This window comes from Malus domestica, chromosome 13, assembly GCF_042453785.1.
Source record: "Malus domestica chromosome 13, GDT2T_hap1".
Taxonomy (NCBI): Eukaryota; Viridiplantae; Streptophyta; class Magnoliopsida; order Rosales; family Rosaceae; genus Malus; species Malus domestica.
In genome coordinates, this window is record NC_091673.1 from 16,533,239 (window position 1) to 16,676,293 (window position 143,055).

General features: G+C 37.4%; 11 protein-coding genes, 3 long non-coding RNA genes and 1 pseudogene across 26 annotated transcripts; 7 read left to right on the forward strand and 8 right to left on the reverse strand.

Moving 5' to 3' along the window:
• Positions 1 to 29,427: 29,427 nt before the first annotated feature.
• On the reverse strand, positions 29,428 to 30,154 carry LOC103453141 (uncharacterized). The gene has a single exon (XM_070811013.1). The coding sequence runs from the start codon at positions 30,001 to 30,003 to the stop codon at positions 29,488 to 29,490; it is 516 nt and encodes a 171-aa protein (XP_070667114.1). The 5' UTR covers positions 30,004 to 30,154; the 3' UTR covers positions 29,428 to 29,487.
• A 301-nt stretch (positions 30,155 to 30,455) lies between these two features.
• On the reverse strand, positions 30,456 to 30,976 carry LOC103453207 (uncharacterized). The gene is made up of 2 exons (XM_008392755.1): positions 30,890 to 30,976; positions 30,456 to 30,731 (listed from the first exon to the last, which is right to left on the reverse strand). The coding sequence occupies exons 1-2, from the start codon at positions 30,974 to 30,976 to the stop codon at positions 30,456 to 30,458; spliced, it is 363 nt and encodes a 120-aa protein (XP_008390977.1).
• A 3,327-nt stretch (positions 30,977 to 34,303) lies between these two features.
• Positions 34,304 to 35,978, forward strand: LOC103453208 (uncharacterized; annotated as a pseudogene).
• On the reverse strand, positions 35,887 to 40,688 carry LOC103453142 (isoflavone reductase homolog). Of its 2 annotated transcripts, none has more exons than XM_070810828.1 (4): positions 40,299 to 40,688; positions 37,172 to 37,412; positions 36,865 to 37,068; positions 35,887 to 36,358 (listed from the first exon to the last, which is right to left on the reverse strand). In XM_070810828.1, the coding sequence occupies exons 1-4, from the start codon at positions 40,626 to 40,628 to the stop codon at positions 36,207 to 36,209; spliced, it is 927 nt and encodes a 308-aa protein (XP_070666929.1). In that variant the 5' UTR covers positions 40,629 to 40,688; the 3' UTR covers positions 35,887 to 36,206. The 2 variants fall into 2 exon arrangements, with proteins under 2 accessions (XP_070666929.1, XP_008390914.3); XM_008392692.4 differs by having other exon boundaries at positions 35,887 to 36,373.
• Positions 40,689 to 41,218: 530 nt separating this feature from the next.
• LOC114820454 (uncharacterized) lies at positions 41,219 to 42,371 on the forward strand. The gene is made up of 2 exons (XR_003767824.2): positions 41,219 to 41,388; positions 42,143 to 42,371. It is a non-coding gene; the product is annotated as an uncharacterized lncRNA (long non-coding RNA).
• Positions 42,372 to 49,807: 7,436 nt separating this feature from the next.
• On the reverse strand, positions 49,808 to 53,739 carry LOC103453140 (isoflavone reductase homolog). The gene is made up of 4 exons (XM_008392690.4): positions 53,218 to 53,739; positions 50,905 to 51,145; positions 50,600 to 50,803; positions 49,808 to 50,113 (listed from the first exon to the last, which is right to left on the reverse strand). Exons 1-4 carry the CDS (start codon positions 53,545 to 53,547, stop codon positions 49,947 to 49,949), a joined length of 942 nt encoding a protein of 313 aa, XP_008390912.2. The 5' UTR covers positions 53,548 to 53,739; the 3' UTR covers positions 49,808 to 49,946.
• A 3,466-nt stretch (positions 53,740 to 57,205) lies between these two features.
• Positions 57,206 to 63,067, forward strand: LOC103430820 (uncharacterized). Of its 3 annotated transcripts, XR_011574537.1 has the most exons (8): positions 57,206 to 57,246; positions 57,494 to 57,643; positions 57,790 to 57,854; positions 58,273 to 58,393; positions 58,972 to 59,029; positions 62,237 to 62,282; positions 62,491 to 62,561; positions 62,656 to 63,067. It is a non-coding gene; the product is annotated as an uncharacterized lncRNA (long non-coding RNA). The 3 variants fall into 3 exon arrangements; XR_003768222.2 differs by having other exon boundaries at positions 57,246 to 57,643; XR_003768213.2 differs by lacking the exon at positions 57,206 to 57,246 and having other exon boundaries at positions 57,432 to 57,643; positions 58,279 to 58,393.
• A 161-nt stretch (positions 63,068 to 63,228) lies between these two features.
• LOC139190363 (uncharacterized) lies at positions 63,229 to 66,138 on the forward strand. 6 transcript variants are annotated; one of them, XR_011574541.1, is made up of 5 exons: positions 63,229 to 63,439; positions 65,214 to 65,308; positions 65,397 to 65,474; positions 65,572 to 65,794; positions 65,923 to 66,138. It is a non-coding gene; the product is annotated as an uncharacterized lncRNA (long non-coding RNA). The 6 variants fall into 6 exon arrangements; XR_011574540.1 differs by having other exon boundaries at positions 65,214 to 65,268; XR_011574539.1 differs by lacking the exon at positions 63,229 to 63,439 and adding an exon at positions 64,237 to 64,377 and having other exon boundaries at positions 65,214 to 65,268.
• Positions 66,139 to 68,284: 2,146 nt separating this feature from the next.
• Positions 68,285 to 72,210, forward strand: LOC103453147 (protein CDC73 homolog). 4 transcript variants are annotated; one of them, XR_011574639.1, is made up of 5 exons: positions 68,285 to 69,834; positions 70,001 to 70,083; positions 70,211 to 70,852; positions 71,158 to 71,274; positions 71,410 to 72,210. XR_011574639.1 is itself a non-coding variant. In XM_008392699.4 (3 exons), the coding sequence occupies exons 1-3, from the start codon at positions 68,772 to 68,774 to the stop codon at positions 70,301 to 70,303; spliced, it is 1,239 nt and encodes a 412-aa protein (XP_008390921.1). In that variant the 5' UTR covers positions 68,285 to 68,771; the 3' UTR covers positions 70,304 to 72,210. The 4 variants fall into 4 exon arrangements, 1 of the variants encoding a protein (XP_008390921.1); XR_011574640.1 differs by having other exon boundaries at positions 70,211 to 70,846; XR_011574638.1 differs by having other exon boundaries at positions 71,158 to 72,210.
• Positions 70,922 to 71,974, reverse strand: LOC103453148 (non-specific lipid transfer protein GPI-anchored 5). Its single transcript, XM_008392700.4, has 3 exons — positions 71,659 to 71,974; positions 71,404 to 71,460; positions 70,922 to 71,295 (listed from the first exon to the last, which is right to left on the reverse strand). The coding sequence occupies exons 1-3, from the start codon at positions 71,972 to 71,974 to the stop codon at positions 71,168 to 71,170; spliced, it is 501 nt and encodes a 166-aa protein (XP_008390922.1). The 3' UTR covers positions 70,922 to 71,167.
• A 2,486-nt stretch (positions 72,211 to 74,696) lies between the features above and the next one.
• On the forward strand, positions 74,697 to 76,021 carry LOC103453146 (non-specific lipid transfer protein GPI-anchored 20). The gene is made up of 4 exons (XM_008392697.4): positions 74,697 to 75,148; positions 75,260 to 75,286; positions 75,478 to 75,534; positions 75,646 to 76,021. The coding sequence occupies exons 1-4, from the start codon at positions 74,812 to 74,814 to the stop codon at positions 75,855 to 75,857; spliced, it is 633 nt and encodes a 210-aa protein (XP_008390919.1). The 5' UTR covers positions 74,697 to 74,811; the 3' UTR covers positions 75,858 to 76,021.
• Positions 76,022 to 77,041: 1,020 nt separating this feature from the next.
• LOC103453145 (non-specific lipid transfer protein GPI-anchored 25) lies at positions 77,042 to 78,442 on the forward strand. Its single transcript, XM_008392696.4, has 3 exons — positions 77,042 to 77,511; positions 77,665 to 77,721; positions 77,977 to 78,442. The coding sequence occupies exons 1-3, from the start codon at positions 77,160 to 77,162 to the stop codon at positions 78,189 to 78,191; spliced, it is 624 nt and encodes a 207-aa protein (XP_008390918.1). The 5' UTR covers positions 77,042 to 77,159; the 3' UTR covers positions 78,192 to 78,442.
• On the reverse strand, positions 78,387 to 82,740 carry LOC103453144 (probable RNA helicase SDE3). Of its 2 annotated transcripts, none has more exons than XM_008392695.4 (5): positions 82,436 to 82,740; positions 81,088 to 81,892; positions 80,847 to 81,014; positions 78,935 to 80,392; positions 78,387 to 78,816 (listed from the first exon to the last, which is right to left on the reverse strand). In XM_008392695.4, the coding sequence occupies exons 2-5, from the start codon at positions 81,877 to 81,879 to the stop codon at positions 78,619 to 78,621; spliced, it is 2,616 nt and encodes an 871-aa protein (XP_008390917.1). In that variant the 5' UTR covers positions 81,880 to 81,892; positions 82,436 to 82,740; the 3' UTR covers positions 78,387 to 78,618. The 2 variants fall into 2 exon arrangements, with proteins under 2 accessions (XP_008390917.1, XP_028946986.1); XM_029091153.2 differs by having other exon boundaries at positions 81,088 to 81,909; positions 82,436 to 82,664.
• Positions 82,741 to 83,808: 1,068 nt separating this feature from the next.
• LOC103453143 (proteasome subunit beta type-2-A) lies at positions 83,809 to 86,745 on the reverse strand. The gene is made up of 3 exons (XM_008392694.4): positions 86,462 to 86,745; positions 86,241 to 86,364; positions 83,809 to 84,423 (listed from the first exon to the last, which is right to left on the reverse strand). Exons 1-3 carry the CDS (start codon positions 86,617 to 86,619, stop codon positions 84,091 to 84,093), a joined length of 615 nt encoding a protein of 204 aa, XP_008390916.1. The 5' UTR covers positions 86,620 to 86,745; the 3' UTR covers positions 83,809 to 84,090.
• Positions 86,746 to 102,390: 15,645 nt separating this feature from the next.
• Positions 102,391 to 102,813, reverse strand: LOC139190824 (uncharacterized). The gene has a single exon (XM_070811312.1). The coding sequence runs from the start codon at positions 102,811 to 102,813 to the stop codon at positions 102,391 to 102,393; it is 423 nt and encodes a 140-aa protein (XP_070667413.1).
• Positions 102,814 to 143,055: the final 40,242 nt, after the last annotated feature.

Sequence of the window (143,055 nt, forward strand, 5' to 3'; positions counted from 1 at the left end):
GAATTTTCGAATTTCTGAATTTTTGAATTTTCGAATTTCCGAAAAAAAAAATATATATATATATACACATATATATTTTAAAGCTTTGTAAGTGAAGCTTTGGTGTTGAAGCTTTGTAGGTGAAGCTTTGAGGTTAAAGCTATGTTGGGCACCATGAATTGATTTTGCTTCACACTATCTTGATCAAGATAGTGTGAAGCTTTTGTAGGTGAAGCTTTTGTGTTGAAGCTTTGTAGGTGAAGCTTTTATGAGTGAAGCTTTTGTGGGTGAAGCTTTTTTGGGTGAAGCTTTTATGGGTGAAGCTTTTGTGGATGAAGCTTTTGTAGGTCAAGCTTTTATGGGTCAAGCTTTTGTGGGTGAAGCTTTTGTAAGTGAAGCTTTTGTGGGTGAAGCTTTGGTAGGTGAAGCTTTTGTGGGTGAAGCTTTTGTGGGTGAAGCTTTTGTAGGTCAAGCTTTTGTAGGTCAAGCTTTTATGGGTCAAGCTTTTGTGGGTCAAGCTTTTGTGGGTCAAGCTTTTGTGAGTCAAGCTTTTGTGGGTGAAGCTTTTGTAGGTGAAGCTTTTGTGGGTCAAGATTTTGTGGGTCAAGCTTTTATAGGTGAAGCTTTGGAGTTGAAGCTTTGTAGGTGAAGCTTTTGAGTTAAAGCTTTTGTTGGGTACCATGAATTGATTTTGCTTCACACTATCTTGATCAAGATAGTGTGAAGCTTTTGAGAATTTGTAGTTGTCCTCCATTGATGAAGCTTTTATTGGTGAAGCTTTTGTGTTGAAGATTTTGTGGGTAAAGCTTTTGTGTTGAAGCTTTTGTAGGTGAAGCTTTGGAGTTGAAGCTTTATAGGTGAAGCTTTGGAGTTGAAGCTTTCATTGGGTACCATAAATTGATTTTGCTTCACACTATCTTGATCAAGATAGTGTGAAGCTTTTGAGAATTTGTAGTTGTCCTCCATTGATGAAGGTCTTGTTGGCACCATAAATTGGTTTTGCTTCACACTGTCTTGATCAAACGTGTGTGAAGCTTTTGAGAATTGTGGTTGAACTCCTTTGATGAAGCTCTTGTTGGCACCATAAATTAGTTTTGCTTCACACTGTCTCGATCAAGAGTGTGTGAAGCTTTTGAGAATTGTGGTTGAACTCCTTTGATGAAGCTCTTGTTGGCACCATAAATTAGTTTTGCTTCACACTGTCTTGATCAAGAGTGTGTGAAGCTTTTGAGAATTGTGGTTGCCTTCCATTGATAAAACTCTTGTTGGCACCATAAATTGGTTTTGCTTCACACTGTCTTGATCAAGAGTGTGTAAAGCTTTCTACGAGTTGTAGTGTTTGCATTGTTACAGAGGGGAAATGTTTGAAGCAGATGCAAGAAGGCTGAATAGCTTGATATTCGTATGCCATGCACTAAAGTTGTTGTTGGCTTGCAATAAGACTTTGTTGGTGACTATAACTCTTGTTGGGCATAAGTGCTCCTCTAGTTGAGTTGTCAAGCTTGAGGGTTTTTGTTTATTTGTGAATGCTAAGAGTTCACATGTAAAAGTTGTACCATTCGTCTTCTGGTAGGTGGAATGAATGGTGAGTTGCTTTCATCACTTGGTTGGTGGTACGAAGGTGGGTTCCTTCTTCCCCTGGTTAGTGGCATGAATGGCAAGTTGCCAAATGATATTAGAGTACAGGTTGTACATTTCATCACCTGGTTGGTGGCATGAAGGAGAGTACAGGTTGTACATTTCATCACCTGGTTGGTGGCATGAAGATGAGTTCCTTTTTCACCTAGTTGGTGGCATGAGTGGCAAGTTGCCAAATGATATTAGAGTACGGGTTGTACATTTCATCACCTGGTTGGTGGCATGAATGGCAAGTTGCCAAATGATATTAGAGTACGGGTTGTACATTTCATTACCTGGTTGGTGGCATGAAGGAGAGTACGGGTTGTACATTTCATCACCTGGTTGGTGGCATGAAGATGAGTTCCTTCTTCACCTGGTTGGTGGCATGAAGGAGAGTACGGGTTGTACATTTCATCACCTGGTTGGTGGCATGAAGATGAGTTTCTTCTTCACCTGGTTGGTGGCATGAGTGGCAAGTTGCCAAATGATATTAGAGTACGGGTTGTACATTTCATCACCTGGTTGGTTAGCATGAAAGAGAGTACTGGTTGTACATTGCATCACCTAGTTGGTGGCATGAAGATGAGTTCTTTCTTCACCTAGTTGATGGCATGAGTGGCAAGTTGCCAAATGATATTAGAGTACGGGTTGTACATGACATCACCTAGTTGGTGGCATGAAGGAGAGTACGGATTGTGCATTTCATCACCTGGTTAGTGGCATGAAGATGAGTTCCTTCTTCACATTTCATCACTTGTTTGGTGAGAATAAGGGCAAGGTGTCTAGGCACATTGTAGCAAGTGTCGAATGACACAAAATATGTTGAACCCTTTCAAAGCACAGTTGGCTTATGTATGAATATGTTGGAATGTATGATTGAACATATATACTGTGAAGCTGTTTGTTTATTTGTATAGTCTTGTTGACGTATACTTAAACTTTGTTTCATGTTGGAAGCATTCATGTTGAAGCTTTGAACCCGAATGTTTCATTGCTAAGAATGTAAGAGGATTAGGATCGAGTTGTCTAAATCACCTCTTTATTGAATTCATGCCAAATAGTATTCGTTACATAGGATGCCGAACGGCTGAAGCTTAACACTTGTACAATGTGAGTTTACTTTTAATAGTACTTCAAGTGATCAGCATTCCATGGATGGCCAAGGGTCTTACTATCAGAGCTTATAAGCTTGTAGAAGCCAGGGCGACTGATGCCAACAACTTCAAACGGTCCATCCCAATTTGGACTAAGTGTTCCTTCACTTGGGACTCTGTCGCAGAGTAATCTTTTCTTCAATACCCAGTCCCTCTCTTTGAAAGAACGAGGTTTGACCCTTGAGTCATAGTAGTTGGAGATGCGCTGCTTGTAGGCGACATTCCTCAAATGAGCCTGGTTTCTGTGTCTCTTAACTAGATCTAAGTTGAGGGTAAGTTGTTTGTCATTTTCGTTTTGCACGTAGTTCTGGACTCGGAACGTTGCTTGCTCAAGCTCAACTGGGACAACTGTCTCTGTACCAAAGGCAAGTGAGAATGGGGTTTCTCCTGTTAATGTCCGATACGAAGTGCGGTATGACCAAAGAACTTGGGGTACAAATTCTGGCCAACAACCTTTAGCCTTGTCCAAGCTGGTTTTCAAATTTCGCTTGATTATTTTGTTGATGGCTTCAACTTGTCCATTAGACTGGGGATGAGCTGGGGAGGCAAAACAAAAGTTGATGTTAAACTTAAAGCAGAACATCCTGAACTTATTGTTGTCTAACTGTCGCTCGTTGTCAGTGACAATCACATTGGGAATGTCGAATCTGCAAAGGATGTTCTTCCATATGAAGTCTTCTATTTTTGCCTCAGTAATGGTTGTCAAGGGTTCTACTTCGGCCCACTTTGTGAAGTAGTCAACTGCAACGATTGCATAGCGAACCTTGCCCTTCCCTGCAGGCATTGGGCCGATCAAATCAAGTCCCCATTGAGCCAAGGGCCAAGGGCTAATCATAGGAGTGAGCGACTCGGGAGGGGAGTGGGTAATAGTTGCGTAGCGTTGACACTTATCACATGAGCGGGATATTCTGATGGCATCTTGGTGGAGTGTTAGCCAGTAATATCCTTGGCGAAAAGCCTTATGTGCTAGGGATCGAGATCCAGCATGATCTCCACAGACTCCTTCATGTATTTCCCAAATGATAGTTTTCGCCTCTGCAGGCGTAAGGCATCTTAGGTATGGTAGGTTAAAACCCCGCTTGTAGAGTTGGTCATTAATGATCAAGTAACGGGTAGCCTTGTATCGAATCTGCGCTTAGGCTTTGTCATTTGAAAGGATGCCATGAGCAAGGAATCTATAAATCAGGGTAATCCAACTATCTTCTTGTTGTAAGTTACACACTTCCGCAGCCATGGTGCTTGGTGCTGCCAACAATTCGACCTGAATTTTTCTCCTAAACTTGTCTTCCACCGCTGAGGCAAGGCGAGCCAAAGCATCTACATGACGGTTTGCCGCTTGAGGAATTTGGGTGATCTGGTAGTGGAAGTGCTTGAGCAACAATTTTGTTTGTGCCAAATATGCTGTCATAGAGCTATCCTTAGAGTCAAAGTTGTTGGTGACTTGGTTAACCACCAATTGGGAGCCACTGAAGATATCAATTCGTTTAACCCCAAGGTGTTTGACCAAACGTAAGCCTGCTAGGAGGGCTTCATATTCGACCTCATTGTTCGACGCCTTGAATTTGAAACGAAGAGTATACTCCATCGCCACTTTGTCAAGGGTCGTAAGGACTAGTCCTGTTCCACAACCTTGTTGGTTGGACAAGCCATCAGCATATAGACTCCATGCTGGGGATGTTGGTTCTATTTTCAGAGCTTCCGAGGGTAATGAAACCACTTCTTTAGACGTAGAAACAATGTCAACAGGATATGTGAAGTCGGCGATGAAGTCTGCCACTGTTTTGGTTGGTAGGAGATATCAAACTCACCCAATGCTATCGACCATTTGATCATTCGCCCGGAAGTGTCAGTACTTTGGAGTATTTGTTGAAGAGGATGATTGGTAAGCACGATGATGGAGTATGCTTGGAAGTAAGGGCGAAGTTTTCGAGCATACATGACCAATGCTAGAGCCAATTTTTCAATGTTAGAGTATTGTGTCTCCGCATCTTATAAGGCATTGCTAGCGTAGTAGATAGGTCGTTCGACATTACCATCCTTTTGAATGAGAACGGAACTTACTGCTGAATCCGATACCGACAGATAGATAATGAGAGTGTCACCAACCTCAGGTTTGGAGAGCAAATGGGCTTTACTCATGTAGTCTTTGAGGTTCTTGAATGCCTCAGCACATTCATCAGTCCATGTAATGTACTTCTTACTTCCCTTAAGTGCTTTGAAGAAAAAATCACATATGTCTGTAGCCTTAGAGATGAACCTACTTAAGGCTGCCACCTTGCCAATAAGGCTCTGGATGTCTTTTAAAGTTACCGGTTCCTTCATGTCGATGATTGCTTTGATCTTCTCGGGATTAGCCTCAATGCCTCGTTGGCTTATCATGAAACCTAAGAATTTGCCAGAGCCTACGCCGAAGGCACATTTATTGGGGTTCAACCTCATTTGATACCTCTTCAGAATGGTGAAAGTTCCAAATAGGTTGGTGATGTGTTGGTCAACATGTTTGTTCTTGACTAGCATATCATCAACGTAAACTTACATGTTATTCCCAATATGTTCCGCGAACATTGAATTGACCAATCTCTGATAAGTCGCTCCTGCATTCTTTAGGCCGAAGGGCATGACTTTATAGCAATATGGTCACCTGTCAATAGTGAAGGCTGTGTGTTCTTGGTCCAGAGGGTTCATGATGATTTGGTTGTATCCTGAGTAAGCATCCATGAAGCTCAGGAGTTCACACCCTACCGTAGAGTTTATAAGTCTGTTTATGAGAGGAAGGGGAAAGTTATCCTTCGGGCATCCTTTGTTTAGGTCAGTGTAATCGACACACATTCTCCATAAGACCTTTTGGAGCAGGAGACTTTCCTTGGTCGGATTCTTCTTAACAAGGACAACATTTGCTACACACGTTGGATAATTGACTTCGCGGGCGAAGCCTATACCTTTAAGTTTTTCAACTTCTGCCTTTATTACCTCGTACCGTTCAGCATCATAAGATCTTCGCTTCTGTCTCACTGGCTTGGTCTTGGGGTCAATACTTAAGTGATGACAGATTATATCGGGAGAGATGTCTGGCATGTCCTCGTATGACTAGGCGAATACCTCAGTGTTCTCTTGCAAAAAAAGATCAATGCCAACCGAATGGGTGGTGACAAGGTGGTACCAATCTTCATCATGCGATCCGGATAATCTTTTAATATAGAGACCTTCTTCAACTCTTCAGCGGGTTGTGCTTGCTGGGTGAAAGAGTCATCTCGAGGATCGTCGGGTTGACTGTTGCCACCGTGAAGATCCAAGTTGGCTTCGTCTGGGCTAGTCTTTATGACTTGGTCATGTATAGAAAAGGTTTCCTTGGGCACAAGCAGGTGTTGTTGCTTGACCGAAGTGTTGTAACATGATCGCGCACTAAGTTGATCCCCTCTGATGTAACCATTGCCATAGAGGGTTGGAAATTTCATCAACAACATATGTGTGGATACCATGGCCTTGAGATCATTGATGCATGTGCGTCCGAAGATGACATTGTATGCCGTTAGGCAATCAACCACCAGGAAGTTAGTGGTAATGGTAGCTGTGTAAGGGCCTGTACCAATGGTGAAAGGTAAGTGTATACTCCCCAAAGGGGAAATTGAGCGGTCGAGCAAGTGTTCAGCTACATTAAGTGCCATGAAAGCTTCAGCAAACATGATATTGACCAAAGCCCCCATGTCTACCAGGATTCGTCATACTTCAAAGTTGGCTATGTGAGCTTCCATGATTAGTGGGTCGTTGTGAGGGTAGATGATACCTCTTTCTTCTTCAGGGTAGAAACATATTGGATCCCAGTTAGGCTTTTGATATTTACATCCCCTGATGTCTTCCACGTGAAACACTTGATGGCCAAAACCTTAAAGCTCGTTCACTATTTTTCATGGCCCTGTTGGAAGATTTAGATATGGGTGTGCCACCACCAAGGAAGAAAATATCGGTAATATCGGAAATATCGGTAGTCCGAAAACACGGAAATATCGATGGAAATATCGGTAAAATATCGATATCGATAAAAATTACATGGAAACCACGGAAATTGTAAGAAAAACTTGGAAATTTTTATTGAAACTTTGTAGGATGTTTATTTAGTCAATTATCTATTAGTTTATCACAAAAAATTGGAAGGAAATACATTGCATGATGGATTTAACATTATTAAGTTGATTATATAGCGATCTGACAAATATTGTGAGTGTAGAAAATATGTAGTAATTAATGAAAGAAGTCTAAACACACCATAATCATTTATATATAATGAATTAGTACAATATTTTACACTTTAGTACCACATAGAGTTCCTATGAGGTTCAAATTTTTCACTATCTTCATCATCTCTATGTGTAGAATGAGTGTATTGTGAAGAGTAGTTATCAAATGATAAATCCCCAAAATAGTTTTGCATGTAATTGTTAATATGTCACCCATATGGATCCGAGATTGGTTGAGGTTGTCCATAAGAAAAATCATTTGAAGATTGAGTCTGGGATTGTTTCCATGAGTCGCTCGATTCCATCCCAACAAGAATGGGATATGAAGGGTAGGGAAATGGTTGGTTATAAGTATAACCATAGTTACTACTTCCCAATCCAACAGAGTCTGAAGTTCTAGATAACGAGTCATCTTCTTGACTTGACAAAATCCCCTTGCCTCTTTCTCTGCGAGTATAGTCCTTCCCTATGGCACCAATTCCTGGTCCTGCCCGCCTACTGCCATGGTCATCATCCTGTGTTGCATGCGTGAAGTTTGCCTCACCAGTGAAGGGGCTTATATATCCGGGAGGTGGTGGTCCATAATAGTTTCCATATCCACCACCACTACCTCCAGCTCCACTACCTCCAGCTCCACTATGTCCTTCATCATTCCCACCTCCGGTGGTAGGTGAGTCTCCTGATCTTGTACTAGAGCTATCATTAGTATCAGCACGATGTTGTGGTTGTGTAGGATTGGAAGAATGTGGAATTCCAGTGTTTCTTGGTCTTGGGTGCAAAAGTTATTCGAAAGAGTCAGAGCTGCTAGATCCCACCTCCTCCTCTAATACTCTTTCTACATTTATCCCTTCATTACGTGCTTCTTCAGCAACTCTGGGAGCTGGGTTGCCTTCATCATCATCTAAATGAAGAGGTCTAATCCATTGAAAAAGTTGGTTACCCTCCGTATCATCATCTTCACCAACAATATCAAACACATCTAGTGGGTCACCACGGTCGACATAATCGATTTCTGCTTCCTTATCTCGAATTTGAAGCTTCATGTTGTAGTAGCAATAAACTAATTTTTCCAAGCTACTATGAGCCAACTTATTTCTTTGCTTTGTGTGTATGAGTGCAAATGTGCTCCAATTTCTTTCACAAGCAGATGAGGAAGCTGTTTGTGATAATACTTTTATTGCTAACTTTCTCACAGTTGGTGCATCGGTCCCATACATGATCCACCATTCAGCTACAATGAAAAATAATGTTGATAAGCCTAATAAGTCCAACAAATTCTATTATAAATTTATAGTGAAATATGTTTATACTCACTAGGAGACATATTTGTTCGAGCAGCAACTTATGTTGGTTCTCCAAATGTTCTTCTTGCATCTTTAAACCATGTTAGCTGAATACAATAAATTGTGTTAGTTTAATCCAACAAAGTAATTATTATAATTTAAGTAATTGTGTACCTCATTTCCAAATTGGCCAACTGCTGGTGATGCAGGGTCTAATTTAGAGTATACATTATGTACAGCACGTATAAGGTTACCATCATCTCCAACACCGGGTCTGTATTGGTATCGGGGATTCAAATAATATGCTGTTCAAAGAAACACATACTCTAATAAGAGAAATAATACTTATGCAACTAAAGAAATGAATTGCAAATTATGACATAATTTATACCTGCTGCATGCAAATCGTGGTATAATGTTTTATATCATCGGTCTTCAATTATTTTTATGACCCACCTTGCACCATGTTTTCTTTCCAATTCATCATTCACTACACGCATCAACTCATATACTGCCCCCATAGTAGGATACACTTCTGTGTCAACGATCCGTAAAACTTTGTAAAGAGGTTCAAACACTTGACACACACATGTTCTGTTTGAGTCCAAAAAGCATGATCAAGCACTATACTTTCCACCATACGACCTGTATTTGAGCGGCTGAAATTGTGGTTGGCCCAATCGTCACTAGTGAATAGTTGCTTCAACCCTGCTTTCTTCTTGAGTAGGCTGTTTAATGCAATATAGTTGGTGGCGAATCGAGTGGTAGCTGGACGAATAATTTCTCCTTTGCAAAATTCACGCATCTTTGCCAACAACCAACCGTGATTGTAAATATAATTTGTGATTGTTCTAACTCTTTTGACCACAGTAGCAACATTCTCTCTCTTCCCCATTGCCTCAAACATGAGATCAATACAATGTGCTGCACATGATGTCCAAAACACATTATGATGCTTCATAAACTTTTTTCCAGCTTTAACAAATGCAGAACCGTTGTCGGTCACGACTTGGACAACATTATGCTCTCCCACCTCCATGATTACATCCCTCAATAATTTGTAAATATACTTGTAATTCTTTATATGGTCTGAATCATCAACAGACTTCAAAAAAATTGTCTTTCCCTTGGAGTATACCATGAAGTTGATGATAGATAATTTGGTCGGGCCGGTCCATCCGTCACACATGATTGTGCAACCATTAGTTTCCCACTTTGACCTCAACTTGTTAACATACTCGCCAATGTCTTTATACTCCATATCCAAATATTTGTTTCTTATCTCATAGGGAGTGGGAGGTTGTACTCCAACACCGGCCTGTTAACATCCCACTACCATATTTTTGAAATGATGTGATGATGCCTTCGCAGCAGGGACATTTTCATAGATAAAGAACTTGCTAATTAGACGCCCCATTCCCTCCTTCACATTACCTCCAGTGAAATAACTCCAAACACTCATTTGACGTGCTTTGGATGACTTATATAAACTTGGGGCTATTGGTGGTATTGGTTGTGATTCTCTAAGACTGCCTCCCCGTCTCATTTGTGCACCACCACTTGTCCCGGAACCTTGTGCTCTATTAGGAATTTTATGAAGGTGTTCTCTTTCCCATGCTGACTGTTTGGAGGCACGTAATGCTTGTTTCAAACTGCGTCGTTCTTCAGGTCCCATGTCATCATCACATTCGTCCTCATCGTCATCATCATCACTGTCAACCGCTTGGCCATAGACTTCTCCCCGTAGCCCAGCTCGAATATTTTCCATTCCCTGTGTTATCTTTTCCTTCTGCTGTTTTTTATTTTTTAATAATGTGCTGATGAATGCCTTCACTTCTGGGGGGACATTATCGCATCGTTGGACATTTTTTTATGGATCTAATCCACTAAGATGATACTTCAGTCGTGTCACTCCGCCACTCTTCATTACCCGACCACAATATTTGCAAATTGTGCCATGTTTGTTTCCGTCTATTGGGTCTCCATGTTCCCAAGCTGGATCACGTTTACTGGACATCTTAAACGTACTTATATTTATTTTTCATGAAAATTAGACAATTATTTTTTGATAAAATAAGAGAACCTAAATAATAAAGTTATTCTACAGAAGAATTAAATACAAAGTAAAGAAAATGATTGTAAAAATTTAAGTAACTATACAAATAATATGGAATAATAAAACCTAATATTAATGAATAATAATCCAATTTGATAATAATTCAATTTAATGAATAATAATCCAATTTGATAAAAAAAAAAATCCTAATATAAAACATGGTGATGAATAATAATCCAATTTGATAATAATCCAATTTAATGAATAATCCACCAATTTGATAAAAATAAATCCTAATATAAAACATGGTGATGAATAATCCTAATATAAAACATAGTGATGAATAATAATCCAATTTGATAATAATCCAATTTAATGAATAATAATCCAATTTGATAATAATCCAATTTAATGAATAATCCACGAATTTGATAAAAAAAATCCTAATATAAAACATGGTGATGAATAATAATCCAATTTGATAATAATCCAATTTAATGAATAATAATCCAATTTGATAATAATCCAATTTAATGAATAATCCAACAATTTGATAAAAAAAAATCCTAATATAAAACATGGTGATGAATAATAATCCAATTTAATGAATAATAATCCAATTTGATAATAATCCAATTTAATGAATAATCCACCAATTTGATAAAAAAAAATCCTAATATAAAACATGGTGATGAATAATAATCCAATTTAATGAATAATAATCCAATTTGATAATAATCCAAATTAATGAATAATCCACCAATTTGATAAAAAAAAAATCCTAATATAAAACATGGTGATGAATAATAATCCAATTTGATAATAATCCAATTTAATGAATAATAATCCAATTTGATAATAATCCAATTTAATGAATAATCCACCAATTTGATAAAAAAAAATCCTAATATAAAACATGGTGATGAATAATAATCCAATTTGATAATAATCCAATTTAATGAATAATAATCCAATTTAATGAATAATCCACCAATTTGATAAAAAAAATAATCCTAATATAAAACATGGTGATGAATAATAATCCAATTTGATAATAATCCAATTTAATGAATAATCCACCAATTTGATAATAATCCAATTTAATGAATAATAATCCAATTTGATAAAAAAATAATCCTAATATAAAACATAGTGATGAATAATAATCCAATTTGATAATAATCCAATTTAATGAATAATAATCCAATTTGATAATAATCCAATTTAATGAATAATCCACCAATTTGATAAAAAAAAATAATCCTAATATAAAAGAATAATAATCCAATTTGATAATAAAAAAACCTAATATTAATGAATAATAATCCAATTTGATTATGAAAATGGTAAGGGAAATAAAATAATAAATAATATTAAACATATTAAAATGATCCTAGGGAATAATTATACAACATTACTTAATTACTTAAAAAAATTAACATGTAATGGTTAACATTACTTAATTATTTACAAAAATTAACATGCAAGTATTAATTACTTAAAAAGATTAACATACGAGTCCACACAAATTTATTTGTTGTTGTATAAATTACAATAATATAAATTTAAGTTTGTAAACTTACCTTAAATATGGAACCCTTTGTGTTCAAGCTTTGGAATGGATCTGGAATGACTTTGAAAATGGTAAGAGAAATAAAATAATAAATAACATTAAACATATTAAAATTATCCTAGGGAATAATTATACAACATTACTTAATTACTTAAAAAAATTAACATGTAATTGTTAACATTACTTAATTACTTACAAAAATTAACATGCAAGTATTAATTACTTAAAAAAATTAACATACGAGTCCACACAAATTTATTTGTTGTTGTATAAATTACAATAATATAAATTTAAGTTTGTAAACTTACCTTAAATATGGAACCCTTTGTGTTCAAGCTTTGGAATGGATATGGAATGGTTTTGAAAATGGTATGGGAAGAAGAAGAAACGCAAATTCTGTGAATGCCTCTGATACTCCACCTCTGATAAGGTGAAAGAATGTAAGTATATAACAGACATTGATACACTGACACTGTTTTGCATGTGAAAGAATCTTACTGACTGTCACACGATTTCATTGTGAAAGCAGTATTATTTGTTGTCCATGCTCTGAAATTGCAAAAAGTTATTTGGATCATTGGATCAGATAGCTAGAGATAGGTTTTGAATTATTTGGATCATTGGATGCTTTTTTTTTTCTTACACGCCACCACACAGACAGTCAAAAACAGTGAAGAACTCACACTCCACCACACACACACTTCGAGACCCCCCACACCACACCACACACGCACACCACACACGGAGCTCAGTCTCTCTCTCGATCATTCCTTCCTTTCTCGAATCATCTCAATCTCTCTCTTCTCTCTCTTCTCTCTCTGAGTCTTCGTTCTCAGTCTTCTCCCTCCCTTCCCCCTTCTCCAGTTCTTCCACACACACACACAGACATCATCTCTCGAATCTCGATCCTCCTCGTCCGTATCTCCCTCTGCTCCTCCCATCTCACCCGCCCTAAACCCAGCCGTCGACACCACTCGATAACTGCCTTCTAAACCACCTTGTTCCATGGAGATGGACCGGAATTCATCGTAGTCCCAGCCGTCGACACCACTGAGGAGCACGACGTTGTCCCAGCCGTCTTGGATTCGTGAGGAAGACGACGTTCCCAGGCTCCTACTTCTCTTCTTCTCGGCTTTTAATTTTAATTTTTGTACAGATTTCAATTTTTCTGCATGTTGCACCATTTTTGTACTGAAATCAATTTTAGGGATTTAGGAATTATGGATTCAGTTCATTTGCTTTGATTTCGAATTTGGGGATTTAGGGATTCGGTTAATTTGCTCCGGCGTTCTTCTCGGCTTGTAAATTACAATTTTTGTACAGATTGCGATTTTTCTGCATGTTGCACCATTTTTGTACTGAAATCGATTTTAGGGATTGAGGAATTAGGGATTCAGTTCATTTGCTTTGAAATCGAATTTGGGGATTTAGGGATTCGGTTAATTTGCTCCGGCGTTCTTCTCGGCTTGTAAATTACAATTTTTGTACAGATTGCGATTTTTCTGCATGTTGATTTTTGTACTGAAATCGATTTTAGGGATTTAGGAATTAGGGATTCAGTTCATTTTCTTTGAATTAGAATTTGGGGATTTAGGGATTCGGATTATTTGCTCCGGCTTTGTTCTCCGATTTAGCAGATACAAAATATCGCGATAGTTTCGAAAATATCGCGATATTATCGATAATATCGCGATATTTTTCCGAAAACAAGTTGGATAGTTAATAAAATATCGGGGTCCCAAAAAAACGATAATATCGGCGATATTTCGTCGATATTATCGATATTTTCTTCACTGGCCACCACTTATGGAATATATCACATTTACCTGGCGTTGGTTACGGTTACCCCTTGGGGGGTGAAGGAGGAATTGATCAATTTTTCCTTCACGTGCTTGATAGGAGCATATTTATGCGACTGAGTTAGCTTGTTCTCATGCATTTATGTTGTTATTTCTTAGTTAATTATGTATTTTAAGCTATTTTTGTGTGTTTGTAGGTCCATAGGCCTTATGAAGCAATAAGATGCATTTTGGTGCATTTTGGAGCAGTTTTGGGCTTGGAATGAATAGCACATGCATGGAGCAAGGTGGATGGACGAAATTAAAGACTAAAGAGGCTAGGAATGTGTTAAAGAGAAAGAAGAATTAATGTAAAAAGGACAAAGAGCTCAGCCACAAAGGGGTGTCACTCCACCATTCACATTTCCATCATTGCCGTGCACCACCATTGCACTCCCTTTGGATTCATATGTCGTGCATCATCATCCATGTTCCCTCCATTGACTCATTTGTTGCATCATTCCACCTCCCTTTCCTTTCTCTACCATGTGCACAATCATTCATGTTCCCTAGCTGCAACACCACTCCATTTTACCCTCATGCTTTGCATCATCACTTTACTTTCACCTTTGAATCATTTCAAACACCACTCATTGCACTCAATTACTGCACCATTCCTTGTTCCCTCCATCATTTTAGATTTCATGCATCATTACATTGAATCATTGCACTCAATTGCTACACCATTCCTTGTTCCCTCCATCATTTCAGATTCATGCATCATTACATTGAGTCATTGCACTCAATTGCTACATCATTCCTTGTTCCCTCCATCATTTCAGATTTTATGCATCATTACATTGAATTATTACACTCAATTGCTACACCATTCCTTGTTCCCTCCATCATTTCATATTTCATGCATCATTGCACTTAATAGCTACACCACTCCATGTTTCCCTCCATTGCCATGCACTTCCTCTATAAAAGGAAGTGTGTGTAACATAAATTTAGTTCATACTTGGTGAGATCATTCACTCCCATTTCAACATAACCTTCATCCAAACACATCCATTCATCTTCACATCCATTCCTCCATACAAACAAACCTTCAAACACTCACCAACACCTTGTGCCGTAGCAAAGAAAAGGAAGGAAAGTGCTTGGACGTGCTTGCTGTCCAACTTGGATCGTTGGAGCGTTTAGGTGTTTTCTTTCTTTTGTTTCTAATGTTTAAATTCATTTCCTTTCGTTTTGTTGTAAATATGAGTGGCTAAACCCCTCTTGGCTAGGGGTGATTTCAAAGCCATGATTATGTGTGCAATATAATTTGATAAATTCCAGTTATGAACTCTTAAATCATGAATGCAATTGGCTTAACTATTTGATTGATAACTTATTTGTATTTCTTAATTAAAGGTCGACACTTAATTGACATGCATAAATCCGTTGCTAGAATATAAGGAAGTTTCACATAATCGTTACAAACTTATATTCACATGTAGTGGAGGTCGCTTATAAACGATCGCGTTAAGTTTAATTCCTAGCATAAGTGACATGATGTCATAGTTGCAAGTACTTTGTCAATGCTTAAGATTTTCATTAAACGTAATGATCTTTGAGTGTATCTCTATTATGATGTCATGTAAGGAACTTTTAGAGAATGTTTTGGGTTGTCAAATGATGTCATCCAATCCAATAAAACAAGGAAAATCTTAGGGTTAACTAGTGATGTCACAGTTAATTTGGGGCATTGTCGTTCATAATTCAATGAAGTAGTAACTGGAAATCAAGTTATTTGCATACATGTCATGTGTGGAGAAAAAGCCTCTAGCTATCACATCCATCATTGCATACATGTCATGTGTGGAGAAAAAGCCTCTAGCTATCACATCCATCATCTTATTTCTCAAATTTGTTTTACAATCTGTCTAGTTTTTCATACTTGTTTATTTGTTTCAACTTCGTCCAAAACTCAATCCCCCTTTACTTTAGTGTGTCTAATTAGTTAGAATCTGTTTTAATTTGTGTTTTTAAATGTTTTGATTCAAGTAAAAGTCAATTTTCGTCCAAAGTCATTCCTAATGTCTAGTTTAAGTTTATTTAGTTGTTTTAAGTCGTTTTGAGTATTTTAAGTTTGCTTTGAGTCTTGTGAGTCTTGTTAAGTGTTTTTAAGTTTAGTTTTATGTTTTTGAGTCAGTTTAGAGGTTATTAGCAAACCCTCCTAATCCTCGATCCAGAACGATCCTTATTTATACTTATACTACAATTGTCAAAAGAGGGTTAAATTTGTGTGTTAAGTTAATTTTCGCATCAAGTTTTGGTGCCGTTGCCGGGGATTAGCAACTTTGCTAATCCCTTGTTATTTCTTTTTGTTTATTTTCATGTGTTTTTGTTCCTAGTTGATGACTTTACTTGTTTTCTTGTTTTAGGTGGTTTATGACTCGAAGTTCTCAACCTGTTCATAAGTACATCCTTGACTTTGACGATGATTTTGAACGAACTTTGAGATGAGCAAGGAATCAACAAGAACCCCAACCATCTCAACCGGCTCAGATTTTTAAAGAAGTACAAGACATGGCAGCGGACAATCGAATAATCAAGGAGCTTTCTGCTTCGGGATTGGACAATGCCACACCACTTTGCATTCAATACCCCGTGGCTGTCCAAGGAAAGACCGATGAGTTCGAATTAAAGTCCAGTTTATTGCACCATATTCCTAAGTTCCATGGGCTGTCCATGGAAAATCCTAATAAACATTTGAAGGAGTTCGAGGTTGTTTGTTCGAGCATGACCCCTGTGAATGTTGATGGGAGCATTTTGAAAATGAAGGCTTTTCCCTTTTCTCTCTTGGAAAAGGCTAAAAATTGGTTGTATGAACTAGCCCCCGGAACTGTCACATCATGGGAGAGTATGAAACGGGCATTTTTGGAGATGTTTTTCCCAACTTCTCGAGTCATTCTACTACGTAAAAGGATTAGTGGCATTCAGCAAAACCAAGGTGAATCATTTCCCACTTACTATGAACATTTTAAAACCCTTGTTGCTTCATGTCCAAAGTCATTCCTAGTGTCTAGTTTAAGTTTATTTAGTTGTTTTAAGCTGTTTTGAATATTTTAAGTTTGCTTTGAGTCTTGTGAATCTTGTTAAGTGTTTTTAAGTTTAGTTTTATGTTTTTGAGTCAGTTTAGAGGTTATTAGCAAACCCTCCTAATCTCCGGTCCAGAACAATCCCTACTTATACTTATACTACAATTGTCAAAAGAGGGTTAAATTTGTGTGTTAAGTTAATTTTGGCATCAATGCCAAAGCTTCAATATGATCACGAAGGGTGATACAGTTATCGCCGTCATGGCCGTTATGCTCGTGGTAGCAGCAAAACGTGCCCGTGTTCTTCGTGGACTTGTAATCCCGGTGCCTCGGCTTTGGCTTCGGTATCAAGTGTGCTATGCTGGGGTAAATGGCCATGCATGTGGTGTTCAAAGGTGTGTATGCCTCATACCTCGAGGTAGGGGCTATCCTGACACGTGCTTGACCCACTGTGTTGACTGCCTGGGATCGGGGATTATCATGGCGATACCCTTGGTTATCGCGGTAGTGTCCCTTACTCCTTTTACTAAAATGAGACTGGTGATGATGGAAGTCTTTTCTTTTGGCCTGAGATTGATATGTTTGTTGACTTGGCAAAGTATTAAGTAAGGTAGGGGGAGGCACCGCTGCTGTTTGGAAGGTCGAGGTCTTCTTATTTGGTTGGATCTGGCTTCCACTCCCTACTTGCTGATAAGGGGTGGTTGTGGGGGGTTTCCCTTGATATGTCCTTGCCTCGGCAAAGGCATGGTTGTAAGCCTGTGTCATCACCTCAGAGTAAGTCTTCCAAGTGTTGGCATTGATCATGTACTTGAAGAAACAATCACGTAGGCCCTGCCGTGAAGGCCTTGAAGGCGGTCTTGTCATCTGCCTCAGCGTAACAAGAATACTCATGGCTGAAATGACCAGCATACTCTTGTAGTGACTCGTCCAGCTTCTGGCGAATAGTGTACAAGTCATCTGCAGATGCAAGCGATCGGTCTGGAAGATGTGTTGAGAGACAAACCGTTTCCTCAGTTCCTCAAATGAGTATATTGTCTCAGGTGGAAGACAACAATACCAGTTTAGAGCTCCGCCAGAGAGGGTGGAGAGGAAGAGAAGACATCGTACTTTGTCGGTGTGCATTCGATATGCCATGGTAGACTCAAAGAGGTTAAGGTGTTCAATTGGGTCCTCCTTTCCAGTATAAAGTTGTAAACCAAGCTTTTGTTTTGTCTTCACTTGAAAAGGGGTGTCGAGGATCCTCCTTGTGAGAGGGCCAGGCTTGGGTTGGTTCCAGTCAGGTATCTCGGCCTGATGTTCGGCTTTTAACTTGTTTACTTCCTCAATGAGCTGCAGGACAAGGAGGTCTTGAATGGAGTCATGTACCACTAGGATTTTCTTTCGTAAGTCTCCATCGCCTTTTGGAAGTAGGAAAGTTTGAGCAAGGGCGTGTGATTTTTCCTTGGACTCGCCGTACTGAGTTCTAGGGCGAGTCTGTTGGAATACCTCAGAGTCCCCTGTACCTTCATGTTCCTCTAGAACATGTCGTTCCTTCCCTAGATTGGCAGCTGGTCTGGGTCGTGGGAGGGGACCGAGTCTTTCAAAAACCCTTGGGTCATTGATCTTTGAGCATATGTGGAGGGGATTCTCTTGACGTTGCTTTAGGAAGTCTCGGCAGTCACGATAAACGGCTTTCAATCCTTCCAACCCTTCTGCAATGAGGTGTTTTCCTCCCCTTCTCCTACTTCGGGTCGAAGCAGTTGGGTTGAGAGAAGTATCATGTTGATCAATGTTTTGATGATTAACTCGCTCCTCATCAGGGATACCCATGTCGAAGGAAGGTGACCCTTCGTGTTCAGGGGCACCTAGATGATGGTTGATGTCCACAGGGGCAACAAGCTCGCGTGTTTGAGTATGCATAGTTTCATGGAGTGTCTCAAAGAGCTTCTCATACTGCTCTTGGAGGACCTCATTCTTCATTGCTATCTTGTTGTTTTGAGCTTCTAACTTATCGACTTTAGCTTGAAGAGCAACCGTATTTCCTTCATTCTTTCGTTGCTTCGCACTAGGTGCAAGAGGGGTGTCATTCTGTGTGATGTGGCTTCCTTCGCTCCCCATGTTGGTGAGGGATGCCTGGTCAAAAGAAAGTGTACGAATGGTGGAAACCAGCTTGACAAAGCTGAAGAGAGTACAAAATCAATGGGGACTTTGGTACAACAGAAAGTGTTAAGTTTGTGACCTTCGCTAGATTGTTTCGGTCACTAGTGTGGATAAGTATGTAAATGGATAGGGACAGGGAAACAAACACAAGATGTACGTGGTTCACCCAGATTGGCTACGTCCACGGAGTAGAGGAGTTCTCATTAATTGTGAAGGATTTACACAAGTACATAGGTTCAAGCTCTCCTTTAATGATTACTAGTGAATGATTTAGTACAAATGACATTTGGAAATATTGTGAGAGAATGATCTTTATTTATGGAAGAGAGTTTCTAGTTTCATTCTGACATTGACACATGTCGTGTTATGATTGGCTTCTGATGTTAACACGTGTCGCACTATGATTGGCTTCTGATGTCGACATGTGTTGCGCTGTGATTGGCCTCCTGGTTGGAGGGAAACTCATCTGGGTCCTTGACGGTATAATGTTGACTGGTGCTCAGTAGTTTCGAGATTGGTCAAGTATGGTACAAACATCATTCTTGTTGATTAACATGGTATCAATCGCCATGATTACCGTTGCATTTCTCGATTCGCAACTCGGCTTCCGCTTATCATCTTCTTCTTCAACTTCGTCTTCTCCGATCTTCTTCTGGTGATGGCGATCGCCTTTACTCAGCTCTAATCGCATTGGCTTTCAAGATTTCTTCATCCTCTTGGTGCTTCTTCTTCAAGTTTTCTAGGGTTTCAAGCGAGTGTTTTTTCTTCCAAGATTCTCCACTACTTGCGGTTCATAGTTTGATTTCTACAAAAATGGTAACTGTTTCTCAACTTCAGCTCACTCAATCACCCATAACTGCTCTAATCTCTACGATTTCTACGTCTGTCAATGTGAAACTTGATGATTCGAATTATCTCAATTGGCATTTTCAAATGCAATTATTGCTGGAAAGTAATGGTATCATGGGATTTGTTGATGGTTCAATCCCTTGTCATGCATGAATTGGGTCGAATTCTGGTGAATCTGGTCTCAATTCTAGCAATTCATCATCCGTCACAAACTCCGATGCATATGTTGTTTGAAAATTGCATGATCGTTCACTAATACACCTCATTATCGCCACATTATCTCTGATTACTATGTCGTGTGCTATTGGCAGCTCTAGTTCCAGCAAATTATGGACTAGACTTAAGGAACAATTCTCTACTGTGTCAAATACTAGTATCTTTCAGATGAAGTCTAATCTCCAAACAATTAAGAAAAGGCCAGATTCTGTGACACGGTACCTGCAGAAAATTAAAGAAGCTCATGACTGTCTATCAGCTGTTGGTGTGTTTCTTGATGATGAAGACATTATTATCTTGGCTCTTAATAGTTTGCCTCCAGAGTACAATAAATTTGGTACTGTTGTGAGAGGTCGAGAAAATGTCATGACCATGAAAGAATTTAGGTCTCAGTTGCTTGCTGAAGAGGCAATTGTAGACAGTCACAACAATGGTCTGTTTCTTCTGCCATAATTGCCAATTCATCTTCAGCCATGCCTAAAAGGTCTAACCTTTCTAATGGTGGTCAATCATATCATAATAATGGGGGTCAGTTCTATGGAGGGTTCAGATCTTTTACCAACAAGAACAAGGGCAAGAATAAATTTCATGCAGCACAAAGATACCATAATCCTCGGCCAATGTACCCTACACAAACACATGTTTTACCCACACCTACTGGCCCTTCTCCAAATCAGTTTGGGAGCCCCTCTGCACTTCCATTGCAAACATGCCAATTATGTAATCCAGATGGACACACTGCACCATATTGCTTCAACAAATCTTCTGATCGACAACAGTGTCAAATATGTTGTAAGTTCAATCATACTACGTGTTATTGCTTTTACAATGAGAGAGGGCCTTCTTATATCGGACCTCAGTTTGCTTCAAGGGAAGGTGCTTCAATGCATGGCTACTCATATCATGGTTCTCATATGATGTCTCATTCTCAATCAACTTCAATGTAAGCACTGAACACTGTATTCCATTCATCTTCTCAACACTCATCACTAGGATCTGCAGCGTCTATCTCTTAGTCACCACAAGTATGGCTGACAAATTCAGGAGCCACTAATCACATGACAGCTAATCTTCAAAACCTATCATTGGCTTCCCATTATCCAAAAAATGAAGTTGTTCAAACTGCTAATGGTGAAGGTTTACAAGTCTCTCACGTTGGCAGTTCTATACTTACAACTTCTCTTCATCCTATCAAATTAAATTACATCCTCTATGTTCCTAAACTAACAAAAAATTTACTATCAGTTCATAAGATTTGTTAAGATAACAATTGCTGGCTCATTTTTATGCATTTTGTTTCTGGATTCAGGACAAGGCCACAGGGAGAATTCTGTACAAAAGGCTATGCAATAATGGACTTTATCCCATTCACTCACTCTCCACTCGAAGTTTCATACCCCAATCTTCTCAATCTTCACCAGCTGCCTATCTTGGTCAACTTGTTGGTTCTAGCCTATGGCATAATAAGTTAGGACATCCCTCAAACAATATAGTGTCATTGCTACTTAAACAAGCAAATATTACTTGTAATAAAGACACAACTTCTGCTATGTGTCGAAGTTGTCTAGAGCGCAAGTTTACAAAGTTACCATTTTTTTCTTCTCATACTAAGTCTGCCATACCATTTGAAATTGTCCACAGTGACCTTTGGGGTCCTGCACCAGGTATATCGATTGATGTTGATTGCTGATGCATAAAACTGGAAGGGTCTTGGAACAACATAAATCCAACCGTGAATCTGCAAGAAAGTAAAGAACACAAGATGTATCGTGGTTCACCCCAATGTTTGGGCCACACTGATATTATATTTCTCTGTTTGTGAGAGGATTGTGAGGGTGAGAGCTCTCTCCATTGTGAGGGTGAGGAGTCATTTTTATAGAATAAGGGCTCCTCACTTATTACATATTTACCCCTTCATTTATTACATAATTACATTTGAGTCCCCGAGTATTTATACGAGGTCTAAATACAGAGGCCCTAAGTATAGTATAAACAGTAGTCCCCCAAGTCTTCAGTCAAGAGAGTCTTTTGGCTGGAGACTTGAAATTCAGTCCATGTGTGGGCCGAAGTAACTAGATGTCGTCTAGAACTGATACTCGATATAAGGCGGTGCCCAATCTGAAATGATGCTCATCCAGAAGTAGCATATGTTGCAAGGCTGCTCTGCTTGTGGCTTATGTTGCCTTGGTACCTCGGTTTGTGGCGTTAAAGGTAAGGGAGTCCCTTTTATAGAATAAGGGCTCACTTCTCAATACATAAATGATGGGCTAGAGTTGATGCTCGCGGCGAGGCGGTTGCTCAATAGACAGCGATGCTCTCTAATGATGGTGAGGGAGTCCCTTTTATAAAATAAGGGCTCGCTCCTCAATACGTAAGTGATGGGTTAGGAGCATGGTCTAAAATATCCATAATATCCCGATATTTCCATCGAAATTTCCGTATTTTTGGACTACCGATATTTTTTTGGACTACCGATATTTCCGATATCATCGATATTTTAGACCTTGCTAAGTCACTCATGTATCTTACCATGCAATGTATAAAGTGTAAAATATTGTACTAATTCATTATATATAAATGATTATGGTGTGTTTAAACTTCTTTCATTAATTACTACATATTTTCTACACTCACAATGTTTGCCAGCTCGCTATATAATCAACTTAAATCAGTTATATCTATCATGCAATGCATTTCCTTCCAATTTTTTGTGATAAACTAATAGATAATTGACTAAATAAACATCCTGCAAAGTTTCAATAAAAATTCCAAGGTTTTCTTACAATTTTCGTGGTTTTTATTCAATTTTTATCGATATCGATAATATCCCGATATTTCCATCGAAATTTCCGTGTTTTTGGATTAGCAATATTTCCGATATCATCAATATTTTATACCTTGGTTAGGAGTGATGCTCACGGCGAGGCGGTTGCTCAGCTAGCAGCGATGCTCTCTAATGATAATGAGGGAGTCCCTTTTATAAAATAAGGGCTCGTTCCTCAATACATAAGTGATGGGCTAAGAGTCTCTCTCTAATGAAGGTGAGGGAATTCCTTTTATAAAATAAGGGTTCGCTCTTCAATACATAAGTGATGGGCTAAATCCCCTAAGTACTTTTCATGAGGCCCAATATATGGTACATAGAGTAGGCCTCCAAGTCTTCAGTCAATAGAGGTTGTTGGCTGGAGACTTCAAATTCAATCCATGTATAGGCCGAAGTGGCGGTTATTCAGAGGCGTTCTTTGTATACCATGCACTGAAGCTTTGTAGGTGAAGCTTTTAAAGTGAAGCTTTGAAGCTGGAGCTCTGTGAATGAAGCTTTTGAAGCTGGAGCTTTGTAAATAAAGCTTTCAAAGCTGATTGACATGAGTGATGCTCATGAATGTTTATGTTGATTGACATAAGTGATGCCCATGGATTGTTAACATGAGTGATGCTCATGAATGTTGACATGAGTGATGCTCATGAATGTTGACATGAATGATGGTCATGGATGTTTATGTATGATTGACATGAGTGATGCTCATGTATAATTTTGGAGTACTGGACGTACTTTTGATCACCTAGTGGGTGATAATAGTGGCAGGCTGCCGAATAATTTTGGAGTACTTGACGTACTTTTGATCACCTGGTTGGTGATAATAGTGGCAAGCTGTCGAATAATTTTTTGTAATTTTAAACGTACTTTTGATCACCTGATTGGTGATAACAGCGGTAGGCTGCCGAATAATTTTGGAGTACTGGACGTACTTTTGATCACCTGGTTGGTAATAATAGCGGCAGGCTGCCAAATAATTTTTTGTAGTACTAGACGTACTTTTGATCACCTGGTTTAATAGAGGGCCTAGTTCTTTTGGGCATATGGGTCTTCGCCCTCCACATAACATTCCAGCCCATTATTTTGGGCTTGCCTTTTTTTTTATTTTTTATTACCCTCTGATGGGGTTATACAGATGTCTCCGAAAGATAAGAAAAGTAAATTATATCATTCAAAAAAAAGCTGCTGTAGAAGGTAGGTATGGCAGATGGTTGGATAGTAGGATAGCATTTGCACAATTGAAGGGACTTTGAGCTTTTCCTTTTGCTTTTACTTTCTCTTTTCTTTCTGCTTTGCTTTTGCTTTTGTTTCTGTTTCTTCTTTTCTTTTCTTTTTCTTGAAATATTTTCTCAACAACATCATAGTACAGCCCACGTTTAGCCCATCCTCTGGTGAAAAGCATGCCTTCACTTGTAGGACCCACATGCAAGACCCACGTTTAGCCCATCCTCTGGTGAAAAGCATGCCTTCACTTGTAGGACCCACATGCAAGACCCACGTTTAGCCCATCTTCCAGCCAAAAGTGAAGACAATGTGCAGAGCACCTTCGACCGAATTCAATGTGCAGAGCATCTTCCACAGAATTCGAGCAAGCAGCACACGTCATGCCAGAGACTCTGACTTGAAAACTCTTTGATAAAGTCCTCACTGATTCGACAACCCACATCCCCCCTTTGATATTCCTTTTGGAACATTTATGTTAACAAAAACCACATAATTAATACAAAAGGAAAAATTAATTGACCTCAAGAATGCTTTGAAAAAAAGGCTTCCATGACCTTTGCAATTGGGTTTCATAGCCATCACTAACCCTAATCAACTGAGCCAAAACCTGTTCAACTGACGTTTGCTTAAACTTCACCTTTCCCAACAACTTTTCCCACTGCTTCTTTGTGATCTTAATCTTTAGCTCTGTTCTTCTGCGATGACAAAGGTTTGCGGTGTCCATCCTTCTTTTGAGCCGACTGTATTGTAATAGCCAACTGAAAAACCTCCATTAAATGCACCATGAAATCTTATTCTCCTTTTTTCATCTCTAACCTCTTGCTTCCAAGGAACGAGAGTATGCAAGTTACCGGAGATCTCGGCAACGGACTTCTTTTTACGATTGGTGAACTCTTCCTCCCGCTCAATCGGTGTTCCGTAAAACACGAAATCGTCTTCGTCTGAAGCCATTGCTTGATTAATTTCTTAAAATCTTGAAGATTAAGAAGAAGCTGGGTAATCAAAATTAATTAAAGATTAGGGTTTCATCGAGAGTGAAGGTTGCAGGGCGAGCTGGGGCGGCAAACCCCTCATTCGAGCAGAGAGAGGCAGATAAACTTGGGGGTGTCCTTCTTCTTGAACCCGACGCCGGACCCGAACGGGTGACCCGCATCGTACTCAAAAATGTACCGATTGAAGCTTTAGATTGGCATGGCGGCGGTTGGGATGGCTTGAGAGAGAAGTCAGCGACGCGGGAGAAAACAAAGGCGCGAGCTGGCGCTGCCATGAATGAGTTGGTTATTTGCTGGAAGCTCTCCACCTCTCGGGAAAATGTGGCGAGCCATCAAGGGTACGGAGATCTGAAATTTTTATGGTTGTTAGGGGGATAGCCATTGTTATTGTCTCTCTCTCCTCCTCTTCTTTCTTCTCTCTTACTGTCTGAAGAGAAAACTGGAATTTCTAGAGAGAGAAAGAAAAAAGTAAGAGAGAGAAAGAAGGTGTTTGGTGAGGAGGCTGTATGCAGAGAGATAGAGAATGAACCGTTGGGTTTTCTGGGAAAGCTTTGGGTTTCGTTTGGTCTTTGCAGATTCACGGCGGAGGTGAAAAATTGAAAGAGAACCGACATAGCTTTTCGTGTCGATTCCCACAGACGGCGTCAAATGTTAATGCACAAAACTGGATGGGTCTTGGAACAACGTAAATCCGACCGTGAATCTGCAAGAAAGTAAAGAACACAAGATTTATCGTGGTTCACCCCAATGTTTGGGCTACGTCCACACTGATATTGTATTTCTTTGTTTGTGAGAAGATTGTGAGGGTCAGAGCTCTCTCCATTGTGAAGGTGAGGAGTCCCTTTTATAGAATAAGGGCTCCTCACTTATTACATATTTGCCCCTTCATTTATTACATAATTACATTTGAGTCCCTCGAGTATTTATACGAGGTCTAAATACGGAGGCCCTAAGTATGGTACAAACAGTTATAAATACTATGTTACCCTTATTGATGAATACACTCAGTTTTGTTGGCTATTTCTCTTATCTCACAAGTTAGACTTTTATGATGTGTTTGTCACTTTATGTGCATTTGTTTCCACTCAATTTTCAACTACTGTAAAAACCTTGCAGAGTGATGAGGGAGGTGAACACATTAGTCATAAGTTTCATACATTTCTTAAATCTAAGGGAATTGTGCATCATAAATCTTGTCTCTATACAACTGAACAAAATGGGTTGGCTGAAAGGAAACATACACATATTATTGAAACTACTGTCACATTGTTACAGTATGCTAACCTTCCTTCTCAGTTTTGGACCTTTTCTTGTCAAATAGCCATCTACTTGATTAATAGGATGCCTACCTCAGTATTACAAAACCAATCACCCTTTCAAGTCCTCTATGGAAGTCAACCAGTTATTAGTCACCTTAGGGTATTTGGATGTTCCTATTATCCTTTACTTCGACCATATAACTCTACCAAACTTCAAGCTAGAACAACCAAGTGTGTTTTTCTCATATATGTATCTAAATATAAGGGTTACATATGCTATAAAGTACAAAAAGGAAAATTCTTTGTCTCTAGGCATGTTGTTTTCGATGAAACTGAGTTTCCTTATCTCAGCTTACTTAAACTAAAAACACAATCTAGTCACCCATCTATCTTACCATCACCATCAAATTTATCACCATCATCTCCTTGTCTTACACCAGTACCAAATGCTAATAATATACTAGTTGTACCTATGTCTCATTATCTCTCCTATTCTCATACTTCTGATATCCCAACTCCAACTTCGTTTAACCCTCCATCACCAGATGTCCTAGCACATGTTGTTTCAACACCTGATGTCTCACTTTCACCCTTACCATCTCCTACTTCTCAATCCATTACTGTAACAGTACATGATCCCATTCAACTCCCTGTGGATCCTGAATTTAGTCTTAATCGTTTGCAAGTGGTATTACCTATTGCACCATTAAACATGCATCTCATGCAAACTCGAAGTAAAAGTGATAGTACTTTAGAGACATCCGGTGAGGTTGACATGTCTCTTACTAAGCCAACCACCTATAAGACTGCTATGAAATCTGCTATGTGGATGAATGCTATGAAAGAGGAAATTGAGGCTCTTCATTCTCAGGATACTTGGTCTCTTGTTCCTCTTCAATCTCAAAAGAACTTAGTGGGGTGTAAATGGGTGTTTAAGATCAAGAAAAATGATGATGGTAGTGTTGCGGGGCACAAAGCTCGATTGGTTGCAAAGGGGTTCAGTCAAGAAGAAGGATTGGACTATGGAAAGACTTTTAGTCCTATTGTAAAGCCTACCATAGTGAGATTAGTTTTGGCATTAGCTGCTCAGTTTCACTGGCCTTTAAGGCAACTCGACGTTAAAAATGCATTTCTCCATGGTATATTATAGGAAGAAGTTTATATGGCTCAACCACCTGGATTTGAAGATCCCAAGTATCCTCATCTGGTTTGTAAGCTTCATAAGTCTTTGTATGGCTTAAAACAAGCACCACATGCTCGGAATGAAAGATTCACAACTTTTCTTCCTTCTCTGGGGTTTCAATCTACATATTTAGACTCTTTTCTCTTTGTGAAGTATGTTGGTTCCGATGTTATGGTTCTCCTCCTCTATGTTGACGATATAATCTTAACTGGAAGTGCCTCAGGTTCCATTCAATAGGTAATTGATTCTCTCCTTACTGAGTTTGAGATCAAGGATTTAGGACCACTCAATTATTTTTTGGGCATTCAAATATCTTACACACCTACTGGTTTGTTTCTGTCACAAACTAAATACATTTAAGATTTACTCAACAAGACATAAATGAGTGAGTGTAAACCATGTGACACTCCATGCTTGCCATATAATCGGTTATTGAAAGATGATGGGGTTCCATTTCCAGATGCTCAGACATATCACAGTATAGTTGGTGCGCTATAATATCTTACTTTTACTTGTCCATATATTTCATTCGTAGTTCATCAAGTGTCTCAGTTCATGCAACAGCCTATCTTTCCCATTTTGCTGCTGTTAAACGCATTTTGCGTTATTTGAAATGCACCATAACTTCTTGACTCACTAATGATGCTGGTGAAGTTTGTTTAAAATCCTTTAGTGATGCAGATTGGGCAGGAGATCCGAATGATGGAAGGTCTACAACTGGCTTAGTTGTTTTCTTGGGCTCTAATCCAATATCATGGTCCTCCAAGAAACAACAAACTGTTTCTCGATCGTCTACAGGAGCAGGATATCGAGCTATGTCATCCACTGCAACTGAACGTGATTGGATTCAATAACTTCTCCATTTTTTACAGGTTAAAGTGGTTTCAGCTCCTGTGCTTTTTTGTGACAATTTGTCAGCCATTGCTCTCTCTTTTAATCTGATTCAACATCAAAAGACCAAGCACATTGAGGGTGATGTTCATTTCATTAGAGAACGGATTGCTCAAAAGTGCCTATTTGTGCAGTTTGTGTCTTCTCGGGAACAGTTCGTAGACATTCTCACAAAAGGGCTTAGTGCTTCTCTCTTTAAAACTCACTTCATCAATCTCATTCTTGGTGCCTCACCATGCATGAGTTTGAGAGGGGATGATAGAGATAATACATGAAGTAAATTGATGGATAGGATTGTGACACTTGTAATGAGATTAGAAAAGTTAGTTATGATAGTTGAGATGTGGAGATGTGAAGATTCTTGTATATATACCCTTATGATGTAATAGCTTAGAAGCTAAGAAAATAAATAACAAGATACAATTTCTCTCTCTCTCAGCTTCTCTCAAATCCTCTCCTTCTCTTTCTAGAATTTCTGCATTCAAGCTTATCATTCTTCTTGATTAACACATATGAATTGTGATGATAACTTCAATGATTCAGTCTTGTAAAAGGATACATTATTATCTCAAGTAATTTAGTCGTATGTTAAGGTCTGAATGAAATGCTACATCTCACTCAGTGGAACGGGTTTCATGCAAGATATAACCATTGCAAGTATCTATTACATCACCATATATAAAATATAATCGTTGATATTTCAAAACACTCAGTTGTACATACCATGAAAGAAATCAAAGCCTCTCCCTTAACTTATAAAATTACATTAACACTTCATTTATTCCCTCATCAAATATAAATTTCATGATAATAATAGATTTAACATATATGTATTATACAACTACAACTGATATTGAGAGATGGATGATTTGAACAAAGGACCTTGGGTGCTAAGGTGAAAATTGTTAACCACTCGAGCCACAAGTTTTTTTTTTTTTTTTAAACTAAAAACGGGTATGGTTGGTCATTTATCACTACACTTAATATGGGTTGATTCAGTTCGTTGGTTGTTGTTTTTCAGGAAGTTGATTCAGTTATTAGTTTGACTCATCACAATAAATGCAAGAAGATTCTTAATGCAACACAGTGTTCCTCAAAGTAAGAAACCAAACCATTAAGAGATGTTCTAAGAAAATTTGAACAGATGAATCACATAATCTTATCAGTTGATAAGAAGCTGTAGATAAACATGTCTCTAATCTCACCTTTACAATAACCATACTTCCTTAACAAACCTTCTTTCACAAACCCAACTTTCTCTAAAACCATTTGGGAACCCTTATTCTCAACCTCCACCAAAGCCTCAACCCTCACCAAACATGGGAACTCTTTGTACACTCTAGACATGGCCATCCTCAGTGCCTGTTTGGCAATCCCTTGTCCCCAGTATTCTGCAGACACGGCATAGCTAACATGGGCTCTACACGTGTCATCGCCCGGTTCGGGTTTGACCGAAACATATCCAATCGAATGGTCATCCAGACATATGGACTGGCGCCATGGGTGTGGTATAGCAACCTTCTCAATGTATGCCAAGGCTTCTTCCCTAGAGGTTATGGTGTTCCATCTCAAATAGCGCGTCACTTTGTCATCACTCGCCCATTTCAAGAAGTCATCGGCATCGGAGACTTTGAAGGGACGCAGTGAAATTCTTGAGGACTCCATAACTTTGAGGAAGTTTGAGATGGTTCCAAGCTCAATTGGGATATATAAATAGGGGGTATAAAGTAGTCAGCCATACGATTATGTGTGATCCAAAATCTATTCAAATAATAGATTTGGATTCAATGAACTTGCCTAGTGGTGCTACTAGTAGACAAATTGGTCACTAGCATCACCATCTGCAACTAGTCAATTATTAGATAAAACCTAACGATATGTGTCCCTGTGACAAAAACAACTGACCAGTTAAAACATAACATGTGTAGAGAGTTTAAATTTAAAAAAAAAAATGGTAAGATGTAACACATGCTTATGTTTTAACTAAACGATACTTATTATTATACCTATCATGTAACAGGAAAATTCTCACTTAATAAATTGCCTAGCAATAAATATAGTAAAAAGTATTTTTCAACTGGTTTAAATCCAGATTTACAGAAATAAAATGGTCACGTTCAAGGCATAAGATCAGTGGGTAGAAGACTATACATGAAAACATCTTTAACTGTACCTTTGTGAATGGTATACTCCCTCAAGAGACCTTCCATGTGGAAACCAAGTTTCTCCAAGACTCTCTGGGAGGCCTTGTTCTCTATCAAAATCAAAGCTTGCATTCTAACCAAATCAGTGAACTCTTTAAACCCTTCAGTGATGGCCATCTTCACAGCTCTGATTACTATGCCTTGTCCCCAGTACTCGGCTGCTAACGCATACCCGATCTCCGCTCGACACTGTCATCACCACCTTGTGGCTTGACGAAGACCATTCCGATCGAACAGTCATTGATGCAGACGGACCTGCAATAAGGTTGAGGAATTCAAACATCCTTGATGTAGGAAAGTGCTTCCTTCTTGGATTTGAAGGTGTTCCAACGAGTGAATTGTGTTACCTTTTCATCCTCGGTATACTTCAAGAAGTCCTCAGCATCTGAGAGCCTATAAGGACGTAGTGTGATTTCCAAAGATTGGCTTTCCATTTCCGTTTGTGATGGTTACAAGAGATGGTACTAAAAATAATCAATTGTGATGAGTTTTCTAGTTTCTGTATTGATTGGATAGCAAATTTCCATAACAAATAGATTAATGTTTTTATTTATTTATTTATTTTATGGGTTCGGTATTTGGATCTTGACAACAAAAGAAAGTGTGAAATGTTCACTGATGGTAGGCAAACCAACCATTCACAAATTGTGAAATGCTATTCTTTGAATTCAAAACAGGAGATGCTTTACTAACTAGTACTATAGTTGAATAATATTATTTTTTATTTGTAGGTAAAAGTTTCAGTCTGACTCAAATGGATGCATGAAGATAACGTATAATATTTGTATTGAGTCCCTTAATTATGATTGACTTATTGTGTGACTTAGCTTAATTTACATCTCGTAGAGTAAAATATTGTTGTACATATATAAAAAAATAAAATGCTTAGTACTCAACGTTCTTACCAAACTCCTCTGAACATCAACCTTTCCATTCCGCAAGTCATATTACCACCACTACTAGTATGGTAAGACTGTTATCGTCTCTTAACATTGCATTTCACTCAGCAAAAGTTTGGCCAATCTCATCTCAAATTAAGAGAAAGGCTGGAGTTCGTCTTTTAGTCGATGTTAAAATTATTTTCATGTTGCAGATGTTAATTATTAGGGTAGTGCCATCCATATCCCATACACCCATTTTTACTTTTCACACACTTCTATCAATTTTTTGCAAAACGGATTGAATGAATTGAAGAAGATAAATGACAAAAATTTAATAAAAGTGTGTAGGAAGTAAAAATAAATATGTGAATAGCAATATCCATTACTATTCGGCTAGTTCCTTAAGACATTGTGTCTCTCTTACACCCAAATTTCAAACGCAGTTGTACCAAACATGCTAACGTAGTCATACAGTTGACAGTTCTTTCACAAAAAAAATATAACCAATTAGTCCAGTTGCACAAGGGCGACGTAATAAAAAAGTAATTAAGTTGGTTCCACAATAGATGAGGAGGAATTCCTTCTTAATAGATGAGGAGAAGCTCCTCCTCAATTCACTACATAACCGATTTAGGGGATTTCATGCTTGTGATCAAAACGTTCATATTATAAAACACTATGTAAAGATCATCTGTGCAAAAAATTGACAAAATATGAAATTGTTTAGTTATCGAATTGCATAACAATAGATGGACGGATTCGGTAAAAGCATTAAGAACCATCAATATCTATTTACTACAATGGAATTACTAAACAACCTTAGTTGTAATTTATTTTTTTGTAGAGATGATATTTTACAAAGAGATTAATAATAGGGTAAATCGCCAAAATGGTCCCTGAGATTTGCATAACTCATCACTTTGGTCCTTGAGATTCCAAATCGATAAAAGTGGTCCTGAAATTGTCCACCATCCATCATTTTGGTTCTTCCGTTAAGTGTCCCGAAGCTCTTGGCAAGAAGTTTGGGCAATTTTCAAGGCTTCGTAACTCAATCGTTTCTTAACCAAATTCGACCCATAATATATCAAAATGAAGATAGGAAAGTGTAGAATAAGATTATACATATTTCGAAGCCTAATGGTTGCTGGAGATTGCTGGAAAATAGCCTCAAAGTTGACTGGTTCAAGTGAAAACTTGAAAACTCATCGGAAACTAGGTAAACTTTAAACGTTCATAACTTCTTCAATACTCAACGAAATCAAGTGATTCAAAAACAAAAATCATACTTCTCGACTAGACAAAGAGAATGGTACCTTTATCGACGGCTAACTCGCCATGTTTTGACCGGAAAACGGCTCATTTTAATTTTTGACCTAATCTTTAACGCATATGTGAGTCTTCTCTCATACACTAAAATAAAATTTGTAGTCATTGCATAAGTTTTTATTTATGGAACTTTTTAATTCTAACCTACTTTAAAAAAAATTATGTATTTGATCTTTATTGATTCAACTAGTCTATATTTTGTTATATGAAAACCACTTTCTCTAGTGTTTAATCTTGCAATTTTGAGTGTTTGCCCAAGTGGGAGAAATAATGTATTATGGGCTTCACTCTCATCAATTTTGCATGCTTTTAATGGTCATAGTTTTGGTGGATAAAACGTACATTATCATACTTGTTTATATTTTATTTGTTATATATGCATCTAATCTTGCAGGAAATTCAAGAATGGTTAATGAGTATATTTTGCTCAAAAGTGTTTTGCTTATTAATTCTTGTTTGTTGTTCAAGAAATTGGACTTGTGATTTATATGTTATTGATGAATAATTAATCTGCTCAAAAGTGTTTTCTTATTCAGTACAACTATAAATCAATGTATAATGAAGCATGGAATTGACAATTGTATATATTTCATCTGCTCAAAAGTGTTGAAGCTATATACGTTTGCCCTTGTATTTTATGTTTTAGCTATGCAAACCTAATATAATTAGTTTCTGTCCAAAGATGATTATGGAATTATATACTTTTGATGCAATAAGAAAACATTTAGTTAAAGTTTTCTATTTCTGTCAAATGTTAGATGTGTGGATGCAAATTTCTTCCTCCTTGATCTTGGACAAGATTGCACCTACAAAACAATTTACACCTTAGGTCAAGACCAAGAGCCTCACGCACCCACGATGAATGGGGGGGCTTTGGCATAAGAACCTCTGATGTCAAAGTTAGAATTTAGAGAGAAAGTGTTTGAGAATTTTGGAGAATTTTAGCAAGAGAATGACCACCCTCTTTTGGAGAAGAGAATAGGGCTTTTATAGGGGAGTGTGGCCGGTCCCCTTTGGAGAAAGGTGGCCGGCCTTTAAGTGTTTTTTGGGATGTTATTTGGTGATTCAATTAGCAATTAATATATTAATTAGATATAAATATATTAATTGGCTAATTATCATAATAAAAGAAATTTTTTGGGAGGTTTTGGGAGGTTATGTAATGATAACTTAATTAATTAGATAAAAGAAGGCAAGAAAGAGGTAAATATATATGGAAAGAGGTAAATATATATGGAATGAGGTAGGTTTTGGGAATTACCTTATAAGAGGGATTTGATGAGATGGTTTTTGAATTGTTACCTTTTTGGGCACTTTTGACTTGGCTGAGAGATGACTGTCCGCTGCTCGCGCATAGGAATCCCGTTGTACCTCAGGGTATTTTTGTCCTTTTTTGTCCAAAAATCCACGTGTCGCCTTGTGATTATTTTTGGCTCCACAAGATGAACAAAACTGACCAAATGATTTTGTATAGTTTTTCAATCGCAAGAGTCACTTCCCTACAAATATCTAGCATAAATATGTTGAGCTCACAAATTTTATGTTCTAGATCCCATGACTAACGTTTTGCTAATGGGAGTATTTGAAAGGTATCTGTTTCATTTTGTAGACATTTACAAAGTTTTTTTTTATACTCCCTTAATCAGTGGGAGTAATAATATCTATATATAATTTTGTCTCTATTAATCAGTGGGAGTAAGAGATTACATTTTGTGTTAAAAAATTGAAGTGTTAGTAGCTGATACTTTAAGAGTAAATTTTGTATAAATTTTGTTCATAAGTTTTAATAAGAGGTCCTGATTTTGTAAACAGTATGTCGTATTTTACTTATTCTCTTATTATATTCTAAATTGACAGAAAAGTTGGATTTTGTTACCAACCTTGTTGAGTTCTTTTGTGAACTACTTTTGTAGTGAAATATATTTTCATATTTTCAGTTCAACTATTGTGAGCTAATGTTTTGACTATTAGCTCTTGATATCATGACTTTGTTAGTAACATAGTGCTTTGAGTTAAGTGTACATGTAATCAGGGAGTGCAAGGAACTGTCCAATGTGTGCCTTGTTTTCCTTTGTTCTACATTTAGTCTCAAAGTGACAAGTTACTTGAAATGTATGATTACATACTTTAGTGGGCTCAAGTGATCACCATATTTATTTATCTCATTGAGGTATTCTCATTGACTTTCAAGTGGGAGAATGTAAAATCATGAATGGCAATGAATTATGCTCAGAATAATTGAGGGAATAGTTGACTTGGCAATCAAGTTAATGAAATCTCTAGGACTCTTGGTGCTTTAAGGAAATAAACATATTAGAGTCCTAATTACATGCAATCAATTATGGACCTTTATTAAGTAAATACAAGGAATAAGAGTCATGAAGGGACTCTAATTGATTAGATATGATTTGGGTTGATATCCTTTCCGATAATAGGGAGGAATTGGTTGAAACCCTAGCTATATAACCAAGGAGCAGTCCTTGCTTCCATACCAAATGAAACTCACGAAAACTACAAGTCTATTTCGATAGTAAAGTTCATTGAGAGGTACTGGAAGTAGAAGACTACTTCTACTTTGTTGTAAGGATCAATGGCTTCATCTTCATAACCATGTGTTCCGTATTCTACATATAAGTTTAATATAATTAGTCAACCTCTATTTTATATTGATTTGATTTATTCGTGATCCTAATATCTTGTTGTTGTGATTTCAGAATATATCTTATAGTCATCCCACACCCTTGGTTAAGGGCAATCTGCCTTGACAACATGCCAATCGGTTCCATTTCTGTGACCCCTTTCTCGGGCAATAATCGGTGCAGAGGTGAACTTGGATACGTTTTGGGGTCCAAGTACTGGGGCAAGGGAATTGCGACCCAGGCTGTGAAATTGGTGGCTGATGCTATATTCAAAGAGTGGCCACATTTGGATAGACTTGAAGCTCTTGTTGACGTGGACAATGCGGGATCACAATTCACGAAGGATGCTTGAGAAGGTAGGGTTTCAGAGAGAAGGTGTGTTGAGAAAGTATTTTATCTTGAAGGAAAGAAGTAGGGACATGGTGATTTTGCAGTCTTCTTTCTACAGATTGGCAAACTTGATGTATTTGTACCCAATAAAAGTAATAAGACAAATAATGCAAGTAATGTTCTATCTGATATATATTACTGAAATGTTTGTAATATTTGATATATTATGGCTTTGGTGCAACAATACAACCTTTGTGTAGGACTGGCTATTGCCTTCCGATTTCTCACTCAGCCCTTACTCTATTACATATAACACACACAGAGACACACATATAGTAAGGTTCCTTATCACTAGCAGTATATATGCCACGCTCGTATTGATTGCACATACACTACTATGTTGTGTAACACGCACAAAAGTGCATGGATGGATTACAGTACAACATATAATTTTAGGAGAAACTATTATTAAATACATTAGATTGATTTCATGCATATAATTTTAAGTATTCATCCATGCGTGTATATTTCACTTCTGAGTAAAGCTTTGAAGCTTCTTCTACTCCTTCTCCCTCGATTTCAAAGTTTGTCAGATTGCCTTCATAGAAAATGTGGTAAAAATGCCCCACTCCTACCTGGCCTGCATAGTCCATACCTGAATTATAATATTTCAGATTGAGATCAAAATCAAACTAGATAAGATGTGTAACTCTCTAATGCTGACTAACCACAAGTAGCTATATATAAATGTTGATTGATCCCCGTAGCGACATATTAACATCCTATAATTTGAGAACTGAAAGTACCCCACTTTAATTTGTTTCTATCATTTTTTTTTTTTTTTTTGAGTTTTCTATATGATTACATGGTTGCCTACTTTAAGGTGTGAAATTTAAGCTTAAAGCTTATGTTAGATTTTAAACAATGGATTTTGTACATCACACAATCCGAGAGTTAAAATCTGAATTCTTAGCACTAATTGATGTCAGTTAATCCGTAATTGATCGACAAGGAGTTGATTGATCGACAGGATTAACCACATATATATAAATGCAGTTAACTGGGGGTAACCTAGAGCCATTAATTTACTAATGAATATATGTTAGTAATTTTCTTGAACACAACTGATTTCAAATGATTAAATACCTTTCATAGAAGCAAGAAAGTCTTGTTTAGAAATGGTGATCTTTTCTAGTTTCTTTCCGAGAAGGTTCTCCCACATCTCGACCAATTGCTTCTGCGAGAGTACGTTTTCAGGTGGACGAAGGTACAATGTTTTGTTCAATGTTCGTGGATCATCTATCGTCTTGATCGTGTATGTTGCGATGTCCTCTTCATCCATAAGAGTGACTGCACAAAACATGAAGATCATCAACAAAAACGATTAGTTCTCCACGCGTCGTTTAAATTAAACCAAACAAATATAGTAATTAATGTAGAAACATGTGTGTACCTTTAGAGTTACCATCTCCATAAATAAGCACCTTCTCCCTTGGAGGAAGGACAGTCCCCATCTGCGAAAGGTTGCCCGCAAAATAACCCCCAAAAGCAGCACCACATACATAAGTGAAGGGGATTTTAGCATCTTGTATTGCCTTTCTCACTACCATTTTCTCATCAAATGTGACTCTTCCTGGTTCAAGTGCATGTCCCATACGTGCTGGGTCGAGACCGAACTCTGATGGCAAGAAACGCTGCACAGAAAATCAAGGGAAGGGGAAGAGAAAAGTACATAATTCAACACCCCTACAATAACAATATGATTTCTTTTCTATTACAAGCGATATTTTACACTTTCAACACTAAGGGGAGGATGTTGATCCCGACGTAGTGAGTTGAAGAGGGAGATCCTAGTCACCAGGGCAACCCACCATTTGCATTATCAATATGGTTTATGATATTAGAGAAATGCTAAGAAGACTCTCTGCCAACTCATGTTTTTTTACACAGTATTTTATAATGTTGACACAAGATTGTGCCAAAACATGAGGTGGCGGAGAATACCTAGAGAGTGCCACTTTTTGAAAAACTCTTCTTAACATTTCTCATTATAATAAACAAAGAGTAACACCATATATCGTATGGGAAGAGATCCTATCCGGATCTATCCCATCAAATCCACCCAATCCATTCATCCGGACCCTTGACATTTGATCCATCGGTTACAAACAGGGAGCCCCTTCAAAAGTTATAATAATTTTAGTCATTTGATCAAATTTCAAGGGTCCGAATTAATGGAATTGGTGGCTTTGATGGGAGAGATCCGGAGAGAATCTCTTCCCATATCATATAATCACTAATGAATAATAAATAACCGGCTACATGATATTGATCTTTTGCCCAATTTCACCTAACACCAAAATGCTCATTAAAAGCCTATTCTTAATGAAAATAAATGGGTTCTCTTTAGACCTGGTAATTTCTTACACAATTCGTTATCACGATATGTAAACGATACAAAAATAATGAGTTTCAGGTCAACACGATAAATAATTGGTCATTATCGAGTCACATGATAACGACTAATAACGGGCCCTTAACTAGTTTACACGAGGGTGACATGTGAGTAACCCGTTTGACACGTTAAGAAAAAAATTATTTTGATGATTGTTTTTAAACTACTAAAAAAACTTATATATGTATATATATTAAGTATGTATTATTGTAATATTATTCTATATAAATTTTAAAAAAATTAAATTTTATTTATTTATTTATTTTTATAGTATACTATAAGAAAATAGTGAGATTAAAAAAATTACAATACATATTAAAAATAAAATTATCAAGTAATTTAAAAATACAAAACACAATAAAAAAATTTATAATAATTAATTTACAATTGCGAAAAAATGTGAAAAAAAATATGCAAATGCTCGTGAATAGTATTTTTAAGGGAGTCCAAAATAAATTAAATTCATTATCATTAATGTACAAATCTAAAAATGTGAAAGGCAAATATTTTTTTTTAATGTTTTGATTTATGTGACAATGTGGTATGCATATACTAATTTATTATTATGTTTTCCATTTTTTGGATCAAATTATGTTTTCATTTTCATTATTTATTGATATAAAATATATTTTCTTTAACAGGTCCAGTCATATTACCTAATAATATTAATGAGTCGATTTCGTGTAGGTCATATTACCCATTTACTTTAACGAGTGTTACACGATACGACTCATTAAGATATCGAGTATGTCACAAAAATGACACGAACACGGAAAATACAACACAAATGTTAGATCTAGTTCTCCTCAGTAAGGAAGGACCTTTATTAAAGGGAAAGAACATGGGTGTATCCATGCACCCTTTTTACTTCTCACATATTTTTCTAATTTTTTGCCGTCGAATTGGATGAATTGAAGAATATTAGATGATAGAATTTAACAAGAAGTATGTAAGAAGTAAAAAATGATGTGTGCGGATAACACACCCCAAGAACATAAAGCTGTTGACCTAAAATTGTGAATTTCTTCGTTCACCATTCATGTTGAACACAGCACACGACTTATGTGATTTACTCTAGACTTGTAACTCCTGCATGCTGTGTGACTTGTGCAATGAAACATCCAATCAAATCCTACTTTTTTAAATCCAAACTTTTGGTGCGGTGATTTTTTTTCATATATATTTGTGTTCGTTCTGAACTTTTATTTGTTAATTTCAAAACTATGAGGTCATATATCGTAGTTACCATGTCATTTGATAATTAAAGGGGTAAATCGTCAAATAGTTGCCGGAAAATAGTCTCAAAGTTGACTGATCCGAGTGAAAACTTGAAAACTCGCTGGAAACTGGGTAAACTTTAAACGTTCATAACTTCTTCAATACTTAACAAAATCAAGTGATTCAAAAACGAAAATCATACTTCTCGACGAGACAAAGAGAAAGGTACCTTTTTGACGGCTAACTTGCCGTGGTTTGGCCGGAAAACCGCTCGAAAGTAGTTGTCTTGGTCTCGAGTTAGCCACTTTCGAGCCATTTTCCGGCCAAACCAAGACAATTTAGCCATCTAAAAAGGTACAATTATCTTCATCTCGTTGAGAAGTATGATTTTCATTTTTGAATCACTTGATTTCGTTGAGTATTGAAGAAGTTATAAACGTTTAAAGTTTACCCAGTTTCCGACGAGTTTTCAAGTTTTCACTCGGACCAGTCAACTTTGAGGCTATTTTCTGGCCATCTCCGGCAACAATTGGGCTTTAAAATAGGTATAGTCTTATTCTACACTTTCCAATCTTCATTTTGATATGTTATGGGTCTAATTTGGTTAACAAACGATTGAGTTACGAAGCTTTGAAAATTGCCCAAACTTCCTGCCAAGAGCTCCGGGACACTTAACAGAGTTTTTAACGGAATGACCAAAATGATGGATGGTGGACAATCTCAGGGACCACTTTTATCGATTTGGAATCGCAGGGACCAAAGTGATAAGTTATGCAAATCTCAGGGACCATTTTGGCGATTTACCCTAATTAAAGTTGCACTGTTCTTTTTTATACAAAGTGGAGAAATAAATACTACTAAGCCAGTAACTAATTGATGACTGAAGATGGAAATAATATACACATACCTTAACATTTCCGGCTTCCTTGATAGCTTGAACAAGCTTGAGCTGCAACAAAATGTTGTGACTCCTAAAATGCACCCCGGACATGGTACAAATGACAACGTCGACAAGCTTGACAGCACGAACAAGGCTTTGGAGATCAGAAAAGGAGCCCTCCACAAGGTGAGCCCCTTGCTTTTTGAAGGACAAGAGCATCTGCAGCTTCTCAATATCAAGGCCAATCTCTGGCCTTTGAAGGACATAGGTTGGGTGACCTAGGGCTAGGCTTGCCTTAACAATCCTTCGTCCCACGTACCCAGTACAACCTACCACAAGAACCTTGCTCTTTCCCATGTCTACCAAATGTTATTGGGATGCTTCTTTTTGCCTCTTGCTTTGTTTGTTTGTCATGAAGGCAAGACTAGCTCTATATATAATAGTAGTCGAGAACCCCTGCAGGTATACTGTTCCATTTCCTTCCTGCATACAATAGTTGACATGCAAGCTAGCCTAGACTTTTACGCTGTTGTAAAAGTCACTCCATATCATTTCATTAGTTGGTGGGGATCTGGCAAGCCTGAAAATATTGACAAAAATACAGACCTAATTTCAAACTGGGTAGACCAAAGCAATATATAAATCCTATAATTGATTAAGAATTATAAGTGGTTGTGTTATCTATATATAAAGGCAGAGTCCCAGTTTGGTGAAACATTCCAAAATGCCAAGAATATCCCTATGTTTCCTTCACAGGATTATTGAAAATTTTGCACGTTAATTGTAGTGGTTTGATTGTGGTTTTTGTTTTCTGCAGGTTTTTCTTCCCTTATCTTATCAAAGAAATCATTTCATAGGTTAGGCTTTCATTTTTTTTATTTTTCTTCACAGGACTTTTAAGGATATCCTCAAGTCAAAGTGATGGAATCAAAGTCTTCACCCCCCCCCCCCCCCCCCCAAATAACAATAACAAATTAGGTTTCTTCATTTTTAGACTCTCTTGGGGTTGGCAGATAAGGGGTTGCTTGCATTGAAACCTCGCCGCCTAGCTTCTCCTTTCTTATGAAATTTTATCCCTTTCCTACGGCCAGTTCGTGAAGGCCGTTTTCAAATTGAGGTTTTATATATTCTGTCTCTTAAGATTTGATTCTTTCTATTTTGGCTTATTTTTGTCTGATTTCTCAAACAATTTGGCTAATGAAGAGTTTATGGATATACAATGGGACAATATTATTTTCTCTCTGTTTTATGTGTTTATTTAGTTTTACTGTAGTTTTCATCTATGCCTTGAGTTTTGGCTTCTCTATCTTTTTATCTTTTGTAGCGTTGCAGGTCAATGGCGAGAATTATTCAAGTATGCGACATCATTTTAATTTCATGTGAAAAATCTTCTCTTATAATTATGTTTGAGTGATTGAATGTGCATATGTGAGCTCTTAGGTTGAGTTCCGTATTTATTGTTGAAGAAAACAGGAAGTGAGGAACTCAATAACCCTACCACGATTATGTATGAAATAAATTGGATCTATTAAAAACTCATATTTTGGGTGTGTTGTTAGGAAAAAACGCCTAAACTCTGAATTTGTATAGAACAGATTCATTATAAAATAGATTAATTGTATGTGTTATTGCTTTTAGTACTGAAATTGACTTCTTTGCCCTCCTACAAGTCATAGCTTTGCTAATAAATTGAGAACAATGTCTGATTTAGTTTTTTCCTTTTTTTCTTTTTTTTTTTTTTGTCGAAATGTCTTATTTAATTTAACTCTTTTCATTTGATAATTCCCTTACCCTTGGTTTGAGATATAAAGTATTTCATTTCAGTCATCAAGTCACCATTTAACTAGTATTCTGTTGATTTTTGTCTGTAGGTACACAAAAATATGCAGATTTTGCTTTCAAATTGAGAGGCGTAAGGACAATCTTTGTTCATAGAAAAAAAAAAGCTGGACAGAGTAGGCATGGGTATGGGAACATGATTGGTTGTTATATTGCTTTGGGACGTTTTGATATTTTAGAGATTAATGAGTTTGTGGAGATTTTGCTTTTCATCTTGCTTTGTATTTGAACTTAAGCACTATAACTGAACTTACTTTAAAATTATAGAACTTCAAAACGCGACTGCGGTTAGGATTAGAGAGAGCCAAATATATATGTCGAGAAACTAGGCATTGCAAGTATATAAATTCCAATTGTATTATTGCTAAATCATATATATCAAATGTAGTTAGGAATTAAATTAAGTACAAACTACATGCGGATGGAAAAAGTTATATATAGGGGAGAGCCTAAAAATACTTGAAGAATCAAATACTGCACAAATTTGTGATAAGTTGATGAGTAAAGATGATTGCCTTTTGTCAAGCAGTTTTTGACTTTTCTACATTCTTTTATATAGTTTTTTCTTTTTTTCTTCCTATTTTGTCAGATTAGAGAGATGGGGGCGCTGATAAAAAAAAAGTATTTTTGCGTTTTGCTGCACATGATGATGTTGATGATATACAATGTTTAATGACTGAACCCTATTCCCTATACTATAGCGAAAAATGAAGCATAATTATACAATAGCTACACACAAAACATTGAAAGTATACATGCGTGCAGTAAGAATGAATGGTAAAAATGCCATGTTCCTTTTAACATTGCGAATTACCGAACTTTCTGGACGGAGTATAAATACGAATGCTCTTGGTGGCCTTCATTTAATTTCTTACTAATATCATCTCAATGTTTTGGAACTTTTGACGGCCCTCCCACCTAACATATAATTTTTAGGGGCATGCAGCGTCCGTAATTATAAAAATGCCTCTTGCATGCGCGTTAGCGCATGCGGAGAGGCTAGTAAATCATAAAACCTCCAGGTTTCAGTGGACCGTAATATTCAACGTATTATAGTTTGGTGTTTCTTAAATTTTTAAGGTGTGTATTCAATTTCTATTTTAAAGGATTTAAAAGGAAAGGATTTACATGGAGTTTAGAAAACTAAGGGCATTTAATCTGAATTTTAAAAGATTTGATCAAAATCCAATTAGAACTTTAAGGGAGTTTATAAAAGTTTTTAGGAAGTCGAACATATTCTATCATGATTTAAAAAAAAATTATAAAAATTAAGATGTGCAGCAGTCCTAATGATTTAGGAATGTGTTTGTGTAAATCCTATTATATGTTGGGATATGCTTGTGTGATTCTATCATATCATAACCTTAGATATTATTGTAATCCTATTGGACTAAAAATTTACGTTCGCTACTACTATAAATAAAAGCACAATGATGTAAGAAAAATACACCTTAAAATGTAAACTCTCTCCTCTCTCTTGTCGCTGCACCTCCACTCTCTCTCTCTGCCCTTTAGTTTTTCAGTTAAATAGGTCAACTACAAATTCAAAAGCTCAATTGTTTTTTACCAATTAGGTTCTCCTAAAATCCCTGTTTGATATTTTCAACGACCATGATGCATGAACCTGTACATTTATATTTACCTTCTTATATATATATATATACATATATATATATATATATTGTATATTTCATATATTTGTCAATATATATATGTTCATGCATAACGCAATTATAAATTTGCTATGTAGAATTTGTGAGTCAAAGAAACAAAAGTAAATAGAAGCAATTTTGGGTTTTTTCAAATGCTAGAATTGAAAAAAAAAAATCTAGGAAATTTGTGTCGAAGCTGCGGCTCGAAGCTGTGCCGAGCCACGCTGGCTGGCTTGCAGCCCAGCCGCGTTGCTGCTCTCTAAACTATTGCTACACACGAGACTACCAAGGCCGATGTAATACCCCGTATTTAAAAAAATATTATTACATATTATATGTGTGTGTGTGTGGATAATTATTATTTCACGTAATGATTTTATTAAATTTATTTTATGCAAGAACCTACTTTCGATATGTAAAATAGTTTCATTGTAAAATCCTTTGTGCTACAAATTATTTCAAAAACTAGCTAGTAGTATTTCATGTTCATATGTAATTAGAGATATTTTTAGTTTGAATTGGAGAAGGTGATTATGATGAGTTTGGCTTTATTGTTCTCACAAAGGCTAAGTGATGTTTTGGGCAACCATTAGAGAATAAAGATGAGGAGTTAGTCACTACTCTAGATAGGTTGAGGTGGAGAGTTTGTAACATTAGGAGTTAATGATTTGGTGATTACTCACCACTCTAAATGTGAAGTTGGCAAGTTTGTATTCATTAGGAATCTAAGAGTTAAATGTTTGGTGAGGATTGATCCCCCAAATTATTTGGACGTGGCCTTTGGATGCAAGGAACATCTTGCATATTATTCCTTAGTTCATGATTAGCTTCACATTTGTTATTTTGTCATTGGACCACATTTCATTGTGATGATTACGCTAACATTTGGTGTGTTTTCATTGGAACACATTTCATGGTAATAATTAGCACAACACTTGCTTTCTTTCCATTGGCACACTTGTGGAGATTCTTTGGACAAGATGATGTCATGCAATTTACATAAAGGAAGGAGGAAAGAAACAACGGAAGGATATAGAGAAAAGAAGAAGAGGAAAAGATAGAGAAAAGAAGAAGAAGAAAAGGGAGAGGAAAGAGGAAGACGAAAAGAGAGAGGAAGAAGAAGAAAAAAAGCAAGAAAAAAAACAACTCCAACAAAAAGTCATTCTTCCCTTCATATTACCTTCCTATTTTCTTTTACATGTTCTTAGGGCTTAAAGTCATCTTTCATTGTATTTGTAAGTCTACCACATATAGTGAAATACAATGAAAACACAACCCTAGTGGATGTAGCCAAATTGGTGAACCACTTAAATCTTGTGTTGTTTACATTTTGAGATCATTTTCCATAAGAAGCACTTCCACCAAACCATAGAAAATATCCATTTATTTTCCCTTGAGAATGATGTAGAAAAAGTGGGAGACAAATCCCAGAAAAATACATGAGATCTTACTCAACAAATCTCTCCATCAAACTACCATCATTTTCATCTATCAAAAGAAAGATATCCAAAAACTAGGAATTCGTCCAGCCTATTTATCAGACCAAAACACCATCATCCATAGATTATATCATAGTATTTTCTTCATGAGAATTGTTTGTCTGTCTTTCTACCATGACATATCAAAATTTCAGGAAAATCCAACGGTGCAATATTCCAATATGTTTGAAATACCAACTTATGTTTCTAATTCCACGGAAAACTGGACAGCCACATTATGAGTACCAAAACCCCACTTTTAGTAGCTCCAATCGAAACATTTCCTTCACAAAAGTTGTTCCTTATCATCTCCTCTATAACATATACAAAAACCAAGACAATCTAATCTATGTGCTGACTTGTATCCCAGTTCAAACAGCTGATGTGTGGTTGAGAATTTCAGCTATATTAAAGAAGAGGAAGAGGATGTGGTGAAAGAAGAAAGAGAACGAAAGGGAAGAAAAGAACTTGAAACAATAAAAATAAATGATGATGTTTGGAAAGGGAAAAGCTAGAAAAATGATTCCATGCCTTGTGGCCTTTGAGACATATATTTCACTCTAACAATTATTTTCTCTAACATGGATGTCTATTCTTTTTTAAATAAAAACAGGTTGCCCAACCAAGATGGACAAGACGTTGGAAAATATATATGGAGCGGTCAACGAGCAACATTTTATATGATGGATTATAAATTATTATTTTGTTATACTACTCTTGTTACTAATCAATTTGATTTATGTTGAAATTGCAGGTTTGTAAGATAAAGTATGAGTATTGATATCTATGTGAACATGACATATACATATGCATTGCAAAGCAAGAAAAAGAGTTGTGTTGTGTCAAGTGCTCACTTGTGTAAAGTGTCTAAGTTGTGATGATATTCAAGGGCTGAAGTTGCCTTGAATTAAAAATAATGAAATCTTGTATATGTCAGGCATATGGTGCATGGCTTGAATATACATTTTGGTGTTGGGTGAAGTGTCTGTTTAATAAAGCGGAAACTGAGAGTTTAATTACAAAAATTGGGTTTAAGGGATGAACGGGAGTTAACTCATATTCTAACGTACTTGGAGCCAAGTGGTATAAGCATGGGATGGGACGTGCAGGCTTGGGTGCCTTAGGTATGTATTGACGGGATTAGAAGGGAGTGAGTACATTCATCCATCTTATTTGCATATGTTCCATGCATCTCATTGCATACATATTATGAATTGGCAAGGACTACTCATTTCTATTATTATTTTAGTTGGTACTTTTGTTATGAATTAAATTTTGTATACTAATATTCTATTTCCGCTGCGTATTCAATAAATTATATGTGATACACTCAAGCTTTTATTATGAAAGATTTGTTATATGATGTATTTTATAATCGTTGTAATTTAATTTAATTTTTTCCACCATATCTTGGTTGTAGAATTTATTTCTATAGTTAAGATATGGCTCACACCCTAACTCGTGAATAGTCTTTATTCATGGGTCGAGGCGTGACAGCCAAGGCGTAGGCCCTGATCTCGTTGGGCTTGAAGCTCAATGATCTTTGTCCTAAGCCTCTACCCACTACTCTGCAGCATGTGCCCTGAGAACCCAAGGCTTGCAACTTTGATGCAGGGCCGTGTACTGGTAGCCAGCAAATCCTTGTCGGATTGTGATATCTTTCAACCCAAATGCCAATTTTTAGTACCCCCGCTTCTCAGGCACATCCAAATTTTTTTGGGGTGCTTTAGGTTAAAAGCCATACTAGACTATATTTTCGCAATTGGTTGGCCCGAAGCAACCTTAACTAATATGACTCAAACGTCTTTATTTTTCTTCCACGATCAAATTCAAATGATTTCGATCTATTGGATTAATTAAAATGACCAGCAGTCCAATAATTTGACAATAATCTAAAAATAATTGGCCTGAAGTTCACTTTTTTGCATTAACGATTCAATAATTTACTTCTTTTCTTTGCACCGTTGACATCCTTTCGTAGTCCCGAAGCTACTCACACTATGGTTCCTAAAGCAAACCCCAAATTCACTACGCTTTAATTATATATTGTATTATGTGTTCTTACAGGTACCCCTACATATTCCTAGCGAAATTACAACTGAAGCAGGCTATTTTTTAAGTTTTGTTGGCAGGATTAATTTGGTCTTTTATCCTCTTTGGATTGGAAAAGAGAGTTTGCTAATATATGGTTTACATATATTAAGTTGGACTTGAATTTTAAAAAAAATAATAATAATATTGGCCACCTAAATATACGTATACTGTCCTATGATAGGCCACAAGTTTAAAATAAATGTACGATACTGTCCCTACATATATTAAATTATGACATAACTATTGCTCTAGATGGTGTTGGTATATTGTACCTGGAAGTCTAGAACTTGGGTAGAATATTTCCTCCAAGTTGGTATCGTTTTACTTTAAATCAAATACGTTGAACTGATGAAGGTTAGATGATCATATTCTGGCTGTTAATCGGTATAAGGCACACCATTTGACCGTTCTTCTGACTTTGTGGTAAGCTGTTGAGCTAACTTTCGATCACAATGGAATCTATTCATACTGTGTAGATCTTGTTCAGGAGCATGCAAATAATTAAGAATCCCGTTGAAATATACAGTTTTAATATATTGTATTTGCATGTTGGAACGGCTTTCTTTGAAAATTAAAATTAAAATTTAATAAAGGAAAAATAATGTTTTTGGTTTGGTATTCTATGATAAGTGACTACCTCTTAAATTCTCTCTTGCGTGTGGATTACACATAACCCGGATTGACAACGTATTCTTTTATATAATTAGTAATCTCGGGGTCCTGTGTGTGAAAGTGAATTAGAGTCCCTAAAAGTTGCAAATTTAAAAAAATTGAAAAATCAAAGGCCCTTCTGCTTTGGAGGTCCTGTGCGGGGACATCACTTGCACATCATTAGAGCTGGCCGTAACGCAAGTTCTTGTTTGCTTCTGTTTGGGCTTGATTTTACATCAGCTTGCTAAAGGGTGCGTAATTTGATTTGTATTTGTGCTTGTTCATAAGCACGGAGTTTTCACCTAAGCGAAGACCAAATGGCTTTTAACCTGATTTTAATGAAGAGGCAGTGCTCATTATTTTTGCAAAAGCTTAAATAAAATGACAAGTTTGCCCGGGAAAATGATGGCTCAGAGCCTGAAATAGTGCCCAAGGCTTGTCTTTAGTAGTTCGGACTACTGAGTAGTCGGGCTTTTTATCCATTGAAAAATGAAAAGAAAATAGAATTTCTTTAATTTTATTTTGATTATTCATTTTTCGTACTACTGAGTAGTCCGAACTATTAAAAAAAATTTAAAATCAGCGAATGAATAACGTAAGTGGGAGTTTGAGGTAGTTTGCGTACATTTGGCGCCCTGCTAGTGGTGCTTGCAATTTAGTCATTCCCTTCATTGAGAAATTTTTCAATATGTCCGGAACACAGGATGGTACGACATATGTTATTATATAAATGGAAGAAAGTTTTTTTTTTTTTCCAAGTGTCCCTCCACCTGTATAATGACATACAGTGTATGTATCCTGTGTTCCAAGCACACTAAAAAATCCCTCCCCTTCATCACGCTACCTAGTTGCTAGGTGTGAGGAAGTTGATAGTTTCTTCATCCGCTTACTTGCCAGTGGCCTGGATCGCATTCGTCACTTAATTCCCTCTCTTCATGGTCTGAGGTTTTAGCCACACTCTTTATGGTATGAGGTTTTAGCCCTATTTTTAAATGTCTTTCCATTTATATTATGATAGATGATGTATTGCTTGTCTTCCGAAATACACTAAAAAAAATCCCTCCTTTATCACACAATAACTATTGCCTACTTTTTGATATTGTGCACTAGACTAAAGTCACAGCACCACCATATGTCATGGCCCAATGTAGAAACCCAATTTACAAACCCACTTTACACAGAAGCCCTATAAATGCGAGGGAACACCATTCCACAAGAAAGTAGGATTTTCACCCCTCTTTTTTACTTTCCGTCTCTTCCCTCTTATTTAAACAGTAATGATAATTAAGGTACATTAATTTTTTATAGAAAGAGAAAAACAAAATAAACTTAATAAAGAATACGAGAAGAGGAGATGGAAGATGATGGGAAGAGGAGGGTACATAATCGTATTCCTTCATAAAAACTAAATTTTTCGGACTAAAATATTTAACTTTTAACCCAACCATTAAAGATGATCTAAGCGGGCCAAACCCTGAACCAGATACGTCCCGTTTACTCTCCGCACGTAATCTGAGTGTTTCAATGATCAGTCGGATCACTTTCGACTGCAACAGTTGATGTGCATCAAGTTGCGGAAGAAAGAGATTACAACAGTCATGTTGGTGCGGCTTGCGCTTTTGCGGTCCTTTAACTTTTAAGTTTTGCCATAAAAATTTTGAGGATATTTTAGGATAATGTAACATTACATTTTTTGTGAGTGACGAGACTATATCAATCTAAGAGTCCATGGAGATGCTCGGCTGAATATCAAGGGTTGGCAAGGAGAATGACCGAGGATAGATACTCGAAGATGGACTTGTCATTTTACATATTTGCAATGTTTAGCAAACCTTTGCCACGCTTGTATTGATTGAACATACACACTACTATGTTGTGTAACACGCACAAAAGTGCATAGATGGATTACAGTACAGCATATAATTTTTGGAGAAACTATTATTAAATACATTGGATTGATTTCATGCATATAATTTTAAGTATTCATCCATGCGTGTATATTTCACTTCTGGGTAAAGCTTTGAAGCTTCTTCTACTCCTTCTCCCTCGACTTCAAAGTTTGTCAGATCGCCTTCATAGAAAATGTGGTAAAAATGCCCCACTCCTACCTGGCCTGCATAGTCCATACCTGAAGAATAATATTTCAGATCGAGATCAAAATCAAACTAGATAAGATATGTAACTCTCTAATGCTGACTAACCACAAGTAGCTATATATGAATGTTGATTGATCCCCGTAGCTACAGATTAACATCCTATAATTTGAGAACTGAAAGTACCCCACTTTAATTTGTTTCTATCATTTTTTTTTTTGGAGTTTTCTATATGATTACATGGTTGCCTACTTTAAGGTGTGAAATTTAAGCTTAAAGCTTATGTTAGATTTTAAACAATGGATTTTGTACATCACACAATTTGAGAGTTAAAATCTAAATTCTTAGCACTAATTGGTGTCAGTTAATCCGTAATTAATCGACATGGAGTTGATTGATCGACATGATTAAGCACATATATATAAATGCAGTTAACTGGGGGTAACCTAAAGCCATTAATTTACTAATGAATATATGTTAGTAATTTTCTTGAACACAACCGATTTCAAATGATTAAATACCTTTCATAGAAGCAAGAAAGTCTTGTTTAGAAATGGTGATCCTTTCTAGTTTCTTTCCGAGAAGGTTCTCCCACATCTCGACCAATTGCTTCTGAGAGAGTACGTTTTCAGGTGGACGAAGGTACAATGTTTTGTTCAATGTTCGTGGATCATCTATCGTCTTGATCGTGTATGTTGCGATGTCATCTTCATCCATAAGAGTGACTGCACAAAACATGAAGATCATCAACAAAAATGATTAGTTCTACGCGCGTCGTTTAAATTAAACCAAACAAACATAGTAATTAATGTAGAAACATGTGTACCTTTAGAGTTACCATCTCCATAAATAAGCACTTTCTCCCTTGGAGGAAGGACGGTCCCCATCTGCGAAAGGTTACCCGCAAAATAACCCCCAAAGGCAGCACCACATACATAAGTGAAGGGGATTTTAGCATCTTGTATTGCCTTTCTCACTACCATTTTCTCATCAAATGTGACTCTTCCCGGTTCAAGTGCATGTCCCATACGTGCTGGGTCTAGACCGAACTCTGATGGCAAGAAACGCTGCACAGAAAATCAAGGGAAGGGGAAGAGAAAAGTACATAATTCAACACCCCTACAATAACAATATGATTTCTTTTCTATTATAAATGATATTTTAGACTCATCTATACTAAGGGAAGGATGTTGATCCCGATGTAGTGAGTTGAAGAGGAAGATCCTAAATGGTTTATGATATTAGAGAAATGCTATAAAGATACTCTCTGCCAACTCATGTTTTTGGCACACTATTTTATAATGTTGACACAAGATTGCGCCAAAACATGAGGTTGTGGAGAATACCTAGAGAATTCCACTTTTTGAAAAACTCTTCTTAACATTTCTCATTATAATAAACAAAGAGTAACACCATATATCATATGGGAAGAGATCCTCTCTGGATCTCTCCCTCCAAATCCACCCAATTCATTCATTCGGACCCTTGAAATTTGATCTAACGGTTACAAATAGGGAGCCCCTTTAATAGTTATAATAATTTTATCATTGGATCAAATTTCAAATGTTCGAATTAATGGAATTGATGACTTTGGTGGGAGAGATCCGGAGAGAATCTCTTCCCATATCATATAATCACTATTAAATAGTAAATAACCGGCTACATGATATTGATCTTTTGCCCAATTTCACCTAAAACCAAAATGCTCATTAAAAGCTTATTCTTAATTAAAATAAATGGGTTCTCTTTAGATCTGGTAATTTCTTACACGATCCGTTATCACGATATGTAAACGATACAAAAATAACAAGTTTCGGACCAACACGATAAATAATCGAGTCATTATCGGGTCACACGATAACGACTAATAACAGGTCCTTAACTGGTTTACACGAGGGTGAAACGTGAGTAACCCGTATGACATGTTAAGAAAAAAATTATTTTCATGGTTGTTTTTTAACTACTAAAAAACGTATATATGTATATATACATATATTAAGTATGTATTATTGTAATATTATTCTATATAAATTTTAAAAAAATTAAATTTTATTTATTTATCTATTTTTATAGTATACTATAAGAAAGTAGTGAGATTAAAAAAATACAATACACATTAAAAATAAAATTATCAAGTAATTTACAAATACAAAACACAATAAAAAAATTATAATAATTAATTTACAATTGTGAAATTATGTAAATAAAATATGCAAATGCTCGTGAATGGTATTTTTAAGGGAGTCCAACATAAATTAAATTCATAATCATTAATGTCCAAATCTAAAAATGTGAAGGCAAATTTTTTTTTTTAATGTTTTGAAGTAATATTTATGTGACAATATTATTATGTATTCCATTTTATGGATCAAATTATGTTTTCATTTTCATTATTTATTGATATAAAATATATTTTCTTTAACAGGTCCGATCATATTACCTGGTAATATTAATGAGTCGATTTCGGGTTGAGTCATATTACCCTTTTACTTTAACAGGCGTTACACGATACGACTCATTAAGATATCGAGTATATGACGAAAATGACACGAACACGAAAAACACGACACAAATGTCAGGTCTAGTGCTCCTCAGTAAGGAAGAACCTTTATTAAAGGGAAACAGCATGGGTGCATCCACACCCTTTTTACTTCTCACACACTTTTCTAATTTTTGGCTGTCGAATTGGATGAATTAAAGAATATCAGATGACAGAATTTAACAAAAAGTATGTGAAAAATAAAAATAGATGCGTGCGGATAATACACCCAAGAACATAAAGCTGTTGACCTAAAATTGTGAATTTCTTCGTTCACCATTCATGTTAACACAGCACACAACTTGTGTGGTTTTACTCTAGACTTGTAACTCCTGCATGCTGTGTGACGTGTGCTATGAAACATCCAATCAAATCCTACTTTTTAAAAATCCAAACTTTTGGTGCGGTGATTTTTTCATGTATATTTGTGTTCGTTCTGAACTTTTATTTGTTAATTTCAAAACTATGAGGTCATATATCGTAGTTACCATGTCATTTGATAATTAAATTGCACTGTTCTTTTTTATTCAAAGTGGACAAATAAATACTACTAATCCAGTAACTAATTGATGACTGAAGATGGAAAAAATATACACATACCTTAACATTTCCGGCTTCCTTGATAGCTTGAACAAGCTTGAGCTGCAACAAAATGTTGTGACTCCTAAAATGCACCCCGGACATGGTACAAATGACAACGTCGACAAGCTTGACAGCACGAACAAGGCTTTGGAGATCAGAAAAGGAGCCCTCCACAAGGTGAGCCCCTTGCTTTTTGAAGGACAAGAGCATCTGCAGCTTCTCAATATCAAGGCCAATCTCTGGCCTTTGAAGGACATAGGTTGGGTGACCTAGGGCTAGGCTTGCCTTAACAATCCTTCGTCCTACGTACCCAGTACAACCTACCACAAGAACCTTGCTCATTCCCATGTCTACCAAATGTTATTGGGATGCTTCTTTTTGCCTCTTGCTTTGTTTGTTTGTCATGAAGGCAAGACTAGCTCTATATATAATAGTAGTCGAGAACCCCTGCAGGTATACTGTTCCATTTCCTTCCTGCAGACAATAGTTGACATGCAACCTAGCCTAGACTTTTACTTTGTTGTAAAAGTCACTCCATATCATTTCATTAGTTGGTGGGGATCTGGCAAGCCTGATCAATAAATTTATCTATACTAAAACTCAGTTTGGCTGGTACTGTTTTTCGCTGTTCATGAACAGTAAAAGGACGGAAATGCCCTTTCTTTCTTCTCACTCCCATGCTTTGTTGTTTGTTTTTTTGTACAGTCAAATTCCGAATTTGTCCTTTGTATTCATCCGTTCCTTCATCTGTAGGTCTTTTCTTAATTTTTAAGTCTATGTATTGCTGGTAGGAAGACAAAAAAAATATATTAAAAAACTGTTATTAAAACCGGGCCACATGGTTTGTGGCACGACAAAGGATAAAAATTTTATACCTTCTTAATTTTTTAAATGCATGTATATCTGGTGGGAAGATAAAAAAAAAATGTGATTAAAACAGGGCCACATGATTTGTGGCACAACAAACAATAAAAATTTATATCCGGCCACATGTCAGTCATCGCCCGAAGGTAGTAACTCTACTTTTCTTCTTCTTTCTTACGTTTTCCTTTATATTTTGGAGGTAAATCGTTTGCCCTTCCATTTCCATACTCTTTATGGTCACGATTAAATTACGTCAACATTTATATTAATTTTTTTACAAAAATAATAAAACAAAAAATAGTAGAAATATAAAATGTTGATGTAACTTAACCGTGATCACACAAAACAGAAAAAGATCGGTTAAATCACGTTAATATTTTATATTCATTTTTTTATAAAAATAATAAAAATATAAAATGTTGACGTAACAGAAAAAGATGGAAAGAGTATGAAAATGGGAAAGAGTATGGAAATGGAAGGGCAGACAATCCACCTCCTTGAATTTTTCTTTGCTTCTCCCGCTTTTGGCAGTCGTTTTCTTTCTACGTTGTCTTTCTTTGCTTCTCCCGCTCTTGCCAGTCCTTTTCTTTTGTTTTTGAATTGTTGCTGCTTTTCTTTTTAACCCGCTATTGTTTCTCTGTGGGTTTTTAATTTTTTGACTTTTTGTGCAGGTAAAGGAAGAACCCATAAGAGATATGTTCACTGAGAGCAAGTCCAGCCTTGCTCTTTGCTCGGGGGACAGGCACCAGGAAAGGGCCCGAGGCCCGGTTGGTTCTTCTCCAGCCATGGAGAGCTTGAATGAGGGTGGAAGCCCGAGGGCCGGGGGGTGGGCAATCGACAGGCCTGTGGCCTGAGGCCCGTGACGTTAGGCCTGGGTCCGGGCCTTTTTTTTTTATTTTTTTTGTGTCAGGCGCGTGCCCCTCACTCGCGAGTGGGGGCGCGTCGCCGACAGGAAATCAGGGCACGGGCTCGCGCGCCTCAGAAAAATCAATGACCGTTGGGAAGCCACGTGGCTTCTCACGGTCCGTTCGATCCCAACAGCTCTTTAATACGAGCCGTCCGATTTGCAACGGTAATTAAAAAAAAAGATGATTTTATATCAACCGTTCAATCTGAGATCAACGGTTAATATTAATCTGCTTTATAAATTAAAAAAAAAAGAAAAAATAGTTTTGAAATTAAGAAAAGTTACCGTTGTGACACGTGGCACAATCTGGAGTGTTGGAATTCAAAATTTTTAAAATCCAAAGGTAGAGATTAATTATTTGAATAAAAAATTTTAAAAAATGGAAAAAATCCGAAAAAATTGTAAAAAATCTGAAATTTTTTTGTAAAAAATTGTTTTTACTTTTCTATAAATACCACTTCTTCTCCATCTACCTTACACCACAAATTCATATTTTCTCAACTACTTTCAATCAAATTCCTATCTTTCTCTCAAAGTTTCAATCCAATTTTTTTCCACAAAATGACTACTGATGCAGGTACGAATTGGTCGCTTCTTGAAGATGTTGCGTTGTGCACTAGCTGAGTTGAAGTTACTCATAATTCCCTTACGGGAAATGAGATGCAGTTGCGAGAAATGTGGAGTTTAATTCATACCAAATTTCTTGAGCAAATGAGTGGGAAAAGAACCAAAGAATCGATATCCAGTCGTTGGAAAATACTTAGCCATTCCTTTAGTATGTGGAGAGATGCCTTGACACAAGCTAGTAGTAATGTTCGAAGTGGGGCAAATTATGCGGATGAGGTAAGAATATATTATAATTATTTGTTTGTATTATTATTTTGTTACCTAATTTGATTATAATTATTTGTTTGTATTATTATTTTGTTACCTAATTTGATTATAATGATTTGTTTGTATTATTTATTTGTTACCTAATTTCATTATTATTATTATTTGTTTGCATTATTTATTTGTGACCTAATTTCATTATTATTATTTGTTTGTATTATTTATTTGTTGCCTAATAATTTCATTATTATTATTTATTTGTTACCTAATTTCATTATTATTATTATTTGTTTGCATTATTTATTTGTGACCGAATTTCATTATTATTATTTGTTTGCATTATTTATTTGTGACCTAATTTCATTATTATTATTTGTTTGTATTATTTATTTGTGACCTAATTTCAATATTATTATTTGTAGCAACTTCAAGCACAAGCATGGTATGTTGCCAAAATCAAATCAAGAAACAAATCATTCACCCGGTGGGAATGTTGGAATATTGTTAAAGATTGTCCTAAATTTAAAGTTGTGTTTGTTGATCCAGAAGTATGCATGAACAACATCCCTCTACACAGCACCTTTGTACACAGCACCCCTCCACACTCTACACCCGATCATGACTCCCATGTTGATGAAGAAGATGGAGAAGAAGTGTCTGAAATGCCCATTCATGAACAAGCGTCGGGGTCGACCCGTTATCCAATTAGGCCTCAAGGTAAGAAAGCTTCAAAAAGGAAAGGGAGTGCTTCCAATTAGGCCTCCTGGTAAAGAAGAAGCAGAAACTATGAATAATGAGATAGAGATGTTGAGAAAATTGGTGTGAGATTGTGAGGATGGATGGTGGATTATATGGACGATTCAGAAAGAATTGGATTGTAGATAAGGCCACGTGGCATGCTGTCATTAGTTAAAAATCTGATCGAAATCTATCCTCAAAAATTCTGAAAAGATAATGACACGTGGCACGATCGTATTGGATAAAAATCTTATCAAAATCTATCTCCAATAATTATCTTTTCGGATAATGACACGTGGCGCAATTTTGAACGAGTTAAAATCTGATCGAAATCTATCGTCAAAGATTCTCAAAAGATAACGACACGTAACACGATGACATTGGATAAAAATCTTATCGAAATTCATCGCTAAATAATTGTTTTTTTATAAAATGACACGTGGCATAACGAGAACGATTTAAAAAATCTTATCCGAAATTACAAATAATTTTATTTTGTATTATTTAAACAAACAAAAAAAACTAATATTTTATTGCCTATTGCCAGGGGGAGGGCTCCAAGGGTGGAGATGCAAATGACAATTATTGTTCATTAAAAGCAGTTACTGTTTAAAAGGTGGATCCAATAGTGGATTCAATAGGGGAGGCTGCATGGCTGGAGTTGCTCTGAAGGACATGACATTTGCGCCTTTCATTGGATTAGAGAGGTTTGTGAAGAAAAATCATTACCATCTTCCTTTTTTCGAATTGAAAAATAAATAAAGTAGGGTTTAATTTTACTGTTGTTTGATTTAGTCCTCAGCACCATTCATGTTATTTTTACTCATTCACTACCCGATAAATAAAACCCATATTTTAATTTTTTTTTAATTTTATGGATTTTGGTGTGATTTTGGTTTTTGATGTTTTCTCGGTGATTGACTTCTTTGGCGTTTAAATTTTATGTTTCCTCAGCGATTGAATTCTGGGTTTTTAGCCGTCCCCAATTTTAGTCGACCCGGGCAGCAAAGGGAGTTTGCCCCTGTTTGCTTTCGTTTTCTCACTAGATATCTCTGCCAGCATGATCCGCCGAACTCGCTGATCGCGTCTGCTTTCGCGGACTAGGTATGACTTCTTTCACTTTCCGTTTGTTTCCTGGGAAAATTTGGGGCTAGAAAGTGTTTAGAATTTTAATCTTTAAACTTTAAACTGTCCTGTGCACAGAGAAATTGAATTTTAATCTCAGTTTCTGTATTCCTCTATAATTGAAGGTCACTCCCTAGAAGGCTGATTAACACCAGCAACCACAACACCAACAATGACTACTGCAGCTTAGGTACAATTAAACAACCATAATTCCCAAGTTTTGATTATTTTTTTTACTAATTCACTATCTTTTAAATATAATCATACCATCCGTGTTGATATGAACAGTCCATGATGTGTTTATTGTGTTGAAAGATGCCAAAAAAAATGGAAAATTTGGGGTGAGTTTGTTGTGTTTTGGTTTTAATCGTTTTGGGAATGTGGAGGTGTTGCATCAAAATTGAAATTGAATAGTACTTTATTGGTATAAATTACATTACCCAATAAATTTTCTGTTGTTTTTTACAATGCCTTTTTTTTTCGTTGTTGCTTAGCTTAGATAAAGATTGAGGCTTTGAATTGAGAGTGAGCTTAATTATTGTTCAATGTTTATTCTGTTTGGTGCATTTACAGCCTTTGTGGCTAACGGAACTTCATCGCTTCTGAAGTTGCAGGTGAGGATTGCAAGGTTTTTTCGTTTCTCTGGTATTGATTCATCGAGTTTGCATGTGGCTTAAAATGGTGTTTCAGTTGCGAGGAACAACACATTTACAAAGTATATTCAAGAATGTATGGTCGGTTGTTTCTGATGTTAAGATTTTGTTATCAATTTAAAAACTGTGGTTTGTATTTTTAGTATTATTTTGGCTTTTTGGTGCAATGGGTTTTTTTTGTACCTAATTGCAGACCTTTCGTTTGCTCATGCTTTAGTAGTTGACTGAGTATCCATGTTTATACATACGTTGATCTTTTTTTTTTGCAACGTGTTCATTTGGCTAAAATTCTGTGATCATTTTTCTTCCCTGAAAATTTTCCAATCAGTTTAATTCTATTTGAATATCTATTATTTCTTTGTTCAACATAGATACCTTTTGGTTTGTTGGTGAGACATTTCGAGTGCTTATCAGTTATTTACTAAAGGTGGTTTTATTGGAACTACTTGAACTTCTTGGGATGCCTGTCTTAAAAGCAAATGGAGAGGGTGTAGCACTGTGTATGCAGTTAAATGATGATGTTGTATCTCATATGCACGAAATGATTTCATCAATTGTGTTGTATCTACTATATATATGCAAAACATATTGCTAGCTAATCTTATTGTTATTAACTCTTCCCTCTTACCTTTCGATTTCTGTTATGATGTGCAGGCTATTGAATTTGGGAGAAAGCTTGCATGCAAACTCTTTGTTTGCATATTGTTCTTGAGTGAGTCCCTTAACTTTGCCTTGAAGTGTCTTTATATTCTCATTCACTTTGTTTTATTGCTAGGAAATTCTGAGTGGAAAGAAGTTCAAAGAAAAATACTCAAGCTAAATTACATTTGATCTACAAATGGTTGGACTGACATATTTCTTAAACAATGAAGGCGTGAAATATAAGTCGACAACAACAACAACAACAACAACAAAGCCTTTTCCCACTAAGTGGGGTCGGCTATATGAATCCTAGAACGCCATTGCGCTTGTGTCATGTCCTCCGTTAGATCCAAGTACTCTAAGTCTTTTCTTAGAGTCTCTTCCAAAGTTTTCCTAGGTCTTCCTCTACCCCTTCGGCCCTGAACCTCTGTCCCATAGTCACATCTTCGAACCGGAGCATCAGTAGGCCTTCTTTGCACATGTCCAAATCACCGGAACCGATTTTCTCTCATCTTTCCTTCAATTTTGGCTACTCCTACTTTACCTCGGATATCCTCATTCCCAATCTTATCCTTTCTCGTGTGCCCACACATCCAACGAAGCATCCTCATCTCCGCCACACCCATTTTGTGTACGTGTTGATGCTTCACCGCCCAACATTCTGTGCCATACAACATCGCTGGCCTTATTGCCGTCCTATAAAATTTTCCCTTGAGCTTCAGTGGCCTACGACGGTCACACAACAAGCCGGATGCACTCTTACACTTCATCCATCCAGCTTGTATTCTATAGTTGAGATATCCATCTAATTCTCCGTTCTCTTGCACGATAGATCCTAGGTAGCGAAAACGGTCGCTTTTTGTGATCGCTAGATTGCTCCGGTCATTAGTGTGGATAAGTATATAAATGGATAGAGACAGGAAAGCAAACACAAGATGTACGTGGTTCACCCAGATTGGCTACGTCCACGGAATAGAGAAGTTCTCATTAATTGTGAAGGGTTTACACAAGTACATAGGTTCAAGCTCTCCTTTAGTGAGTACAAGTGAATGATTTAGTACAAATGACATTAGGAAATATTGTGGGAGAATGATGTCGTAATCACGAAACTTCTAAGTATCGGAGTGCGGTATCGTCTTGACTTGCCTTATCTGTCTCATAGGTAGATGTGGCATCTTCTTTGGAAGTATTCTTCCTCCATCTAGGGGTGGTATCTTTAATTGGTGGAGATGCACAAGGTAATGTATCAATTTCACTTGAAGCTTACTTGTAGTTTCAGGCTTGGTCAAGCGCGATACAAACCATGTAGTAGGAGTCCCCCAAGTCGCCGAGCTAGAGGATCTGCTGAAAGAGGTGACAGACAAGGTAAGCAATCAGAGCTCCGGCTGATTGTTCACATTCTCCCTATCTTGCAGGCAGCATGAAGGATAAAGAGAAGAACATGAGAAGAGATGATATGGGATACTTTTGCTTTTGAAGAAGTAACTTTCCACAGGCTTATTCTTGAACTGAGCTGGAGGGTTTTCTGGTTTCCTCCAGAGTATAAGGCCGACTGAAGAATTTGAGGGTCAAAACACGTCCATCAAATCTAGAGTACGTTCGACCCTGCTGATATGGGATACTTTTGCTTTGACAGAGTAATGGATGTATCGGCACGTGTGCTGTTTCGCTTGTCTCCACATGCTTCCTTGTATCCTTCTCCCTTGCCCTATCTGTTCCTCAGGCAGATGCGGTATCTTCCCTGGAAGCATAAGATGTTGAAGATGAGTACTCGAGAGCAATGGCAGGTAAGTAATCAGGTAAGGGGTTCCAGGCAGTCAGTTCCTGGCTGGAAGCTTGATTCCAAGTGCTGACTGATTGCTCTCTTTCTCCTTGTCTTGCAGATAAGAACAAGGCTAAAGGAAAAGACAGGGAAAAAGCATGATATGTGATACTCTTGCTTTTAACCCTGATGATATGAGATATTCTTGCTCTAGTATAGCTTGTTTGCAGAGATATTATCGGGGGGAAAGAAAGCTGAATATTTCGAAAGGCTTCGTTGGGAGTGCCCTCTCAGATATGAGGAAGGGTTGAGCATTTTTGCAGGTCTGCCTGTCCGTTGGGGATGGAGGTCGACATATATAGGAATCTCCTTAACAACAAGTAGTAATGCTATTCCTTTACCCTACTTGGTCATAGCACGGTAGTGGGAGCTGCCAGCTTCACATGTTTTAACTCTGTCAGAGCACTTTGAAAAAGTGGTCTGTGGTATCTGGAAATGCGATGTTGCGTGTGAAGATTACAGACAGCTTTATCCAAGGAGATCCGGCTCTTGAAGTTGGGAAAGTGTTGCCTCTTCGGTTTTCGAACAAGCAATCCTATCGGGGATCTGGCTCTCGAGATTCGGAGAACGATGCCTCTTCGATTTTTGAGAAAGCAATCATGCTGGGGGTCTGGCTCTCGAGATTCGGAGAGCGGTGTCTCTTCGATTTTTGAGAAAGTAATCATGTTGGGAGTCTGGCTCTCGAGATTCGGAGGGCGGTGCCTCTTCGATTTTGGAGCAAGCAAACTTGTTGGGAGTGTTTTCTCGAATGTGAGTAAAGGTTGGGCATGTTTGCTAGTCTACCTTGCCACGAAGCACAGAGGTTGACACATAGGGACTTTCCAATTATCCAGCAATGGTACTGTTCCTTTACCCTCTCTTCGATTTTTGAGAAAGTAGTCATGTTGGGAGTCTGGCTCTCGAGATTCGGAGGACGGTGCCTCTTCGATTTTGGAGCAAGCAATCTTGTTGGGAGTGTTTTCTCGAATGTGAGTAAAGGTTGGGCATATTTTATGCCATTGTTGTCATATTTTCTTCCTTTGCGTCACATATATTATGCCATTGTTGTCATATTTTCTTCCTTTGTTTTGAACAATGCTTTTATGTTACACCAAGAAAAATCTATTTGAGGATGGGAACCACCTATATCGGTTCTTGGATGATGATCCAATTGTATCTCGGTTTCAGAATAGGAAGGGATAACCGAGTTGAGTTCATGGATTAGAGTAGGTTGGGTTAATTATGCTTTAGCATATGCTTTCTTTGACTTAATGTCAATTAATTGACGTTTATCATAGTTTGCATGTGCAGATGCTTTTTATTTTTTCAATTGATGCTTTAGCAGTTTCTATTATCTACTTTTTGGGGTATAAATCGTATCTATAATTTCAAAATACATGTTCTTCATGACAATCTATGGTATTTATGAAATAATTCATGTTAGAGTAATTTTTTTTTCCTTTCCCTTCAATGCAGTCCCGGCAGAAAGCACGTGCAGACTTGCAGCAGATGCACTATGCATGTAAGTAAGACATTTTACTATCTGTCTTTCTTGGTTAGTGATTCTGGTATAGCTGATTGATGTGAATGTCAATGGTGTGGTTTTTGTTCCTGGCTTTATGCTTAGTGCAGTGTATTTTCTATATATACAATTTTCTCCTTCCGTTTCTACTGTTTTTTGTTTTTTTTTTTTTTTTGAGTCATGTATACTATTGATGTTGTTTTTGTAGCTTGAGAAGCTGAGCGATATGCAGTCCCAACTTGAGTCACAGCTGAAGTTCATACAGAGGTCTGGCTACAGGTGCAGCACAAATTACCTCACTTTTCTACCAAGAGTATTGCCTATTTTGTTTGTTGTTTTATTTTTTTAATAATTAAATTTTCTCTATTTTCAGATAGTTGATTGTAGGCGAGTACTAAAATTGACATATGCCGATGGATGTTATTTGCTGGAGCATGAACATGCCAAGTTGTTTTGAGTACTTGCAAGGTATGTCATTTTCTCAATCTCAAATAGACAATGCGCAGAAAATGAGCTACAAGTTTACCTGAATGATAAGGACATCAAAAGATTTCATTGAGTTTCGCACAAAACTTGCTGGATTGACCAGGTTATGTTCCACTACAGATATTACACTACTTTTCTGATTGGATAAGTTGATTCGGGTTACAATGATATAGCTTTTCAGTTTATTCATACTAAGATATTAGTTTTTTTAAGTGGGAATGCCATGATTGAAATTTTATAGAAATGATGAATGGGCCAATCTGAAATACCAAATTTCAGCTGATGAACTCACTCTTATATGACTATTACTGCATATACTCATCTTTTATTTTGTTGGGTTTTATTTTTATTTCATTTTTTTTTTGGTTTCGCAAAGAACTGAATTTTATCTTATCTATAGCTCTATACGCATGTAGTTTTTCTCTTTTTGGGTTTCGAGTATTTGGTTGGTTTTATTTAACAATCTTTTGGAATATAGAGAAACTTTGCACCAATGTCTTATTCCTGAATCTCCTGATGATTTGGCATTGAGATGTTAAGCAAAGGTGTCCCATGGGAACCACAGATTGCTTGAAACTATCTCAAAGAAGTGGAGAGATTTGTCTCCAGACTATGCCAACTATGAAGCTTTAGAAAAATGGTGCGGAAATTGGCTGTTTGTCATTGATGAGGTATAATCCAATAGCTAATAGCTAATAAGTATGCTCTTATATTTAACACTGTAAATATGTCTAAAACTCATGTTGTTATTACTACTTTCATTTTGGCAGAAGGAAAGGTTTTTCGTTTTTCAATTCTTGCTATATCATCTTGGGTTGTGCAAACTATTCATTATAGGGGATCCCTTCATGTATATAGTTGTTTCTTGCTAAGATTTCTGCAAAATATTTTTGTTATGTCGAAGTTGAAATCTTTTTTAGGGTTGTAAATAGATTTCACATGTATGTAAATAGTATATATACACATTATAACTTTCTACTTATTTTATATGATTTTAAAACCCGCAGCACCGAACGGGCACTTTTGCTGGTTATATATACTAAAACCCAGTTGGGTTCCGGCCCTGTTCATTAATAGTGTCAGGATGGAAATGCCCCTTGCTTGGTTTGTGTTTTGGCGTTGTTCTCCCTCTTTTCTACATTGAAATGTCGGCTTTGCCCATGATTGGTGGGTGTTTTTTGACAGGCCGAATTGCCCTTTGGGGTTTTAATGGGTTTTGATTGTTTTTGAGGGTTGGTGCAGGGAGAAGGTGGGGATTGCATCTGCCACGTGTTGATCATCGTCCATGATTGGTGGGTGTTTTTTGACTGCCCGAATTGCCGTTCGGGGTTTTTAATGGGTTCTCATTGTTTTCGGGGGATTGGTGCAAGAAGGTGGGGATTGCATCTGCCACGTGTTGATCATCCTGTTATGCTCTTTTCTCTCTATTTTGTTTCCTTTTTGTTTCCCTTTTCATATTTACTTTGTTGGGTCGCTGTCTTTTGCTCTCGCATTTTCTTTTGCTTTCTTCTCGCCTTTTTGCTTTGGTTTCGTGCGCTTTTGTGTTTGCTTCTTCTCGGTCGTCCTCTCCTCTGCTCCGTGCCTCTTTGCTACGTCGGAGAGCCCTGTGGTGCGTCATTTTTTTTTTTTAGATTTTTATGTTCGTTTTCATATTTTTATGTTAGTTTGGAAAATGAGTTTTCTTCTGTTGCGTTTAAATATGTCTGGCCTTTGTTCATTTTTTGGGTTTATCGTTCAATTTTGGTGATGTTGTCCTTTTGAATCATGCGTTCAAATAGATTTTAGGGTTCTAGAATGCTGCAGCAGTCGACGCCTGTGTAGAAAGAGGTCTGGTTAAGTGATTTGCTGAAGCAGAGGTTGGGAAAAGAGAGAGGGGGGTATAAGAAGTGTGGTTAGGCATGAGTGGTGGAGGTAGAGAGTTTGCGTTTTGCTGTTTGGTGGGTTTTCCTTTTGGCCATCTCATTGTTTTGATCCGTTAGTTATTTAAGCAAATTGTTATAGGTGTGTAGTTTTTTAGAGTCTCCCTTTCTTCATATGAGGGTGATGCCATTGATTGATGATTAGTCTCACTATTAATTGCACTGACAATTTAGTCTTAGTTATGGATTTGCAGGTGGATAGGGTTCATTTTGCAAAGTACAAAATTGCATTCACACTTTAGTCTTGGTGTAAAGCAATAATTGGCGTATTGATTTCAACTCATCGTGTGCTTTGTTTCTTTGAAGCCTTTGGGTTCAGCTTTGATTTGCAGAGGATGACATAAATTTGTATCTTTTTTTAGATGGAGGTTTGTTTTGTGATATGTGACTGGATTCGTGGTGGTTCATGAATGGGTTAGGCTTGGTGTTTCTGTACTTGAGTTTTTGTGCGGTCTTAGTGTCGGCTATTTTGTTGTTGTCATTTCTTTTTCGTGTGGTCATTAACTTTGTGATTTCTTTGTTGTAGTTGTTGCTATTAGTGATGGTGGCTGAGGTGTTCGTTTCTTGGTGTTAAAACTCGGGTATCCCGTTCTTTTGGTCAATATTATTTGTTCTTTGGAGGTGTGATTCACGGGATTTGCAGTCTGGGTCTCTGTTTCGCGTCCTTGGTTTTATTGGACATTATAAAATTTGTGCAATTGTTATATAGGCATGCAAGACAGGGTGGAAAAGATAGCAAAAGTACAAATGGTTGTTAAACTCTCCATGACTTCCTTTCAGACCATGGGTGAATGAATTGTGGATCTTTTATAGTTTTGTGTCTTTTTTTCTTTTTGTAGTTTTGTGGGAGTTTCTGATATGTCATTGAAATTCCCTTTTGATAGGATAAATGTAAACTGTGCGCCCAACTCCTGTTAATCAGTTAAGACCATACATAAAGGCGGACAAAATCAAAATTCGCATATACAGGATTTGAAAATTGATGATTCTAGGAACTGTTCAAAAGTATACAAACCTGCACTGTATATTGGTTGATGATTCCAGTACTAGTTCGTCTCTGTTTTTTATTGACCCAAACATCCCCGAAGTGAATATGTATGAGTCAGTGTGAGTAAAATTTTCGTTTTTACAACAAAAAAGCACGTTTTTTTTTTAAATGGAAAGCAGTTGCTATCTTTTTTTATTTTTTATTTTTTTATAATTGTTAAACTGATAAGATGTTTTGAATCCTGCAGGTTTTGTGATTGTAAAGAAGCTCTGGAAATAGTCTCCCTCTGCAATCCAAGAAAACGAAGCTCAAATTTTGCAGACTGCTAAAAAAGTTTCAATCGATGAATTGGCTTTTTTGGATCCAGATTTTCATAAGGAACATAACGTTTATTTTTTGTGTTTTCTTAAAATCTTACCATTGCATTTTGACCTTTTTAATGAAACTGAATTATGTTGTTCTTGTTACGGCTATGTGACAAAATATATCACAGGATGATACATTTGTGTGTAGAGCATCTGTCAAGCGTTTTGACACGCGGTTCAACTGGTGGTACAGTACTGCATGAAACAGATGCACAAGGATTCAACCATTGGGCAGCTCATTTGTCAAAAACATCCAAACCAAATTCCAACGCCGTGGTAATGTTAAACTAAATATTTGAAGCAAGGCTAACAAAAAATTTACTCTTTCTTGATACCATAGCATGTTGTTTGTTCTCATTAACCAATTGAGAAAAATAAATATAGATAGGGTTATTCACTTTGTGTGCAAAATTTACAATTTTGGTATAATAATTTATGTCATCACACTCAATTTTTTTTTAATTAAGTGTCGAGAAATCATAATGTCTTCCACCACTGCTTCATCTTCGGCCTCAACCGTTGAACCCAACGAGCAGTCATTTAATCGAAAAAGGGAATCAATCAGGCAAGCTCTTTTCACTTGCACACCCTTAGAGTTGGTCCTAACGCGAGTTCTTGTTTGCTTCTGTTTGGGCTTGATTTTACATCAGCTTTCTAAAGGGTGCGTAATTTGATTTGTATTTGTGCTTGTTCTTAGGCCATCTCCAACCGATGGCTGGCCAGAGGGCTCGTTTTAGCCCTCTGGCCCTCCAAGATTCTCCAAGATATTAATATTTTAATGAACAGTACAGGGCCATATTTGCCTCCGTCTCCAACCGAGGGCCAGAGGGCCAGAGGGCTCGTTTTAGCTCTGTCACAAAAAACCGTCTCCAACCGAGGGCCAAAGGGCCATAGGGCCAAACATAATTTATTGTTTAAAAACTACAATTTAATGTTGTATAAATGGCCTAGGAAGTTATACGAAAAAAATAGAATTGAAAAAAAATATGAAACAAATTTTGTGAAATAGAAGTTATAGGAAAAAAAATATGAAACAAAATTTGATTCATATGAAAAGGAAAAAAAAAGGGAAAAAAAGAAGTTTAAATTCATTAAAAAGGGAAAAAAAAGAAGTTTAAATTCATTAAAAAAAAAAAAAGAAAAAAAGAGGCCTAATAATCCAACGGCTACTAGCCGTTATATTCAAAAGCATTTCAAACTATTAGTGTTGGTTATAACCGACACTAATAGTAGAACTATTAAAAAAACAAAAAAGAATACCTTTAATGCTGTCGGTTATAACCGACAGCAATAGGAAATCATTAAAAAAAAAATAGCCAGCCCAGGGCTGGCTGGCTGGCCGAAAGCAGCCAGCCCTCCAGCCCTCTCCGATCCCGTGGGGTCCTCCCAGATTTCAGAGCCCTCTGGCCTAGCCCTCGGTTGGAGACGGTTTTAGGGCTATTTTCGGGCCTCTGGCCCTCTGGCCCTCTGGACCCTTCGGTTGGAGATAGCCTTAAGCACCGGGTTTTCACCTAAGTGAAGGCCAAATGGCTTTTAACCTAATTTTAATGAAGAGGCAGTGCTCTTTTTATTTTTGGCAAAAGCTTAAATAAAATGACAAGTTTGCCCGGGAAAATGATGGATCAGACCCTGAAATAGTGCCCAAGTCATGGGGCTTGTCTTTAGTGGTTTGGAATACTGGGTAATCGGGCTTTTTATCCATTGAAAAATGAAAAGAAAAGAAAATTTTCTTAATTTTACTTTGATTGTTCATTTTTTGTACTACTGAGTAGTTCGAACTATTAAAGAAAACTTAAAAAGTCAGTGAATGAATAAAGTAAGTGGGAGCTTGAGGTAGTTTGTGTACATTTGGCGCCCTGCTAGTGGTGCTTGCAATTTAGTCATTACCTTCATTGGGAAAATTTTCAATGTGTTCGAAATACGGGATGGTAAGGCATATGTTGTCATATAAGTGGAAGAAAGTTTTTTTTTTTTTGTTTTTTTTTCTTCAAGTGTCCATCCACTTGTATAATGATATACGGTGTATGTATCATGTGTTCCAAGCATACTGGCAAATCCCTTCCCTTCATCACGCTACCTAGTCACTCGGTGTGAGGAAGTTTATAATTTTTTCATCTGCTTACTCGCCAGTAGCCTGGATCACATTCGTCGCTTAATTCCCTCTCTTCATGGTCTGAGGTTTAAGTCACTTTTTTTGGTATGAGGTTTTAGCCTTATTTTTAAGTGCCTTTCCACTTATATTATAATAGATGGTGTATCAATTGTCTTTCGAATACACTAAAAAAAAATCCCTCTTTTATGACAAGATAAGTATTGCTTACTTTTTGATATTGTGCACTAGACTAAATTCACAGCACCACCATATGTCAAGGCCCAATGTACAAACCCACTTTACACCGAAGCCCTATAAATGCGAGGGAACCCCATTCCACAGGAAAGTAGGATTTTCACCTTTTTTTTTTTTTTTTTTTTCTTTTCTTCCTTTTTATTTCAACAGTAATAATAATTAAGAGACGTTAATATTTTATAAAAAAAATAAAAAAATAAAAAATATGAGAAGAAAAGATGGAAGATGATGGGAAGAGGAGGGTAAAAAATCATATTCCTCCCTAAAGCGGGCCAAACCCTGAACCAGATACGTCCCGTTTACTCTCCGCACGTAATCAGAGTGTTTCAGTGATCACTCGGATCACTTTCCACTGCAACAGTTGAAGCAACAGCATCATCCTCCATGGACCCGCTCTCCACCCTCCGCGACTTCACAATCCGCGGCGAGCTCGACAAGATCGTCCGGGTCAACGACGAGTTCCGGTTCGGTTCCGAGTACAGCTTCCCCTGCCACGCCGAGACCGCCTACCGCTCCAAGCAAGGCAATCTCTACACCCTCGAAACCCTCCTTTATTACGTCAACAACCACCAAATCAAGCACACCGACTACATCCAGTGCGCCCGCACCCAGGGGATCCCCTCCGTCACTTTCCCCGACCGCAAGCCCCTCCTCGACTACCTCACCGGAAAGATCTCTTCCTCCGACTCCATCGAGTTCATCCTCCCTCCCCAGAACGACGCCATACACCACCCCAAAATCCCTACCGCCCTCGATTCCGCCAGCAACGGTAACCACATCAGCAACGACAACGGCGATTACGCCGCTTTGGATTCTAGGGTTTTCACTCAAATTGAGACGCCGGTGGACTACATGTCTTTGATTTGCTCCAGCGAGCGGCCGTTGAAGGACCGCGAGGGGTTGCTGGAGTGTAAAGGCAGGAACTTTTACGCTGTTTTGACTTCGGCGACGAAGAGGGAAGAGGAACGGCAGCGTATCGAGTCGCAGCAGAGGAAAGACGGGCTGGTGGCGAAGAGCAGGCTAATGGGTTCGGACGAGAGGGGCTTGACCGGGTTCGGAGATGAATCGGGTTACGACCCGAATACGAAGCCCAAATTGCACTTGAAAGGAGGAAAAGTTGGGGAAGGGGTGCCCATAATTTTGGTGCCCAGTGCGTTTCAGACGCTGATTACGATTTACAATGTGAAGGAGTTTTTGGAAGATGGGGTTTATATACCCACTGATGTGAAGGTGAAGCAGATGAATGGGGCGAAGCCGGACTGCGTGACGGTGCAGAAGAAGTTTAGTAGGGATAGGGATCGGGTGGTGACGGCTTATGAAGTTAGGGATAAGCCCTCAGCATTGAAGGCGGAGGATTGGGACCGTGTTGTGGCGGTTTTTGTGTTGGGGAAGGAATGGCAGTTCAAGGATTGGCCTTTCAAGGACCATGTTGAGATTTTCAATAAGAGTAAGTGGAAATTTTCAGTTGTGAGGTTTTAATTGCATTGAAAAATAGTTTTCTGGTTCGTTGAGATTTAGCTTTCTGACTTTGTTTTATGTGGCTTTTGAAACTTCATTGTATTTGTAGCTGATATGATGTTGGCTTGTTTTGTATCTGTTTGATTGTATTGCAGTTATGGGCTTTTTCATGCGGTTCGAAGATGATAGCGTGGAGTCGGCAAAGATTGTGAAGCAGTGGAATGTGAAGATCATCTCAGTAAGAATTTTTCACCATCTTGAGATGGTTAGGGACTTGGTTTTGTAATTGAAATCATTGTCACTTCATGTTTGTTATTTGTTTGTTCTGTTCTCGAACGATATTGAACTGTGTTCTAAATGTGCAGATTAGCAAAAATAAACGACATCAAGATAGAGCTGCGGCATTGGAGGTGTGGGACAGATTAGAAGAATTTGTGCGGTCAAGATCACATTCTTGACGTGCATCAAGTTGCAGAAGAAAGAGATTACAACAGTCATGTTGGTGTGGCTTGCGCTTTTGTGGTCCTTTAACTTTTAAGTTTTGCTATAAAAAAATTGAGGATATTTTAGGATAATGTAACATTACATTTTTTCTGAGTGACGAGACTATATCAATCTAAGAGTCCATGGAGATGCTCGGCTGAATATCAAGGGTTGGCAAGGAGAATGACCGAGGATAGATACTCGAAGATGGAGTTGTCGTTTTACATATTTGCAATGTTTATCAAACCTTTGCCTGATCATTGCAGATATGCGGAGGGTTTCCCAGTTAATCAAAAACTGACTGAGGAACAGCGGTTGGTGCCCTTGAACCATCTTCTCCGGAGGTTCAGCAAGACACTGTTGAGATTCATCTGAAGGTAGGATGTCTGCATATTTGCAAACTAGGCGGAAGTTAATACTGGTCCTACATCTCCACCCGCTCGTAGGGAGATGAAGCTTTGCACAGGAAGTGCAATGTGGCTATTCGGGAGGACGGAGATTGGAAAGCTTGTAGTACAGTAAGTGTTAAGTTTTCTACACGAAGTTGTATTTTGTGATTGATGTTTATTATCATATTTCTAATCAATTGATAATTTTGTCACTGAAAAGCCAGAAAAATTTTATTATAACAAAAAAGGGAAGAGAGCAGGATTGCCTCTTTCAACATTACAAAAACCATATCTAGCAAAAATAAAATACAAAAACTATATCAACCTCCCTGAGGTCACAAGCAATATATCAATAATCTAACAACTGAATCAAAATAATAATCGAATACATGAACAATCACAAACAGTATTATGTGTAACTTGAAATGTTTGGCCAACAGAAAAGAAAAATCAGCACATTGTGAAGATAGCATATGCTGCAGCCAAGAGAAGAAAGAGTTGAGTCGTAGCAGACATCTTGATGGAGTTTCCGTCCGACGAGCCACCTTGAGTCGACGGTACATTTTTTGATCCGTTTCCTGCATAATATGAACATCAATAGTGTCAACCTTTTAGGTGGAGCAGAGGATTAAAATTTCTAAAGATTCATTCACAGCTAAAAGAATCATATGAACTGTTTTGTGTACCTGAAGGACTATTTGGAGTGTCTGCTGCTCCTGTTGGAGAGTCAGCTGGAGAACCGGCTGCGTAAATATAACGGTATACAAGTTATTAGAAGAAGATTAAGACGGATCATTAGAATGTGAGCATCCACCCAAAACCAATAAACAATAGGATGGAGAGGCCTAAGATCATTTATACTATATTAGGCAAGGCTTTAATTCCTTGATGTGAGATTCTTTCTAATCGTCGACGCAAGACATTGAGCTATGCAGGCTTACCGTTACACTGGCTGAGTGGTGGGGTCTGGACATTGCAAGCACCAGGCAATGCCAGAGCCTGAGTCCGATTCACGTTGACCCCCAGAGATGATCCACCGCCGTTAAGAACCTCACACAAGCACTGTGGGGAGGAAGCGACAACGCTAGCGAGCTGCGAGCAGCATCCGGAAGTAGGGGTTGAGGAGTTTCCAGTGATGTAACTGAGGCAGGGTGACATGCTGATGATCACATTTGTGCAACTAGACTGTGCTGCTGCCCTTGCGAAGAACATGGTCACTAGGACAAGGACTAGAGACATCTCAAACTTTTGTGCCATTAGAATACAAGTTGTTTGGATTTGTGCGAGAAGTGATTGGGAAAATGCGATATCTCAAGTGGGATTTGAACGTTTTGATTGATTCGGTGAAGTTAGAGGAGAAATATGTGGCCTTTTGTAGGGGTGGAGATGAAGAAAGAGGACAAAAATGTTGGAATAATTGGTAACCTAACTATTCCTACTTGCATTATGTCACAATGGGTTCTTCGTTTAGTTACGAAGCTTAGGTTTTAACATATTGATTCAATTGTTATATGGCTTAGCTGGCTGTGGAATAGTATGAAGGTCGGTTATTGGGTTACCAACTTGGGAAAGGGATCCTCTCCAGATCTCTTACACCAAATCCATCAATATGAATTCTTAAAATTTGATCAAACGGCTAAAGTTATTATAACTTTTAAAATGATCCGGATTGAGATTTGATGGATTTGGTGGAAGGGATCCGGATCCCTTTCCACGAACTTGTATTGTTTCCGGCATATAGATAAGATCCCAACTTAAAAAATTTAGATGTCCAAAATGGGTGGTTTGGATTTAAAGTATGTTGAATGAAGAAATGTTTTTTTTTTTTAATTCTATTTTGAGCAACTTAAAGAAATTGGATCAGTTGATCATGAAAGAAACTTATCCCTTTCAATTGAGAGATTCTCTCATGCAATCAAATTTTAGTTTCAGTGGCGTCACTGTCTAATAATACTTGCCACGTGTTTAAAAAGTATATGACTCATCCAATGAACGATTGACATGTCGTCAGTTGGTGACATGAGAATTTCTCCTTCCAATCGACACAAACGTTATTCATTAATCCCTTTAAATGAAAAATTATTTGCTACAACGTTGACATACCTTAAATTGTGAGTTATCAAATCCAATCTAATAAGCACCAAACGAACTACATAAAACCTTTTAGAGTACTTTTACCTCTTATTTCTCGCTACAAACAACAATAAGAAGAAAGATTGTTAAGAGTTACCCTAACCACACCACCTCAAATCCAAGAGGAACCAGTTACGATAACAAGTCCTTCTAACAGAAACTTGTTAAAACACAACTTCTTAAATTTCCTAGATGCTATATATATGTTGGAAGAGATCTTGGTAGTGACTAGAAGGAAAGTTGACTTGAGCTTATGATTGAGAACAATGAGGAATTTTCTAACACCTGTCCATGAGGTATGGTGAACTACTCTTATCTTGTATTTGCATGTTGGTCAGCAAAATTTTCGAGTTGTCAAATTATTATTGAAACCCTTATTTTGGAGAGCAAATTATACTGAATCGGGTTACTGCAATTGTGGTGTCATGCTTTGGCATTTTAAGAGACATTTAGACATGGCAAATGAGTTATTAATTTATTAAGACCATCTCCAACCTTTGGGCTAAAAACCAAATTTTTTAGCTCGGTTTTTTTTGTTTTTAGCCCAGAAACATCTTTTCTGATCCAACCCTTCTGTCCTAAAATTTTAGCCCGGAATTATTAAAGAATGAACTTAGGCTAATTTTTTTCTTAAATCAATTAAAAAAAATATGTAGATTATTGTAAATTAATTTTATGAACATTTTAATCTAAAAAAATTTAAATTCCGATAAACATTTGGGATTTAGCCCGGGGGGAAAGCTGGGGGGTATTTGGTCCAGAAATAACATTTGGCATTTAGCCTAAAATTTTAACATGGGTTAGAGAGTGTTTCCGGGGGGGGGGGGGGGGTAATTTGGCTTTTAGCCCAGATTTGGAGATGGTCTAAGCGGAAACGCTACATAATAGTGAAATTATTTTATGTAAATTCTTCTTTTAAGTCTGTAACGAAAAAAAAAATTGAAGCGAATTGTTTTTTTTTTCTTTTCATTTTCTAGAATTAAAGGATTCTTCTCTTTTCATGAAAAGTTAAAAAGCTGCTCAACGAAATAGCAACATGTTCATAGGGTATTTCTTTTGGAATGTGGATCCTTGTCGGATCCTCTTTGTGAGGATCTAGAGAATCCATGTATCGTGTTTATTCATCGTATATCATGCGATTGTAAATTATTTTAAATAATTTTATTTAAAATTAAACACAAATAATACTTGACAAAAACTTCACGGATTCTTAGGATCCTCACCAAAAAGGATCCGGAGAGGATCCTGTTGGTTTCTTTTGCTAATTCCTAACTGTGTACAAGTAGATTATCGATTAAGTTTTGGTTCTCAATTTAGGGTTCCTCGTTTTAGAGAAGATTGATAGCAATGATTGAAATTAAGATAAAATCTTGGACATATATTAATAAACAACTGATTACACAGAAGAATTTCTCCACGGTTGCGAGGTTTAGAATGACTGTTTTGGATGGATCCAAAGTACATAAAATCTTGCTAACTATATCCTCACACTTTTTTTCACTTAGTGCCTCTTCATTTTGGTTACATTTTCACTTTTTATGTTCCTAGTAGTATGATTTTATTTCAACCTTAAAACAAATGACATCGATTTGAGCTATGAACCAACCATATGAAGCCGCATAATAAAAACCAGAGTTGGACGTTTCTTACTCACCAAAGTCTCAGCGAAAATGCAAGTCAAAAGATGCTGCATAAATATGGCATGTAATGCTAACCCCACCGCTAACAAAACACCCTATTGTTTTCCACATGAGTTCGTTAAGGTAGTTGATCTCCAAAAACCTACTCAGAAAATTCACCTGTTCTTCTTCCCTCCGCCTCCCTTCATGTATAAATTCTCTCACCCTTCTCACTTCCGAACACAACTCAAACACCTCACAATTCATCATAAACTTTTACGCATTTCCAACTCCTAAAAACCACAAATTTCCTTCCAAGTTCCACCAAATTATTCAGAAACTATGGAGATTTTTGTGCCGTTTCCCCGTCTAGTTATGGCAATGGCAGTGGCCCTGGTCCTGGCTCTGCCAGCCTCCGCGCAAGTTGGTTCCCCATGTACTGCCAACACGATTGCTAGCTTTTCCTCTTGCATGAGTTTTCCCACTAATAGCAGCGCCAATGGTACATTACCAACCGCAGCCTGCTGCAATTCGCTAAAATCCATCACAAGTACTAGCAGGGACTGTTGGTGCCTCCTTGTGAATGGAAGCGTTCCCTTCCAGTTGCCAATCAACCGGACTCTAGCCATCTCTCTTCCTCGTGCCTGCAACCTCCCTGGCGTCCCTCTCCAATGCCCAGGTTGATTTAAAACTTTTGTAATTTTGACATGGTTTTTCAGTATTATAAACATGATTAATTATGTGTACTTTATGATATGATTACTAACATGAACATATGATCAATGTGCAGCCGCTGGTGCACCTATTCGTGCTCCAGGTACCATTTTAATCTGAAGTATTGTAATTTTAGGTTAATGTTCCCTTGTCAATCAGTTAAATATGTTATATTACGATAATAATTGATATTGACAATCTAATATCATAACATGTCGGACTGTCTGATGAGTGAACATTTTCTTATACTGTATGGTTGTTGGTGAACTAATGCTGTCTAATTGAATTTGGCAGGTCCTAGATCCCTGTCGCCAACTCTTTCTCCTGGAGCTTCACCATCTGCTCCTACAGGTAATTTCTTAAATTAGTACATTTTCATCGAAGCTGTTTAATGCTAAAAGCGCTCGAAATGGCAATGGTTCTTGATATTGATTGCCTCATAACATGTTTTCTGTTGAGCAGCTTCCTCTGTCCCAGCACCCACCTCATCTGCTGAGTCACCAGAATCCGACAACACACCAGATTTAACTCCGCCATCCACAACAGGGGGTTCTGGAGCTCCAAACGCAACTCCTGGGAGCCGCCCGGTTGTGACTCCATCGGCTGCTACACCCTCTTACTCGCCTTCCCTTCTGCTATTGGCATCCGGCATTCTAGCTATGAAGTTTTTCTAGGCTGATTGTATATGTTTTGCCTCTACACATTTGTCGTACATTGTTTGAGAAATATTATTTATAATTGAGTGTGATTATTGTATTTCATTACTTCAGATCATTGTAAGCCATATTTAGGTGGTTATTGATAGAACCAGTGAAATTAAATATTTGTTTCATTTTAATTTGGGACCTCTCACAAATTCAGTTTCAGTAAATTACTTCAAGACTCATACGAATGGCTGACACAATTTTCTTTCTTCGTGAGACGTTGCATCGATCACTTCACTACTCACTCCACCCTGGATGCAAGAATGTTGGGGTCAAACACTCAATTTTGCGCAGAGATGCAATTGATTCTGAAATTCTTGAAGTTTTGCGTGGAGGAAGGAGTGAAGCGTTTGATGAAATGACTCGTAAGGTCATCGCTTGTCCGTAATGAAAAAGGATTTTGGTTTCTATCTGTCGACTTTGAGTAGATATTTGGATTCGTAATTCGAATTTGTAACCATATGACGTGGTTATCTGCAAATTTGAGAATTTGCAAACATTTATATAAAAGCTGAGGAAGAACAGACTCATCATCTCATTCACACAATGTTTGAGCTTAGCATGTGGCTCAAGTCACAAATTAAAATCCTCCTCTGTAGTTGAGAATTCATGAATAATACTCCTCACAATCCATGTGACAGGGTTGTATTTTATCAACCCACCGTGCAGGCCAAATAGCATGATTTTTTTACGATACAAAGATGAAAGGCGTGATACGTTTCAACTCATTTCGTTCTGCCTGTCACAATATGAATCTGTTACTATACAAGCAAGTGCGTGACACAAAAGATAGCAGACTAATCGATCCTATATGAAACTGTACTGCAAACCAATTAATAAAATGGCTTTTCAACTTTAGCCTGCATTTTGGTGTGGTCGCCAGGGAATTAAGACGGTTAAATTTCACTACATAGTTTTGTTACCAAAACGCTTGGAATGCTGTAAACTAACAAATGCATCAAAAAGCAACATTTCTAAAGTGAAACAAAAAAATCGAAAAAAAGGGTCGCGTTACTGTCAATTGGCCAAGTGTGTCCTTGAAGTTGATTCCTTCTAGTAAATTGGAGTAGTTTGCCTACACAATTTGTTAGAAGCAAATTGTAACTGCCTCCACAAGGCAAGCTTGGGCAGTTATAATTCACATTCTCTTCGTTATTAACTGCAAACCGGCAAAGGGCACATCTGGAATTATCAAAATTTCTCTGTTTCCCGCCATTTCTCTCTCAAACCCTCGAGCATGAGATCACCACTACCACCGCTCCTCCGCCCCTCATGGCCATCCTCCTAGCCTTGACGCTCGCCATTCTCGGGGCTGAAGCAGCAGAACCACCGCCGCCGCTACCTAGTTGCGCTGACCAGCTCGTGAGATTCTCTCCGTGCCTGCCGTACGTGTCCTCTCCGCCGAACAACCTCTCCGACTCGCCCCCACCCAAGTGCTGTGACGCGTTCTCGCTGTCGATGGAGTCCGGCGGCGCTCTTTGCCTCTGCTACCTGGTCCAGGATCCTCCCATGCTCGGGTTTCCGTTGAACCGGAGTCGCGTTCTGTCTCTGTCTTCCACTTGCCCTCTCAGAGATATTTCCACAAACACAAGCAGTGCACAATCTTTGGAATCGCTCTGCTCAGGTTCTTGAATTTTCTTGAACATTTTCTTCTGCCCAATTTAGGGTTTTATACCGATTCATAAATTCCCAATCTTTTAACATCTTGACGCCATGAATGCGAACTTTTAAAAAATTTTGTTCTGAAAATTCTGATCGTATGGCTTAACTGCAACAGGATCGCCAGAACTCCCTCCTCTCCGCAGCTCAACAATTTCAGAAGTTTCTCCTCCTGGTAATTAGTCTCAATTACTCCATGATTTTCTTGGATTTTTACCTTCAAAAATGTATTTATTATTTAATAATATTATTAATTGTCTTTGAAGTGCATTGAGATTCAAGAGGGATGCTACAGGTTAATCTTGGCTAATTAAGAAAAACCCTAAAAACCCCATTTGCCACTTTTCTAATTTCACTTCTAAAATGCAATGCAGAAACCTTTGATTTTGTAAAAACCCTAAAAAAACCCATTCTTATTATTATTTTGCAGGTTCTGAGTCTGTTGACAATGCTTCATCTCCTCTCATGAGCTTAGCACCAGAATCAGCAAACACTACAAGCATTCCACCGGGAAACAGATCGCCGACTCCACCAAGCTCAGTGGTATATCCGGCAAGGGTTTCTGCAGCAGTGAAGCAAATTCACAAAAGGAACGCTTGGTTTCTACCTGCACTACTGAGTTTCCTTGTTTCCATGTTCATCTGACGCTTCCTACATTCATTGAGATTCTAGATGAAAATTCCACCGCCCTTTCGGCCTTTCGCATACTGACTTCATCAGGAAAGCTTGTGTAGTTACCCTGTCACATTGGCATTCACGAAAAATGTACATTCACATATAAATTTCTGCCTAATTTTGAGATGACAACCTGTGATAGTTGAGCAATGAAATGTAATGAAATTCACTAACATGTACGTTTCATCTGCATAACTTATAAAATAAACTTTTGTCTTTCACACAAACACAACGAACTAAATGCAGTCCTACTTGAAACTGGCATCACAAGACACGCTGGAATAGTGCCGTAGATTAATGGCACGTAAAATAAAATAAAAAAGTTAAAAGGAAATTATAGTTCTGGCGAGCATCCATGAATTCATAGTATATGAAGAAAATAAACTTCTGCTCCAATTTATATGTTCCAATCAGACCATTCAGCTTCACCAACCCCAGCAGGCTGGGGGACTTCTGTTTGCAAGAATTCTTCCGGCTGCCCATCATCTATAGAGAAAGATGTATCTTCATCATCTTCCTGTCTCTCAGGGGGACTACAACCCTGATAGGATGAGTTGTCAGCACAACGCCAAAGCAGCTTGTTCCAGTTCCGGTCCTGCCAAAACCAATCAACTGAAATCATAAGAAAACAATCCTAGGATTGCACACACACACACACACACACCGGTAGGAAGATAATGTCATGTAACCTGCTGTAAGACAAAGGAACATACCTTGGTGATGATGTGCGGGTTACCAATTACAATTAGCAAAGCTTTAGCACGAGTAATAGCCACATTAAACCTTTTTGGGTTGCTCAAAAATCCCAAGCAGTACGTTTTGTCAAACTCATTGTGTTTGATTGTTGATCGGACAGTTGATATTATAATAACTTGCCTCTCCTGTCCCTGGAATTGCTCCACACTTCCAATCTTGATATTAGGCATGCTCTCATTCTCGAAAGCTTTCTTCAGTTTTAGCACTTGCTGCCGATAAGGTGTTATGATCCCAATATCTTCCTCGCTCAAATTCCTTTGTGCAGTCAACCGCTTAGTGATCTCTACTACCTTGCTTGCCTCAGTCCGATTAAACCATGATGGATTACACCCTTCCCTCTCATCACAGCCTTGGATACCAAAGAAAAGAACAGGGAAATCCTTGTTAGGAAGAAGGTCCACCCTTGCCATGAAGGAAACTGAGTCATCCTTGCAAGCAATCAACTCTCGTCCATAGAACAGCTCATTAGGGAGATGCAAAATTTCCGGGTGAGATCGATAGTTTTTAACCAACTTTGTTACATAATTTCTGTCCCCATTTCTATAAAAATCACATTCGTACAACCTCTCTAAGTATGATTTCCCTAAACCAAAGGTTTCTGCTTCTCTGGAGTTTATGATTGGACCTAATTGCATCGGGTCACCAGCAAGAACAACTACTGTATTCTGTTTATAGAGACTCGATATCGGGATCATGGTCTCTGGTTCTGAAGCTTGGCCTGCCTCGTCCAAGATAATATGAGAGAAGTAGCCTCGACGGACACCTTCAGCATAAATCAAGGAGGCGCTTGTATAGGTGCATATGATGATCCGATATCTCAAGAGGGCATTGAGTTCAGGACAGGTGAAGGCATCATCATCATAGAAGCAGTAGTCAATAAGGTCGGGATTGACATCTTCATAAGGGCGGGAAGATGCATTGAGCCTCAATATATCAAACTCTTGAACTACGACATCAGCATTTGCATTGAGCAGTTTCTCCAGAATGTGGTCTGCTGCGCTATTTGAAGGAGCACAAACAAGGATTCGATCTCTCTTCCGGGTTGTGTAGAGTTGCAGGATTGTTTCAACTAATGTCATAGTCTTACCTGTTCCAGGAGGGCCGTAAATTACATAAGGTGGCCCTCCTTTGCAGCCAAGGATCATCTCAACTGAGCGCCTCTGCTCCTCATTAAGGGTACACGATATAGGCACCATTCGCATGGCTCTAATCATCCTTCTTTGAGTGGACTCAGATGGAAAAAGGAACCCTACATCTAAATCTTCTGTAGCATCAACAGCTTGATATAACCTTCTCATGCTGATTCGATTATATGTGAATTGTACCTTATAAAGGTTACCGTCTCTATGATGTGAATGAAATTCTGGGGCAAACTTCAAGTAAACATCATCAGCCTCGACACGGTAGATATGACCCTGAACAGAACAAATTAAATATTTTGAAAGATAAGTTACATATTCTGGATATTAAAATAACACGGAAACATTTTACCAACGACTAAAAAATCCCAAACACATGAATTAGCCAACAGCTTATGAAACAGAAGGCATATGCATGGATGAAATTCTCTTTCTTCATGGATGAACCCACCAATTGGTTTGGGACATAGCCATGAACGACCAACTTCTGCCAGACGCTAAACATTTCAATTATTTGGTTTAGCCAAAAATCACTCTAGATGACAACTTTAAGAACATGAAACAATTATTAAATGTACCTTGGTAGAACTAAGCATTTACAAATAGATAGATGATTACGTAATTAATTTGAATAGCCACGCAATTCATCATACTAATATTAACAATCATAGAATTTAGTAACGGATTGGAGGTTTGGTCTTGAAGATAAGTTTTTGGTTTAGGAAACAACCTTATATGGAAGGCTTCTCTCATCTTCATACTCAAGCTTGGCAAAAACATAATCCCCTTGAACAAGTGAAGGCCTTCTCTCAGCAAGCCCTGGCACTTCAAGGGACAAATATTGCTGTCCCCTCTTCCTCAAAGGAACGCCTTCCATATCATAACTTCTCATGCTTTCCTGAAGCAATCACAAAATTAAGCACAAATCACAAACAACTTCATAGAGCGTTGTTTCAAAATGAAGAGCTTACCTCTAGTGCTATTTCCTCCATGATGAGTAAATTTTTGAAGAAATGTTGATAGTTCCCTCTTGTAAGACCTTCAGTCACAACAGATGGAATCTGCCCACTCTCAATCAAGCTTCTGATGTCCTTTGGAATGTCATATCGAGGAAGCCTATTTTTGTACATTCGATATGTTTTTCTACTCGGACGTACAGACCCATGATGAGATTCCACATTAAGAGGTTTCTTTTTAATGCCTCTTGTGTATGGCCTTATAGAGGCTAAAGACTGGGATATCTTATCTTCTGCCAATAGAAAGACAACACGTTCAATCACGTCCGCCTCAAGATCAAAATGCACAATTGAGGTGTGCACTCCAATTTCCTTGGGCTTGCACGATAGCCATACAGTCAGAGTATCTCCTGGATGCAGCACTCTGTCCTCCAGGGAAGTACACTCAAGGAAGGCTTGGATGGTTTCCAAATCAGAGTCGGCAGTTGGAGGTTCCATCAGAGAAAGCTTGAATGAGTCCTCTGGATTCGACGCATATATTGTAACACCCCACTCCACTGGATCAGTGGTGGTGTTCTTCAGAGTTATCTTATCCATAGCTGTTTCTCCTACAACTACTGATTGAGGCTTTCCACCTTGCTTTCCATCCACAAAAGGGAATGGAACTGAAACAATAATTGGACCCTCTTCATTAGGATTGTAATTACGCACCGATTTATCATGATCGAAATCTATGTATCGGATTTCTCCCTTGTCTCCAATTACAGAGCGTTCTTCATCATCCCACTTATCACCAACTGAATCCATCACCAAACACAGCCTAGCAAGAACAACAGACTGAATTTCAAATAGGAAACTACATTACAGGTAGATAAATGAGAACTACCACAACTCCAATTCGCTACAAAGTAATTGTTTTTAGTTTATTGGGAACCGAAAACCAAAATTTGAAAATTCACATAAGTAGCATTCGGATTTTGGTTTTCATTGAAAACTTGTTTGGTAAAAAGGTGTAAACAAAAACTGAAAACGAAATGGTTCTCAAACGTCCGTTAGATAACCTACATGGTTCTCAAACGTCCGTTAGTAAACCTACATTGAAGCAAAAAAGTGGGGAAAACGGGGGACAATGAACAATGGCATACAAGCTCCACCAACAAAAACCAGCACAACAACAATCAGGGAAAACACAGAATACAAATTACCAACAAAATCAATCAAATCAGACATCAATATCCAAAACCCATACGCGAATTAAAGTCCAAATTTCGACATAAATTAAGCAGAATCGGGCAGAAATCGTTAAAAATAAGATTAAAAAAGAATAAGAAAAAAAGATGAGGAATTTGGTTAAGAGACGAACCTGTGAAGAGATATGAGGAGGCGGCCAACGAGAGAGATGATTGCCCAGAACCCACCGCCGATCAAACGAAAACAACCCAAAAGATTAGATTTTTTTACAGAGAAACGAAGAATCTGGAAAAGGGTTCAATGCAGTTCCATCCAATTTTGAACCGAGAAAAGAGAAAAAATGGTTGGAACCTGGAAACAAGTGTGCACGGAAGAGTGAGAGAGTGACAGAGTGAATGGTCACGGAAAAAACGAAGTACTAATCCTCTTAAACTTCCTCGTTAAGTTTACTAAAGGAACTTTAAAAGCTTCTGGTACTGTTTATTTTAACGATAAATCATATTTTTATACTAAAAAGTCAATCCTGGTACTATTTACTTTACCTTTTATTTTGTCCTTATCATTAAAATTCAAAATTTTCAAACCTTTCAAATCATTTTCATTAGTTTTCAATGATTACTTATTACCCACTTTGTCTACTGATTTCAGTACGATGGATTCCCTTTCTTGTTCAATAATGCACTGCCGTCTGGAGAAATACCTCTTATTTGATGATAATATCGCGTGTATTTCATTTAAATCCTTCGCGTTATCGTTTGAAGATTTTCTATATGCTAAATTTTTTTTTTATTAGATTATTGATCGAGAATTTATTGATCAAATTTAATAGCCAAATTTTTGATATATTGAATACGCTGAAGCATAATATATTCAATGTATCAATTACATCGAATCTCGATAAAAAAAAAAACAAAGAAGGTAGTTTTTGGTGACAAACAACAAAACAAATTAACCTGCACTAATGATTCGTGATTACTTAAGTGGCATTTTCATTTTGGGATTAATCTTCTTAAGCTTCCCCATTATCACTAAAATGGTTACTTTGTGACCCTTTCCCCTATGGACTATTAAGTATCATGGTCATTGGATTCCACTGCTGCCCAATGGCGGCTTCCCGTCCTGTCCTGTCAAAACTCATGTTTTTCCAATTCAGGTCGTACAAATCAAATCGCATGACGATACAAATATCTAGTTCTACTTTCATGCAAGTTTTGTGGGTGGACTCAGAGGCCCGCGGGATTCGATATCTCCTCTGCTATAAAAGCAATGAGCAACTCATTTCCTCTTAAATACAATATCAATTTGTTTTTTTTTCAATTTTATAGGATGCTTTCATACAAATTTTGCTTGCATAAAATATAAAACGGATATGTTAAAGTGACCGTGTCACAAACCACACATAACCATATAGAAAACTTCATACACAACAATTGCTATTTACTTAAGTGTGCCGTCATCTTAGAATTCCTATTTCATGCGAGTCTCAATCTAATTTGAGGGTTTGCGCGAAAGATTTATGAAAATTTAGTTTTAGGGATTTGAGAATTCCAAACGATAAATGTTGGTTCCATTGACATGAGGGTAAATGCAAGTATGGTTGTTAACAGATTTCTTGCATAACAAATAACCAGTCATTTGCTTCTTCCAAAACACAAGTATTCCAGCAGCATTCATACCACAAGTTCAAACAAGAAGGGAGCTACTGTTAGCATTTTAGGTGGGTTCTGGAAGGCCTTCAAATTCACTTACTAGAGCATAGTCAAATGTAGCCAACAAGCGCTTAAAAGTACCAAAAACACGAGTCTGGTGATACTTTGAAAGGATCGATCATGCAGCAGCAGCGTTGATATCTCTGATGGACTCCCGCCATGCATACTCCCTTGCCCCGTCCTTGTCAACAATCTTGATCACAAAGTTTGGGGGAGCCACCACTAGTCTTGACCGGATCTCGATGATGCACTTGTCAACCAAGTCAATTGCTTCCTCCACGGACATGCCACTGTGGTAGTGCCTGTCCATCAGTGAGAGCGCAAAGTACGACCCATATCCGAAGGCTCCCTTCTCAACCTTGTGAAGAGAGGCAATGTAATCGATGTAGTAAAGGGATGCCCCCGCCTCCTTATCAAAACCAGCCATCAAGATGTTCACCATGTACGGATTCTGCAAAATCAAATTTTTAAAAACCAGAAGAAAAAAATTATACATCAAGTATCAACTATTTAACTCTATTTACTAAATAAATAAGCTAGATACAATCCCAGCATCTGTCACTCATTCGTAACAACTGAACTCTCTCTGAAGTTAAAAACATCCCTCTAGACTCAGCAGTTTTCTTCTTGGTGAACAAGAAAACAAATTAACTGTACATGGTTTTTTGTTTTTCGCACATGAAAATTTAAAGCGAATAAAGAAAAATTTTGCAACTCAAAAGGAAAATCATTGCACAATATAATCCCCCTTGAGATTTTAAGCACAACCCCCCTTATTTCAGGTTAGAGCCATGTTACTTTGAACCCTACCCATGAGAAGTGAACTGGTAGTGCCTATAACACTGGTGAAGCCAGCATGAGGAACACAAGTTGACTACATAAAATTTTAGGAATACCATTTAAGCATATTCACTTTTTCCTCAACAATTCTTTTGCCTAGGAACAGCCTCAAAAATGAGAAGCATACATAATTACTTGAGACTTGCGACATTTTCCCTCAACATTCCAAGCATTTGACAAAAAGGTACAAACATCCATGAGATAGTGTTCTAGTAGATGCCATATTGTTTGAATTCATACGTTTAAGCAGTAATTCAAAACGAGGTTTAATGTATAAATACAAATGGGAAGAAGGATTGGTAGGATACTCTGAAGACTACTAGGTTTGGACTTGAAGAAAAGAAGCCACTAGAATTTTATTATTGATTCTGGAATTTAGGGTAGCAACTACTCCATAATTTTAGGTGCCATGGGGATTAAGCTAAAGGCGGCTATCAACAAAATTTGGGGAAGAGTAAACTTAGGCTATCAGAATATTTGAGTGAAAGGTTTTTGGTTTGAAGATAGAACAAAATCTGGAAATATCTAATCAGACCACACAAGAAGGAAGCCCATAAATGCCTCAAAGGGCACAAATGGGGCTGAAAATTGTGCATCCAATGTTAAACACATGCTATGTTAGAAATTATGTTATACTACAGTGGCATAAACATATAAGACAAAGACTTCAATAAAAATGAAAACTGAAATAAAAAGAGTTTGATAAGTTAGCTTGCAAACTTTCAGACAAACACTTTGAAGCTCAAGCAAGTGTCTAGGAAACTTACCAAGGGGCCTCATTTCTATTAAAATGTTTGACTAGTTAACTAACTTTCAAATTTGGTTTCTTAGATACATTCTGGAAGTTTGGATTTCGTAGAAACATTATACGCAAGTTATACACGTAATTTAGATCAAAATTAGATTTCCTTAGTACGATTGTAAACGACATATAACTAGCATCTACAGAACCTGCATACATCCCTACCGGATTATTAATTCAATCTTTCAGTCTCTGATCACTTAACTTTGCAATACAACTTTAAATCGCTAAATTAACTCATATGGGGCTGTCAATTAAAGCATACCGTTGAGAGATTTAGTCAATGTATAAGGTCAAGAACCAAACAGTCTTACTCAAAAGAATATTACAACTGCATTTGTTCAAACCAAAACAATGTGCACAACATAAAGTATTTACCCGACTCACATTGTTAATCTTTTTTCCGCTTGAAGCCCACTTCATGTAGTTAATTTCGACATTGCTTCATTCTAACTAAACCCCAATTACTAAACCTCAACAAAAGCCCTAAACTTGCAGAGGAGAAAACCCCTCACAATAATAAGACTATTAACCTTAACACCAGATCCCTAATGCTGGGCAAAAATTCAATCAACCAAACAATGAAACCACAAATTATATCTAAAGTATCAAGAAAAAGCCCATACCTTTCGCAAGGCGGTGGCAAGCTCGCCGCGGGTGAAATTGGCAGCAGCAGCGGTGGTCAACGGAATCCCATTCCGGAACTGGTACAAAGCCACGTTCTTCTGTATGTACTCCGTAAACTGAACCCTAATTTCCCCAAAATATTCCAAAAATAAATTCAATCAGATTCCAGACCACAGTGATCGACAATCAAACCGAAAACTAGAAAGAAAAGATTTTGAACCTGTCGCCGGGCTCGCCGCTGGCGGCGACGAGCTTGTGGGAGTCGAGCACCATGATCTTGTCCTCGTTGGACTTGTGCACCAGTATGCTATGCACGGCTGAAGTGTCCGCCGCCACGACGGCAAAGCCATCGCCTACCAAGCCGAAGATGGACTCCATTGCTTGTTGATCTGGTGGGTTTTGGAGGTTCGATCTCTAGGATTTTGATTGCTTTGGAGCTGGGACGCACTGTTGTTCTGTGCCCTCTGAGCTACGAAATTGGAGTTATATTTACTTTTTGTTGTAAAATCGAAGGTATGTTAAGTGGAATAAATAAATAAGACACAAAATTTACGAGGTTTCTTTACAGTGAGTATGATTATAGTACGTCTTCGGGACAGCAGTAATGCTTTCATTATAATATGAAATAATAAGAGTAAGGGCTGGTTTGGTATTGCTGTGCTTTGAAAAAAAGCTGTTGTAAGAATAAGCGGCTGTGAAAAAAATCAGCAGAGTGTTTGGTAAACTTTTTTGTAAAAGTGCTTTTGAAAAAAAAAAAAAAAACAGTGGGTCTTTTCATTAAAGGAGCACTGTAGCTCTGTGTGCTTTGAAAAAAAGCCAGTTTTCCAAAGCTACAAATAACAACTTTAGCTTTTTCCTTTGATTTCAGCTTATTCTCACAGCAGCTTCCAAAATAAGCCATTTTTTTCAGTTTACCAAACACCTAAAACCCTCATAACTTTTTTTCATGGGTGCTTTTTTTTTAAGCACCTGACTCCCAAATCATCCCTAACTCTCTCTGTTATCTTCTCTCCTCTTTCTCCCTTTTCTCTCTTCCTTTCTTCCTTCCTATCTCTCCTATGAGTCTCTCACTTTCATCGTCGAATCTTTTGTTGTGTTCCATAAGACTTGCTTTTATAGAAGCAAATCACAAGCAACATAGTGAAAGACTTACTATATGCATGTGAGTATTTACTATACACATTACTATACACATGTGGGCAAACATACCCACTATTTACAACACTCATCCTTGGATGCCCACATAAGTTTTCAATTGACTCGTTAAGATCTTGATCTGTTTTGGATGCTCCCTCTGATGAGTATCTCCCCCTGATTTCAAATCATTTAGGCTGATCGTTGATCATTTTGCTTTAGTCTCTTAGTAAAAAGAGTTGCCAAAATAGGTACTTTACTTGTTGTTAACTTTCCACATGCTTATTCTTGAATTGGGTTGGAGGGCTTTCTGCTAGACTTGCTTCAAAGGTTTGAATTTACTTCTTTTATCTGGAGCTAAATTTAATTCAAGGGTGTTGGACACTTGATCTTGAATCAAACTTGTGATTTCTTCAAGGAACTTCGAAGCTTGATCTTAAATGAAGTTGTATCGTGAGGAGCTTCACATGGCAAATGATCTTCGGCTTTATCGAGGATGAATCAGCACGTGTTTGTTGCGCTTGTCTCCATATGCTTCAATGTATCATTTTCACTTGCTTTACTTGTTCCCTTGCATAAGTGGTATTTTCCCTGGTTTTCCCCTACATGTGTGGCATCTTCTCTTGTAGGATTTGTCCCCTGATGCAAGAGTGGAATACAAACCCTTGCATTTGAATGGTTCATCACTTTTTGGTGACTGGAGACTCAGCTCCAACAACAGTTGAAGATGACTACTCTTGCCCTCGTCCTTGAATATATGAGATAATCTTGTTCTGGTGTGACTTGTTTGAAGAAGTATTCTCGGAGAGGAAGAAAACTAAGTATTTCGAGATGCTTTGTTGAAGATGCATTCTCGGAGATGAGGAAGAGTTGGACATTCTTGCAGGTCTGCCTTGTTATGGAAAACGGAGGTCGACATATATAGAGATTTCTCAATAGCAGGTAGTGGTGCTGTGCCTTTACTCTTGTCAGCAACTGAGGTGTAATTAGAACAGTAAGATTTACGCGTTTTCAACTTTGTCAGAGATCTTTGACAAAGTTGCACGCGATATCCAAAAAAGCTGAGATTGCGTTTGAAAAATGCCAACAAACTTTATTAAGGAAAATCTGGCTTTTGAAATTCGGAGAGCGGTGCCTTTTCGATCTCTAAACAAATGGCTATGTTGCCTCTTCTTTTATAAAGACATCAATTGTGTTCAAGAGTATGCTCAAAAAGTTGCTGCATGTAGAAATTCCTCCATTTTGCACTTCTGAAATTTTATTTGACCTTTTTTTTCTTCATCATTTCTGAAAATGACTTGCCCATTTAACATTTGCTTAGATTTGAGTCTTAGGAGTGATACAGACGAATAGCGTCAGAATAATATATGGTGCCCGTCCTTCTTATCTTCTAATAATCCTCTTACGGTTGGGGACTCTGTGATGAAGAATAACATAATTGCTACTGTGGTAGCTAGGAATCTTCTCACTCCAAAGGATAACATGATCATTTCAAAACGGTCTGATGAGTCGGCTGTTCATGACTCATTGGCTCTCAGTGTTCAATGTGTGGGTTCTGCATCCAATATGGGCCAACGCCTACTTGCTCAAACTCGCTAAGTTGAATCATTGATGGCTGAGGTGACAAGTCTTAAACAAGAGATTAGAGGGCTTAAGCACGAGAATAGAGTGTTACACGTGCTTGCGAATAATTACTCTACGAGCATGAAAAGAAAGCTCGACCAGCTGCAGGAATCCAAAAGTTAGATTCAAAGTGATCACTAGAGGTTCGTTGCTAGATTTCGAAAGCAACTGATGCCTTCCCCTTCTGGTGTTTTGCTAAGTAATGGGGTGTCACATGATCAATCTCCAGTGCCTCCCCTTCTGGGGTACTTCCGAGTACTGAGATTTCACATGAGCAACCTTTGTGAAGGCTCCATTATGTTTGTTTGTTTTAACTTATGTGTATGTGCATATCTGTAATTTCTTGAAGATATTAATAGATAAACTTTATTTCATTCAATGTATTGTGCCAAACACAATAAAGCACATACTTCACTAAGATGTGGTACTTTTGGACAAAATATTAATTTATCTTTACCCTTACGAAGATAAATGATTATTCTTAGTGTCTACATCATTTGAGTATTCAACTCATAATCTTCATATGGTTCTTTTAATATCATAAACATCATGGATAAGATTCGTGTTGGCAGATTGTTCGATTTGCAATTCGAGACAATATTTCCTTTAACACTTTATAATTTTTCTAGACTCTTCAGGAATTCCAATTTAATATCATCAACTCTTCAAGAGTTCTAATTTAATATCATCAACCTTTTACAAGAGATTTTAGTATGTTACAACAATATCATAATGATAGTACTCACTAAGGCAATTTATACCATTCATTGGTATTGAGTACATATTTTATGATTTACCCTTCGGGGGTTTACTTCAAGCAATTTGAATCCTTCAGGGATTTTCTACACTTCATGACACATTTTCCTTTGAAATTTATACAGAGCAATTTGCTCCCATGTATACTTGAGGGATTTACTTATGAAGATATAATGTGGGTGACTCACAACCCTTCGTATATAATTCTCCATTTATATGAACTCGTTTACAAAAGTATAATTTCAGGTTTCAATTAGTAACCTTGTGTCATATCATGTGAGTGTATTACACTGTATTACAAATGCCTATATGTAACCTCCTTAGTTCAACATCTTTTGGCTATTTGTATTGTATTCAAATATATATAGGTCTATTTTTCCACGTTCTTACAAAATTATAATGGAATTGCCTTTCTCCATTTTGGCCAATAATTTTCCTTTTGTCGACGTGACTTAATATTAACACATATCATTGATGAATTTAGTAGCTACTTGTAAAAATCAAAATTACTATTGGTTATCATCAATCCGTGATCCCATATTCTCATGTGCATGCGCATGCATAAAATTTTTTCATTTCTTTGGATATCCATTGCCTCTTCAAGGGCATGACGTTATATCATCTAGGATAGTCATAATTTAGAGAATGTGGATCATAACCTCCTTTTGAGCGTTATAGAGCTTGGATTTTAATCTCCACTTTTGGGGAGTTGAGTCATTGGAACCTATACGTCTATCATGCTACATGCATGAGACATCAATATTCCCATGTCCGTGGATTTTCCTTTCTAGGACGTATATCCATGCAGCGACTGTTATGTTCCTGGCATGCAATAGTTATGTTTCGGAAATGCAATAGTTCAGTAATGCAATATTCTTCTTATTTCGAATTAATGAACCTTTTGAGTCTAAGGGTCTACCATGCTTCAGGCGTGCAACAGATAAATCATTTACTGCATCATAATTTTGTCCAACAGGGACATCAATTCTTGTAGGCACATTTGCAGCAAGTGTATATGATTTCATCACTTTCGTTGCATCACTCAATTATTCTTACTTCATTTTCTCATTGATTGCTTCGTGAATCATAAGACAAATTCTCTTTGTTCTTCTGGAACGGTCTTTTCTCATCATTCTTCTGGAATGATATTTTCTCATCGTTCTTCTGGAACAATGTTATTTTCTCCCCTTAACGGCGGGAAAATTATCTTATCAAAATGACAGTCCGTAAACCATGCAGTAAACATATCCCCAATCAAGGGTTCTAAATATTGAATGATAGATAGTGTTTAACATCAAATGCCCAATCGACAATGATGCTTCATTTCAGTACGTTCTGGCAGTGCAATAGGCACATAGATAACACAACCAAAAATTCATAAATGTATAATGTTTGGCTAGTGCCTAAACAAGAGTTATACTGAGAAATATCGATGTTTGGTAACTGGTCTCAACCAAACTTAATAGTGAATTATGTAAAATGACATGTCTCCATGTCAAAACTAATAATTCCGTTTTCATGAGTAGAGCGCATGTAATCAATTTCATCCGTTTAATAAATGCTTCTGCTAAACCATTTTGAGTATGGACATAAGGAACTTCTGATCCTTATTAAATAGTCTGTGGACTGAGACTCTTATGTCCTTTATTACAATTAAGTTGAGGCACAACGACACTTCAAACTTACGGTACTCATCAAGGAATTTCATGTCCTGATCTTCAGGATCAAGGGACTTCATGCCCCGATCTTTTTGCATGATGGAACTTCAAGTCCAATCATTTTTATATGTTGAGGATCAAGAAACTGCATGTTCTAATCTGATCAAGGAACTTCAGGTCCAGTATGTACTTATTGTAACAAAAATAAGTATAGTAAATAAATTAAAGCAATAGGCGGTAATTCCAGCCATAATGAATAAATTGCATTTAAGTGAATAAAGCTTGTGACAAGGGCTTTAATTCAGTACCATCAAAACTTAAAGCAATAGGCGGTAACACCATTAATAGTAAATCAATTGCTTTAAAGTAAATAGAACTTGTGAAAGGATTTTAAACCAACATCATTCACATAAATCAAAACTTAAAGCAGTGGGCGGTAAAACCGTCCATGATAAATAAATTGCTTTAAAGTAAATAAAGCTTGTGACAAGGGCTTTGATTCAGCACCGTTCACATAAATATCAAAACTTTAAAGTAAAGGGTAATAATTCTATCAACTGTAAATAAATTGCCTTAAATAAATAGAACTTGTGACATAGGCTTTAAACCAACACCATGCACATAAATATGCCAAAACAGAAAATGCAATGATTAAGTCCTCATCTTTTGCTTTTTCTTTTTCTTGGTCTGCCACTTCTTTTGTTTGTTTCCTTTTATTTTTATTTTTATTTCACAGTTCTGAAGTCATTTTGGTTACTCAGGAAATTATAGTAACAATAAGTTCCAATTGGTGTTCCTCCTCCGGTGAGTTTCGAAAAAGTTGAAATAGTTCCCATAAGTTTTGGAGTCAAGAATGTCTGTGACTTATGAGAAGATCAAACCGTTAGATTTAGTTCAAATTTTAGTACGATATGGATAAGAGGATACCGAACAACGTTTGTGAAGAAACAATTTCGATCTGAGCTACCGAAATAGAGTTTTGGTACTCATAAGGTGACTGTCCAGTTTTCTGCGGAAATTGGAAACTGGTTTGGTATTTCAGACATCTGCGACGATCGCACCGTTAAAGTTTTCTGAAATTTAGATATGTTGTAGATATTGAGCGGACGAACAACTTTCAAGAAGAACGTATTTCAATCCGAGCTCCGCAAAGAATAATATACAGTCATACAACAATATATATATATATATATATATATATATATTTGCTTCAGGAAAATCAGTAGTACAAAGATTTTAAGATGAAATGAAAAGATTTTCTTATCTGTGAGATTCCAGGCAATAGAGGTGAACATGATTTGTGGTGTTGTGCTTTCCACTGACATAAGAGCTTCTCGTGTTGATAACGTGTTGTAAAATCAACTATGTGTGCAGTGGAATAAATAAATAAGACACAAAATTTACAAGGTTCCTCTACAGTCAGTGTGACTAGAGTACGTTCTCGGGACAGCAGTGGTGCTTTCATTATAATCTGAAATAATAAGAGTACAAAGATAACTCTCTCTATTATCTCCTCTCATCTTCCTCTCTTTTCTCTCTTCCTTTCTTCCTTCCTATCTCTCCCATGAGTCTCTCACTTTCATCTCCCAATCTTTTGTTGTGTTCCATAAGACGTGCTTTTATAGAAGCAAATCACAAGCAACATAGTGAAAGGCTTACTATATGCATGTGAGTATTTACTATACACATTACTATACACATGTGGGCAAACATACCCACTATTTACAACACTTTTTATTTTTTGTGTTAATATTAGGGGGCTTTATGTACAAGTTGGGCCCAGACTGTCTTTTCTTTCTTTCAAACTGATTTTTATTTGTCAAAGACCGCATTAGGATGTGTAGCATTCTTATGAGAAATGATAATTGCAATTTTTTAAGTGGAATGACATTATCATCGGATTAAATAATTAGTGGATAAGAGAAGGAGAATCGATGAGAATCGAACATATACTATAATGCATGATTATTTTTTGCTATTGTGTAAAGCGTTAACATTTTTTTTTGTTTATTCATTTTGTGATCTTTTATTTATGTGATTGATATATGTATGTTTTTATTTCCTTTTTGTTTTGTAAATAGAATTGTATGTAACACATATTTTAGTCTTTTAGTGGGGGATGTGCAATAAAACTTGGGACTTATACGATAATGAAAGAAGTAATTCGACTAAACACGAATACGATCTCTTAAAGTCTTCTTCCATAAAAGGAATAAACAACTCTTTGAAGACAACTTCACAATGCAGCAATCTATGGCTGCAAAAGAATGGTATGATGCCTTAAAGTCTGTATGTTCTAATGTTCTTAAGATGCAAGTGTCTTTGGCTTGGGATCCACCTATTGGAAAGAAGGTGAAGCTTAATGTGGACGGTTCTCAGATCAATACTACTGGAAATATAAGTGCAAGAGTTCTTAGAGACAACATTGGTGATTGGCTATTCTCTGTCAACTTGGGCAAAGGTCAGGTAGTTGATACTGAAATTTGGGGGCTATATTTTGGACTGAAACTTACAGTTGACAAGAGTATTTCACGATTATGTGAGGAGATGGATTCAGCTTTTATGGTTAATTTAATCAATAATATGACTGATACCAGTTTTCATCCTCTTGCCAACATCATTGATCTATGTAGACAACTTATGACACGCATAGCCGAATGCGAGTTAGTGCATGTTTATCGGGAGAAGAACATGGTGGTAGATGACATTCCCAATTGGAGCTATTTAATGGATCTTGGGTGCCATTATTTTGAGAATCCTCCTGATTGGATTGGAACTCGATTATTTGATGATATGATGGAAGTCCCTAAGACTCGAATTATCTGTAATAACTCTTTGAGCTAGTTTATGTAGTGATCCACCCCCTTATTTTACCAAAAAAAAGAGAGGGTATTCTTCCATAAAACCAACTAACTATATCAACAATGCTCAACCCAAAAAATTAAAATATCACATTATAACTTTAGTAGCTATAACACAAAGGATGGCAGATAAAGAGAGGGAGAGAGATATACTGATATTATTTATTTGATTCTTTGTTTTGCAGTGTGTTTTGATAACACACGAATCACTCTATTTATAGAGCTACTCCCATGAGAACATCCAAAAATGATATGATGGCTTCTTTTGACAATATTACATAACAACAAATATATCACTATCATTTTCACCTTTTCCCAAATGCATGTGGAATGTGGGCATACTAATGCATGTAGGATGTGGGCATACACCATATAGCTTTTACAACACTCCCCCTTGGATGCTCACATATCAACATCACTTGCCTCGTTAAAACTTTGCTTGGAAAAACCCAGTGGGAAAAAAAAACCATAGCGAAGGAAAAAGAGTACAACTTTACCTTGATCGTTGATATAATGTTATGTAAGCTTATGTTGCCTCGTTAAAACCTTGATAGGAAAAACCGAGTGGGGAAAAATCCTAATCGAAGGAAAAATAGTACAAATGCATGTATCATGGATGCTCCCCATGAATTATATCTCCCCCTGATTCTGCATTCTTCAAATTTAGTTTATTGGTAAGCCGACGTAATTTGATTCCCTGCACTAACTTCCGAAATGTACACTTTGGTAAATATTTGGTGAACAAATCTGCTAGATTTTCATTGGAACATATTTGTCTGACTTCAATAACTTTAGCCTTTTGAAGCTCATGTGCACTAAAAAACTTTGGAGATATGTGTTTAGTCTTATCGCCTTTGATGAATCATTCCTTCATTTGGGCAACACAAGCTGCATTATCTTCATGGATGACAGTTAGAGTGTTTGTCTGTGAAGTTATACCATATGAATTTCAGATATGATGGATCATTGATCTTAACCAAGAACATTCACGACTTGGCTCATGTAAAGCAAGTATTTCCGAGTGATTGGAAGATGTAGCAACTAGTGTTTACTTTGTTGAGCGCCATGAGATTTTTGTATCTCCATTAGTGAATACATATCCAGTTTGTGAGTGGGCTTTATGCAGATCAGAGAGGAAACCAGCATCTGAATATCCGGCAAGGATCTGGTCATTTGTGGATTTCTCTAAGTATACGAGACCCATGTCTGTTATCCCACAAAGGTATCGCAAAACATCTTTGATTCCTTTCCAATGGCGAATTATTGGAGCAGAGCTATACCTTGCTAACAGGTTAATTGAAAAAGTTATATCTGGTCGAGTACATTGTGCTAAATACAATAAAGCACTTATTGCACTCAGATATGGTACTTCTGGACCAAAGACCATTTCATCATCTTCTTTTGGATGAAATGAATCTTTCTTAATGTCCAAAGAACGAATGACCCACTAGTAAAAAAAACACTTTGCGCGACGCAGGTCTTTCATCATGCAAAGTCAAAAAACCGTTGTGCAAACATTAGCGCAACGAACTTTCGTCGCGCATCAACCGTCGCATCAAGGCAGTGATAGAAGGGTTTGCGCAACAAAGAAGTAACCTACATCGCGCAAATCTACTTTGCACGATGCAGGCCCTACGTCACGCAAAACTACTTTGCGCGACGTAGGGCTGCGTCGCGCAAAGTAGTTTTGCGCGACGAAGAAGTAACATACGTCATGCAAACCCTTTTTTTTTTTTTTTTTTGCAAAATTTTATTTATTTACTTTTTAATAAATATTATAATTAAATTCTAAACAATAATTAATAAACCAAGAAAAAGTATTTAATTATAAAATATATGAAAATGTACATACAAGATGTCCGAATAAAAAAGAAAAATCTACAACAAGTAGTCTTCTAGGTTTGATGCTTAATGTTTTCTTCTATTACAAATTCTCTCCAGGTAAGATTAATTGGTTAAACTGAATTATCAATTAAAATGTACTTTTATTGATAATTTCAGGGTGTAACACGATCATCGGCATGCCATGCATGAGTTAATTAAGCTTTAAGCTCATGCAATCGAGAAACGTATTCCTAGCCCGTGATGACCTTGCCCCCTCTTCTGCAAATTTTTCTGGATCTTCCAGTTCCTCTAAATGCAAACTTATCGAAGATTTCTCATGTGCTGTAAATTCATATCAGTAAAACAATTCAAAGTGACTATCATAGATGCTCTAGTTGGGCAACAAAAATACTTGTGAAAAGAATACTTGTTCCAAAAAATTATAGGAACAAAGCAAAGGAGGCTGACATATTTTTCCTGCCTTTCATCATGTAGGACATTTGTAAGTAATAAGAAAAAGGAAAATAAAAGTTAGAAGATAGGTTACATCTTTCAGTGAGAAACTTAAGGAAGTAAATAACTTTCAATGAAGGTTCAGAAAAAGATATGTCCATGAGCAATGTTGTTAAATTACAAAATTTGAAAAATTAAAATAAATTGGCATTCAATTGATAGATTGAAGACATACTTAGTAGATCCATTCCCAACAAGCGGAAGAAAGCCATATTTTTTCTCAAAAAAGGCCTAACGATTCAAAATCCGATCCGCAGTACCAACCATCACAGCAAGTCTCAAAATGGTGGCCTATTGATGAAAGTGATTGTTAGACACTGCTCCTTAAATAAGCATGCCAACATACAAGAAGGAAAAGAAATAACTTTACCTCAGGCAATTCACTAAAAACAGCTTCCTCTGCAGCAGCTTTAGTCCTTAGGAATCTGGAGGGGGACAAGGAAGATGCCCCCAAGCAAGAAACTTGAATAAATCTCATGATAACCCCATGTTCTTTGGAAATCTGCAGAAATATAGAGATTAAAAAGAAGACCGATATGTGTCTAACAATAAAACCTGAATAAATGACATCCAACTTTTATATCTCCACCAATTGGATATTGAACAGAATTTCAGATCCTGAAAGACACTTCTATCTATCTTGAAAGAAAAGTCCAATTGCAAGCAGGCTAAATAGTTGCATTGCAGACTGCAACTTGTGTGTAGAAGTGTATGATACACAACAAACTATTGTAACTGTGGCAAAATAATCTTGATAAACACTTTTTTACTATTTTTGTTAAGGATGATGCTTTGGGAACCAACTTTTAAGAGAAGTACATGGCAGTAGGATCAGAAGCAGCACAGGAACAAAAATAATGTCATGAATGTAAATGCAGGATACCTACCGTTGCCAGTTGTTGCGCCATGGAATGATTCACTTCCTCAAAGCTAAAGTTTCTTGTCTCATGATCCCTCATTGCCAAGCTACAAAGCGTTCCTTCATTGAATCCAAAGATTAAAGTATCTTTAATATATAAAGTCACGACTCAAGAATGCATACCAATGAGATTGATAACCACGTTTGCTTTTGCAATGACTGCCTTAATTGAATCTTCATCTCGCGGATTGTATTTCATTGGTCCAATCTGAGTAAGTGAAATGTGAGAACATCAAAAACATAATAATTGAAGAATGGAGAAAAATTAGTTCCCCAATCAAGAAGGAACATTAACTAAGAAACAACACAAATTACCCTACCTGTCCCAAATCCCCCATTAACTTGGGGTGACGATAGGAGTCCTTAGAACCACGAAAAGGAACTAACACTTGACTTCCCGTTTTGGCTAGAAGAGAAGTAAAGAATCAGCACCAGCATGCTTGACAGATACTACAAACACTTAAGGGATGTTTGGTATTCTTCTTGAATTTGATTTTTGAAAACCATAAATTATCCTCAAGGTAAAAGCCAAACAACCCATTATACTTCTGTCATTTTTTCAAGGATAAAATACAAAATCACATTTCCCCAGATCAAGTTCAGTCCAACAATCACCTACTAGAAATGTTCTCAATCATAACAATCACAGACTGAAACAATGCATACATGCAATTCAATGGAATTCCAATTAAACAAATTTATTGACAATTAGCTCACCAAGTTGTTGCACAAGATAACACCCAAGGAACCCCGTAGATCCAAAGACTGCAGCAACAATGCCACTGAAAATAGACAGATTATTTTCCAAATAACATAAACAACACAATCATGTGAAACACGTACAACCGAGTTTCGATATCTATGTTTGCTGGGTTTTCTTTATCTGCATAGTTAAAGCATTATTAGCACATTATCTTCACTCTTCACCCGGCACATTCATAAAACATTTTTGTTTTCTCAAGAATTCAGCTGGTTATTAGCTTCTTAAAAGTTGCATTCCATCTTTAATGACAACTTTACTTACTGAGAAAAATATAAGAAATCTATCCTACCCTAATGGGCTCATATAGTTCATACATTCAATAAAAGAAATAACTTCGACAAAAGGTTTACTTTTCCTACATTTTCCCAGAAAACTAACGGAGCAACAACAATTAAACATTCTAACTCTTTCAATAATATTCAATGTAGTACACAGAGACGAGATCCGATACAGAAATTCTTCCAAATGCTTATCACACCCAGAGATTCATGATGTCAAATTTACCAAAGTTTACTTGGTTTTTCATTCACACTCACAACGCACAACACCATCAACATCTTAATATTCGATTTAACACTAAAACCCTAAAATTCCTAACCCCAAAATTTGATTTAACACTAAAACCCCCAATTTCTAATTTAATTTTCAAGATTGAATCTAATTACAATACCAAAATCTTCAAGTTAAGGCATTAAAGCCTGATTCTGACCTTAGAAAGAAGAAAAATTAAGAATTAAGAAAAGATAGATACATGGGTCAATCTTCAGCGTGTTGCTGCCTGTTGGCTGGGTGCAGTCGGGATGGATGGAAAGAATATGAGGAGAGAGACCGAGTGAGAGAGAGGGAGAAAGACCGAGTGAAAGAGAGGGAGAGAGGGTGAGATGAGAGAGAGGGAGAGAGAGGGAAGAGAGAGACCGAGTGAGAGAGAGGGAAAATAGACGTAGGTATACATTTTTTACAAATGGCCTATTTTTTAACAATTGGGAAAGTTTAAAATAACCGTCTATTGTTAACAAGTGCCCCGCCAAAATTTTAACAATGGCGGAATGAAAGTGCACATCTTGATGTCGTGCAAAACAAGGTACTTTTTTTTATAAAAAAAAATTACTATAAAATTTACTAAAAATGTAATTTTACTTTCTTCAAATTCAATTTTTTTTACATAAAACCCACAATAATATATTTTTTCTAACAAAAACCCGACCCAAACTACAATAATAAATTTAAAACTACTTAATAAATATGCATATCATTCAATTTCTTAAGTGTTACACGTACAAAATAAATAAATTTAAAGCTACTTAATAAATATATATATATACCATTGAACTTGATTGGATATGCATTGTACGAAACTAGTTTCAACGATCCAACCGTCAAATTTGTTTGTATATATTTCGAGATCGTATACGCCAAAAATAAAAAAAAAAACATTTAGAGATCAAGTAACGGGACAAAACTTTTCGACAGTTATAAACAAAAAATCACAATTTAATGGTTATTTTAACTCCGATTTTGATTATTTTTTACATCTACAATCCTTGACCCTATATGAATACAATGAACTAATTTGATCGTCAATTTAAAACATTTACACTAGTGGATACCACAAAATCTTATGTTATACTTAATAAAAGTATAAATAAACGATCTATTGTTTTGATGAGATACACATTCTACCAAACTAATTTCAACGATCCAACCGTCAAACTTGTTTGTATATGCTTCAAGATTGCATACGCCAAAAATTGCAAAAAACAAACATTCAAAGATTAAGTAACGGGACGAAACTTTTCAACGGTTATAAACGAAAAATCACGATTTAACGGTTATTTTAACTCCAATTTTGATTATTTTTTACATCTACACTCATTGATCCTATGTGAATACAATGAACTAATTCGATCATCTATTTAAAACATTTACACTAAATCTTATGTTATACTTAATGAAAGTATAAATAAACTCTTAAGTGTTAGTGAATCTATTGTTTTGATGGGATACGTATTCTACCAAACTAATTTCAACGATCCAACTGTCAAACTTGTTTGTATATGCTTCAAGATTGCATACGCCAAAAATCGTAAAAAACAAACATTCAGAGATCAAGTAACGAGACAAAACTTTTTGACGGTTATAAACGAAAAATCACGATTTAACGATTATTTTAACTTCAATTTTGATTATTTTTTACATCTACACTCCTTTATCCTATATGAATACAATGAACTAATTTGATCGTCAATTTAAAACATTTACACTAGTTATACTTAATGAAAGTAAAAATAAACTTTTAAGTGTTAGTGAATCTATTGTTTTGATGGGATACGCATTCTACCAAACTAATTTCAACGATATAATTGTCAAACTTGTTTGTATATACTTTGAGATCGCATACGCCAAAAATCGCAAAAAACAAACATTCAGAGATCAAGTAATGGGACAAAACTTTTCAACAGTTATTAACGAAAATCAAAATTTAACGGTTATTTTAACTCTGATTTTAATGATTTTTTTACAGCTACACTTTTTAACCCTATATGAATACAATGAACTAATTCGATCATTAGTTTAAAACATTTACACAAGTGGATACCACAAAAGAAAAAGGCAATGCAAGAAACTTAAAAAAAAAAAAAAACTTTGCGTGACGTAGGTGCCACTGCTTCGCACAAAACAACTTTGCACGATGCAAGTGCACGTACGTCGCGCAAAGTTGGCAAAAAAGCGGTAATGCATTCTTTGTTTGGCGCCAAGATCTTACGCGACGCACAAAACGTCACGCAAATAGCCTTTCCGCAACGCATAAGTTCCTGCGTCGCGCAAAACAGCTTTGCGCGACACTAGCATTCGTCGCGCAAAGTGCAGTCGCACAAAGGCTGTTTGCGCGACGTTTTGTGTTTTGCATCGCCCAAACATACTTTGCACGACGAAATTTGCTCCGTTTCGCAAACATGTTTTTCTACTAGTGACCATTGGCGTGCTAAGTGGATAAGCCTTGTCCATTCCAAATTGTTTTAGGATTTTTTCAATATAAGTTGATTAGTGAACCAAAATTCCACTAGCACAATGCTCGATTTGCAGGCCGAGACAATATTTTGTTTTCCTAAGGTCTTTCATTTCAAATTCGCTTTTCAGGTATTAAACAATTTTATTGAGCTCTTTAGGAGTTCCAACTAGGTTCATATCATTAACATATACTGCCATTATAACAAATCCAAAATTGGATTTCTTAATGAACACACAAGGGCAAATGACATTGTTGATATATCCTTCTTTGATCAAATACTCACTGAGACGATTATACCACATTCGTCCAGATTGTTTCAGCCCATATAATGATCGTCTTAATTTGATTGAGAGCATACCTTGTGGTTTGTTAGTCATTTCAGGCAACTTAAGTCCTTTTGGGACTTTCATATATATGTCAGTATCTAATTCTTCATATAGATACGTGGTGATGACATGCATAAGTCGCATATCAAGTTTTTCTGAAACTACTAAATTTATTAAGTAACGGAACGTAATTGCGTCCATTATAGGAGAGTATGTCTCCTTATAATCAATTCCAGGTCTTTGTGAAAAACCTTGTGCAATGAGTTGTGCTTTATATCTTGCAATCTCATTTTTTTCTCATTGCGCTTTCTTGTGAATACCCATTTGTAATCCACGGGATTTACATCAGGCAGGGTTTGGACTATCGGTCCAAAAACACTTTGTCTTTCCAAGGAATTTAATTCTGCCTGTATTGCATCTTTCCATTTAGGCCAATCTTGTTTCTGTTTGCATTCATCAACAGAGGTAGGCTCAATATTATCACTTAATATGATTTCACTGGCTATTGAGAATGCGAACATGTCGTCGATGATTATTTCATTTCGATCCCACAATTAGTTAGTACATGCATAATTTATGGAGATTTCTTTGCTTTCATGCACTTCTATCTCTTTAGGGACATGTGTCTCATCAAGGACATTTCCTTTTCAGAATCATGAATATGGGATTTATCATTCATTTCTTTTCTTGAATGATTTCATTTGGATTTAGCTGTGCCCTCGTCTTTCTCTTTCGAGGGGCTGAATCTCTTGAACCTAGGGGTCAACCACGATTCAGGCGTGCACCAAATGATTCATTTGCTGCCACTTTAATTTGTCCAACAGGGACATCCATTCTTACAGGTGCATTTGCAACTCGTATACGTGACTTTGTCACTTTTGAAGCATCATTAAATGCATTTGGCATTTTATTAGCAATACTTTGAAGGTGAATGATCCTTTGCACTTCATTTTCACATCGAGTGCTTTGTGGATCAAAATGAGATAAGGTGGGAACAGCCCATGTCAGCTCTTGTCGTTCTTCTGGAACAGTTTTTTCTCCCCCTAATGATGGGAAAACTGTCTCATCAAAATGACAATCCACAAAACGAGCTGTAAATATATCTTCTGTCAAGGGTTCCAAATATCTAATGATAGATGGTGAATCAAAACCCACATAAATTCTCAGTCTGCGCTGAGGTCCCATTTTAGTGCGTTGTGGTGGTACAAATAACACATAAATAGCACAACCAAAAACTTGTAAATGTGAAATGTTTAGCTGATGCCCAAACACGAGTTGTACTGAGGAGTATTGGTGGTTGGCTATAGGTCTCAATTGAACCAATGATGCAGCATGTAAGATGGCATGTCCCTATGCAGGAACTGACAATTTTGTTTTCATAAGCAGAGTGCGAGCTATTAACTGAAGCCGCTTGATCAATGCTTCTGCTAAACCATTTTGAGTATGGACATGAGGAACATGGTGTTCAACATCAATGCCCAATGTCATGTAGTAATCATCAAAGGTTTGGGACGTAAATTCACCAGCGTTATCAAGTCGGATTGACTTAATGGGGTAATCTTGGAACTGTGCTCGCAACTTAATTATTTGAGTAAGAAGTCTCGCAAAAGCTACATTTCGAGTAGACAAAAGACAAACATGTGACCATCGGGTAGATGCATCAACCAAACCATAAAATATCGAAATGGTCCACAAGATGGTTGAATAGGCCTACAAATATCGCCTTGAATTCTTTGCAAAAATGATGGGGATTCAGCATCAACCTTTAGTTGTGATGGTCTAATTACCAACTTCCCTTGAGAACAAGTCTTGCAAGGGTTATCATTTGAGATAATAATGTGTCTGCTCAATAATGGATGTCCATTAGAGTTGGTAATGATCCTACGCATCATGGTGGATTCTGGATGGCCCAAATGGTCATGCCAAAGCATGTAAACTTTTGAATCAATGAACTTCTGGTTCATGACAATATGTGATTCAACTGTCTTTATGTATGTATAATAAAATCCATTCGACAAACCACGCAACTTCTCCAATATACACTTCTAGGTATCATTAGAGGTAATGCATAGATACTCCACATTTTTTGCATTTTTTCGTTTCAATGTGGTATTCATTTAAACGTATGTCTTTGAAACTTAACAAATTTCGAGTAGATTGAGTAGTATACAACGCATTTTGTATGGACAATATTGTTCCATTTGGTAACATAATCTGGGCTTTCCCTGAGCCTTCAATTACATCTGATTGGCCTGATATTATTGTTAACCTTACTTTTGTAAGCATTAAGCTTGAGAAATACTTTCGATCACAAAGTATTGTATGCGTGGTTTCACTGTCTGCAAGACAAATATCTCCATCATTTCTCATGTTTTGAGAATAACCACAGTTTTTATCCATGCTTTCTAAGTAAAGGGGATCACAGTTAAAAACAACTTATTCATAAAAGGAAATTGAAATGCCACTTTTATTGAATTGAAATGCGAGTTTTAAACTACAAGTTCAGAATAAAAAATACATCAAACATAAGTGATTCAATCGGACCGGTACACTTCATTCCCTCTTTCCATAATGAATTCTGAAGCATTTAGGTGGGTTGTGTTCAACTGCCCTGATAAGTTGAGCATTGGATCAGGTATATCTATTGGTCTAGCCTGGTCGAGGAAATTGATCTCGACACCCCTTTCCTTGAGAGAGGCTTGATATAGATCCACCAGATGTTTTGGAGTACGACAGGTACACACCCAGTGCCTATTGCCACCAGACTTATGGCAGGCTCAGAGTTTCTAGGAACATTGTTCATATGAGCTTTGCCTTTGTGGTGGTTTACATTCTTAAAGCTCGGGCTTGAATTATGCCTTAGAACCTACTGGTGAAACTGGACACCATGGTTCTTGCCTTTCCTGTTCCACCGGCCTCGCTTGTGGCCACGTCCTCGTTTGTAATTATTGCCACGAGAGGATATGGTATTCCTTTCAAGGAAAACAGCATTCACTTCTGGGAATGGTGCCAATCCAGTAGGTCCGGACTAATGATTCTTCATCACGAGCTCATTGTTTTGTTCAGCTACTAGGAGAACAGATATCAGCTGGTTGTATTCAGTGAAGCCTCATTCTCTATACTACTGCTGCAGGAGCACATTAGAGGCATGAAATGACATACCCCGACCCAGGATGTCCACTAGGAATCCAAATCGAGCACATAATGTGACCTATACGACTGCACCCATAGCTCATCAATCAATGCTAGCACATAAGTCGGAGTCACCTATAGTGACATGTACGACTCATCCATATCTCATCAATCAATGCTAGCACATAAGTCAGAGTCACCTATAATGACCTGTACGACTCATCCATATCTCATCAATCAATGCTAGCACATAAGTCGGAGTCACCTATAGTGACATGTACGACTTATCCATATCTCATCAATCAATAGTACTGTGTTAGCCAGAGTCACCTAACATGACATGTACAGCTGACCCTCATCCATCAATAGTAGTATGTTAGCCGGAATCACCTAACGTGACCTATAAGGCTGACCTTCATCACAACTATACTCACTGAAATTTCTATCATCAATAAGTACTCACCTGAAGCTTACCTAGGCGTTCGCAGCGTCATTTGGAATAACCACTTTAACGTCCCAACATTCTTAACCAGAACTAAACCAGTGATAGACTAGAATAAAATCATGGTTAATCTCTACGCTGTTAACCATCATAACTTCTTTCTTTAAAGAAACCAAGTACCATATTAAATTTGGATTGTTTTATGGTTGCATCTAACTGTCTTGTTAGACTGCCTACGTACCCTCAAATGGGATCAAGCCATTTGTAGTTCAACTTAGTACGTCAAAGCATTCATAGTCATTATATGTAGGTAATATGCATATAGATATTCCATAATGCAATCTAACACTCAACCATGTCATAATATCTTAGACTATATCAATATATGTGTGACATGGTATACATATGCATAAATCAAATTAAAAGCGTTTGCAGCATTATTAATTATATATATATATATATACACGATAAAAGGAAAATACCCACTCACCTAAGGTCCGCACTACGACTCCCTAGTACGAATATCAAGACATCATGCACCATCGTTGCCTAGAATAATTATCAAATCACGTGTCAAAGTTTATAACAGTATAACACATAATTTACGTAAAACACATCCCTACGTAATTCGATCCGGAAGGTCCGCATTAGGGATTTCCAATTCTTTACTTCCAAAGATCCACATTATAATTCTAGAACAATATCCTAAAGTTTCGGGATGATCCAACGGTCAGGTATTCGCCAGTTGCCAAAACCAAGTGGCGGTTAACGTTTATTTTATGAACTTACAAATCAAATTCAGAAAGATCCGTGCGTCAGATTCTTGATCCGTAAGTTCCTATAATCCTCAAATATTACAAACAATAACCTATTAAGGTTTGATGATGATCCAATGGTCGGATCGTCGATTCATATAATGACCTAATCACGTATTGTAGAGAATTTAGGTTTTAACGATCAACATGCGTCATACTATTGTGAGAACTGAATTCAAGGCATCTAATTTAGCCTAAGAATAGCATCGATGACCCCTTGGCGACGCACCGCCGTGGGTGGCGGTCGCCGTTTCGACTCACCGAAAAATTCAACTATTTCTAAAAATTCTCAAAAATTCCAAAAATGAAGATCTCAAAGAGTAGAGCAAAGTTTATACATGTAGCCAAGTCCAATTTGGCCTAGAAAGGCTCCAATTTCACTCAAACCCATTGGAAACCCTAGAAATTAGTGTGTTCAATTTGCCTTCTCTAGTGCTCCGCTGCTCCTACAGTTGTTTGGGGTTTGTTCCTGGCACCCCAAGGAGTGATTTGGAAGTGATAGTGGTGGTTGGGACCTTCAGATTCGATGGATCACCGCCAAGAACTTTCGGTCCCTCCGGTGATGTTCTTCACGAATTTAGACCTAAAATCCTTCGATCTTGGGCGGAAATGGTAGATGGAAGGTTATGGAGTTTGGTTACTGGTAGTGGAGGGGTGAAATCACCTAAAAAATTAGTGGAAGTGGCCGGGTTGAAAACCGGGTCATCGAAGGTGTATGGGTCGACGACAAGGGCTAGAGCCCTTCTCTCTCTCCTCCCCTGGTTGGCTATCACTCTCCCATCCCTTCTGATTGGTCAATATTTCCTTTCTCTGATTCGCCCCCTGTTTTTTCTCCTCTCTTTCGCAGCTCCTTTTTTTTTTCCCACTAAACTTAAAAACTGATTGGTTATATTCCCACAAGATGAGAGTTCAATTTAATTAAAACTAAACTTAAAATAACCAATTTCAAACGTTCATAATTGTACCGATATAATCTGGACTTACAAACGGCTTTCGCCTATGTGTTCGTACCAACGAGTACTTCTTAAATACGCTAAAAGAATAAGTCATACGTTTCTCAAACGATGGTCAATGGAAGTCCAAGTCCTTGCCTCTAGGGAATTTTCGTCAATTCACTCGATTAAAATAAATAAAAACGTAAAGTTAGGGACGGGTTGTCACATGAAAGATGCTGAAAGTCTTTTCTAGCATATCTTCCTCAGTGATGGTTTCTCCACAGAGCTTCATCTGGGAGCTAATTCTGAACATCATAGAATTGTACTTAGCCACTGACTTAAAATCTTAGATCATTAGGTGAGTCCCCTCATAACGAGCTCTTGGAATAATCACTGTTTTCTGGTGATTGTATCTGTTGCTCAATGCTATCCAGATAGCTAATGGACCTTCAACCGTTAGGTACTTGCTCTTTAGTCCTTCATCAAGGTGGTGAGAAATAAAGATCATGGCCTTCGCCCGATCTTGAGAGGATGCATTGCTTTCCTCCCTAATGGTTTCTCCAAGATTTCCTGCCTCTAGATGGACCTTGGTATCCACTACCCAGGTAAGGTAGTTCTTCCCAGAAATGTCCAAGGCAACAAAATCAAGCTTTGCCAAATTCGCCATTATTTTCTTTTCTGAAAGAAAAATGAGATGTGTAAGAACTTGCAATAATATGTATTCCTGGAGGAATATAGTGTTAGAACTTCTGGTTCTTACAAATTTTTCATTTTGATCTTCAGGCTAAAATGATAAGCACTCGAAACTTCAAGCTCGAGATTTACATGATTGATGAGAAAGGCGATGGTACTGCACCATTCTCATTGAAGTAAGCATAGGATGGGCGATTATTTCGCACCACTCAAACTGCAGGAAAATTTAAATATGCAGAGTAGGGTGGGCGATTATATCGCACTACTTAAAATTGCAGTAAAATTAAATAGTAGACAAATTTAAATATGTAGGGTGGATGATTATACAACACCACCTAAAATTGCAATAAAATTAAATAGCAAGAAAATTTAAATATGCAGAGTGGACGATTATACTGCACCACCTAAAATTGCAGTAAAATTAAATCTACAGTCCAAGATGGGCGATGATACCACACCATCTTTGATCGCAGTAAAATTAACATAAATAAATATTGGTTAGTAATCAAGAACTACACCAAACAAGAAATCAAATATATAAGTAACTGTTAAATTGAGAACGAGAAGCAGGCATGGTGCAAACAATTCTTCACAAGGGTATATCCAGTAGGTGAGGCAAAGGAAGAAGAAGAATAGTAAAATCCTAGGAGGAAACCTTTTTTTTTTTTCTTTTGGCAAAGGGAAATGAGAAATGGTTAGAGAGTTGTGTTGATAACGTGTTATAAATAGGTAAAAGTTAGAGAAATAACATTTGCTAAAGACAGTAGCAAAACGGGTGCAAATATCACAATATAACTTTAGTAGCTATAACACAAAGGATGACAGATAAAGAGAGGGAGGGAGATATATTGATATTATTTATTGGGTAAATTACACTTTCATACCTCAGGTTTGGGCTATATTTCAATTCCTTACAACATCTTTAAAACATTTCACTTTCATACCTTAAGTACTATTTTATTTCAAAATAATACCTCCGTTACATTTTCCATCAATTGATCCGTTAAATGTTAACGCGGCTGCCACATATATACCACGTGGCCAAAAAAAAATTTTAATTTTTTTTTAAAAACCTGAATTTTTACAACAACAAAAAGGAATACCCCAGCGACCCACATCTGCAATCTGCAAGAAGAAGAAGAAGAAGCATCTGCAGCAGGAAGAGAGAAAAACAATTGAGTGCGACCCGCATCTACAGCAGGAAGAAGAAGAAGAATCATCTGCAGCAGAAAGAGGGAAAAAAAATTTGAGCGCGACCCACATTTGCAGCAGGAAGAAGAAGAGGAAGAAGAGGGAGAAGAAGAAGAAGAAACAGGAAGATGGAAAAAAAAATTGAGCGTGACCCGCATCTGCAGCAGGAAGAAGAAGAGGAAGAGAAGGGAGGAAGATAAAAAAAACCAACCCCCCCCCCCCCCCACGACCCTCCTCCCGTCCCCTTCCTTGCAGCTAGAGACCCAGCTCCCCCTCTCCCCATGCGACCCTCCTCCCTTCGCGATTTGGTGATTTTCAGTGTGGGTGAGTTTTGAAAATATTTTAAGTTTGAGATGATTTTTGGACTGGTTTTGTGGTAGATCCACCTAATCTTGGCTGGGATTTTCGGGGGTAGGTGATGGGGAATTTTTGGAAGGGGTGGCTCGGGTGGGATTTTGGGGTTTTTTCTTTCTTTCTTCCTCCATCTTCCTCTTCTTCTTGCAGATGTGGGTCACTGGGGTTTCAAATTTTTTTTATTTTTTTATTTTTTTTTTTGTAAAAATTCAGGTTGTTTTAAAAAAATTTAAAAATGATTTTTTTTTTCACGTGGCAGACATTTGGCAGCCACGTCAGCATTTAACGGATCAATGGATGGAAAATGTAACAGATGTATTATTTTGAAATAAAATAGTACTTAAGGTATGAAAGTGAAATGTTTTAAAGATGTTGTAAGGAATTGAAATAGAGCCCAAACTTGAGGTATGAAAGTGTAATTTTCCCTTATTTAGTTGATTCTTTCTTTCGCAGTGTGTTTTGATAACACACGGATCACTCTATTTATAGAGCTACTCCCAGGAGAACATCCAAAAATGATATGATGGCTACTTTTGACAATATTACATAACAACAAATATATCACTATCATTTTCACCTTTTCCCAAATGCATGTGGATTGTGGGCATACACCATACAACTTTTACAGCAAATACCATTTTTTTTAATATTTTTTTTTTTGGAAAATCACAGGGTACAATGGAAATTTATTGATATATATAAAAATTACACCTAGTTAGAAGAGACATAAGTCTTACCCCTCATAAAACAAGAAAAAGAAGGGGGTACATACACCTTACCCCTCTTGAAAAAGAAAAAACAAGAAAAGGAGGGGTGAACATAGGACCAAACCCATTTAAAATAAAACCTAAAATGTAAGAATCTGCAAGACAAGCTACAAAACAAAAAAGAAAAATTCAAAAAGATTAGTTAAAATGAAAAATCACACATCAAGAAAGGGAGACAAACATGTAGGCCGGCATGCCCAAGAAATCTGAATGTAGAAAAGGAAGAATCTCTATAAGAGGAGTGACATGCCAGACAAGTGAAGGTGAGAGAAGCCCTAAATTGGCTAATTTGTCAGCAACTACATTTCATTCTCGAAATGTATGAGATAACAAAATAACATGTGCTGTAATTGAGAAATACAGTTTTGCCAACGAGTCTAGAGCGACCAAGGAGGAGAAAAAGAAGCAAAAGCAGAGCAAGATATCACGCTAGAAGAGTCACTTTTTAGCTATAAATTTTGCCAACCCGCCGCGTAAGCTAACTCTACAACAAGGATGATAGCATGAAGCTCTGCATAGAAAGAAGTACAATGCCCCAAGCTCAAGAAGAAACCACCAAGAAAATAACCCGTGGAATCTTGAAAAACCCTACCGTAAGTCGTAGAACTGGAGTTACTTTAGCAAGTCCATACATGTTCAATTTGACACAAAAAATGGAGAAGGGATGCGAAAAGATATGAACTATAGAATGAGCTTTACAGTACTTAGCCGAGATTCCAAGAGGTACTAAAAGTTGCTTATCCAAAATACCACGCACATGACCAGGAGTGAAAACTCCAACCTGCCAAATCTAAGCCAAAGTGGAATGACAAATGTGTGAAAAGAAAGGCGATGCTTAGTTTCAAACTTCATTTTATTACGCATCTTCCAAATAGATATTAGTAAGAAAAACCCTGATGCTAGTCAGACATTGCGAAATTGTGGAGAAAACTGCTTTGACACACCAAACACGTTGTGAAGAAGAATAGTGTCAAATTGAGTAGCAAGCTAACACCAAACACGTTGTGCAAATTCACAACAAAAAAAAATTAGTGCCCAATAAGTAAATTCACAACGTGTGATACCAATTTATTCTCTCACCTCTAAATGTAAATATATCATTCCATAAAAATATCAAAATGATTAGGATGTCCTTTAATTGAGCTAAAATTTTAATTATTATGTTGAGACCCAAAAATTTTGAATAATAAAAGTTTAAGGTTAAAACAAATTTAAACAAAAAAAAAATTAAAAAGTGAATGAATTATAAGGCCAAATCATGGCTTATTGTGCGATTTATTAGAAAATAGGCCTATTGAACTATACTTTCTAAAGATCTTTGAATTTAGGTCAAATGAATATTCACAATATTATGGATATATCAAGCATATTTAACTTATATAACAAGAAGTGAATGAATTTTCCTAGGATATGCATCTAAACCAAACAAAAATTACAAATACGCATCTAATATATCAACCTGACTTTAGATTTTGTATTGCAATGGGTATTCAGAATATGTTGTATTTTTTATTTTATTATAATCAAATTAATCACAACTTATATTGGATTTCTTATTTTTTATTTTATTATAATCAAATTAATCACAACTTATATTGGATTTTAGTACGATTATTGGCTTCAAATTCCTTTTTACTTTTTTTTTTAATTTTCATTTTCAACTCGAACATATGTTGCACCAAATTAATTGCCTTAATTTTGTCTTAAGGTTTAGCTTTCAGGTTTTGGTGTCGAAAACACGAGACCTAACCCACCACTTGAAAATCATATACGACCGAGATACATCGCATTTGGATCTCTAGATCTGAAAAGGCCGCCTTGCTTATAGATTTATGGAACGATGATGAAACCTAGATGATATGAAGCCTTCGCCATGTGCTTTGTTCATCGAGAGTAGGAATTAAAACAGTGAAAGCCTGAGAGTGGGATTTGCAAAGTAACGTCAATGTTGGCGTCATTTATATGAAGGATTTGCCCCCGTGTTTGAATGAACATCAACTTGGGGAAACTGAAAGCTCATCAACTTAGCCTCTGAAAGAATGAATCCCGTACAGGCATCACAAGTTCAATCAAATCTCCAATACAAATACCACATTTAGCTCCTTGCTTTACACTTTTTATTCAAAATTCAAATTCATACTGAGAATCAAATACATCTTTTATTGATAGTTTATTTTATTCGGCAACTTTAATTAATTAAGAGTTCTATTGACATTATTTGTGTGATTACTACTTAAAGCATCTTGCAGTTGTGGGGGACGACAACCATCAAATGGTGGGCATGGTACACCCTTGCTGAAGCTACAAATACAACGCCAAAATGGCGCAAAATCCTGGTAGCACCACGACACAACTTTTCCGATACCGACGTAGCATGGGCGGCATGTTTCGAGGCACTTTTTTGAATCCGGACATCCACCACCACTCCAAGAGATCTCGCAGTCTTTTGCTTCCACTTTAGGCACCAGCATTTTCACTGCACTTTCAGTAAGCACCATGGCAAATAATTACAAATATAGTTTGATTTTCTTAGTAAATAAGTGAGCAAGTTATTAGAAATATTAATAAGAACTTAAGAACAAAACCTGAACAGAAAACAACCAGGACCAAAAGCAAGTGAAGGAAGGTGGTAAAGCTTGCCTTCCCCATTTTTTCCAGCAGAGGATTAAAAAGGGGCCAAATGTGGATGGAAAGCTGCGGGGAAAGGTAGTTTTTATAGAAATATAAGCTCTACCGGTGGATATGTAATCATTAATTAGAATAGATAACCTTCCATAATGTTTCAATATATTTCTATTTCTGTAAAAAAGCTGTTATTAGCATTTAAAAATGTCATCTTGCACATTTTTAGAGATCATTTAATAATCATTTCGTTTTCAATTTTTACTTTTTTAAAAATTGAAAACATTTTTTCAGTTTTTGAAATTTGATTTTGAGTTTTCACTTTTTTTATTTTTTTTATTTTTTTTTAAACGAACTAATTATCAAACGGTCATTTACAAAAACATAAGAAAGAAGTTGCACTTTGAGAAGTGCACCTTTTTGGAGTGTCATAAGCTTGTAACAACTTTATTTCTGAAATTCATTAATAATTAAAATTGAAATTTAATATGGAAACTGTTATTGACACTCTTAGAATCTCATTGTTGCACTCCTCATAACACTACTACAATATTAGCTTTAGGCGTCGGATGATGGTGACGGTTTAATAAGCCATTATGTTGGATAAAAGATATCCGACACATAATTTAGTTAGTGTCGGATAACAATGAAATACTGTCGGTTATATCCAACATAAATTCCTAGCGGATATTTAGTGTCGGATGCAACCGCCATAAAATTATTATTACGGCCAGTATTTTGGAATTCTTTAAAAAAAAAATATTTTTAACATATTCCGGCGGTTATAACCGACAGAAATTGACTATTTTATTATTATAGTTTCTGGTGGTTATTATTTTAGTATTCTGGTGGTTATAATCGACAGAAATTGACTATTTTATTATTATAGTTTCTAGTGGTTATTATTTTAGTATTCTGGGGATTATATCCGATAGAAATTGACTATTTTATTATTTTAAAATGTTATATTGATTCAAAATAAATAAATAAACACATGGTTTAAATATTTTTTTTCACTCATGGCCTTGTTGAATATAATTGACACGAGTAAAGCAAAATTTTGGGCGGCTGCCAAAATAATCTCTGAATGTTTTTTTTTTCACTCATGGTCCCATTACCTAATCTCTGAATGTTTTTTTTTTTTGCGATTTTTTACACATGTTATCTCGGAGTATATACAAACATATTTGACGGTTGGATCGTTGAAACTAGTTTTGTAGAATGCATATCCTATCAAATTGATATATTTAACAAACACTTAAGAGTTAATGTTATACTTCCATTAAGTATAAAATAAGATTTATCCACTAGTGTAAATATTTTAAATTAAAGATCGAATTCATTCATTGCTTTCTTATAGGGTCGAGAAGTGTAGCTGTAAAAAATCATAAAAATTGAAGCTAAAATAACCGTTAAATTGTGATTTTTCATTTATAACCATCGAAAACTTTTGTTCTATTACCTAATCTCTGAATGCTTGTTTTTTGCAATTTTTTACGTATGCAATCTCGGAGTGTGTACAAACAAGTTTGACGGTTGGATTGTTGAAAAACGTTTCGTAGAATGCGTATCACATCAAAACGGTATATTAAACAAACATTAGAGTTAATGTTATACTTCCCTATCAAGTATAAAATAAGATTTTGTAGTATCCATTGATGTAAATATTTTAAATTGAAGATCAAATTCATTCAATGCATTCTTATAGGGTTGAGGAGTGTAGCTGTAAAAAAATCATCAAAATCGAAGCTAAAATAACTGTTAAATTGTGATTTTTAGTTTATAACCGTCGAAAACTTTTATTCTATTACCTAATCTCTGAATCTCTGCATGTTTGTTTTTTGTGATTTTTTACGTATGCGATCTCGGAATGTGTACAAACAAGTTTGACAGTTAGATTATTGAAAAAAGTTTCGTAGAATGTGTATCGCGTCAAAACGGTAGATTAAATAAATACTTAAGAGTTAATGTTATACTTTCATTAAGTATAAAATAAGATTTTGTGGTATCCACTAGTGTAAAGATTTTAAATTGAAGATCAAATTTATTCATTATTAAACCAAACAATTATTTATTTAATTTTTAAAAACATATTATTTATTTATTTATTAAACCAAACAATTATTATTTTATTTTTTTAAATCGTAACAATTTTTTTTGGGGGGGGGGGAATTTAAAATTTTGGGAGGGAATTTGGGGGGATTTTTGCCGCCATTTTTTTTCTATCGATTATAACCAACAGTAATGAAATTTTTCTTTCAATTTTAATTTTAAAAAATGTTTCTGTTGGTTTTAACCTACAATAATGAAAATTTTCTAAAATAAAACACCTCCATCTCTTCCTTTTGCAAGCGCCTTCTCCCTTCCCCCTTCCTCCCCCCTTTTCTCCTCTTCTCATTTCCTTCTCCTTCTCTTCTCCCCTTCTCTTTCTCGCTTCAATCACCTTGGATGAACAATTCGAGAAGCAACATTATGAAACCAGTACGTTTTAAATTATTTGTATTACGTTCAGTTTGTGTTTTAAATAGAAATGATAAACTTCTTAACTTTCTTAAATAGAAATATCAAAGCATGAGAAAATCCCGCATACAAAGGAATTTGCTGTATGAGCCTAAATTATAAACTTCTTAACTTCTTAACTTTATTGTATCCGCTACTGCATTCATTTTCTGTCAAATTTTGCTTAATATCCAACAGTAATATACGTTTCTTGTCGGTTATCATAGCGACATTAATAAATGGTTTCGTAGTAGTGTAAGTGTTCTTTTATTTCTAAATATAAAATGATTGAAGTGCACTACGAGAATATTAGAGTGTTAGTAACAACTCCCTTTAATGTCATTAATACTAGTAGTCATTCATGTTTTTTTTATGCTAGCTTGTGAGCTAGTCACATTAATTGATTTATTTATGGATTTTTATCGCAAATGGTCCCTGAAATTAAGCCACCTTATCAAGATGGTCATTGAAATTGAAAATTAATCAATGTAGTCTTTGAAAAATAGGTGTTGTAAATCAATGTAGTTCTTCCGTTACCATTCCGTAAAAAATTCTGCTATATGATGATGTGACACATAAGTGGGTCCCACAAATCAAATCAAATATTTATTTTTATATAATTAAGAAAAAAAATTTGTTATTTTTTTCCTTTTTCCTTTAAAAAAAAAAAATCTGAGTCTGCTTCAAACACGATGGTCAGTGACTGTGGCAGGCGGAAACAAATCTAGGTTTAGGCGCATGAACTGTTGATCAGGCGTGGAGGTCCGGGAATCATGGTGGTTTGGTGTGAGATGGTACGGGGCAGAGGTGGGATGGGATTTGAGAGCGGTGGTTTCACGAGAACGCGGGTCGATTAGGGTTGTAGGTTAGGCATGTGCAGGCTGGAGGTTTGCAGGTTGGGCGGAACTGAACAGGCTGGTGGATGAGGTCTGGCCTTAGTGGAAGCAACCTACCGCCTCGCAGCCGCAACATTTGGTCTCGGATCGACCCAGTTCCCCATTCTTTTCTGTCTAGCTTTTTGTTAGGTTCTCATCCAATAAACAAAACAAATAAAAATAAAGGGAAACTTGTAGAAAAGTAAGTGATGCAGAGAAATAGTATTGTGAAAGTGATGATTTCCTTCATTCCTTTCACCGTATAAATAATACAAAGTTTATAAGTGTCCTATTGTAACCATGAAACAACTCTTAACAGATTTATCAACATTTACATTTAAACAGATTGAACCTAGATTTATCAACTCTAAATTGCAGTTGGGTTCTTAGTATATATTGTTTTTTTTTCCTGGGGAAAGAGTAAGAAATCTTGCTAGCAGATTGAACCCAGAAACCAAAATCTCAGTCTGCAAGACAAAAAGATCTTTGCTTATTTGCTGTTAGGTTTGAAAACCTTGGTGAGATAGAGGTTTTGGGAAACTTTTGTTTTGATGGGGGTTTGCTAGAGCAACAAAATCTAGATTGAAAGTCTTTTCAATACAAGTAAACGGGAAAAAGACGGGGTGGTGGTTCGGGGAAGACGGCAGCTGGAAAATTAGAGGTCAAATCTAGGTTTTGGAGAATAATTGGAAAAAAAATGAAAACAAAATTTTTGTTGTAAGCATAATTTACTGAACGATTATGGAGGCCATAGAGAGAAGGGGTGACAATAGTAGAGAGAAAGAGAGAGATATGTAATTGTGAAGTGTATTCTATTCCACCCAATTGTGTCTTTATTTATAGTAGTAGGGAAGGTTAATTTCTTACCCTTTTACAACTCTAATAGGATATTAACTACTAAAGGGAATATTCAAAGATATCCCTAGATATATTAGGATTTACACAATCACATTCCTAATCTAATACGACTGCAACACTCCATTTGGAGTGTGTAAATACTCAACTAAATGGCGCATCAGGTCTTCAGGGATGAAGTAATTACATTTGATGAAGTCGTCGGCACAATGAGCAATGCGAGTCTTAAATCAACAAAAGAATGCATAAAAAGGTAAAACTCACAAAACCTCGCTACGGTAAAACCCAAGGTGGGAGAAAAACCCATAGATTATGGAGAAAAGTAAGAAGTTACTATATATCTTTTGGATGCAAGTAGAAGAGCTCACAAGGGTATGATCAGCCCAGGAATGGTGCCTCGTTAAAACCTAGTTAGGTAGCAAAAATCCACTGGGAAAAATGCTCCTGATCGTAGGGGAAAATAGTACATTAAGATTAAGTGAGTATAATTTTGGATACTCCCCCTAAGTTTGACAGAATTTCCAAATGAGAACTACAAGCATTGCATATGAATAGTTAGGCATACCAATTCCTCGGACAAGTTTCTGGAAGGTTGACTTCGGCAGTGACATCGTGTAGAGGTCAGCAAGGTTGTCTGGGATCGGCTTGCATGACTTCAATCTTCTGATGCTTTGCTGATGTAATGTAGATGCAATATGTCTTGGCGTTGACTTTGTTGATATATCATGTCTTGATCGGATTGATACATGCAGCATAGTCTTCATGGAATGTCATCGAGACTCAACGGTGGATGAAAACATAGCAAGTACTTCGAATATGCTCAACAAGAACTCCTAACCATGTCTCACATGTGGCGTAGTGAAGTGAGGTAAGTCTTGGAACGATTCGAAGATTTTGCAACTAAGGTCATATCGTGGACCTCCAAGATATTGCGAAATCACTAATGGTAAAGACATAACCATTTGGGGATTTTACCTTGTGCAAGTTTGATAAGTAACCAGCGTCAGCATAACAAACAAGACAAGCATCATTCCGAGGATCAAGGGGGTTGGATCCGCTCAAGATGCATTGGGATTTTCCAAATTGGTAGTATCTTCAGGGTACGTCTTTAATACCAATTCAGTGGTTGCATGTAAGCACAGTGCTGCATCTTTACCAATAGATCAACAACGAAGGAAATGTCTTGTCTAATACAATGACCTAAGTACAACGAAGCACAAAGTTGAACTCATATATGGAATTTTGGATTTCATAACCTCTTCAAGGGTCTCATTTTCATATAACGTATGAACGATCACATGTATACTCAAAGGTAACACTTTCGGGGTGTAGTTCAGCTGGTAGACCAAAGTACCGTCAGAACAATGCTTCAACTTCAGATCAAGGCATAAACGAGTTTTCTCAAGATCCATCATCTCAAATTCCATCTTCATGTGCGAGGTAGTTTTCTCAAGTTCTTCCGGAGTCTTATTGAGATTCGTGTCAACGACATAAACTGTAACTCTAGCAATTCGGAATAAGACTTCATAGTTTAACACGAAATGGCATTCATTCATATCCCTGACTGATCAAATAATCACTTAGACGAGTATACCATATCCGTCATATTGTTTCAATCCGTAAGTGAACGTCTCAAACAAGTTAAGAGGGTGTTCTGTGGTTTGGAATTATTTGAACCAGTCCATGTAATTCTTCGAGAACTTACATTTAAATCTCTATATCTATATCCCCATGGAGAAAACACTAACCACATTTCATAATGCTACTATCAATCACATGACGTTTAAGAGAAACCTTGCACCGTAAGGCATGCATCATATCGCATTGTTTCATTCATCTCATTACGCTTCCTTTCCCACTTGTAACATAACAGGGTTACCTTGGGTAGTGTAGGAATGATAGGTCCAAAACACATTATGGTAAGGAATTTGACCTGGTAATTTCAGTTGTCCAATCAGTTTTACGTTGTTACTTAATCAACGAAACACGGTTTGATATTGTCATTTTTCATTTGTGTCGGTAGTTACCATATAAGTGAAAACATCATCAATGGTAATCTCATTTCAATTCTATTAACTAATCCAAACTAGTATACTGGACCAAGAACTTCAAGTCTTGGGAGTAGTTCGGATTAATCTCATGAGATGGAAATGATTTGAGACAGTGATCAAGTATAGATTCATTATTGTGTCGTGTCTTCCTCTTTTAGGAAAGTGAATCCTATGAACCGAGTGATTCGTTATCCGCCGGTGTACTAGACTATCCAACATGGGCGGCACACCCTTCGGGGATGTTGACTTGAAGTCTGTTAAGTGCGTTTATCCTTGCAGACATGTTTATAGCTGGTATATGATCTTGTCACTTTAGCTAGATCAGAGGAATGCGTTTGGAGCAACATTTTGAAAGCTAGAATAGATCGCACTTGCTTATCACGCTTGTGCAGTACGGGGATCGAGATGAGACATAGTAGGCAACATTCAAGCAACTTCGTGCTGTTCTACAAGAACGTTGACGTTATTATCTCCCCCTAATAGCGGGAAGATTGTCTCATTGAAGTGACAACGTACAAATAAACGGTAAGGAAATCGAATGCAAGGGCTCTAGGAGAGCTAGTGTGAATGAGAATCATAATTGACAAAGATTCACATCCTTCTTTGAGGACCCATATTGGTACATTGCGGCAGTGCAACTTGGCACATGAAATGCACACCCAAATGCATAAATATGAAAATCATCAGGATCGTACCCAGTAACCAACTATAATGTCAAATAGGTTCAAATAGGTTGGGTGGCAATGAGCCATAAGGTGAACTAACATAACTGCGTACAAGATTGCATAGCCCTAGGCAGAAATCGAAAAACTTGGTACATTCACCAAGGTCTGGGCGATCATTTAAATTGCACTTTTTGATCGCTAGTCGAGGCTATTTGGGGTGAACATGAGAATTTGATATTCAATTATAAACCCAAAAGACATTCAATACTTTATCGAAAACCGTCGATATAAACTCTCTGATATTATCCAGTCTCCCAGACTTTAAGGGATAAGTAGGGTGGTGAACCCTTAAAATCGGTCAGAAGGTTTAGCAACAATGTGTGTGAACAAACTTGTGACCAGTTTGTTGATTCATAAACCAAAACCATAAGTATTTATAGGGTTCGCATTTTGGTTGGATTAGTCCACATATATTCCCTTGAATCCACTGTGAAAAAGGGTGATTTCATATCTTTGCAAAGGATGATTTAGAAAATCAATTTTCCTAATGAACAGGCTTGGCAAAGTGTGTTTGTAGGCACAAAATCCTTACTTCGAGTAAGGAGATGCGTCGTAGCATCATTGTTCAACCTAAGTGTCCCAAAGGGTTGTGCTAAAGCAAGTAAACTACTCAATCACCCAGCTCCAAGCCTGCCACGTGGGGCGTGTTCCTCAGTTAGAAGACAGCCCATTAGCCCCAAAGTAAAGCTTTATGCTCATTTTTGGAGGTGGTGCAAAGATATTCCACTCTATTTTCTTCAGTGGTTTAATTCATGATCATGATCATCTTGAATATCCTTTAAAACTCAATTACGTGCTTCCGGAACGGGGAGAATATAAGGTCTCTGACATGGTAATTCAGTACCATTCATATAACGAAGAGTGTGTCAATGCTCTTAATTAGATTGGATAGACCTAAAATCATTGCTAGAGATGTGATTTGGGTATAAAGTCAGTGTGCATAGTATCACATTCATCTAGACACCTAACTTTCCCACATTCGTACCTAATCACGTGTTTAATTGAATTCAGTCACATGTATACAAGAAACATGATTCAATTAACTTATATTCAAGGAAAATATCAATGAAATTATCCATAACTAAAAACAAACACCAAACTGGAACCTAAGAACATGGAATAAAAGTTCACAAAGTAAGTGGTTTACTAAGGGGATTCGGCCAACAAGGCCATCCATATCAAAATTCTGCTTTTCCAACGATGTTTGGTCGAGCAAAATTAGTCTCACAGATTGACTACGAGAATGGTATTCCTCAACGACATTGGTAGGGGCTTGAACTTGTGCACAACCAATGATCTATTTCATCGAGACAGAAATAGATTCTTCAAGGTTGAGGTTCAGAAATAATATCCCTTATTCTTGAAGTTTTAGGTTTTAAGTGCCAAGGATCATGCTTCGGGCATGATGCCACACCTTGGCAGACCCTAATTCTACCATATGTTGTAAAAATAAACTCGAAATTAGATTGTGAGAAAGACAGACCCCGAATTGGGTTCGGTAGGCTCCAATCAAAGCTGGACGGGTCTGTTTGGTAGATCTCTGTCGAAGCAGAATAGTATCGTTCGGTGCATCCCTGCCGAAGCAAAGCATGCCATTCGATGCATCCCTGCCGAAGCAAGGCATGCCCTTTGGTGCATCCTTACCGAAGCAAGGCATCACTATTCAGTGGGCTTTGATCGAACTGGGTTAAGCCATTCGGTAGGCTCTAGCCGAATTGAGTCTATACATTTCTCTCACATTTATGGTAGTAATCAGATCCGAGAATTTGGTAAACTTCCGCTTTCTACACTGCTACTTTATGAGCAAGTTAGAAACATGGAAGGACGAGAAAAATATTCTTTAGTCAAAATTTGATCGGATTTATAAACTTCAGAATCATACTCATTCATGGACGTAATCATGGTGTGCTTCAGGTAATGTCTTTCATGATTAGACGATCCATATGAGTGAGCCAAAGAGCCATGGAATCCTCGTTTGGAAGTACTTTCGTTTGTAATGCTTCGGGCATAAGTTTTTGAATGAAGATCATGGTGGAGGCTTATTCAGCTCTTCCATGCCATTGTTGGCTACAATAGTTTCTCAGCTTCTTGATAGTCAAGTGAAGATTCACGTCTTGTAACCCACATAAAGTGGTTTATACTAAAAACGTCCAAATAAAGAAAAGTGTAGTGGATTTGAGTTGCTTCAGGAACTCAAGTGTGAGTGCTTTGGGACTACGAAAGGATGTCAACGGTTCAAAGAAAAGAATTAAATTATTGAATCATTAATGTCCAAAAGTGATCTTCAAGTCAACAATTTTGAATTTCTTGTCAAATTAATGGACTGCTGATCACTTTCAATTAATTTAATAGATCGAGACCATTTGGGATCGATTGTAGAAGCAAAATAATGACATTCCAGTCTTATTAACTTTAATTGGCATCAGGCCAAGTGACAAGTGAATTATAGCTTAATTAGAGTTAACCAAAAACGTCCTAAAATTATTTGGGTATGGTTAAGAAGCAGGGGATGGCAAAAATATGGCATTGGCTGCAATACACGGCCCTGCAAAAATTGCAGGCCTTTAGGCTCGGGTCATGGTTGCATGTGGCAGCAGGCCAAGAAAGAGCAAGGCCCAGCAAGTAATGGCTGCTAGTAGGCTTGGGAAAAGCGGGCCTAGCTAGAGCAGGACAAAGTCCAATAGCAATTGAAATCGGACCAGGCTGGAGCGAGGCCTAGCAGCACAAGGCTACTAGCGATGGGCCACGGCATGAAAAAGCCCAGCACGTTTGTTGGCTTTTGGAACTGACCGTGTGCTTAAAGCCCATGCACCAGGTTTCCAAGCAGCAGGCCTAAAAAAGGCTGTCCAATCGCTTACCCAAGCTTCAGGCTTGGTGCGTTTTAAGGCTGGGCTCAGCCGCAAAATTTTCCTAAAAATTAATTGTTTTTTCTTTTTTCGACAATCTTAGGTTTTGAAAAAACTCTAATTGCTTCTAACTTACTTCTATTCTTTGACTCACATATTTTGCATAGCAAAAATTGCTTATTGCATGAACGTGTGTATATATATGAAACATATACAATATATATATACCAAGCTTGAAGCTTGGGTAAGCGACTGGACAACCCTTTTTAGGCCTGCTGCTTGGATCCATGGTGCACGGGCTTCTAATTTATTTCTATTCTTTGACTCACATATTTCGCATAGCAAAAATTGCATATTGTATGAACGTGTGTGTGTGTGTGTATAGGGATAGGATTAAGGGACAAATATTTTTACAAATACTTTTACACTTTTTAAGCCTTTTGATTACATGACATCTAATGGTTCTTATTTATTCATTAAATGACATGGATGCTTATAAGGATTTTAACTAATATTAAAGATAAAAAAACATAAAAAAAAAACATAAAATCTGAAAAATTAAAACTAAAATTAAAAGGGAAAGAAACCCTAGTTGTACGCAGTCCTCTGTCTCCCCCTTTGTGGAGTGATGTGCAATATTCTAACCCACAAGACATGGTTGCCAATTTGTCACAATCCTTAATTCTCAGTTCACGAAGATTGTGGTTCTTTTCCCCCATCCCTACCGGCAGACAAGTGAGCTCCTTAATCCCATATATATCGAGGGAAGTGAGAGTGGTTACTCGACTGCATATATTTTCTATTGGCATGGCGTTACCAACTTCCCATATAGCCATTTCACTAAGAGATGGAAAATGAGTGGGAGCACTTCTCAAATTCCAACATTTCCAGAGCTTCAACTCTTCAAGGCAGGGAAACACTACTAGGGCTGCTTTCTCACCTGTTGACATCACTTTCTCAACAACCGTTTCCTTCCATTCACTTAGAGCTGGGCAATTCTCCAATCTTAAGCTTTTCAATGCTAGAAACAAAGTCACCTTCGTGGCCACCGCATCATTAGTAACATGTTTATAACCATAAAACTCAACCCCAACACATTTAAGTTTTGTCATACTATCACATAAAATAGTTCTAAAACTCAACTCCACTGCATCATTATTAACATAAGTTATATAACAAAATTCAAGAACACGATTCAGATGACGAAATTCAAACAAGATGACTAATACAACAAAATTCAAGAAGACAATTCAGAGGATATGAATTGAACATAATTGAGAACATACTGAAGAGCGACAGTTCTAGGGTGGTAACGGTGAGCCACTTGAAACGTGGGCTGCAAGCCTTCGACAACACCTTGGTTTTGGAGGGGGATTTCTTTTGCACGACTAATATTAGTTAAAAGTCTATTTAGGGTTTCTTTTGCACTGTTACAATAGTTTCATGATTTTTTTTATTAGGGTTCAAAGTCGGAATCCAAGTCTTGATCGAAATGGGAATGGGAGAACTAATTTTAGTTAAATTATCTTCCTTTTTTAATTTTAGTTTTAATTTTCCAGATTTTATGTTTTTTTTTTCAATTTTATTTTATCTTTAATATTAGTTAAAAACCACGTAAGCATCAATGTCATTTAATGAATAAATAAGAACCATTGGATGTCATGTAATCAAAAGGCTTAAAAAAGTGTAAAAGTATTTGTAAAAATATTTGTCCCTTGATCATATATATATCTGAAGGTAAATATAAATGTAGGGGTTCATGCATCATGGGGAATGTTTTCATGTTTCATGGTCATTTCAAATATATTACTTTATTTTAAGCGTACCTGATTGGCAGAAAACTACAAAAGCCTTTGAATTTGTAGAAGATCATTCTCAGAAAGCCGGAATTGCATCTCCAATGCGTTGTATCACATTCAACACATAAAAATTAAATTGAATCAATATCATGTAGATCAATTCAAAATAATAATTTTAATCATAGAAAGAATGACTAAAACTTAATACTCTCTTGATTGAAGATCAAACTCTCTTTAGCACAACATCAAGAACGTGTTGATAATATATTGTAGGCATAATTTACTGAATGATTATGGAGGCCATAGAAAGAGGGGTGCAGCAATAGTAGAGAGAAAGAGAGAGATGTGTAATTGTGAGGTGTGTTCTATTCCACTCCATTATGCCTTTATTTATAGTAGTAGGGAAGATTAATTCCTTACCCTTTTAGGATTACAACTCTAATAGGATATTAACTACTAAAGGGAATATTTAAAGATATCCCTAGATACATTAGGATTTATACTGCAACAATTTTTAAGTTTTAATAGTATAAAAAAAAATTATTTTTTGTATTTTTTAAATATTTTAAATCTACATGACAATATTTAATTAGACTTGTGGGGCCCACTTATGTGCCATATTAGCACAAAGCATAATTTTTTACGGAATTATAACGGAAGGACTACGTTGACTTGCAACACCTATTTTCAAATACTACATTGATTGATTTTCATTTTCAAGGATCATCTTGACGAGGTAGGTCAATTTAAGGGACCATTTATGATAAAAGATTAGTTTTGGTTGGTTAATATGCTTAGCAAAAGGGTAATGCTTAGGAAACTAAATTTATATGGAATATTTTCGCTCACAACTCTAAACTATAGTGTATGTTCACCATCACTTTTAAATATTAGCACATGTTATCCACTATAACTATGATTAAACTCAACATTTTTAATTGTCCAACTGCTATTTGAGTACAGTAATTTGATATTATTAAAGTGCATTAGAATTTAAATTAAAAAAAAACACACACACATAAATATGCAAATCATATCAAATTACGTCCTCAAGAACATTACTCAACATAGTTTCATACTTTGAGTAACAAATTATAATATTTTTGAGGTCCAAAAATTTCTTTTATATGAAACCCATAAAAAGAAAAAAAAAATGTCGAAAGCTAAATTGGATTAGTATTGTCCAAGCAATGGACACATGAAAGCAACAATGTCGTTCCAAAAACATTTCCTCTAAATATTGAAAGCTAAATAGAATTAATTAGGTTCACATCCTTCTTTTTGCTACTCCATTGATTAAAATCCTATTCATTTTCAATTTTTGATCAAGGTCATTTGTGACGACCCGCCCCCAATTTTATGTTTTTACAAATTTTAAAAGCGTGCTTTTACGAAAATGCCCTTAGAGGCAAGGGTATTGACTTCCGTTGACCAACGTCTAGTGAGACATATGACTTATTCTTTTAGCGTATTTGTGTAGTACTTGATGATACGAACGCATAGACGCCAGAGGAAGTGAATTTGGAGCTACGGGTGAGGTTTTACGAAGTCACAAATCTGAAAAGTATGTTTCTAAGGGATTTCCATTTATTATTATTATTATTATTATTATTATTATTATTATTAGTTTATTTGAGAGTAATGAAGGAATGAAAGAAATAGAAGAAGACACGGGGGGAAGATGAGAGAAAGAAGAAAGGGTATTGGTTGCCCAATCAGAGAAGAGAGGGACAGACCAATTGGGAGGAGAGAGTGATGGGAGTGACCAATCAGAAACAAAAGAAAGGTGGGGAAATGAGAGAAGAAGAAGGGGGTGACACGGGTTGGCCCGTGCAAGCCTTTGGACCCGACCCGTTCCACCCACTTCCCGATGGTTCACCGTCATTTTTCCGGCAATTCAAACCTTCCCACTATCTGCAACCTACTCCATAACCTTCCCTCTTCCATTTCCACCCACAATTAGGATGAATTTGATGGTTAATTGTTCAGAAAACCGGTGGTGGGTGCCGTGAGACTTTTGCTCAAAATCCACCAATTAGGAAACGTTGTCCTACAATTACCACCACCATTAGACTTTCCTAGAACCCAGGAATAAAGCCCAAGCAATGATGGAGGCGTCGGAGCAAGTTTAGAGGTCGAATCGAATCACACCAAATTCTAGGGTTCCGACGGGTTCGAGGTAAATTGGAGCCTTTCCAGGCCAAATTAGACTTGGCTGCAGGTATAAAGTTTACTCTACTTGTTGAGATTTTCATTTCTGTAAATTTTGGTAATTTTTTGAAATAGTTCGATTTTCTGGTGAGTCGGGACGGCCAACCGCCACCCACGGTGGCGCGTGGCCAAGGGGCCGTCGATATTATTCTTATACTAAATTAGATGCCTTAAGCTCAGTTTTGGTAATTTTATGACGTAGGTTGATCATTGGAACCTAAATTCTCTACGTTACTTTAATAGGTCATTATATGAATTGACGATCCGACCGTTAGATCGTCACCAAACTTTAATATGTTATAGTATGTAATATTTGAGGACCATAGGAACTTAAGGATCGGGAATCCGACATACGGATTTTCTCGAATTGGATTTGTAAGTTCATAAAATAAAATGTTAACCGCCACTTGGTTTTGGCAATTAGCGGAGATCTGACCGTTGGATTGTAATGGAACTTTAGGATGTTGTTCTAGAAGTATAATGTGGATCTTTGGAAGTAAGGGATCGGAAATCCGTGATGCGGATCTTCCGAATTGAACAACGTAGGGATGTGTGTTATGTAAGTTACATATTTTATTGATAAGAATTCTGAGTTGTGATTTGATAATTGTTCTAGGCGCCAATCGTTCGTGACACCTCTATGGTTATGCTAGGGAGTTGTAGCGTAAACTCCAGGTGAGTGGCCTTTTGCTTTTAGTATATATATGTCTGCTTGGTATTTTTCCCAGAAAATGCGTTTAAATGGAATTATGTTTTGAAATGCCATGCCTCATGATTTATACTTAGCAAGGTTCTAAAAAACGCTAAGCGCTAGTTGGGCGGTGGGCTGGCGCGTAGCGCCTAGGCGGCTAGGTGGGATTTAGGTGGGCGCCTAGGCGGCCTAGGCGGACTTAGGTAAATTTCTTGTATATATTGTAGGATGACAAATGTACAACAAGTTCACAATTTTAAACCACTTAGACTTAGATAGGATTTTTTATTTTATTTTCTAATTTCATGAAAAAAAAATTGCCTAGCTCCGCCTAGCCCCGCCTAGCCAGCCTAGGCTGCCGCCTATAGTCGATCCAATTTTTCCAATTGATTCGCAAGAAAACGCCTCGGCTCACCACCGCCTAGGCCGTTTTTTAGAACAGTGATACTTAGATTATGAGTTAGTATAGTATGCATATTGTGATTTGACTTTGTGGACGCTCAGGTAAGTACCAGGTGAGTTATAGATTTAATGTGAGTTTATGAGTATGTTGAGATGAATTGAGAGCTCATAAACCTGCACTCCGGTGTTAGTGCTCTACCAGATGATAGGGCCTAGCCTTCACGTGATCGTTCACCTCTCGCCCCACACGCTCATCTTGGATCCAAGGCAGGTGCCAACCTGTCGTACAGACCACACTAGGTGGTTCCGACTCGTAGGTGACTTGCGATACTTCGCACAACTTTCACGTGATTGTAGCACTTAAGCGTATTTATTTACACCTAACCTGTCATACAGACCACATTAGGTGGTTTCGACTCGTGTGCAGGATTTGATTAATGAGTTGTGGACCCAGCCGTACAGGTCACTTTAGGTGACTCCGATTAGCATTCTATTTCATATTGGTTTATTTCACCTGGCTTATTTCTTACTGAGATATTTGACATGGCATGTAAGTGATTTTGCTATTTCGGGTATGGTTTTGATATATGTATATATTCTATTTTTTGGAAAATTATACAGGTTTTACAGCGAGAGGTTGCTACCTTTGATAATTGAAATGGTTTTTGAAAAACTTTGTTTTTGCCCTCTCACACTTTCTGTTTTGCGCCCCTTCGGGTTTAATTTGCTGAAAATTCGTATCGACAAGGATTCTTAGCAAATCTCAGGATAGGTGATTACTTCTGAGGGTATAATCCTTATCCACTCCACTATACTTACTTATGCTCTAACGTTACGTGTAAAGTGGGTTCATTCCTACTTGCCAGCGCACTCTGGTATTTAGGCACTCTTAGGTTTAAATTTATTCACATTTTTCCATATCATCACACTTTATGGCTTCATTACCTTCCAGGTGTCGGCCAGCACAGCTCGATTCGGAGTCCTAGTGGACATTTCGGGTCGGGGTGTGTCATCCTTGGTATTAATAACATCATTAAATATTTGAATATTAAAATATTTTTATTTTTAAATATATTCCTTTAGTGTTAAAAATGTTACAATTAGTATATTTATATTTATGGCTAATATTTCTTTTTGTGCTCATAATTTTTAAAGTTTTATTTGTGTTTGTACCCATGTGTATACCATCACGTGACATTGTATATTTAATCAATGATAGAAAAGTTACATATGGTATATTTATGTTTTATGCCTAAACTTTGTATCATATATTTATATTTTTAGTTTGTACCGACTTTTAATTTGCAACATTTTTTTTAAATTTGTAGTATTTTCTTTTTAGTTTTATTTTGTACCCATGTATTAATTTCTTTTAGCACATATATTTAAAAAAAAAATTCATTTGTACTCATAATTTTTTAATCTTTTATCTGTACCCTAATTTATTTATAATGTACCCATTCTTCTTTATTAATGTTATGTGAAATGTACCAATTTTTTTGTAAAATGTACCAATTTTTTTAACACTATGGATACATTCTTTTGCCATTTATTATTTCTTATTTTTACATAGTTTTTATCCATTTATTCAATCAAAATGTTTGAGTTTTCTTATTGAAACCGTTTCTAATAGTATTATAATGAGGAATTTTAAAATTTATAGGATTATAAATCTCATAAAATATCAAACAATTAATGTCAAAACTATAAAAATATAAATATTAATTGTAATATAATGAGATGTACAAAGTCAAGAGACTTTGATCAAACTTTGAATACCATTAAGGTTTTAGTTAAAGAATGTTAAGAATTAGGGATTGCATCTAAAGTATCCCTATAATTAATATGTTGGATTAATATGAGTTGATGGTCATTAGGAGCTCATAGCGTGCAACATCTTCATATAAGTCCTACATGGAGACAAATTGCAGCAGTGTCTAATTGGATTAACATGAGTTGATGGTTATTAGGAGCTCATGACGAGCAACATTTTCATACAAGTCCTACTTGAAGACAAATTGCAACAACAAACATTAAAGACAATAATGAAATAAAGGAGGATTTCCTTACATTTTTCTACTTGAGGACAAATTCCAGGTTCTTCAGTTTGAAAATTTCACTGAGGTTTTCAGAAGAAGAAGAAGGATTCTTCAATAGTTGTGCGGTGATTGGTTTGCAGGTAGACTCTGCAACTTCGACCCATTCAAAACCCAGAAAACATCATAATTTAATCCAACCCAACAAAAAAGATTAAAGCATCAAAATTTAATCCAACCCAACAAAAAAGAAATGGAATTTTAATTAAAAAAAAAAAGGCAAAGTACAAATTGTAGCCGCTTGGCGAACATCGTGAATTCGAATTTGCAGCCAAAAAGACGCAGTCAAGAGGTTGGAGACGACACTCGGAATAGAACATGAAATTTTATCGGAACCGAAATAAAGGAGAGGACTTTCGACAGTCCTAACGACCTCTCTCTCTGTGTCTAAGTTTCTCACCCCTCCCCGTCAATTCGATTTCTAGGTTTTCTGGGTTTTTCCCCCTTCGATTCAAACAGGGACTCTTTCTTCTTCTTCTTTTTCTTTGCTGCAAGTAGTAACAACCAATTGCAATTTTCTTCCCAGGGCAGCGAAGAAGACAAAGGCGATAAAGGATGCAGCGAGAGTGGACGAAGGCAAGAGAGGACGATGGAAGGTCTTAGCTAGTCCCGTGGGTTTCAGGGTCTCTCGCTAAGACCGGCTAGTGAAGTCGTTTGTGAAAGCGAGTCCCACTTAGTGCCATTAATGTTAGTCCCGCAAGTAACCAAACACAAGACTACATTAATACTTAATCCAATCCAATCCAGTGAAGGCTAAGAAGCCCCCGTAGAGTTTAACCATGGTTATAATAGATGACATGTGTTAAAATTTGAAAAGGATGGTGAGCATACACCATTTAAGGTGGTGAGCAAAACTACTCCCAAATTTATAGCTTAGATTTTTAGGTAAATCACATAAAACTATCTCAATTATGGACCGAACCACAATATCATATTTTATGTTTTCAAAATTACAATGTCACACCTTATCTTACAAATTTGTTACAAAATCAGACCTCTGTTAGTTTGTCTATCAATTTTGCTGTTAAATGTTAACGTAGCAATTATAGGCCCATATTTTGGCAGTGGGTCTGTTGTCCCCTATTTCCATGTCTCCTTTGTGTCTCCCTGTGTACTTTTTTGACACGTGGCATTCACCTTAACTCTACATAAAAGCTGTTATTTTTTTAATAGAATTAATAAAAAAAAAAATTAAAGAAATACAAATGAACCCATAAGAACTCAATCACCCCATCACCCACCAAACAAATCACCCCGACAACAACCCCTCGCCCTAATCGCAGACCGTTTCACTCTCAATCGCTAGTCTCTTTATTCACCAACCCATCATTGTCATCTTCTTCTTCTGGGTCAAATCAATGAAACCCAGTTTAGGCTCCCACAACCCACTGGTTCTGGGTCATTGTCTTCGTCGTCAACCTTATCCTCCTCACCATACTGCTTCTGGGTTTGTTTGTGTTGAATTGGCGGTAGAGACGATTGTGGGTTCTGAGTTTGTTTGGGCTGAAGTAACGGCAAAGACGATTTGGGGGGACGTCTTGGGATTGTGGGTTCTTCTATGGGTTGGGAGATTGAGGAATGTGATTGGATTCATGGGGTTGAAAAGGATGATAAGGAAGACGAGTTTCCACTAGGTTTAAGGGATTCTTTTGAAGGATTCCAGGGGGATTGAAGATGATTAATTTCAACAGTGTTCTTTTGGGTTTTTTTCATTTTATTTTAATTTTTGAGTATTTTTAAATTTTAATTAAATTTTATGGAAAGTAACAGTGTTACGTTTTAATATTAAGTGGAGGACATATGTTATAGGATTAAAAAAGAAACATAGAGGAGACACATTATTAAAACAGCAAACACGCGACCCCATATTTTTGCTGATATGAATTTTGAGCCAAGTGGACAAAAAACTAACAAAAACAAAATTATTATTTATAATCTTTAAACTAATAAAAATTTATAAAATTAAAAAAACTATATACTTTCAATGTGCACCGTACATCCACACCTTTGTCTCCACCATCCTCCGCCACCCACGATCCCCACCAACTCCGGCTCCCCCGCGCCTTCTCCTTCCTTCTCTTAGTCTCCACTATCACTGAAACCCAAACAACCCTCAACACGCCGCCTGCCTCAGCTCCACAATGGGAGAGCCAAGGAAAGAAATAGCAGGGTAAATGTAGGATTTAGGAATTCTGATTTTGCAGGGAAGGAGGCGCACGTGGTTGCAAAATTGAGATGGAGAAAGTCCACTGCTTGCCATGAAACGAAGCCGTTGACTAAGATGTTTGGGTTTATCGGATCTGTAAGCGATGGCCGGGAAGGGAGTGAGGTGAGGATGGCGGAATTGGTAGAGAGAATCAATGGAGGAGATGGGGGACGGTGGGGTGTGGTATGATTTGATATTTTTGTTGGAATTATTTGGAATAGATTTATGGGTTTGGGATAGGATGGTATGATTTTGTGGCTTTGGAAATATTATTTCTGGGTTTAGTTTGGGTTAGTATGATTTTCTAGGTTTGGTTAGGGTGGTATGGGTTTGGGTTTCGAATTATTTGGCTTGGAACTTGGGAAGAGGTTTTCTGGGTTTCCATGGCCATTGAGGCTCTGAAAAAAAATTCAGCTTGTTTGGGTCCGATTGTGGAGGTTTGCTTTGATTTCTTTATCGATGGTGATGGCGATGAGAAAGAGAAACAGACAGGCGACTTTATGGCCCCCATTGGGAGAGCCGCTGGAAAATCATACGGCGGCGAAGGGGTGGGGGAGAGATGGTGGTTTGGAAGCGGCGCGCACCTGGGTGGTAGTACCGAAGGGGTGGGATCACTTTTTTATTTAATATTTTTGCATAAAAGTTTATTTTTATTTTGAATTATTATATAATTTAATTTTTTCTTAAGTGGCACAATTGACTGCCACGCCAGCAAAATATGGATCCTATATGCCACGTCATCACTTAACAGTTAATTTGACGGATTGTTTAATGGAAAACTGACATTGTAATCAATTTGTAAGTCAAGGTATGACATTGCAATGTTTAAAATATGAGGTATGAGATTGTGATGCAACCAATAGTTGAGGTAGTTTTATGTAATTTATCTTAACTTTTTAAAACTAAATGACATGAAAGTTAATAATTGAATTATTACTGAAGTGTTGATTAATGTGCTTATTTCTTAGAGAAATATCCCAAAATGAGACAATTTCTTAATCTTGGGATAAAAATAGGACAAACTGGGCATGCACACCAGGCATATAATCGAAATTACTAAGATACCCACATAGAAATACTGAACATCATTAGCCCATTTCATCACTGTTCTCATTTGGAAGAGAGGGTTGTCGAGAGAGCTCTGTGAGTTGTGGGTTTTTGGGTTGAGCTCATATCTCTGAGCTCCGATTTCGAAGATATGGAACTCCAAAGAGAAGCAAGAACAGTGAGCTGGGTTTTGGGTTGGCCTCATACCTCTGATTTCGAACAAAGGGATGCGAGAGAGAGGTGAGAAGAGTGAGTTGGGTTTTGTACCATATTTTCTGTTTTGACCGAAAAGTTCCATTTTTCTGGCGACTAAAACTTCGGCAAGCATAGTAAGGTAGCGTGTTTAGTTCCAAGTTCATTCATCAATGATTTATGGAATAAATGGGTTATTTGTAAGATGAATTAATACTTAGAAGTTAGATAGGGTTTGTGTTTCATGCTGGGGCATATGGGTTGTGGAATAAATTTTGAAGTTTTGACGAGCTAGAAAGCTGGGATTGAACAATTTATGGTTCAAGGGTCCAATTCCAAAAATTTGTGAAATTTTTTCCGTAATGTGCATGTGGTGTGCATATAGTGTGCATGACTACATCTAATATGAGAAGTGAGAATGTTCATTAGTTATGATGCACGTATGTTGTGGCCAAGAATTTAGCGAGTATGACCACAACCTAGTTCGCCTCCGCGAAAAAAAAAATTAAAAAAAAAAGCTTAGATGATGTTAGGGGTCCTGCGTGTCTATGAAATAACGACAACGGATATCATGTTTTCCACGTGCATGGTTAAGTGGTGGTAGATATATGTAACAAGACTTTTCAAACTGTCATTGTAACCTTATATACGTAATAATTATGTTTTAATTGTATCTACTATACCAATATGTTGCCGTTAAAGTTTCTCCCGCCCTGTGCATATCGTGTGCATTTACTGTACATATTATGTACATGTGGTGTGCATATAGTGTATATGATGTGTATTTATATCTTTGATATTCTTCGCATTAACGTAGTTTACTACTTTTTCCTATGATTCAAAGGCAAGCCCTGCAACAACAACAACAACAACAAAGCCTTTTCCCACTAAGTGGGGTCGGCTATATGAATCCTAGAACGCCATTGCGCTCGGTTTTGTGTCATGTCCTCCGTTAGATCCAAGTAATCAAGTCTTTTCTTAGGGTCTCTTCCAAAGTTTTCCTAGGTCTTCCTCTACCCCTTCGGCCCTGAACTTCTGTCCCGTAGTCACATTTTCGAACCGGAGCGTCAGTAGGCCTTCTTTGCACATGTCCAAACCACCGGAACCGATTTTCTCTCATATTTCCTTCAATTTTGGCTACTCCTACTTTACCTTGGATATCCTCATTCCCAATCTTATCCTTTCTCGTGTGCCCATACATCCCACGAAGCATCCTCATCTCCGCTACACCCATTTTGTGTACGTGTTGATGCTTCACCGCCCAACATTCTGTGCCATACAACATCGTTGGCCTTATTGCCGTCCTATAAAATTTTCCCTTGAGCTTCAGTGGCCTACGACGATCACACAACACGCCGGATACACTCTTACACTTCATTCATCCAGCTTGTATTCTATGGTTGAGATCTCCATCTAATTCTCCGTTCTCTTGCAAGATAGATCCTAGGTAGCGAAAACGGTCACTTTTTGTGATCTTCGCTAGATTGCTCCGGTCATTAGTGTGGATAAGTATATAAATGAATAGAGATAGGAAAGAAAACACAAGATGTACGTGATTCACCCAGATTGGCTACGTCCACGGAATAGAGGAGTTCTCATTAATTGTGAAGGGTTTACACAAGTACATAGGTTCAAGCTCTCCTTTAGGGAGTACAAGTGAATGATTTAGTACAAATGACATTAGGAAATATTGTGGGAGAATGATCTCGTAACCACGAAACTTCTAAGTCCCGGAGTGTGGTATCGGCTTGACTTTCCTTATCTGTCTCATAGGTAGATGTGGAATCTTCTCTGGAAGTACTCTTCTTCCATCCAGGGGTGGTATCTGTAACTGGTGGAGATGCACAAGGTAATGTATCAATGTCACTTGAAGCTTACTTGTAGTTTCAGGCTTGGTCAAGCGCGATACAAACCATGTAGTAGGAGTCCCCCAAGTCGCCGAGCTAGGGGATCTGCTGAAAGAGGTAACAGACAAGGTAAGCAATCAGAGCTCCGGCTGATTGTTCACATTCTCCCTATCTTGCAGGCAGCATGAAGGATAAAGAGAAGAAAAATGAGAAGAGATGATATAGGATACTTTTGCTTTTGAAGAAGTAACTTTCCACAGGCTTATTCTTGAACTGGGCTGGAGGGTTTTCTGGTTTCCTCCAAAGTATAAGGCCGACTGAAGAATTTGAGGGTCAAAACAAGTCCATCAAATCTAGAGTACGTTCGACCCTGCTGATATGGGATACTTTTGCTTTTGACAGAGTAGTGGATGTATCGGCACGTGTGCTGTTACGCTTGTCTCCACATGCTTCCTTGTATCCTTCTCACTTGCCCTATCTGTTCCTCAGGCAGATGCGGTATCTTCCCTAGAAGCATAAGATGTTGAAGATGAGTACTCGAGAGCAATGCCAGGGTAAGGGGTTCCAGGCAGTCAGTTCCTGGCTGGAAGCTTGATTCCAAGTGCTGACTGATTGCTCTCTTTCTCCTTGTCTTGCAGGTAAGAACAAGGCCAAAGGAAAAGACAGGGAAAAAGCATGATATGGGATACTCTTGCTTTTAACCCTGATGATATGAGATATTCTTGCTCTAGTATAGCTTGTTTACAGAGGTATTATCGGGGGGAAAGAAAGCTGAATATTTCGAAAGGCTTCGTTGGGAGTGCCCTCTCAGATAAGAGGAAGGGTTGAGCATTTTTGCAGGTCTGCCTATCCGTTGGGGATGAAGGTCGACATATATAGGAGTCTCCCTAACATCAAGTAATAATGCTATTCCTTTACCCTGCTTGGTCATAGCACGGTAGTGGGAGCTGCCAGCTTCACAAGTTTTAACTCTGTCAGAGCACTTTGAAAAAGTGGTCTGTGGTATCTGGAAAGCTGATGTTGCGTGTGAAGATTACAGACAAGCTTTATCCAAGGAGATCCGGCTCTTGAAGTTGGGAAAGTGGTGCCTTTTCGGTTTTCGAACAAGCAATCATGTCGGGGATCTGGCTCTCGAGATTCGGAGAACGATGCCTCTTTGATTTTTGAGAAAGCAATCATGCTGGGGGTCTGGCTCTCTAGATTCGGAGAGCGGTGTCTTCGATTTTTGAGAAAGTAATCATGTTGGGAGTTGGGAGTGTTTTCTCGAATATGAGTAAAGGTTGGGCATGTTTGCTAGTCTACCTTGCCACGAAGCACAGAGGTTGACACACAGGGACTTTCCAATTATCCAGCAGTGGTACTGTTCCTTTACCCTCTCTTCGATTTTTGAGAAAGTAATCATGTTAGGAGTCTGGCTCTCGAGATTCGGAGGGCGGTGCCTCTTCGATTTTGGAGCAAGCAATCTTGTTGGGGGTGTTTTCTCGAATGTGAGTAAAGGTTGGGCATGTTTGCTAGTCTACCTTGCCACGAAGCACAGAGGATGACACACAGGGACTTTCAAATTATCCAGCAGTGGTACTGTTCCTTTACCCTCTCTTCGATTTTTGAGAAAGTAATCATGTTGGAAGTCTGGCTCTCGAGATTCGGAGGGCGATGCCTCTTCGATTTTGGGGCAAGCAATCTTGTTGGGAGTGTTTTCTCGAATGTGAGTAAAGGTTGGGCATGTTTGCTAGTCTACCTTGCCATGAAGCACAGAGGTTGACACACCGGGACTTTCCAATTATCCAGCAGTGGTACTGTTCCTTTACCCTTGTGGGTAATAATATGGTAGCTAGGCCGTCAAAATTTATGTGTCTAAACTTTGTTAGTGTTGTTTCTTTGCTATTATTTTACCCTTCTTGGTCAGAGCGATGTAGTGAGAGTTGCAAGCTTCACGTGTCTTGACTTTGTCAGAGAACTTTGGCAAAGTTATATGTGGTACCCATGAGCTACTGTTGCGTGTGGGAAGTGGGTGATTGAACAGTACGATTCATGTGCTTTCTACTTCGCCAGAAATCTTCGACAGAATGCCCATAATTTCCGCAAAGCTGAGTGTGCGTGTGACAGGTGCTGACAAGGCTGGAAAAGTAGTCTCAACTTTGTCAGAGAACTTTGGCAAAGTTATATGTGGTACCCATGAGCTACTGTTGCGTGTGGGAAGTGGGTGATTGAACAGTACGATTCATGTGCTTTCTACTTCGCCAGAAATCTTCGACAGAATGCCCATAATTTCCGCAAAGCTGAGTGTGCGTGTGATAGGTGCTGACAAGGCTGGAAAAGTAGGTGCCTCTTCGATTTCTGAGATCGACCCTCGTGGTCTCTGAACAGCCCAGCTTTTGAGAAAGCAAACCTCTTCGATTTCTGAGATCGGCCCTCGTGGTCTCTGAGCAGCCCAGCTTTTGAGAAAGCAAACCTCTTCGATTTCTGAGATCGGCCCTCGTGGTCTCTGAGCAGCCCAGCTTTTGAGAAAGCAAACCTCTTCGATTTCTGAGATCGGCCTTCGTGGTCTTTGAACAGCCCAGCTTTTGAGAAAGCAAACGCCTCTTCGATTTCTGAGATCGACCCTCGTGGTCTCTGAGCAGCCCAGCTTTTGAGAAAGCAAACGCCTCTTCGATTTCTGAAGCTTCGTCGAGTGCAGATTTTTATAGAGGCTGACATTAAGTTCCAAAGCACACTTGAATATCCACCAGTAGAAGCTCCATTCTTGCACTTCTAAGATCTTGATTTGTCTGACCTCTTCTCTCTTCTACACCTTTGAAAATGTCTGGCCCCTCCGACCGTCGTTTTGACTTGAACCTTGTTGAAGAGGCAGCCCCGCCTTCTCCAGACAACATATGGCGCCCATCCTTCGTCTCCCCTACTGGTCCTCTTACCGTTGGGATTCCGTGATGAAGAATGATATGACCGCTGCGGTAGTGGCCAGGAACCTTCTCACTCCCAAAGATAACAGACTACTTTCCAAACGGTCTGATGAGTTGGCTGTTAAGGATTCTCTGGCTCTTAGTGTTCAGTGTGCAGGTTCTGTGTCTAATATGGCCCAACGCCTATTTGCTCGAACCCGCCAATTTGAATCATTGGCGGCTGAAGTGATGAGTCTCAAACAGGAGATTAGAGGGCTCAAGCATGAGAATAAACAGTTGCACCGGCTCGCACATGACTATGCTACAAACATGAAGAGGAAGCTTGACCAGATGAAGGAATCTGATGGTCAGGTTTTACTTGATCATCAGAGATTTGTGGGTTTGTTCCAAAGGCATTTATTGCCTTCGTCTTCTGGGGCTGTACCGCGTAATGAAGCTCCAAATGATCAACCTCTGATGCCTCCTCCTTCTAGGGTTCTGTCCAGTACTGAGGCTCCGAATGATCCCCCTCCGGTGCCTTTTCTTTCTGGGGCTCTACCGACTGCCGAGACTTCTCCTAAGCAACCTTTGTGAAGGCTCCCTCTTGTTTGTTTATTTTGACTCAAGTATATGTACATATTTGTAATTTATCGGGGATATCAATAAATAAGCTTTCCTTCATTTCAACGTATTGTGTTAAATCACCAAAGCCTTCTTCGCTAAGTTCTTTGAATTTTCTTTTGTTGAAGCTTATATGTTGGAGCTTTGTGAGTGGAGCATGTAGGTTGAGGTAGTGTTCCCTTAATTTCCCGAGCGAGGACAACTTCTCGGTTGGAGACTTGGAAAATCCAAGTCACTGAGTGGGATCGGCTATATGAATCTTAGAACGCCATTGTGTTCTGTCCTGTGTCATGTCCTCCGTTAGATCCAAGTACTCTAAGTCTTTTCTTAGGGTCTCTCTCAAAGTTTTCCTGGGTCTTCCTCTACCCCTTCGGCCCTGAACCTCTGTCCCATAGTCGCATCTTCTAATCGGAACGTCAGTAGGCCTTCTTTGCACATGTCCAAACCACCGTAACCGATTTTCTCTCATCTTTCCTTCAATTTCGGCTACTCCTACTTTACCCCGGATATCCTCATTCCTAATCTTATCCTTTCTCGTGTGCCCACACATCCAACGAAGCATCCTCATCTCCGCTACACCCATTTTGTGTACGTGTTGATGCTTCACCGCCCAACATTCTGTGCCATACAGCATCGCCGGCCTTATTGCCGTCCTATAAAATTTTTCCTTGAGCTTCAGTGGCCTACGGCGGTCACACAACACGCCGGATGCACTCTTCCACTTCATCCATCCAGCTTGTATTCTATGGTTGAGATCTCCATCTAATTCTCCGTTCTTTTGCAAGATAGATCCTAGGTAACGAAAACGGTCGCTCTTTGGTATTTCTTGATCTCCGATCCTCACCCCTAACTCGTTTTGACCTCCATTTGCACTGAACTTGCACTCCATATATTCTGTCTTTGATCGGCTTAGGCGAAGACCTTTAGATTCCAACACTTCTCTCCAAAGGTTAAGCTTTGCATTTACCCCTTCTTGAGTTTCATGTATCAACACTATATCGTCTGCGAAAAGCATACACCAAGGAATATCATCTTGAATATGTCCTGTTAACTCATCCATTACCAACGCAAAAAGGTAAGGACTTAAGGATGAGCCTTGATGTAATCCTACAGTTATGGGAAAGCTTTCGGTTTGTCCTTCATGAGTTCTTACGGCAGTCTTTGCTCCTTCATACATATCCTGTATAGCTTGGATATATGCTACTCGTACTCCTTTCTTCTCTAAAATCCTCCAAAGAATGTCTCTTGGGACCCTATCATACGCTTTTTCCAAATCTATAAAGACCATGTGTAAATCCTTTTTCCCATCTCTATATCTTTCCATCAATCTTCGTAAGAGATAGATTGCCTCCATGGTTGAGCGCCCTGGCATGAACCCGAATTGGTTGTCCGAAACCCGTGTCTCTTGCCTCAATCTATGCTCAATGACTCTCTCCCAGAGCTTCATTGTATGACTCATTAGCTTAATACCCCTATAGTTCATGCAATTTTGTACATCGCCCTTATTCTTGTAGATAGGCACCAAAGTGCTCGTTCACCACTCATTTGGCATCTTCTTCGTTTTCAAAATCCTATTGAAAAGGTCAGTGAGCCATGTTATACCTGTCTCTCCCAAAACTTTCCACACTTCGATTGGTATATCGTCTGGGCCTACTGCTTTTCTATGCTTCATCTTCTTCAAAGCTACAACCACTTCTTCCTTCCGGATTCTACGATAAAAAGAGTAGTTTCTACACTCTTCTGAGTTACTCAACTCCCCTAAAGAAGCACTCCTTTCATGTCCTTCATTGAAAAGATTATGAAAATAACATTTCCATCTGTCTTTAACCGCGTTCTCTGTAGCAAGAACCTTTCCATCCTCATCCTTGATGCACCTCACTTGGTTTAGGTCCCTTGTCTTCTTTTCCCTTGCTCTAGCTAGTTTATAGATATCCAACTCTCCTTCTTTGGTATCTAGTCGTTTATACATATCGTCATAAGCCGCTAACTTAGCTTCTCTCACAGCTTTCTTCGCCTCTTGCTTCGCTTTTCTATACCTTTCACCATTTTCATCGGTCCTATCCTTGTATAAGGCTTTACAACATTCCTTCTTAGCCTTCACCTTTGTTTGTACCTCCTCATTCCACCACCAAGATTCCCTTTGGTGTGGGGCAAAGCCCTTGGACTCTCCTAATACCTCTTTTGCTACTTTTCGGATACAACTAGCCATGGAATCCCACATTTGGTTAGCTTCCCCCTCTCTATCCCACACACACTGGGTGGTTATTTTCTCTTTGAAAATGGCTTGTTTTTCTTCTTTTAGATTCCACCATCTAGTCCTTGGGCACTTCCAAGTCTTGTTTTTTTTTCTCACTCTTTTGATATGTACATCCATCACCAACAAGCGATGTTGATTAGCCACGCTCTCTCCTGGTATAACTTTGCAATCCTTACAAGTTATACGATCCCTTTTCCTCATTAGAAGAAAATCTATTTGTGTTTTTGACGACCCACTCTTGTAGGTGATCACATGTTCTTCCCGCTTCTTAAAGAAGGTGTTGGCTAAGAAGAGATCATATGCCATTGCAAAATCCAAGATAGCTTCCCCATCCTCGTTTCTCTCCCCAAAACCATGGCCACCATGAAAACCTCCATAGTTGCCTGTCTCCCTGCCCACGTGTCCATTTAAATCTCCTCCTATAAATAACTTCTCCGTCTGAGCAATTCCTTGCACCAAGTCTCCAAGGTCTTCCCAAAATTTCTCCTTCGAACTCGTATCCAACCCTACTTGAGGTGCGTACGCACTAATCACATTGATAAGTTCTTGTCCTATTACAATCTTGATTGCCATGATTCTATCTCCTACCCTCTTGACATCTACAACATCTTGTGTCAAGGTCTTGTCCACGATGATGCCAACACCGTTTCTCGTTCTATTTGTGCCCGAATACCATAGTTTAAACCCTGAGTTTTCTAGATCCTTTGCCTTACGCCCAACCCACTTAGTTTCTTGTAGGCACATAATATTTATCCTTCTCCTCACCATAACTTCTACTACTTCCATAGATTTTCCCGTCAAGGTTCCTATATTCCACGTTCCTAAACGCATTTTGCTCTCTTGAACTCTACCCTTCTGTCCTAGCTTCTTCACCCTTCCCCGTCTAATAGGATCAAAGTACTTCTTTTGTGTGTCCCGTGTAAAGTTGATAGGAGCATATGCTCCCAAACAACTTTGAGTGGAGTCGTTCGAAAAGAAGTTTCTATAGCCCCCTTGCTCATTTAACACTGCATCCGGGTGCCGATGGAGATACAGCGACCCTTGCTCACTTATCACTGTGCTCGGGCCACACAGCGCGCCACTTACGGGTGACGCCCTAGCTTTAGCGCGATTTCGTTCTGGATTCATTTTCATAAGGATTCGACGTGATCATGGAGTGCCGGCTGTCGACTACCTGACGCCCTCCCCCTCCTCCTTTATCCGGGCTTGGGACCGGCAATGTAAGATAAACTTACACGGCGGAGTTAAAGGCAAGCCCTGCAAATACGAAAAAAAAACGAACAAGTTCGTGAAACAATTTCCTTTGATTCAGTTGGGTTCTTTCATGCCAATTTAAATTGCAATTTTCAAATCCTTGAAATATTTGAACCCAATCAAATTTGATACCAAATTCAAATTAATGAATCTTCGATTCCTCATATAAAGTTTAGGGTCATTTATCTGATTACGTCCTTTTTCTGATTTCAAAAAGAGAGCTGTGAGCTATGGGTTTTTAGATTGAGCTCAAATTTGTGAGCATAAAATGTGCATGTCATGTGCATGTCGTGTACATACAGTGTATGAGCGAGCTTAATACGAAGAGAGCGAACGAGTACACAAAACAATTTCGTCCATATCCTTCTGTCTTCCTTCTTTCCACTCTGATTTCTCTCTTTTCCCTCAAATTTATCTCTTCTCCAAAAGGCAACTAACCTTTAATATGTTTTTTCATTTAATTGCAGCAAAAGCCAAACCCTATTTTAGTTCTTGTAAATTTGGATAGAGAGAGGGAGCAGAGGGAGGGAGAAGATAGAAGAAATGAAAACCCACATATAAATAAGAGAAATGATAAAAATCAAAATTGAATGATTTGGGTCTCCTCCAACAAACACCAAACCAATTACTTCAACTCCAAAAATCCATCTATCAAAAAGCAAATTAAGCAAAATTCAGTTCACAAAACCTATAAATGAAAAGGTAAAAATCGAAGAAGATTGGTGGGTTAGAGAGAGAGCTCTTTGATTAAGATGGGTGGATTAGAGTTCTTCAAATTGGAATTGGGCAAGAGAGATTCTCTCTCTCTCTCCTCTTTGTTTCTCTCTCTACAAAATGAGAAATGAAAGCTGGAATTTTTGGATAAACTATTCATATGGGAGGATAATTTTGACATTTCAAGGTGTAGGAAAAATCCTATTTCTGTTCGATTGTTGTGCATAGTGTGTGCATGACGTGTGCATATTTGAAATGTCCTATTTTGCCCCAAGATTAAGAAATTGTCCCATTTTGGGGTATTTCCCTATTTCTTATTGGTAACACATTATTTAATTTGCAAATTTAGTTTACCTAGCATTATTCTCAGCAAAAATAGTAAAGATCAACGGCAATTTGGACAAGCTTT

Bases quoted from the DNA above. Each gene is read 5' to 3' on its own strand.
- LOC103453146 (XM_008392697.4), top strand. From the start codon at position 74,812: ATGGAGATTTTTGTGCCGTTTCCCCGTCTAGTTATGGCAATGGCAGTG. The intron at 75,149-75,259 runs GTTGATTTAAAA...ATCAATGTGCAG, and splicing joins CGTCCCTCTCCAATGCCCAG to CCGCTGGTGCACCTATTCGT. The intron at 75,535-75,645 runs GTAATTTCTTAA...TCTGTTGAGCAG, and splicing joins TTCACCATCTGCTCCTACAG to CTTCCTCTGTCCCAGCACCC.
- LOC103453142 (XM_008392692.4), bottom strand. From the start codon at position 40,628: ATGGGAAAGAGCAAGGTTCTTGTGGTAGGTTGTACTGGGTACGTGGGA. The intron at 37,069-37,171 runs GTACACACATGT...TGTTTTGTGCAG, and splicing joins TGGAGATGGTAACTCTAAAG to TCACTCTTATGGATGAAGAG. The intron at 36,374-36,864 runs GTATTTAATCAT...ATTATAATTCAG, and splicing joins CTTTCTTGCTTCTATGAAAG to GTATGGACTATGCAGGCCAG.
- LOC103453141 (XM_070811013.1), bottom strand. From the start codon at position 30,003: ATGGAGTCCTCAAGAATTTCACTGCGTCCCTTCAAAGTCTCCGATGCC.
- LOC103453145 (XM_008392696.4), top strand. From the start codon at position 77,160: ATGGCCATCCTCCTAGCCTTGACGCTCGCCATTCTCGGGGCTGAAGCA. The intron at 77,512-77,664 runs GTTCTTGAATTT...TAACTGCAACAG, and splicing joins TTTGGAATCGCTCTGCTCAG to GATCGCCAGAACTCCCTCCT. The intron at 77,722-77,976 runs GTAATTAGTCTC...ATTATTTTGCAG, and splicing joins TTCAGAAGTTTCTCCTCCTG to GTTCTGAGTCTGTTGACAAT.
- LOC103453144 (XM_008392695.4), bottom strand. From the start codon at position 81,879: ATGGATTCAGTTGGTGATAAGTGGGATGATGAAGAACGCTCTGTAATT. The intron at 81,015-81,087 runs GTAAGCTCTTCA...TGATTGCTTCAG, and splicing joins TGGAGGAAATAGCACTAGAG to GAAAGCATGAGAAGTTATGA. The intron at 78,817-78,934 runs GTATGTTCCTTT...TGGTTTTGGCAG, and splicing joins ACCCGCACATCATCACCAAG to GACCGGAACTGGAACAAGCT.
- LOC103453140 (XM_008392690.4), bottom strand. From the start codon at position 53,547: ATGGGAATGAGCAAGGTTCTTGTGGTAGGTTGTACTGGGTACGTAGGA. The intron at 51,146-53,217 runs GTATGTGTATAT...TTTTCTGTGCAG, and splicing joins AGGAAGCCGGAAATGTTAAG to CGTTTCTTGCCATCAGAGTT. The intron at 50,804-50,904 runs GTACACATGTTT...TGTTTTGTGCAG, and splicing joins TGGAGATGGTAACTCTAAAG to TCACTCTTATGGATGAAGAT.
- LOC103453148 (XM_008392700.4), bottom strand. From the start codon at position 71,974: ATGGCACAAAAGTTTGAGATGTCTCTAGTCCTTGTCCTAGTGACCATG. The intron at 71,461-71,658 runs GTAAGCCTGCAT...ATATTTACGCAG, and splicing joins ACCACTCAGCCAGTGTAACG to CCGGTTCTCCAGCTGACTCT. The intron at 71,296-71,403 runs GTACACAAAACA...CATATTATGCAG, and splicing joins CACTCCAAATAGTCCTTCAG to GAAACGGATCAAAAAATGTA.
- LOC103453147 (XM_008392699.4), top strand. From the start codon at position 68,772: ATGGACCCGCTCTCCACCCTCCGCGACTTCACAATCCGCGGCGAGCTC. The intron at 69,835-70,000 runs GTAAGTGGAAAT...ATTGTATTGCAG, and splicing joins TGTTGAGATTTTCAATAAGA to TTATGGGCTTTTTCATGCGG. The intron at 70,084-70,210 runs GTAAGAATTTTT...CTAAATGTGCAG, and splicing joins GGAATGTGAAGATCATCTCA to ATTAGCAAAAATAAACGACA.
- LOC103453207 (XM_008392755.1), bottom strand. From the start codon at position 30,976: ATGGAAAGCCAATCTTTGGAAATCACACTACGTCCTTATAGGCTCTCA. The intron at 30,732-30,889 runs GTAACACAATTC...TGGTGATGACAG, and splicing joins AGTATACCGAGGATGAAAAG to TGTCGAGCGGAGATCGGGTA.
- LOC139190824 (XM_070811312.1), bottom strand. From the start codon at position 102,813: ATGGGACCTCAGCGCAGACTGAGAATTTATGTGGGTTTTGATTCACCA.
- LOC103453143 (XM_008392694.4), bottom strand. From the start codon at position 86,619: ATGGAGTCCATCTTCGGCTTGGTAGGCGATGGCTTTGCCGTCGTGGCG. The intron at 86,365-86,461 runs GTTCAAAATCTT...TGGGGAAATTAG, and splicing joins AGCGGCGAGCCCGGCGACAG to GGTTCAGTTTACGGAGTACA. The intron at 84,424-86,240 runs GTATGGGCTTTT...TTGATTTTGCAG, and splicing joins TTGCCACCGCCTTGCGAAAG to AATCCGTACATGGTGAACAT.